The 144179-nt window shown below is 44.5% G+C and overlaps 4 protein-coding genes across 8 annotated transcripts; 3 read left to right on the plus strand and 1 right to left on the minus strand.

Annotated features, from left to right (window-relative positions):
• The first annotated feature begins 31491 nt into the window (after positions 1–31491).
• Positions 31492–49758, plus strand: col8a1a (collagen, type VIII, alpha 1a). Its single transcript, XM_010866439.5, has 3 exons — positions 31492–31582; positions 45583–45880; positions 46188–49758. The coding sequence occupies exons 2-3, from the start codon at positions 45586–45588 to the stop codon at positions 48152–48154; spliced, it is 2262 nt and encodes a 753-aa protein (XP_010864741.2). The 5' UTR covers positions 31492–31582; positions 45583–45585; the 3' UTR covers positions 48155–49758.
• Positions 49759–50372: 614 nt separating this feature from the next.
• jagn1a (jagunal homolog 1a) lies at positions 50373–53068 on the plus strand. The gene is made up of 3 exons (XM_010866438.3): positions 50373–50516; positions 51282–51379; positions 51622–53068. Exons 2-3 carry the CDS (start codon positions 51291–51293, stop codon positions 52082–52084), a joined length of 552 nt encoding a protein of 183 aa, XP_010864740.1. The 5' UTR covers positions 50373–50516; positions 51282–51290; the 3' UTR covers positions 52085–53068.
• A 363-nt stretch (positions 53069–53431) lies between these two features.
• Positions 53432–74870, plus strand: tfg (trafficking from ER to golgi regulator). 3 transcript variants are annotated; one of them, XM_010866436.5, is made up of 8 exons: positions 53432–53589; positions 55523–55736; positions 56194–56277; positions 63894–64040; positions 64413–64583; positions 64667–64813; positions 73367–73465; positions 73663–74870. In XM_010866436.5, the coding sequence occupies exons 2-8, from the start codon at positions 55553–55555 to the stop codon at positions 74058–74060; spliced, it is 1230 nt and encodes a 409-aa protein (XP_010864738.1). In that variant the 5' UTR covers positions 53432–53589; positions 55523–55552; the 3' UTR covers positions 74061–74870. The 3 variants fall into 3 exon arrangements, with proteins under 3 accessions (XP_010864738.1, XP_019910596.1, XP_012993407.1); XM_020055037.3 differs by having other exon boundaries at positions 73666–74870; XM_013137953.4 differs by lacking the exon at positions 64667–64813.
• Positions 74871–75234: 364 nt separating this feature from the next.
• Positions 75235–118269, minus strand: LOC105007481 (target of Nesh-SH3). Of its 3 annotated transcripts, XM_029113639.2 has the most exons (22): positions 117789–118269; positions 109516–109695; positions 109269–109337; positions 109023–109155; positions 106054–106235; positions 105826–105875; positions 104362–104398; positions 103223–103288; positions 102981–103058; positions 96942–97130; positions 95738–95791; positions 88165–88239; positions 87617–87727; positions 87166–87243; positions 85788–85997; positions 85229–85334; positions 83321–83400; positions 80186–80215; positions 79942–80100; positions 79366–79488; positions 77804–77915; positions 75235–75883 (listed from the first exon to the last, which is right to left on the minus strand). In XM_029113639.2, coding segments are annotated over exons 1-22 (2217 nt in total). In that variant the 5' UTR covers positions 117883–118269; the 3' UTR covers positions 75235–75882. The 3 variants fall into 3 exon arrangements, with proteins under 3 accessions (XP_028969472.2, XP_028969473.2, XP_019910052.2); XM_029113640.2 differs by lacking the exon at positions 75235–75883 and having other exon boundaries at positions 76958–77915; positions 95747–95791; XM_020054493.2 differs by lacking the exon at positions 75235–75883 and having other exon boundaries at positions 76958–77915.
• Positions 118270–144179: the final 25910 nt, after the last annotated feature.

Raw genomic sequence — 144179 nt, forward strand, 5'->3', positions numbered from 1 at the left:
CACCTAAATCCGTTCTACGTGCTTGGTCAGGATTCTGGTGGTTGGGGGGGGGGGGGGTGGAGTCCTTCTGCACATGCTTTGAGCTTGGGTTTGATTAGCAGTGTCCCCATTGGATGACATCACCGTGAAGATGGATTAGTGTTCGATCGGATGGGAAGTCCCATCTGGACAACAGGCCCGGCTCATTACCTAGAGATGGAGACAGATAGTAGCCCTGGAGACCTTAGAGTAATGGGGTTCCTTGTAGCTCTGTTGGTGTAGCAGGCCATTGGAAATCCTAGGACCACCCACAGCTAAAACAGTTTATGCAGGCATCACTATGTGTTTTTGGTTTTTAAATAATATATAAAAAAGAGCAATGTTACTATACACACACACACACATATATACACCTCATCCTGTATAAACATTTTAAATAATATAAATGTTTTCATATGTTTTTTTATTATTATTTTAATAACTTGTGTAATTGTAGCACTTTGTGTAATCGTACTGGAAAAGTGCCATATTATTATTATTATTATTAAACAAAAACAGTGTTAAACAAATTAAAAATACATTTATACTATATATTCTTCAAAGTGGCCACCCTTTGCCTTGAGGACAGCCTTCTACGTTCTTGGCATTCTGTCAACCAGCTTCATGAGGTAGTCACCTGGAATGCTTTTCCAACAGTCTTGAAGGGGTCACCACATATGCTAAGCACTTGTTGGCTTCTTTTCCTTCACTCTGCATTCCAACTTATTCCAAACCATCTGAATTGAGTTGAGGTCCGGTGATTGTGGAGACCAGGTCACCTCTACCTCCTCCATGTTTCACGGTGGGAACCAAATATGCAGATATGATCCTTTCACCAACTATTCACTAGTGTTTCTTGGCCTAAATAAGTTTCTTCTCATTGATGTTTTTCAGTAGTGGTGTGAATGCAGCAGTTCAATCATGAAGGCCTGATTCACACACTCTCCTCTGAACAGTTCATGTTGAGACGTGTCTGTTACTTGAACTCTGTGATGCTTTCTTTAGGAACAGACCTAAAACTAACAGACCTTCATGTGTTAAAGTAATGATGTACTGTCGTTTCTCTTTGCTTATTTGAGTGGTTCTTGCTAAAATATGGGCTACTACAGTACAGGCAGAATGATGGTCTTTTGCATAACAACCCTACCTTGTTACAACACAACTGAAATTCCACATTTTCATTCCAGATGACTACCTAATGAAGTTGTCTGAGAGAATTCAAAGAGTGTTCAAAGCTGTCATCAAGGGAAAGGGTGGCTACAAAATCTACAATATGAAAGGTGTTTTGATCTGTTTAACAATTTTGTTTGTTTAGTACATGGTTCCATGTGTGTTTTTTCATAGTTTTGATTTCGTCACTATTTTTCTACAATGTGGAAAGAGTAAAAATAAAGGAATATATAATAATTGCACATTTCTAGTACAATTACACAAAGTGCTTTACACACAATAAAAATAAAAATACAATAAAATAATACTAAACATTTATATAAAAATGTATATATACATATATATATATATATATATATATATATTTTTTTTTTTTAAGTAAAGGAAGTAAAAAGTATGAACAAAATATAAAATCACAATGATAAAATATTTGTGAAAGCATCTTAAAGCACTCACGTAGCATCTCTGACATTCTGTGGTATGTTGTTCCAGAGTCTAGGTGCCCGTATAGCAAATGTAGAGCTGCCAACACTGGGGTTATATGAAAGCTTGATTTATATATATTTATGTCTGTGTGTGTGTGTGTGTGTGTGTGTGTATATATATTTATTACATATATGTACTGTATGTAGTGTGTATTTCTGAATACATTAATAAGAATAATATTAGCATGGTACAATGTGCACCCCTGATATTCTGTAATCAGTTCCTGGGAGAAACCCAATAAGAGAGTGGCCTTCAGGAAATATAGACTGTAGAAAAAAAGACAGACTTCTCACATAAATAGAATTCTTTCACTGGCAGAGATGCAAAGGAACTGTACATGAGAGTGCCCAAACATCTGACCAACCAGAGGAATGTATTGGAAACACTGGAATCATTGGAATCCTCTGAGGGGTCAGAACACTACGCATTGTGGAATGCTGGTCTCTTTCAGAGACATTCTAACACGCTGACCTGTAAAGGGAGAGGAGACATTTTGGAAGGTCCCCTAACAAGGGTCAGGGGTCTCGGAAGTGTCACACAGGCTCTAACAACTGGGGGACTTTATGTTCAATCCACCATTTGTTTTCAAAAGAACCAAGGCCTCACCTTTGAATCACAAATCATTTTCCTTTGGATAGAAAAAGAAATCTGTTTGCTAAATATGTGATACGATATAGTTGTAGGTAAACATAATATTGCGTGTACTTCCCAGACTTATGGAAGTTGTGGTTGTAGACAGTCTTATGGAAGTTGTGGTTGTAGACAGTCTTATGGAAGTTGTGGTTGTAGACAGTCTTATGGAAGTTGTGGTTGTAGACAGTCTTATGGAAGTTGTGGTTGTAGACAGTCTTATGGAAGTTGTGGTTGTAGACAGTCTTATGGAAGTTGTGGTTGTAGACAGTCTTATGGAAGTTGTGGTTGTAGACAGTCTTATGGAAGTTGTGGTTGTAGACAGTCTTATGGAAGTTGTGGTTGTAGACAGTCTTATGGAAGTTGTGGTTGAAGACAGTCTTTTGGAAGGTGTGGTTGAAGACAGTCTTTTGGAAGTTGTGGTTGTAGACAGTCTTATGGAAGTTGTGGTTGTAGACAGTCTTATGGAAGTTGTGGTTGTAGACAGTCTTATGGAAGTTGTGGTTGTAGACAGTCTTATGGAAGTTGTGGTTGTAGACAGTCTTATGGAAGTTGTGGTTGTAGACAGTCTTATGGAAGTTGTGGTTGTAGACAGTCTTATGGAAGTTGTGGTTGTAGACAGTCTTATGGAAGTTGTGGTTGTAGACAGTCTTATGGAAGTTGTGGTTGTAGACAGTCTTATGGAAGTTGTGGTTGTAGACAGTCTTATGGAAGTTGTGGTTGTAGACAGTCTTATGGAAGTTGTGGTTGAAGACAGTCTTTTGGAAGGTGTGGTTGAAGACAGTCTTTTGGAAGTTGTGGTTGTAGACAGTCTTATGGAAGTTGTGGTTGTAGACAGTCTTATGGAAGTTGTGATTGTAGACAGTCTTATGGAAGTTGTGGTTGTAGACAGTCTTTTGGAAGTTGTGGTTGTAGACAGTCTTATGGAAGTTGTGGTTGTAGACAGTCTTATGGAAGTTGTGGTTGTAGACAGTCTTTTGGAAGTTGTGGTTGTAGACAGTCTTATGGAAGTTGTGGTTGTAGACAGTCTTTTGAAAGTTGTGGTTGAAGACAGTCTTATGGAAGTTGTGGTTGTAGACAGTCTTATGGAAGTTGTGGTTGAAGACAGTCTTTTGGAAGTTGTGGTTGAAGACAGTCTTTTGGAAGTTGTGGTTGTAGACAGTCTTTTGGAAGTTGTGGTTGTAGACAGTCTTTTGGAAGTTGTGGTTGAAGACAGTCTTTTGGAAGGTGTGGTTGAAGACAGTCTTTTGGAAGTTGTGGTTGTAGACAGTCTTATGGAAGTTGTGGTTGTAGACAGTCTTTTGAAAGTTGTGGTTGAAGACAGTCTTTTGGAAGTTGTGGTTGTAGACAGTCTTTTGGAAGTTGTGGTTGTAGACAGTCTTTTGGAAGTTGTGGTTGTAGACAGTCTTTTGAAAGTTGTGGTTGAAGACAGTCTTTTGGAAGTTGTGGTTGTAGACAGTCTTTTGGAAGTTGTGGTTGAAGTCAGTCGTTTGGAAGTTGTGGTTGAAGTCAGTCTTTTGGAAATTGTGGTTGTAGACAGTCTTTTGGAAGGTGTGGTTGAAGACAGTCTTTTGGAAGTTGTGGTTGTAGACAGTCTTATGAAAGTTGTGGTTGTAGACAGTCTTTTGGAAGTTGTGGTTGTAGACAGTCTTATGGAAGTTGTGGTTGTAGACAGTCTTTTGGAAGTTGTGGTTGTAGACAGTCTTTTGGAAGTTGTGGTTGTAGACAGTCTTATGGAAGTTGTGGTTGTAGACAGTCTTTTGAAAGTTGTGGTTGAAGTCAGTCTTTTGGAAGTTGTGGTTGAAGACAGTCTTTTGGAAGGTGTGGTTGAAGACAGTCTTTTGGAAGTTGTGGTTGTAGACAGTCTTATGGAAGTTGTGGTTGTAGACAGTCTTTTGAAAGTTGTGGTTGAAGACAGTCTTTTGGAAGTTGTGGTTGTAGACAGTCTTTTGGAAGTTGTGGTTGTAGACAGTCTTTTGGAAGTTGTGGTTGTAGACAGTCTTATGGAAGTTGTGGTTGTAGACAGTCTTTTGAAAGTTGTGGTTGAAGACAGTCTTTTGGAAGTTGTGGTTGTAGACAGTCTTTTGGAAGTCTGTTATACCAGATACACCCACCTAGTGTCAGTATAGAGCCTCTACAGGGAAACCCTAATGTGTTGAGAGACATTGTATAATTGTAAATTATTTTATTTTATTTTTCACTCTTATTATTTATTTGAGCTTTTAATTATTTATTTTCTACTTGCTTTTTCCATGTAAACAAATTTTTCCCATCCAAAAAGTCCATTGCATAGACTATTGAATTAACTTGCAATGAGTAATGGGTTAAGAGAAAGAAAAGAGGGAGAGAGAGTGACAATGGCAGACAGACACAAGGCGAGAAGAGAGACAAGAGGGAGTGAGAGACAAGAAAGAGAAAGACAGGGGAGTGAGAGACAGGGGAGAGACAGGGGAAAGAAAGACAGGAGAGAAAGACAGGGAAAAAAGAGACAGGGAAGACAGAGACCAGGGAGAGAGAAAGAAAGGGGGAGACAGTCATTACCACAAACATTACTTCAGCCATTTAACAGCAGAAGCTGCAGGATGTTTCCGGTGATGTCAATATGTTTGGTTTGGAGGGAGACTGGCAGAGACAATGGTGTTCTTTTGGCTCCTACTTCAGCTGGAGATAGAGCCAGGTAAAAAGGTTTGGTAAAGGTGGATTATTGAGATAAAAGGGAAATACACAGACAGTATTGTATGAGAGAACTTGAAGACAAGAAACCCTATAACAGGTACAGTTTGGACAAAGAATCTGGAAAAACAAATCTGTGTTCTCTAATTAAATCATATAGGGTTATTAGCCTGTGTGCATTCAAATATATACGAACATCTGTGTGTATTTGTGTGTGGGTGTAATATTCTGGTAGCAGCACAGTGTAGATGTATTTCCAAACCCTCTCCTTAACCCATCTGTGGGCTGGGACATCTTGGTGTGGATGGACATCTAGCTCATAACAAGACATACTGTTAGAGAAGATTTATAAAACTACAGATGTCTTGTCTAGAAGATTGACTGCACATTACATCTGAGCCAGTGGCGTCTGTGGATGAAATCACAGGGGAGGGGAAGTCGGAGAGAAAATGCCCTTTAAAACCAGTGTTGTGATAACTGTCGCTTATAAATCCGTCATGTTTTATGAGCTGTTATTTAAAGCCTTAGCCACTGTAAGGTCAAGACGAGAAGAAGTCTGGAAGCACACGCTGGTTGGAAAAAAATCATTTGGAGAGGCAATATGTCTGGTGAAATCTGTAAAGATGACATTATTAATAATAAATGCACAGGGCTCATGCCATCACCAGGGACCCTTCACATTCAGGCCACAAACTGTTTGCCCTTCCTTCCATCAGGCAGGCGGTGCAGGTCTCTTCGTTCCCACACCAGCAGGCTCAGGAACAGTTTCTTCACATCTACTGTAACCCTGCTGAACTCTGTGACCCATCACTAACCATACCCCCCTGCCTCTCAGGTCCTTGTTGCACTACTCCCTTTGTACTACTCTGACACTGCCTTGCAAAGTCTGATAATGTAGTTTTCAGTTGTTAAGTGTACGTGTCTACCTTGGGAACCTCACTGCTGCTATGCTTGCAATTCAGTTGCACTTTGCACCTTTAACCTGCTTTCATTACACACTTAGAATTGCCATCCTACTTGCATTTCTCAGTTGTTACAGTGGATACAAAAAGTCTACACACCCCTGTTAAAATGACATGTTCTTGTAATGTAAAAGAATGAGACAAAGATAAATCATGTCAGAACTTTTTCCACCTTTAATTTGACCTATAACATGAAAAAAACAAATCTTTGAGGGGGAAAAAACTCACAATAACCTGGTTGCATAAGTGTGTACACCCTTAATACTTTGTTGAAGCACCTATTGATTTTATTACAGCATTCAGTCTTTTTGGGTAGGAGTTTATTAGCATGCCACATCTTGACGTGGCAATATTTGCAGAGTCTTCTTTGCAAAAGCGCTCCAACTCTGACAGATTGCAAGGACATCTCCTGTGCACAGCCCTCTTCAGATCACCCGACAGATGTTCAATTGGATTCAGGTCTGGGCTCTGGCTGGGCCATTCCAAAACGTTAATCTTCTTCTGGTGAAGCCATGCTTTTCTGGATTAGGATGTGTGCTCTGGGTCGCTGTCGTGCTGAAAGGCAAACTTCCTCTTCATCTTCAGCTTTCTAACGGACGCCTGAAGGTTTTGTGCCAAAATTGCCTTATATTTGGAACTGTTCATAATTCCCATAGAAAAACAGCCCCATAGTATGATGCTGCCACCACCCTGCTTCACTGTGGGTATGGTGTTCTTTAGGTGATGTGCAGTGTTGTTTTTGCACAAAACGTACTTTTTGGAATTATGGCTAAAAAGTTCAACCTTGGTTTCATCAGACCATAACACATTTTCCCACGTGCTTTTGAGAGACTTGATGTTTGTTTTTGCAAATATCAGCCGGGCTTGGATGTTTTTCTTTGTAAGAAATGGCTTCCCTCTTGCTGGCACCCTACCCCGTAGCTCATTCATATGAAGAATATGGGAGATTGTTGTCACATGTAGCACACAGCCAGTACTTGCCAGAAATTCCTGCAGTTCCTTTAATGTTTCTGTAGGCCTCTTGGAAGCCTCCCTGACCAGTTTTCCTCTCGTCTTTTCATACATTTTGGTCTCTGTTGTGCTATATTTTCTCCACTTGATGACTGTCTTCACTGTGTTCCATGGTAAATCTAATTCTTTGGAAATTATTTTGTACCCTTCTCCTGACTGATATCTTTCAACGAGATCCCTCTGATGCTTTGGAAGCTCTCTGCGGACCATGGCTTTTGCTCTGGGATGCAACTAAGAAAATGTCAGGAAAATCCTATTAGAACAGCTGAACTTTATCTGTGATCTATCAGAGTCACTTTAAATTAAGGCAGGTGTGTAATGACTTCTATTTAATATGAGTTTGAATGTGATTGGTTAATTCTGAATACATTCTGAACACAGCCACATCCCCAGTTATAAGACACTTATGCAACCAGGATGTCCTTGCAATCTATCAGATTTGGAGTGCTTTTGCAAAGAAGAGTGGGCAAATATTGTCATGTTAAGATGTGCCATGCTAATAGACTCCTACCCAAAAAGACTGAGTGCGGTAAAAAAAATCAGAAGGTTCTTCAACAAAGTATTAGTTTAAGGGTGTGCACATTTATGCAACCAGGTTATTGTGAGTTTTTAATTTTTTAATTTTTCCCCCTCAAAGATTTCAGTTTGTTTTTTAATTGAATTGTTCACATTATAGGTCACATTAGAAGTGGAAAAAGCTCTGACATGATTTATCTTTGTCTCATTCTTTTACATCACTAAAACCTGGGGTATGTAGACATTTTATATCTACTGTACATATTCATGTCAACCTTAGGACCTCATTGCTGCTATCTCTGCACATGCTACCTTACTCCTTCAATTTGCCTCGATTGCACATTTGGAATGCCATTAAAAGTGTAAAGAAACTGTAATTTTCTGTCAGCGGGGTGCCAGAAAATGTCAGTTGAAAAACTGAAAATGTCTGTCAGATGAAAAACACAAAAAACATTTATCCCTTAGTTTTACCTGACATTTTCCGGCACCTCTGCTGACAGAATTAATTAATTCATCAGTTATTACTATTTTGACAATGTAGCAAAGTCTACTAGGCACAAGGTTGGCAAAGATATGCACTAGTCAGTACACTGCTTTGTTAGACCTCACTAAAAAGGTAAGAACAGCAAAGAACACCAAACAGAATCATCTTCATTTCTATGGTTGCCACACAAACACAACCATAATCCTCTAAAAAAAGGTTAACACTGTACATTAATAACAAGATGGAACCAAAAACAAAGCTCTGTCACCTTGTTATCAATTACAACAAACATAAGCATTAACAAAATGAACAGCCACAAAGCATGCTGGGATATCAATAATAAAAAAGAAAAACTCCTAATTTATTTATTTTTGTAAACAGCAAGTCTGTAGAAAAACAGATATTTCTTGTGTTTGCTCATAACATACTTTTTCATTAATTTCACAGGACAAATAATAAAAAGTTTTATGTCTACTTTTCAAATTTTGTGGAAAATAATACAGAAAATGAAATGTTAAATTTTAAGTAAATTAACGTAAAATAATATTTTTTTACTGTGCACACACACACACATATGTGCACACATGCTTTGTGTGTTAAAATGCCACAAACCCGCCAAAAGAAAACCTCTCATGAAGATACTTGCACCTCAACACCTGTAATCTACTGTCCTCCCCACATGTATCTGCATAGCTCTCGTTGTTATCTCAGTAGTCTCAGTCAGTAGTCTCAGTCAGTAGTTTTAGTCAGTAGTCTCAGTCAGTAGTTTTAGTCAGTAGTCTCAGTCAGTAGTCTCAGTCAGTAGTTTTAGTCAGTAGTCTCAGTCAGTAGTCTCAGTCAGTAGTTTTAGTCAGTAGTCTCAGTCAGTAGTCTCAGTCAGTAGTTTTAGTCAGTAGTCTCAGTCAGTAGTCTCAGTCAGTAGTTTTAGTCAGTAGTCTCAGTCAGTAGTCTCAGTCAGTAGTTTTAATCATTAGTCTTAGTCAATAGTCTCAGTCAGTAGTCTCAGTCAGTAGTCTCAGTCAGTAGTCTCAGTCAGTAGTTTAATCAATAGTCTTAGTCAATAGTCTCAGTTGATAGCATCAGTCACAGGGATGAGTGGTTAAGTAGTGTTTTTCTTTATTTTCATTACAGTTTTATTTTTAATTTTTTTATTGTAGAGTCTGATGGAATCTATATGTTTGCTGTGTGTGTGTGTGTGTGTGAGAGAGAGTGTGAGTGTGTGTGTGTGTGTGTGAGTGAGATTTTCAGACCACCATGGCAGTAAGTCATTGGAGCTTTAGGGGTGCTGTGAGGTGTTATGGGGGCTTCGGGTGGAGGTACATCTGCCCCCAGCTACATGTATGTTTTTATTCCATAAATAAACGTTGGTGAAGCCACCCAGATTCTGATGCTGGACATGGCCGGTGGTCTGATGCCCTGCAGCCATTTTTAACCACTTGGTCCATAACAGACAGATACACCCTGCAGGGGACCATGTTGGGGTCACATTAAACACACGCTGCAGATGATTTATGTAAAACAATACACTTAAACACACACAGTGCACAGATGCTTGTCTTTAGAGCCCTGAACTTTGGGAGATGCAGCCTTTTTTCCCCAGGGTTGAATAACAAGACAAGTAGATCCTTCAAATCAGGGGTGACAGTAAATGAGGGGTGCCATTCTGCCTCCCTCAGGGGAACACACAACCAAACATCCATCAGGACAAAAGACTCATTCACACACACACACACACACACACACACATACACATGTGTGTGTATATATATATATATATATATATATATATACATTAGTGTGCAGTACACAGTACATACATAGATACATGCAGATGCACAGATAACAGCTGTAAACACACAATGTGGGAAAACCGTACTTACAAAAGTATTCACTCCCTTGGAATTTTACACAAAATTAGTCAAATGGAGTGATCAGTCATATTTGCAAAATTCCATTGCAAAATTGCTCAAGCCCTGTCAGGTTGGATAGGCACCTTTGGTGAAGAGAAATGCTCAGCTCTTTCCAGATATTCTCAATTGGAGTGAGGTAATGGTTTTGACCGGGCCACTCCAGGACACGCTTTACAGGCCCTGACGCAGGAGAGCATCCCCATTGCATTGATGCTGCCACCAACATGCTTAACGTTAGGGATGGTGGTTGCAGGATGATGTACGGTGTTAGGTTGTGCTAAACATAGCCCTTAGCGTTGAGGTCAAAAGGCCCTATTTTAGTCTCATCAGACCTCACTAAGTTCTTTCACTTGGTCTCAGAGTCTCCCACATGCCTTTTAAGCTCTAGGCAAGATTTGCGGGAACATTTTATTTCCTCATTTAGGTGTGTCATAGCAAAGGGTGTGAATACTTATGCAATGATTTTTTTCTGTTTTATATTTGTATTTTATTTAAAAGAATTTGCAGATTTTATTTTTCATGTTGACATGACAAGATTATTTGTGGCTCAGTAGCAAAAACCGGTAATTTAATCCATTTTTATTTTGTGCTGGAACACATTGAAATGTGGAAAGTTCCAAGCGTGTAAATAGTTTTGGAAGCCACTGTACACACACACACACATTGAGTCACATGCACACTCAGTCACACACACACACACACACACATTGACTCACATGCACACTCAGTCACACATACACAAATACGGGTTCCTGTAATAGATTTGACATATGGCTTTTATATAGACGTTTGTATATGTTGAGGCAGAAACACCAACATTAGGAAGACCTGGATGTTCGTTACAGATATGCCATGGCATGTGAACCATATCCAGAGCTGTGGGTCCCATGTTCTGCCCTAGCATCTGCCTGTGTTGGTCTGAGGGGTGGGGCAGGTGTTGGACAGGACAGGGAGGATGCCGACAGAGGTGTTGGACAGGACAGGGAGGATGCCAACAGATGTGTTGGACAGGACAGGGAGGATGCAGACAGATGTGTTGGACAGGACAGGGAGGATGCCAACAGAGGTGTTGGACAGGACAGGGAGGATGCAGACAGATGTGTTGGACAGGACAGGGAGGATGCAGACAGAGGTGTGGACAGGACAGGGAGGATGCAGACAGATGTGTTGGACAGGACAGGGAGGATGCAGACAGATGTGTTGGACAGGACAGGGAGGATGCAGACAGAGGTGTGGACAGGACAGGGAGGATGCAGACAGATGTGTTGGACAGGACAGGGAGGATGCAGACAGATGTGTTGGACAGGACAGGGAGGATGCCAACAGATGTGTTGGACAGGACAGGGAGGATGCAGACAGAGGTGTTGGACAGGACAGGGAGGATGCAGACAGATGTGTTGGACAGGACAGGGAGGATGCAGACAGCTGTGTTGGACAGGACAGGGAGGATGCAGACAGAGGTGTGGACAGGACAGGGAGGATGCAGACAGATGTGTTGGACAGGACAGGGAGGATGCCGACAGATGTGTTGGACAGGACAGGGAGGATGCAGACAGATGTGTTGGACAGGACAGGGAGGATGCAGACAGATGTGTTGGACAGGACAGGGAGGATGCCAACAGAGGTGTTGGACAGGACAGGGAGGATGCAGACAGATGTGTTGAACAGGACAGGGAGGATGCCAACAGATGTGTTGGACAGGACAGGGAGGATGCCAACAGAGGTGTTGGACAGGACAGGGAGGATGCAGACAGAGGTGTTGGACAGGACAGGGAGGATGCAGACAGATGTGTTGGACAGGACAGGGAGGATGCAGACAGATGTGTTGGACAGGACAGGGAGGATGCAGACAGAGGTGTTGGACAGGACAGGGAGGATGCAGACAGATGTGTTGGACAGGACAGGGAGGATGCAGACAGATGTGTTGGACAGGACAGGGAGGATGCAGACAGAGGTGTGGACAGGACAGGGAGGATGCCGACAGATGTGTTGGACAGGACAGGGAGGATGCCAACAGAGGTGTTGGACAGGACAGGGAGGATGCAGACAGATGTGTTGGACAGGACAGGGAGGATGCAGACAGAGGTGTTGGACAGGACAGGGAGGATGCAGACAGAGGTGTTGGACAGGACAGGGAGGATGCAGACAGAGGTGTTGGACAGGACAGGGAGGATGCAAACAGAGGTGTTGGACAGGACAGGGAGGATGCAGACAGATGTGTTGGACAGGACAGGGAGGATGCAGACAGATGTGTTGGACAGGACAGGGAGGATGCAGACAGAGGTGTGGACAGGACAGGGAGGATGCAGACAGATGTGTTGGACAGGACAGGGAGGATGCCGACAGATGTGTTGGACAGGACAGGGAGGATGCAGACAGATGTGTTGGACAGGACAGGGAGGATGCAGACAGAGGTGTTGGACAGGACAGGGAGGATGCAGACAGATGTGTTGGACAGGACAGGGAGGATGCAGACAGATGTGTTGGACAGGACTGGGAGGATGCAGACAGATGTGTTGGACAGGACAGGGAGGATGCAGACAGATGTGTTGGACAGGACAGGGAGGATGCAGACAGATGTGTTGGACAGGACAAGGAGGATGAAGACAGAGGTGTTGGACAGCAGTGTCGTTCATATCTGCAACATGAGAGTAGAAACGACACATCATTAGATGCTACTGATGGAGTAGTGAGGAGGTTAACATTGGAGTAGTGAGGAGGTTACTTAGGAGTAGTGAGGAGGTTAACATTGAAGTAGTGAGGAGGTTACTTAGGAGTAGTGAGGAGGTTAACATTGGAGTAGTGAGGAGTTTACTTAGGAGTAGGGAAGAGGTTAACATTGGAGTAGTGAGGAGATAACTTAGGAGGCCCATCAATAACTAGTTTGCTTGTTTCAAATGGAAATTGTCTACATGGACCATGACCACAAAAAACACTCTGCCCTAGTTATTATTTAACTAGTTATTATTTTAACTCCAGTCCGGTCAAATGATCACAAACATTTGAAATGTGCCCAATATATTTGTTTTTTGTGTGTCTATAATGTTCTAGATCAGAGCTGTTCAGGAAGATTTATTTTCTCATAATTTCTGTATAAATTAGCATGTTGTGAAATTTGAAAAACACTTATGTGCATATTCATGCACACACACACACTCACTCACAGACTTAGTTGTACAATGGTATGTCATTTGTAATCAGTTCTATGTCTGTTTACATATGCATTAGCTAATATCTATGAATATTTACAGTGGTTTATATTGGCTGGAAAAGTGTATGCTTGTAATCTGGATCAGGACAGGTTTTACAAATTGCTTATTTATGTACCAACAAATAGAGAAGATTTGTAGAAATTAGATGAAAGATAGAGACCATCTTCCAAAACATTCCCCGGCCCCACACACACACACACACACACACACACACTCCTACACACACACTAACACACGCGCGCGCACACACACACACACAGACAGACACACACACACAGACAGACACACACACAGACACACACACAGACACACACACACACACAGACAGACACACACACAGACACACACGCAGACACACCGACAGACATAGTGAAGTCTGCTGTTGATGTCCCTTCCCTCCCTGTAAAAGATCAGAGATGTAATGACATCATAGAGCCATAGTGACATCATAGAGCCATAATGACATCATAGAGTCATAACGACATCATGAATTGACAAAGGCTGCAGTGTTTACTGACAACCTATTTCTCTTTTTTTATTTCTCTCTTTCTCCCGTTTCTTTCTTGTTCTCTGATTGTCACTTGTTGCAGTAAGAAGCGTTTGTCTTATAAACGTCAGCAGACTGTGAGACTCTGCTCAGGTACTTTCTGTTTGACCTCTGAACCCTTCACTATGTTCTATTTGCCCGGCTGGGGGAGGGCTGTAACTCTGTTCTAATCGGCCACACGGCCCTGCTACATACAGTATGAGTGTGTAACTGACGATAAACTTGGTGACCACTTGGTCAGCCCTCTTCTAGTCATTTTAATAAATGTTAAATGTCTACCTATAACTCTGGAGAACATACCTATGGGAGTGGGGCAAGGCTTCCATCATGCAGAATCAAAAATAATTGTGGAAGTCTACTCTTGCTGTTTTCCAGGTTTCGGTATACTGATGAAATCTAAAACTAAGACTAAAACAGTTGAAGAAATATTTCTTAGCAATAGTAATTGGGTTTTGTAGTTATTTTAATTGTTATTGAGTTGTGTAGTTATATTTTTGTTGTAACTGGGTTGTGTAGTTATGTAGTTGGTACTGGTATGCTGTGAACCGAGTGTCACTGTCTCTCCAGGATCCTGTCTCACATTCCTGCTCCAGGTGGTGTGTATTTTCCTTTTCCCCCTGAATGAGTCCCCATGTAAACCCCACAGGAGTGAATGCATATATCTTCTAAATAGGTTTCATTTCTACCATAAATAGCAGAAGCATTTAAAGTGAAATATGAAGATTTGGCCATTTGTCTCAATAGGCCACACATGACTTACTCGGTCTGCTATGTTGAAATATAGGTTGTCCAAATTGTATCACAAACAAAATGTTTAAAAGAACGCCTGAGTCACTGAAAACCGACACAAACTTCTCTGAAATATCTTGGAGGGTGGCCTACCACTGACTGAATCTGATGAGTAAATGTAGTTGTCTGTTCCTTTTCCAGTGTTCTGATTAAGGCCATTAAAAGTCGAAACGTCGAGATTTTAACAGTCAGTTAGGTTAACCTACTAAACCAACCAACCTACTAAACCAACCAACCAACCCACAGAAATGCTTCCCTCTCAAAATCTCGCCATTGCCTTAGTGACCGGCATTTAATGGGGGAAAGAGAAGACCATTCTTGGGGGCTTACTGAACTTCAAGAAATAAGCACTAAATGTGGAGTGGTTAAAGGTCATTCTAGTGGGGTTTTACAAGCATAAGATGACCCTAACCTACACACGCACATAGACAGTTGTGTCTCATGTCACCAAGTCATGGATATAGACTGTCAGAAAAACATCTTGCTGTGCACGTGGGAGCAACGTCTGAGGAACCTTTATGGATTTCAGGTCTTTTGAAATGGTTTCCACCTGGAACTAAAAAAAGTTATTCAGGATAACTGAAAAACCTAAATTACAATGATGAATCTTCAAAATGCATAAAGTTTAAATCAGTCCATCAACTGATTTGTCTCTCCAACGTCTGACAGTTTTTATGAATAATATTTTAAAGTTGTATACATGCTCATGTACTTAAGAAGTAAGAGGTGGAAATCTGTGGATAGTAGCTAGAAGCAAACGTTTCCCTCAGTCATGACGATCACCTATCAACATTACCACACCTGTTGGCCAGAGGTGCAGTCCAGATTCTGCAGGTGCATTTCTTTTATGAAAATGGAACTGTTGCATAGAAAAGTCATTGTTGTGCTCTGTGTAGAATGTAGATACATTAAGTATTGATCGTGTTTTTTTAAAGGAATTCAGGCTTTGAAAAATATCTCTCTTAAAAGCTTTTTAAATGACAGCAGTAAGATACACATCACATCACTTTGAGTTGCTCTTGACTGGACCCCTGGATGAAGATCCTTGAACTAAAACATTAACCAGTTGGAATGAATACCTATATTGAACCCTACCCCTGAACATTATTTCAACCAGTAGGAAAGATTGCATCAGAGTTTAGTTCTGGTTGTGAAACAAATGATTCTGATGTGAATTTGTGTGAATTTGCTGTGACTGACCTTATAGTTGACTCTTTCTAACCTTATGGTTGGGCTTTTGAGTCTGTCTGCCATGCAGGGGCTGGTTCTCAACAGTGCTGTACAACTCCTACCAGTCTACTGCCTTCCACTTTCCCCCAGAGGAAACAGTACAATCATCAAATTCAGGCAAAAAGCAAAAACAAGAAACAAACAGTTCCTTTAGCTTGGACCCCACCCCTCATACATACAAACAAGTGCAGGTGTTACACTTTTAACCGGAAAGCAACTGCCACTTGAGCATGAGTCCCACCAGGGTCCAGAGGAGTCATGGATGTGACAAACCACAGACCCTTCTGTGAGACCCAGGTCCAAGTGCAGGCGTTGGGCCGGGCTTTGAGTCCTGATTATGTTGGTGTTGCAGTGCTACTGTGCGGAGCAGGAAAGGCTTCTGCCGTGGTAGGGTGGGTGTTATGGCTGCGTCACCCCACAGATGTCACAGATCGGCGTAGCAGAGGGCACTCAAAGGGTTCCCAGTGTCACAGACCAGACTGTTTGCCTGCGATGACTCCTCACCTGTGATGCAGGACGCTTTGGGAGGGTTTCTAAATTGGATAAAATGCTGCTACTGACCCTGGGCTCCCAAGGCCAAACAAACAAGCAGTCAGCCCAGAATTAATGTTATAGTGCTACTGGAGAACACAGCGTTGAACCAAAGACGGATCACGACACAGACAGATGACCACACAGACAGATGACCACACAGACAGATGACCACACAGACAGATGGCCAGACAGACAGATGACCACACAGACAGAAGGCCAGACAGACAGATGACCACACAGACAGATGACCACACAGACAGATGACCAGACAGACAGATGACCACACAGACAGATGACCACACAGACAGATGACCAGACAGACAGATGACCACACAGACAGATGACCAGACAGACATGACCACACAGACAGATGAACACACAGACAGATGATCAGACAGACAGATGACCACACAGACAGATGATCAGACAGACAGATGACCACACAGACAGATGACCACACAGACAGATGACCAGACAGACAGATGACCACACAGACAGATGACCACACAGACAGATGACCAGACAGACAGATGACCACACAGGCAGATGACCAGACAGACACATGATCAGACAGACAGATGACCACACAGACAGACAGAGAGACTGATGGATGTGGGGCAGGATGCATATTTTCGGTTCTCCCGATAGCATGGCCATGTTCACTTAGTCTCTCAGATCCCAGGCAGGTGCTGTTAATATGAAGCAACAGTCGAGAACAAAACTCCTGTGTTGATGGAGTCATGGTAAACTGACCAAAGCCATCGCCAAATCTGCTCTCTGGCTTTGGTCTACAGTAAACAGTGTGTGAAGTGGATGCCTGGTTGTCTGGATGCAACGCAAGGCTAGCACTGCTCCAGCCTCAGCCGCTAACGTGTTCATATCCTGTGTTTGACAGCTCCAAGACTCCAGAAGGCTGTAACTCAGTATGTAGTCGCCTGTAGCAATCATATAACACATGGTTTGACTGTGACTTATGTTGTATTGGTTTAGTCCACAGATTTACATGAATTGTCGGAAGATGACATTGGATTGAATCCAGCCAGCACACATCATGCGTCAAACTAAGTCTGGCTCCCACATGTTGGTGAGGAAGGTGTCTTGTGGCGTAGTCGGCAGTCACGACGCCTGGAATAATGGGGAACCTGCAAAATCGGCAGTGTATCAAATCGGCGCTGTATCTAGAGATGGTGACAGTTTGAGGAATAATATCGGGTTACAGCTGTTAAGCAATTAGACATACACGTCTCCCCTCTGAGTTGTCACTTTATTTCCACCAGTCCTACTCTTTCTGTTTGGTCCATTCACTTATTGCAGACTGGTCGCTGTACATTGTTGTTGTTTGTCTGGTGTTGGAAGTTTGTTGGGGGCACCGTCAAAATGTACAGTACATCCATGAAACAGGTTATGTCAATGTGTTTTCAACCACTTCCCCGGCGTGTGTTTCTGTCTGTGTTTGGGTTGTGTGTAGTTGTACACAGTATGTGATTAGGTGAATGTGGGGTGTGTGCCTCTGTCTGTGTTTTTCCGTGGTTGTGTGAGTGTGTGGGTGTGTGTGTACAGGTCTGTTCCTCAGTGTGTTCTCGTGTAATGGAAATGTGTTTTTGCCCCTCGGACTGTGTTTCAGACCTTGAGACTAGGTTCCTGGGGGGTCAGAGGTCAACTGAGACGCCTGGCTAAAGTAGGAATCCTCTATGTTCCACATCCCTCATCGAATAGTGCTGGATTACATTGTCTGGATGTGGACAAGCCTCAGTCTGTCTGTGTCTGTCTGTCTGTCTGTCTGTGTATGTCTGTCTGTCTGTTTATGTCTGTCTGTCTGTGTATGTCTGTCTGTCTGTCTGTGTATGTCTGTCTGTCTGTTTATGTCTGTCTGTCTGTGTATGTCTGTCTGTCTGTGTCTGTCTGTCTGTCTGTCTGTCTGTTTATGTCTGTCTGTCTGTGTATGTCTGTCTGTCTGTCTGTGTATGTCTGTCTGTCTGTTTATGTCTGTCTGTCTGTGTATGTCTGTCTGTGTATATCTGTATGTCTGTCTGTGTCTGTCTGTCTGTCTGTGTATGTCTGTCTGTCTGTGTCTGTCTGTCTGTCTGTGTATGTCTGTCTGTCTGTTTATGTCTGTCTGTCTGTGTATGTCTGTCTGTGTATATCTGTATGTCTGTCTGTGTCTGTCTGTCTGTCTGTGTATGTCTGTCTGTCTGTGTATGTCTGTCTGTCTGTGTATATCTGTATGTCTATCTGTGTATGTCTGTCTGTCTGTGTCTGTCTGTCTGTGTATGTCTGTATGTCTGTGTATGTCTGTCTGTCTGTGTGTCTTTGTCTGTCTGTGTGTCTGTCTGTCTGTCTGTGTGTCTTTGTCTGTCTGTGTGTCTGTCTGTCTGTGTATGTCTGTCTGTCTGTGTATGTCTGTCTGTCTGTGTGTCTTTGTCTGTCTGTGTGTCTGTCTGTCTGTCTGTCTGTCTGTGTATGTCTGTCTGTCTGTGTATGTCTGTTTGTCTGTCTGTCTGTGTATGTCTGTCTGTCTGTGTGTCTTTGTCTGTCTGTGTGTCTGTCTGTCTGTCTGTGTGTCTGTCTTTCTGTCTATTTGTCTGTGTGTCTGTCTTTCTGTCTGTCTGTGTGTGTGTCTGTCCTTCTGTCTGTGTGTCTGTCTGTCTATCTGTCGGTCTGTTTGCAAGCTCACTTCTGTTTCTGTTTTTCTCTCCATGTGTGCTAGTATGTACATTAAAGGACAACTCCAGACCTTAACCCCCCAACATCATATTTCTAACATGTTAACCTGTAAATAAATAGCTTGTTTACCTGTTCTGTAGTTTCAAAACTAGGTGGGGCAAGTGTCCAAATGTTACCCTCAGTGACATATTTGTGGGAAATCATGGGTCTTAGAACAGGTTGAGGTTGACTTCCTGCTCTGGTACCATTTGATAACATGCCACATGAAAGACACACATAGTATGAACTTAGCTAGTTAATATTGTTAGCATTACATAAGCTAGCCAAGTGAAAATAACCTGGCTATAATGATGTGTCTCTTGTGCTTGCAGGCAGAAGATGCTGTTCATCTAGTTGTCTTTGGAGTTCCAATTGGAATATTGATCAAGGCACGTTGTTTTGTTGATAAATCGCTACCCGTCAGCTTGGTCTGTAGTGTTGGAATTGTCCTTCAACCTTCACAGAATTCTAGCGAATTTCTCCCTGTAATTTTGACCTGACATCCAGACCAAGGTTAACAAGTGGCAGGAACATAAGAAGACCAAGAAAAGCCTTCTCACTTTCACATGGGAAGACAAATAAGCTCATTGAAATAGTCCATTACAATGAATTATGTCAGGTCAGATCCCAGACAAATAAAAGACAGTCAGTTGAGAGAAATCTCACATGGTATCAAAACGCAATGATTGGCACAAGGCTGACAACTGTGAATCAACTGACAGGGCAAACCTTTTCGAGGAAGTAGCCAACCCAAATGTTTTCTCTGTCCTGGGATCTCAAAGGTGGAACCATCTTCCCTTGGAGACTAGGATAAAGGTGATCTTAAAAAAGCATCTGAAAACCTTCCTTTTTGTAGAACCCCTAAAATAGTTCTACTTCCACCAACTCTGTCTGTTGTCCTTTGTTAACTTTTTATGTTTAATGTTTATTATTTCTGTGGTCTTTTTTCCAGCACTTACTGTTGCCAATTACTAATTCATTGATTAGAATGCATTCACTACTGAACTATGTGGCAGTTTCCACTCCCCATCAGAGCGACTGCTAAATTACTAAAATGTATAATGTAAAAAGGATGACACTTAGAACAGATTAGTGCAAGAGATGCCAACAGGGCCAAAAAAAGACCAATATGATAAAAGGAGCTCAGTCCAGGAACATGTGCACATGAATCACATAGACTGTATGTACTGACAGAGGTCTGGATCCAGACAGGTGTGTGTGATACAGAATATGAGAGTAGCAGAAGAAAAAATGGGGTGATAAGATCTAACAAGGGAGGGGTGAATACAGCAGGGCGAAAGGACGGGGTCTGTTTTTACCAAATGGAGCTCGTCCATCACTTATGATGGTGACCAAACATTCCCCTCAACTCTCTCCCCACCCAGCCCCTCTCCCAACTAACACTAACTCCTGCTTCCTGTCCTCATCACAGATCAACACTAACTCCTGCTTCCTGTCCACATCACAGATCAACCCTAACTCCTGCTTCCTGTCCACATCACAGATCAACCCTAACTCCTGCTTCCTGTCCACATCACAGATCAACCCTAACTCCTGCTTCCTGTCCACATCACAGATAAACACTAACTCCTGCTTCCTGTCCACATCACAGATCAACCCTAACTCCAGCTTCCTGTCCACATCACAGATCAACCCTAACTCCTGCTTCCTGTCCACATCACAGATCAACCCTAACTCCAGCTTCCTGTCCACATAACAGATCAACACTAACTCCAGCTTCCTGTCCACATAACAGATCAACACTAACTCCTGCTTCCTGTCCACATCACAGATCAACCCTAACTCCAGCTTCCTGTCCACATCACAGATCAACCCTAACTCCTGCTTCCTGTCCACATCACAGATCAACCCTAACTCCTGCTTCCTGTCCACATCACAGATCAACCCTAACTCCTGCTTCCTGTCCACATCACAGATCAACCCTAACTCCTGCTTCCTGTCCACATCACAGATCAACCCTAACTCCTGCTTCCTGTCCACATCACAGATAAACACTAACTCCTGCTTCCTGTCCACATCACAGATCAACCCTAACTCCAGCTTCCTGTCCACATCACAGATCAACCCTAACTCCAGCTTCCTGTCCACATCACAGATCAACACTAACTCCAGCTTCCTGTCCACATCACAGATCAACACTAACTCCTGCTTCCTGTCCACATCACAGATCAACACTAACTCCTGCTTCCTGTCCACATCACAGATCAACCCTAACTCCTGCTTCCTGTCCACATCACAGATCAACCCTAACTCCTGCTTCCTGTCCACATCACAGATCAACCCTAACTCCTGCTTCCTGTCCACATCACAGATCAACCCTAACTCCTGCTTCCTGTCCACATCACAGATCAACCCTAACTCCTGCTTCCTGTCCACATCACAGATCAACCCTAACTCCTGCTTCCTGTCCACATCACAGATCAACCCTAACTCCTGCTTCCTGTCCACATCACAGATCAACCCTAACTCCTGCTTCCTGTCCACATCACAGATCAACCCTAACTCCAGCTTCCTGTCCACATAACAGATCAACCCTAACTCCTGCTTCCTGTCCACATAACAGATCAACCCTAACTCCTGCTTCCTGTCCTTATAACAGATCAACCCTAACTCCTGCTTCCTGTCCACATAACAGATCAACACTAACTCCTGCTTCCTGTCCACATCACAGATAAACACTTCAAGTCCAAATGACCAATCCACCGGTTGATCTATACAAATGGTAGAAATTGTTTAGCCCCATCAACAACTTTTCCAGTTAGCCTTAGCTGAGCTTAGGGTATGTTCTTAACTCTGTTACATCATCATTGCTTAATATGTTAACTTGAATCTTTTGCAGTCTGCTTAGTTCTAAGAAATTTCATGGCTTCAATATGTAAAGTACTATATCCAGGCTTTTTATTTAATGCTTTGAAGAAACACCTGTATTTTTTACATTTTCTATGAGAATCATTATCAGTCTGAGGTCCTGTGCGCTATTTTGCTCTGTTCATCCTTCCCTCAATCTTGACCAGTTCCAAAGAAGCATACCCATTGCATGATGCTTCCATCACAATGCATCACCATAGGAATGCTATTAGCATGCTATCAGGTGGTGAGTGGTACCTTTTTTCATTTGGGACTAATAGCTTGATTTTGGTCTCATCAGCCAATATATTTCCTTATGCTCTCCTTTTGGTGGCTTGTCATGTGTTTTTTAATCAGGAGGAGCTTCCGTCTGGCCACTCCACCACAAATGTACTGATTGATGGAGGCCTGTGGAGATGGTTGTTATTCTGGAAGGTCTTCTCTGTCAAATGACATAGGATGCATCTCAGCTCAATTTAAAATGTAATTTATCTTGGGAAAGGGTCTTATGAACACAAGTTAATTTCATGTTTTCATTTTAATTAAAGACAAGATGTGGAGTCAAGTGGTCTAAATGTTTTCCAAAGACACTGTATTTTAATTCACACTCATTTAGGAGCAGTATATGCACTGATATAATATTATTATGGCAAGCCAAATATGGTCAACATGCAATATGCAGTGGCAGTTTTCGAGGGATGAGAGAGGGTGGTCGAATCTGGACGACCTCTGGGGCAGTGCGGTCCTGCTGGCTGTCTCTGGAAGGTTCCAGAACCTGTCCTCTGGGGCAGTGCGGTCCTGCTGGCTGTCTCTGGAAGGTTCCAGAACCTGTCCTCTGGGGCAGTGCGGTCCTGCTGGCTGTCTCTGGAAGGTTCCAGAACCTGTCCTCTGGGGCAGTGCGGTCCTGCTGGCTGTCTCTGGAAGGTTCCAGAACCTGTCCTCTGGGGCAGTGCGGTCCTGCTGGCTGCCTCTGGAAGGTTCCAGAACCTGTCGGTCTTGGTCGGAGAAGTTGGTGCAATGCTGAGGCAGCAGACGTGCATTTTGGCACCACAGCTGATATATTGTGTATCCTTGACAAACCTAAAACCTTGTTGTTTAATAAAGCCACCGTGATTAATACTCATGTCCAAGAGGTCTTTTGAGCCATACCCTTCGTCAACTGTTCTGTCTTGACTACTTAGTGATTGCATGGGGTAGAACAAAATTCTTTAAAAGAGAGACAGTCATGGTTGTTTTTTAAATGCATGTTATGTCGTAAATGCAGTATCTGCACTTACACTCCACTAACACTGCCTGAAATTAGCATTCTGGATCAGAATGCCCCCCCCCATCAGAACTCTGAAGCTGATACAACACATTACTAATCTGTGCACAACCGTTGAAAAAAGATTTGCAGGGTCTTCAGTTACAGATGGAGTGTGGGGGTGGGGGGAGTTTGTTTTGCTTTTCCATTAGTGTTCAGGTGGTTTTCTGACTGGAACTGACCAAAGTGCTCACCAGTCTGAACACACACACACACCTTCACAAGCCACCACTCATGGTGTTCACTAGGTTGATTCTGTTCAGGTTGAATGTCCTGTAAAACCTGTCATTTGGATAAACTGCTGTTTTTATGTGGGCCCATGGGAGAGGCACCTTTTTGAACTGGGGGTCACCCTTCCAAGCCACCTCCCCTCCCGGTACCCAACTAAACCTTGTAAACTCCCCCATTGATGATGATGTCATCGGTGAGACTGTTACAGTCTGTTGATCGAGCCAAAAGGGATTATGGAATGGGTCCCATCAACTGGCATGAGTAGTGTGTGTGTGTGTCTATGTGTTTGTTGTGTGTGTGTCTGTGTGTGTTTGTCGTGGGCGTGTGTATCTGTTTGTGTGTGTTTGTATCTGTGTGTCTGTGTGTGTGTGTCGTGGGCGTGTGCGACCATGCGTGAGTATCTGTTTGTGTGTGTGTGTGTGTGTGTGTGTGAGGGGACGTGACTTCACTGCGCCACTGTGGTGTGAAGCCTGGTGTTTGTCCCACAGCCAGCTGGGTGGGTGGACAGCCTGTACATTCACAGCAAACACCCAAAACTAAATAAACCCATCACCTGCAACTCAAGAGCCTGGCACATGCAGAGTGACACATAATCAGGCTACTGAGTCAAATAATGAAAATATTCATATCAGTGTTGAAGTTCATACTACAAATATTTTAACCAATTTTTTAAACAGTGCGTAATTTATTTATTTTTCTTCTGCTTTGCCTTGATGGTAACCTTATGAAACAGCATCACTAGAACACACTTATACTAACTGTTCACAGCGTGGATATAAGGTACAGCCACTATGGGATAGCGTCAGTTAACTGTACTGAGGAGGTTATGGCGTCTTTAAGACAGCCGAAATAATGAGAGTCTGTACAAATGGATCCATTATGCATTTAGGTTTAGACCCGTCACAGCGTAGTTGTTTGAACTAAGAGACTGTGAAATTACTACACACACATTTTCTAGATAAGCTGAGGTTATGGGATTTTGACCTTAAGATAATGTCTTAGACCCGCCTCACGCCAAAACATTTTTTAATGAGGTGTAAGTTGTATGTGTGTGTTCTGGGAGGAGGGAATATTTAAGTAATGGGAGACCCCAGTTAGCGAAAGACAGGGTTGTTTTCATAAAAACTATACAAGAAATGTAAGGCCTTGCTGATGGCGAGAGTGCACAATTAACACAGCACTGAGGTCTCTTAAATTTCAACACTGATTGATTTACTGGCTGTCTCAGAGTAGGGCACATGGTGGCTGTTCTGCCTGCCCGGGGTGTTGCAGGTGTGGGCTTGGAAGTGTGACAACGTGCCCCTAAGAACCAGGGGAGGACCACAGTGGAAAGTTCTCGTCAAGCCCAGGATGGGAGACCTTTGTGAATCCCACATTGAGCAGACCAACTCGTACGAGCGACCAAGTCTGCAAGAATGGAATAGTATGTTGTGGAAACGTTCGCTTCAGCCGAAAAGCAAACTCAACTTTCATTCAAATACTAACACATTCTTTTTTCCTAAGACCTTATCCTGAAGACACTGATGCTGAAACAACAAGATATCTCAAATTCACTTCAGACGTTTCAATTAACTTCAATTGACAATACCTTAATCTTTCATCTAAATAAAGCAATTGAAATGTAAGAAACAATCTTTGATAGGGATGTACACTTCATTCCCTCCAGAAGCACTGTTTAATCATACTTTCTAGGGAAATAAGGAGTGGGATGTTGTCCATGGCTCTACGTTCACGGTTGGGACAGAATCGGGACAGGCGCCAGATCAATTTGGGAGTAGATCCAGAAAAGGAGGAATGTGGAGCCTGTCAGGTACCTCGGTGACCCCCTGGGGTGGTGTGACAGGGGTGTGTTGACTCATCTGTTGGGAATTCCAGCGTTGTCACACAGTGAACGGAAAAGTAAGGAAGAATGTGGCACTGTGTGAATTTGGCGAAGTTTGTCAACCAATTTTAAGAGGGTGCATGACAGCTTTGGTGACAGGACCTGTCGTTACCACGTAAAAGCTGTAATAAAATGGCAGCCTGGAAGTTGTCTTAGAATCCAGGGTCCCAGAGTTTTAATGTTTTACTTACTGAGCTGACACACATTTTTATCCACAGCAGCTTTAATTATGCGAATAAAACCCAGAATCCTAGTTTGGTAATCACCATAATCTGCTAACAGACTTACACAATATACCTCTGTGACCCTCTCCTCCTCTCTCCTCCTCTCTCCTCCTCTCTCCTCCTCTCTCCTCCTCTCTCCTCCTCTCTACTTGTCAAACAGTAGGCCAGATGTCATTGATGAATGCAGGGAGGTGGAGGATGTTTAAAAGGACAAATATACAGAGAGCTAATTGAATGCTGTGGCTCAGTTAAATTGCCAGGATTCTCCTTGCCTGTGTATCAGTCACAAACACACACACACAAACACACACACAAACATGCACTCCAACAAATACACATTCTGGGAGGGAATGCAGTAAAGCATAGTAGGTTAAACAGTAGTGAGAGACACTTACGGACTGACTGGACCCTATTACAAATAGGCCATTTAAAAGCACTTTGGCTAGCAAAATACATTTACACACAATACTGTTAGATTACCATTCTGTTTGGGATGCTTTCACATCCATGGTTGTTACTGAGCGACAGGATGTTTCCATTGGATATATATACAGCTCCTGAAAGAATGAAGAGACCACTGCAGCTTTTAATTTTCTTTCCAAAAAAGTTAAAAGAAGGAAAAGTTAATATCCTTAATGGAAGGAATGAATGGAAGTGGATCTAGAAATCCTTAGGAAATGAATGGAAGTGGATCCAGCAATCCTTAATGGAAAAAATGAATGGAAGTGGATCTAGAACTCCTTAGGAAATGAATGGAAGTGGATCTAGCAATCCTTAATGGAAAAAATGAATGGAAGTGGATCTAGCAATCCTTGATGGAAGAAATAAATGGAAGTGGATCCAGCAATCCTTAATGGAAAAAATGAATGGAAGTGGATCCAGCAATCCTTAATGGAAGAAATGAATGGTGTAAATGCAAAGGCTCATTATGACTCATACTACACAGTTAAAAAACATAAGGGAACACTTAAATAGCATATCAAGTCTCAATTAAAGAAATATATTGAAGATCAAAATCTTTACTGTACATTGTGTAATTCCTTGAGAACAAAATGACATGGAAACCAAAATCACCAACTCATTGAGGGCTGGATTCAAACTCACACCGAAAATCTAAGTAAAATCTAAGTTGAAATCACAGGCTTTTCCAACTTGTGTGAATTTCATCACGGCAACTCATAACGTGACTCAGTAGTGTGTGTGGCCCCCACGGGCCTGTATGTACTCCCGACCACATCTGGGCATGCTGCTGATGAGATGAAGAATGGTGTCCTGGGGGATCTCCTCCCAGACCTAAATCAGGGTATCAGTGAGCTCCTGAACAGTCTGTGGAGCTGCTTGGCGGCATCGGATGCACTGATACGTAACGTCCCAGAGGTTCTCAATTGGATTCAGGTCTTGGGAACATGAGGGCCAGTCAATAGCATCAATGCCTAGCACAGGTCCCGCTAGAAGACGTCACTCATGGAGTCTGTTTCAGACAGTGTGGTCAGCAACATGCACACCAGTAGCCCGCTGAAGGTCATTTTGTAGGGCTGTGGCAGCGCTCCTCCTGTTCCTCCTCACACAAAGGTGCAGTCCAGCTCTCCTCATGTAAAGGCCTGTGTCCTAGTATCTCCTCCATGCTCTTGAGACTGTATTGGGAGACACAGCAAACCTTCTTGTGACGGCACGTATGGATGTGCCATCCTGGAGGAGCTGGACAACCTGTGCAACCTGAATGGGCTGCAGGTACCGCCTCATGCTACCAGTATTGAGAGAGACACTAGCATAATGCAAAACTAGAGAAGAATCAAGAAGGAAGGATGAGGAGAGGGCAATTGTTTGTGGCCACCACTTGCAAAACCATTCCCTTTTTGGGGGTTGTCTTGCTGTTGCCTCTCCAGTGTACCTGTTGTCACTTTCATTTGCACCAAACCAGGTCACATTGATTCACTATCAAAAACTGATGCAGAAAAATTAATCCATGCTTTCGTTACTTCTAGACTAGATTACTGCAATGCTCTTCTCTCTGGTTATCCAGATAAATTAATAAATATACGTCAATTAGTGCTGCACATGGCTGCTAGAATCCTAACTAGAACAAAGAAATTTGAACACATTACACCTGTCCTGGCGTCCTTACATTGCCTGCCTGTTAGGGTTAGGGCTGATTTTAAGGTTTTACTCTTAACCTATAAATCAATACATGGACTTGCTCCTACTTACCTTGCTGAAATGATCCAGCCATACATACCTACACGTAACCTACGATCGCAAGATGCAGGCCTTTTAATTGTACCTAGAATTTCTAAACAAACAGCTGGAGGCAGGGCCTTTTCTCATCGAGCTCTACTACTGTGGAATGATCTGCCAATTAAGGTTAGAAATGCAAACTCAGTGCAAACTTTCAAGTGTCTACTAAAAACTAATCTCTACAGCACGGTTTATAATTAGTAGGCTTGATACTGTCCACCCTTGCTGTCTTGCCAGGTGGGCTCTGGTCGCCACTGGGATGCCCTCCCTCCAATGCCTTTCGGGGGAAGAGTCACTGGCTTGTTGTTGACTCTCTGTTGCGCACTTGTGCAATTGGGCTGTACGCTGGTGTCAATACTCAGCCCTCATTCAGGGGGGTTGCGGTTGGTGGGTGTCCCTTTGGTTGATGCCTGGCAATGTGGGTGGATTGATTTCCTGCTGTTGGGCCCTGTCTGGGGCCTCCCCCGGGTAGCGCCACAGTGTTGCCGGACCCCCCCGTCTCAGTTCCAAGGTGTTACGCTGCTATATTATTGTGCTGGGGGACATGAGGGATGTACTACTAACTTTTCTCAGTCTTCTCTAGTTTTAAATTTTAGGAGGAGATGAGGTCCTGGTCCACACCTGCTGATTACCTGGTTTGGGGGGCCCGTTGCTGTCCCTGTCCTTGTCCACCTGGTCATACTTCTGACCTAGTCTAGAATCAAATAGACTCTGGATTTAGCCCAGAGAAATGTATTTATTATTCTAAATGGACTCTTAATATCTCACCCGGCACAGCCAGAAGAGGACTGGTCACCCCTCTGAGCCTGGGTCCTCTCTAGGTTTGTTCCTAAAATTCGACCTTCTTAGGGAGTTTTTCCTAGCCACTGAAATTCAACACTACTGTTGTTTGCTCCTTGGGGTTTAAGGCCGGGTGTCTCTGTAAAGCACTTTGTGACAACTGCTGTTGTAAAAAGGGCTTTATAAATACATTTGATTTATTGAGTGATTGAATCGCTTATTCTTCCTAAATGGACAGATTGATGACCCTGAAGGTTAATTGACTTGGCGTAATACTGTGATGATTACATGTTCCCTTAATTTCTTTGAGGAGTGTATTACAATCAATACTCCACTGTATGGTCCACAATACAGTCAATTCAGAGCCCTGGGTGGAAACATGTCACCAAGGCCAATGGGCAAATGCTGTCCGTTTGAAATCAGATCAACATCTCCATGCCTGCCCTACCCCCACCCCCACCTTGTTACTCCCCATACCTACCCACCCACCCCAACCCTGACACACCCCCAACACCCAGAAAACCCCCCCACTCTGTCACCCCCTCAAACCCACCCACCCACCCACCCCCACCCCGACACACCCCCAACACCCAGACAAACCCCACCCCACCCGTCTGTCTAAACCCTCCCAGCCACCCCCACCCTGACACATCCCCCACACCCTGAAACCCCCCTACACAACCCAACAACTCCCCCACACCCTGACACACCCCCCCACACTCTGACACACCCCCCACACCCCAACAACCCCCCCACACCCTGACAACCCCCCCCACCCCATCATCCCCCCAAAACACACACACACAGTGGGAGCTGATTGAGGCTTATTGAGGCTTCATTAAAGGAACAGGAGGAGAATTGAAGACTAAGGACAAACACACTGTCTCATTACTGCCTGGCTCAGGTTTACTTTTCACACCACTGCTCAAAGCATGAGTGTGTGTGTGTGTGTGTGTGTGGGTGTAGTAAAGCTATATCGGGCTGAATGCCCACAATCCTATTTCAGAGAATGAAAGGAAATCCTTGGGGAAAGGAAAACAGTTCATCTCTACTTATTACCATCAAAGTAGAGTAGACCGTCTTTTTAGTGCTTGACTCTTGTCTTACGAGCCCAGAGGAAAGCTCCTTTGTTAGTACTTGGCTAGGAGATCATGCCCTTTGCTTTGTAAAGGAGTTGAGATATAATAAATCAGGAATACATGTGTTTTAATTTATAGTGCTTGATCTGTATAAGTAAATATATTTTAATTGTTAGAATTTTTTGTAACGGTTAATATGGATATCATAAAGTGATATGATAATAACAGGAGGCACAAAGGAGGAGGCACAAAGGAGGCACACAGCAGGAATAAAGGAGGCACACAGGAGGAGGCACAAAGGAGGCACACAGCAGGAATAAAGGAGGCACACAGGAGGCAAACATTAATTAAATATTTTAAAGATGTATCTACACTTTTCATCCTAATTTTATTTCATCTGGTTGTTCAACTTTATTCAGTGAACACTGAGGTCTAAAATATCACTTTTGAACTACTTCTAAGTTTTTTGTTTTATCAAAGGGCTGCTGTCAAAAAGTGATTAAAGTGGATTTACCCACACGTCATTAGTCATCGGTAGCGACTGGCTGACGCTTGCCCGTGGAGGAGAGGAAAGGACAACCCCCTATTCACACCCCTCTGTCACGTTTGCTCCCCCACGCAGGCACTTTCTGCACTCAGCCTGACACACACTGCTGTTCTCTGTCCTTTCTTTAAGACCCTGAGGGCAAAGGGTACTGGGGGGGTACATGGTTGTGTGCACGTACTGTACAGATGTATACATCTACAAGGTATCACCAAAGCACTACAGCTTTCAGTGTTTTCTCTTACTTACTATAGATCTTTCTGTACACTGGATTTTGTGGTATTCAATTGTAGTTACATTCCCTGCCCTTCCAAATACTCTAACTACATCCCAGGCCTGTCCAATACCCCCTACTACATCCCAGCCCTGTCCAGTACCCCCTACTACATCCCAGGCCTGTCCAGTACCCCCCTACTACATCCCAGCCCTGTCCAGTACCCCCTACTACATCCCAGGCCTGTCCAGTACCCCCTACTACATCCCCAGGCCTGTCCAGTACCCCCTACTACATCCCCAGCCCTGTCCAGTACCCCCTACTACATCCCAGCCCTGTCCAGTACCCCCTACTACATCCCAGCCCTGTCCAGTACCCCCTACTACATCCCAGGCCTGTCCAGTACCCCCTACTACATCCCCAGCCCTGTCCAGTACCCCCTACTACATCCCCAGCCCTGTCCAGTACCCCCTACTACATCCCAGCCCTGTCCAGTACCCCCTTCTACATCCCCAGCCCTGTCCAGTACCCCCTACTACATCCCAGGCCTGTCCAGTACCCCATACTACATCCCAGGCCTGTCCAATACCCCCTACTACATCCCAGCCATGTCCAGTACCCCATACTACATCCCAGGCCTGTGTGTGTTTGTGTGTCATGAGTGAGTCATTAACACCGTGCCTCAGACAGCAGCTTCAGCTTGCTCTCTCTGTGTCTGCATGGCTGTTCCTCTGTCTGCATGGCTGTTCCTCTGTCTCAGCATGGCTGTTCCTCTGTCTGCATGGCTGTTCCTCTGTCTGCATGGCTGTTCCTCTGTCTCAGCATGGCTGTTCCTCTGTCTGCATGGCTGTTCCTCTGTCTCAGCATGACTGTTCCTCTGTCTCAGCATGGCTGTCCCTCTTTCTCAGCATGGCTGTTCCTTGTGTTTTTAACAATTGTATTTTAAACTTTTCCTGTCAAGTTTCCTTAATAAAATATGCACTCTTCCACTTGTTCTTCAACCTTTTCTTACTTTCTTTTTATCCTGTTTTGCTTTATCTCTTTCTCCATCTCTGTTCCTCCTTTTTTTTTCTACTATTCTTTTCCTTTACTATTTTTCTTGCCCCCGCCCCTCCCAGAGTCTGTCTCTCACTCCCTTTTTTTTCTTTCTCTATTCTCTCTTTGCCCCCCCCTCCCCTTTCCTCCCTCATCTCCTCCTTCTGACTCCTCCTAGTAGTAGATATAGCCCAGGTCCATTACGTTTGGTTCTGTTCGAAGCGCATAACCCAAGGTTCTCTATTGTCGACTGTCTATCTGTCTGCACTGACTTCAGTGACTATTTCCCCTTTAAACGGCCTCATAGGGAAGGTAAGAAACCCTCAGTCCTTTAAGCTTTTCAGATTACAGGTTATAGAGGAATATCTGGATCGTTATGCTGGATGAAATCTGTTATGAACAACATGAACAGCTGTCTGATAGTGGCATTATGTGTGTGTGTGTGTGTGTGTAGGTTTGTAACTGCTTGATTAGAACTGCTGTTGGGTTGATTATTGTTCACTGTGTCCTGGAGTTATCCGAACCAGAAACTGAAGTCTTCACATAGAAGTTTTCAGATTTGTTTGGGTCTGTGGTGATGTCCTGAAATGTATTATCCCAGGATAATCATCATATAATGGGTTCTTTTTTTTATTTGTGATGTGATGGGTGAGTTTTACATGCTTGTCATTAGTCCAGTAATTAGCTGTTTTTATTTAGTCTATGATCCACTTACCTTTGAAACTGGTTGTTTTTGGGTGTTACCAGAAATCAGTTATCCTGGTGTACCAGACTGTTCCATGAAGCATTGTCTTTCTGTGTGAAGCTGAAGGGTATTGCTCCCCCCTGGGTACTGCTCCCCCCTGGGTACTGCACTAATAGAGATAACGGAGATCTCTGCCATGGATTCTACTGGAAGTTTTTCTTGTCACACAGTACGTGTCAGAGACAAAAAAATAATAATTTCTATGTATTTTCAGTCAGATAAATGTTTTAGCGCCAGATTCCTGATGAGGTGTGTGATTGTGATGAGGGGCTGTCAGGTTGGGTTGTTCTGTGTCTGAGGGAAGCCGGGGAGGGCAGGCCCCCTCCAGAACGTGGTCACACTGCCCCCTTGTGGAGTAGGTCTTTCCAGTCCTCCTCTCCTGAGAAAAGTTGCCGTCGATAGGCAAATGGAATGTGTTTGTGTGAGAGAGAATGCATTGCAACAGCGTTTGTGTTTGAACATTTTTTTACACTTTAGTTTGTGTCTGGGTCTGCAATCAGGAGCATGTGTAAGTGTGTGTCTGTGTGTGTGTGCGTGTGTGTCTGTGAGATGTGTGTATTTCAGAGGGATAAAGCCAAACTGCCATGTCAATGTGATGGGGCATGGAACAGCAGGTGGGTGAGGCCGGAGCCCACAGCAAACACTGTAACTGGATAACGAGAGACATTTCTCGCTGGAGCTGACCAATGGCAGCTCATTGATTAAGTGAGGTTCTCTCCCTCCAATAACGGCAGCTCATTGACAGAATCTGGATTGCCACCCAATAAAGATTGCTGTCACTGTGAGTATGGAATGGTTATGTTGGCTGAGGTGATTCGAAGGCAGTGTAGTTGCAGAAAAGTAGCACTGAAGGGGTAAAATTCACGGCCTGCTACTGGTATTGTCAAATGATAGAGTGTTTGTTTCTTGAGAAACAATGAGAGGTACACCATCCCACCAGCCCTGTCTCATCCCACCAGCCCTGTCTCATCCCACCGGCCCTGTCTCATCCCACCAGCCCTGTCTCATCCCACCAGCCCTGTCTCATCCCACCAGCCCTGTCTCATCCCATCGGCCATGTCTCATTCCGTCAGCCCTGTCTCATCCCACCGGCCCTGTCTCATCCCACCAGCTCTGTCTCATCCCATCGGCCCTGTCTCATCCCACCGACCCTGTCTCATCCCATCGGCCATGTCTCATCCCACCGGCCCTGTTTCATCCCACCAGCCCTGTCTCATCCCATCGGCCATGTCTCATCCCACCGGCCCTGTTTCATCCCACCGGCCCTGTTTCATCCCATCGGCCATGTCTCATTCCGTCAGCCCTGTCTCATCCCACCGGCCCTGTCTCATCCCACCAGCTCTGTCTCATCCCATCGGCCCTGTCTCATCCCACCGACCCTGTCTCATCCCATCGGCCATGTCTCATCCCACCGGCCCTGTTTCATCCCACCAGCCCTGTCTCATCCCATCGGCCATGTCTCATCCCACCGGCCCTGTTTCATCCCACCGGCCCTGTTTCATCCCACTGGCCCTGTCTCATCCCACCGGCCCTGTTTCATTCCACCGGTCCTGTCTCATCCCACCGGCCCTGTTTCATCCCACCAGTCCTGTCTCATCCCACCGGCCCTGTCTCATCCCACCAGCTCTGTCTCATCCCATCGACCCTGTCTCATCCCACCGACCCTGTCTCATCCCACCAGCCCTGTCTCATCCCACCGGCCTGTCTCATCCCGTCTGCCCTGTTTCATCCCACCGGCCCTGTCTCATCCCACCGGCCTGTCTCATCCCATCGGCCCTGTTTCTTCCCACCGGCCCTGTCTCATCCCACTAGCCCTGTTTCATCCCACCGGCCCTGTCTCATCCCACCAGCCCTGTCTCATCCCACCAGCCCTGTCTCATCCCACCAGCCCTGTCACATCCCACCAGCCCTGCCTCATCCCACCAGCCCTGTCTCATGCCACAGACCATGTCTAATCCCAGTGGCCCTGTTGGACTTAAGATTACTGTTTCGCTTAGAAGCAAAGAAAAAGAAGAGAAAATAAATAGTCTGGCAGAATATAGAGGGATGGGAAAAGGTGGGTGTTTTGTCTTAATTTAGATGGAGAGGAAGAACAGTAGACAGGAAAGAGAAAAACGTCTGTATAATAGAAGACCAGAGGGAGTAAAAGGAGGGTCACCAATGTGGCCCTGTGTGTGCGTATGTGTGTGTGTGTGCGTGTATGTGTGTGTGTGTGTGTGTGTGCGTATGTGTGTGTGTATGTGCGTGTGTGTATGTGTGTGTGCGTGTGTGTGCACATGTGTGTGTCTACATGAGTGTGGGTAGGTGGCTGGGTGGGGTGGGCTTGATGGCAGACATACACACACCAACACTCACACACACACCAACACAAAAACACCAACACTCACACACACACCAATCCTCACACACACCAACACTCACACATACACCAACACTCACACACACACCAACACTCACACACACCCCAACACTCACACACACAACACTCACACACACCAACACTCACACACACACCAACACAAAAACACACACCAACACACACACCAACACTCACACACACCAACCCTCACACAAACACACCAACACTCACACACACACCAACACTCACACACACCAACACTCACACACACCAACACTCACACACACACCAACACTCACACACACCAACACTCACACACACACCAACACTCACACACACCAACACTCACACACACCAACCCTCACACACACACCAACACTCACACACACCAACCCTCACACACACACACCAACACTCACACACACACCAACACTCACACACACACCAACACTCACACACACACCGACACTCACACACACCAACACTCACACACACACCAACACACACACACACACACCAACACTCACACACACACCAACACTCACACACACACCAACCCTCACACACACCAACACTCACACACACCAACACACACACACACCAAACCCAGGCCAGTGTATTTCCATCACTTCACCTTCATCTCTTCTGCCTCCCTACATCATTTCCTCTTTTCTATCTCCACTTCGCCCTTCTCATCCTTCTTCTCATCCTCCTCCCACTACTTCTTCTGCCCCCTTATCCTCCTCCTGCTCCTTCTCCTCTACCTCCTTCTCCTCTTCCTCTTTCTCCTCCTTCTCTCCTGCTTTTCCTCCCTTTCCTTCTTCTCTTCCTGCTCCTCCTACTTCTCTGTCAGGACTGTCATTGTAACTGGATGTGGAAAACTATTAGATCACTATACATATTAACTATTAGATCACTGTACATATTATTAGATCACTGTACATATTAACTATTAGATCACTGTACATATTAACTATTAGATCACTGTACATGCTATTAGATCACTGTACATGCTATTAGATCACTGTACATATTAACTATTAGATCACTGTACATATTACCTATTAGATCACAGTACATATTAACTATTAGATCACTGTACATATTACCTATTAGATCACTGTACATATTAACTATTAGATCACTGTACATATTAACTATTAGATCACTGTACATGCTATTAGATCACTGTACATATTAACTATTAGATCACTGTACATATTAACTATTAGATCACTGTACATGCTATTAGATCACTGTACATATTAACTATTAGATCACTGTACATATTACCTATTAGATCACTGTACATATTAACTATTAGATCACTGTACATATTAACTATTAGATCACTGTACATGCTATTAGATCACTGTACATATTAACTATTAGATCACAGTACATATTAACTATTAGATCACAGTACATATTAACTATTAGATCACTATACATATTAACTATTAGATCACTGTACATATTATTAGATCACTGTACATATTAACTATTAGATCACTGTACATATTAACTATTAGATCACTGTACATGCTATTAGATCACTGTACATGCTATTAGATCACTGTACATATTAACTATTAGATCACTGTACATATTACCTATTAGATCACAGTACATATTAACTATTAGATCACTGTACATATTACCTATTAGATCACTGTACATATAACTATTAGATCACTGTACATATTAACTATAGCTCACTGTACATGCTATTAGATCAACTGTACATATTAACTATTAGATCACTGTACACTATTAACTATTAGGATCACCTGTACATGCTATTAGATCGACTGCTACATATCAACTATTAGATCACTGTACATATTACCTATTAGATCACTGTACATATTAACTATTAGATTCACTGTTACCTATTAACTATTAGATCACGTGTACATGCTATTAGAATCACTGTACATCATTAACTATTAGATCACAGTTACATATAACCTATTAGATCACTGTACATATGATTACTATTTATGATCACTGTACATATAACTACTAGCTCACAGTAATGCTATTAGATTCACTGTACATATTTAACTATTAGTAATCCCTGTACATATTACCTAGTTAGATCACAGTACATGCTATTAGATCACTACCCTTACATATTAACTATAATGTTCACTGTACATGTTAAGTATTAGATCACTGTTACATATTACACAATTAGATCACTCGCTACATGTTATTAGATCACTGTACATATTAACTATTAGATCACTGTACATATTAACAATTAGATCACTGTACATGCTATTAGATCACTGTACATATTAACTATTAGATCACAGTACATATTAACAATTAGATCACTGTACATGTTATTAGATCACTGTACATATTAACTATTAGATCACTGTACATATTAACAATTAGATCACTGTACATGCTATTAGATCACTGTACATATTAACTATTAGATCACAGTACATATTAACTATTAGATCACTGTACATATTAACTATTAGATCACTGTACATATTAACTATTAGATCACAGTACATATTAACTATTAGATCACTGTACATATTAACTACTAGATCACAGTACATGCTATTAGATCACTGTACATATTAACTATTAGATCACTGTACATATTAACTATTAGATCACAGTACATGCTATTAGATCACTGTACATATTAACTATAATGTTCACTGTACATGTTAAGTATTAGATCACTGTACATATTAACAATTAGATCACTGTACATGTTATTAGATCACTGTACATATTAACTATTAGATCACTGTACATATTAACAATTAGATCACTGTACATGCTATTAGATCACTGTACATATTAACTATTAGATCACTGTACATATTAACTATTAGATCACTGTACATATTAACTATTAGATCACAGTACATATTAACTATTAGATCACAGTACATGCTATTAGATCACTGTACATATTAACTATTAGATCACTGTACATATTAACTATTAGATCACAGTACATGCTATTAGATCACTGTACATATTAACTATAATGTTCACTGTACATGTTAAGTATTAGATCACTGTACATATTAACAATTAGATCACTGTACATGTTATTAGATCACTGTACATATTAACTATTAGATCACTGTACATATTAACAATTAGATCACTGTACATATTAACTATTAGATCACTGTACATGCTATTAGATCATTGTACATATTAACTATTAGATCACTGTACATATTAACTATTAGATCACTGTACATGCTACTAGATCACTGTACATATTAACTATTAGATCACTGTACATATTAACTGTTAGATCACTGTACATATTAACTGTTAGATCATTGTACATGCTATTAGATTAATGTACATATTAACTATTAGATCACTGTACATATTAACTATTAGATCACTGTACATGCTATTAGATCACTGTATATATTAACTATTAGATCACTGTACATATTAACTATTAGATCACAGTACATATTAACTATTAGATCACTGTACATATTAACTATTAGATCACAGCACATGCTATTAGATCACTGTACATATTAACTATTACATCACTGTACATATTAAGTATTAGATCACTGTACATATTACCTATTAGATCACTGTACATATTAACTATTAGATCACTGTAAATGCTAGTGTTCTACAGTCCTGTGTCTTGGTTACAGACCTTTATCCATTATTTCATTAAGTACATATTTCCTGGTACTGCCTCAAACCAAACCACATCTGGAAGCATTTGGGGGGTTGCAGGGAACACACACACACACACACACATACACACACACATAGCTTTGATTGATTTTGGAATGTGTCTGAAGCTGGCGGGACATGTGACTGACCTGCTGGTCTGTATTGTTCAGGACAACAGAGATCCAGGGTCACAGACTCTGCATGTGATTTAGTAGAGGTCAAATGTTGAATAACTGATGTGTCTTTGCGTACAGGTTTTCCAGTCAGGTGGGGATGTATTTCGTAGATAGGGAACACTGTTGCAGTCCTTTTCCACTTGAGTCTTTGTTTGTGTAAGGTGATGCAGGATGAGTCAGACACAGTACACAGTGTTGGACAGTCAGGGAAAATGTCCTACAAATACCCCAAACACCGTGACTGAATCTATTTAAGTTCCCCTTTCATGCTTGATGTGTGTGTGACAGTTAAACTGACCCTGTGAAATGTCTCAACACCCGGGAATGTCTCCCAACCCCAGTCCTGGAAAGCAGTTTCAGCCTATCTACTTAAAGACACGGATAAATGGACAAATGGGAATTTAACATTTAGTTTGTGTGTTTTATACAGTGAGACCCTGGAAAGGCATGAACAGGCAAAAGTGAATGTGTAAAATAAATGATTATCCATAGTCCGTCAGCAGATCCTCTATCCATACAACAAATAGTTTGTTTGGAGATATTATTTGGTGTCACTTGTATTCAGGTTTTTATGCACTTGTCTTTATTCTTCGGTTTAATATATGGATATCTCCTTTATAATATCTGCAGCTATGAACAGAAGCCATGTCCTTAATACACCTCTCCATTTTACTGTTTCACTGTTTAGATATTGTTCTGTTTAAACAATATTGGATTCATTTATTCTAACTCACTCACTGATGCACATACTGACACACAAACAGACACACACACTGATGCACATACTGACACACACACAGACACACACACTGATGGACACACGCAGACACATACTGACACACATACAGACACACACACAGACACAGAAATACTGACACACACACAGAGACACACACACACACACACTGACACCCACACACTGACACCCACACACAGACACACAAATACTGACATACACTGACACACACACACACAGACACACACACACAGACACACAGGCACACACACACAGACACACAGGCACACACACACACAGACACACACACAGACACACAGGCACACACACTGACACACCCACACACCCACACACACACACACACTGATGCACACACACTGACACACACACACAGACACACAAATACTGACAAACACTGACACACACACTGACACGTACTTATTGAACCAGCAGGGCCAAATGAGACCATGGCCAAAACACCCACCACATCCTCTTCATGTGTCTGGTCTGTTATGTCTCCTTTTCTGCTCTGCCTCATTCTCTCTCTCTTCCCATCTCATTTGCTGTCCTTTCTTCTGGCATTTTCATCCACGTGTTACTACTGCCCCCTCAAAGCACACACTCGTTTAACTCTGCTAGGTTCTCTCTCTCGTAACAAAATATGACTCTTCAACCGTTGCCTTTTACAGGTCTGTTTCCTACTGTCATGAACTGAAACTGTGTGGCTGACGCAATGACAGTAATTACACTGGATATTTACATCATTTAGCAGATGCTCTTATCCAAAACAACTTACAGTAGTGAAGGCATTCATTTTCATATTTCTTTGTACTGGTCCCTCATGGGAATCAAACCTGGAATCCCTGGTGTTGCAAGAACCCTGCTCTTCATTTCTGCATGAATGTGTGGTAGATGTGAACAGGGAGAGGAGTGTGAAGTCATATTTGCCAAGACAGACAGCCCCCACACATACGCACAAACACTTCCCTGACGCCTTGTTTTGGATCACACATTCAGACACATCTATTTTCATATCACTAGTGGTGTCAGTGAGGTCAAGCATTGGGAAATGTTGGAAAAATTGTTGGAAAGCATTTCCGTGGGCTTTTTTCCAAGTCTGGCTCCCCGAGCCACAGAAACTAGACCAGCCCCCTTCAAAGGTGAGGAGGAGGATGGCACCATGGTGTTAGATCTGCTAGCAACCTGAGAAGAGGTCAGGGGTGACGACTGCTGTTCCATGTCATAGCTGGTGTACAGGGCTGGGACACGAGTATGTAACTGGGACTAGTGACTACAGATGCAAAGGGTTAATATACAGTACATTCTGAACGTTCTCAGACCCCTTCCCTTCTGGAATCAACAGATTCCCCTCATACATTTACATACATTTCCCTCCACCAATCAGGCTTGGATGCCAGACGGAGGCTCCTCAGTTAAAGGCTCATGGCAGCCAGCTGAGAGTCCTTTAGGTGCCTTTTGACAAACTGTAAACATAATTGAGAGTTGTGAGGGTGAAGCCTTCCGTAATGTTTAGAAACTTGGTTTGGTCGTAACCATATGGGTGTGTGATAAAGACCCATCCAAAGCCCTCATAATAAAGATTATTGATGCCCATGAGTCTCTGCGGGCTTACAATGTCATTTCCAAGCACATTGTTCCACTGTTCAACAGATTATTATAGATGGGGAATATTCCAAACCATCTACACGGAATAGGTCAAGGCACCAAACTCAGGCCAAGAACTGACCAAATCATTCTTATAATCCTCTTAGAACCCCAGGGTAACATCTAGGGATCTACAGGTCTCTCCTGCTGCAATCAATGTTGAATTGAACTGCTCACTGCCTTCAAAAATGAATATCAAGACATGACTGACTTTTGTCAGACAACACCTGGGTAAAGCCCAACAATAATGGAGCAATGTGCTCTGGACAATTGAGTCAAAGGTGGAGTTGTTCATCTGCAATTAAAGATCCTCATAACAACCGTAAGGCATGGAGGAAGGTACAGCTGGTGTCTGGACTTGTGTGCTGACTAGAGCAGATGGTAATGAGGTATAGAGGTTTGATGGTTGGGCTGCAGATGAGACAAACACAGCAGCTCCAGACAGACACCTGTAGGACAGGAAAATACTTCATATCGGTAATGGATCAGGGCAAGACAGTAATGGATCAGGGCAGGATGGTTGTGTATCAGGGCGGGACGGTAGTGGATCAGGGCGGGACGGGAGTGGATTAGGGCGGGACGGTAATGGATCAGGGCGGGACGGTAATGGATTAGGGCGGGACAGTAGTGGATTAGGGCGGGACGGTAGTGGATTAGGGCAGGACGGTAATGGATCAGGGCGGGACGGTAATGGATTAGGGCGGGACGCGGCCAGTGAAATTATTCTGTTTCCATTTGGCTTTTGGCATTTGGTCTGTGGGTTGAAATACCTCTCAATGCTGTAAAATGTACCCATGACTGAATCACACGGAACCTGCTACACGCTAACATGTTCATCCATCATAGATGCACAACATCACAAACTCACCCTGATCGGAAAGAAGGACAGTCATTGTTGTGCACTTCTTTGGTCAACACTGACACTGAATGTAAAAATTCAGGAAATTTGAACTTCCCTGACAAAGAATGGCGTCACATTCCCCATGTAGGTTGACTCTCTCTGTTGACTCCTGTTTATAATGTCACAGTTGCAATCTAACCTGGGAAGAACTGCCCAAGAAGAGATATGCCCTCTGAAATTGTATTTGATTGACACAAGCTGTTACAAATTAATTTCAATGTCTGTCTGATTGTTTGTGTATTGTGAAGAGATTACTTTTCCAGGACAATGTGTCCTGGTTTAGGTGAGCCACTATCGAAAACCCACACACAGACACTGGTTAGCTGGAGACTGTATGAATTCTAAAAAAAAAACATTTCAAGCAAATATAGCCTGTAGCAATCCTAGTGGATAATGATGGAAATTCCTTTAGAAACCAACTTACTGAAACGAGTCACCCCAGTTATAGATCAGATCACAGTGATTTGAAGGTTTGGCAGGAATCATGAAGAAAATTTACTCAACAGCAAGTGTGAATTCACAGAAACAACTACAAACATGGGGTACTGCTTGAATATGGGGTACTGCTTGAATATGGGGCACTATTTGAATATGGGGTAATGCTTGAATAAGAGGCACTACTTGAATATGCGGTAATGCTTGAATTAGGGGCACTACTTGAATATGGGGTAATGCTTGAATAAGGGGCACTACTTGGATATGGAGTAATGCTTGAATAAGGGATACTGCTGAAGGAAGTGAGAGTGATGCTGGTGGTCTGTATAGTATTTCACATTATCCCAGATACTCACATGGTCTGGAATACCTATAAAATAACATACACAAGTAAAATATCTCCGAAGGACTGAGACAGAAGGACAAATAGGAAGGGAGAAGGAAGATTGGGAAAGAGACAGAAAGAGAGAGAGAGACAAGCAGAAAGAGAGAGACAGGCAGAAAGAAAGAGACAGAAAGAAGAGAGAGAGAGACACTCGTCATTGTTGAGATAACTAAATAATCATTTTCCAACAAATGTGTTCCATCTTCTTTATTCAGTAAATATTTTTTATTCACCATGATCAGTCTTGACAACTTATTGGATTGAACTGGTTCTCTAACTGGCCAAGCCAACTCCGATAAATTATTCCTACTTCACATTTTGCCAGACCAGCTCTCTGTATAATATTTTGGTTTAAATTGCTGGACCCAGATGTATAAAATCTTCTTAAAAAGGAATGCCTTTTTAACTAAGTTCTTCTCTTCAACTGTAAGAAAGTCATGAAAAGCAGGAATTTCCTTTAAAACAGTATTGGAAATGAAACATGCTGTTAACATGTTTTGTGCTAAAATAAAGGTTTTGTCAGTACAAATCACAAATACTGTTTTTTTCAGTACAAATCACAAATACTGGTTTTGTCAGTACAAATCACAAATACTGGTTTTGTCAGTAAAAATCATAAATACTGGTTTTGAGCTCTGCATTCTGGATGAAAGAGGGAAAAAGTTAGCATCAGACTGTAACAGACAGGTTCAATCAGAGAGCAATCAAAGAGTGAGGTAAAACTGAGATTCTAAATTTCAATAGTGATAAAGACTTGTTTTGGTCTAAACCTGAGGGACTTTAGGTAGTCTCAAATTTTCAAACAGAGCTATGAAAACCTGGCCTGACCATGCAACAGGAAAATCATATTTGTATTTAGCTTTGTGGCTATACAGTGTTACACATACATCCCAAATGTACCTAGAAACTATGGATCTCAGTTTTAAAGGGGTTTGTAAGTACATCACTCTAATAATATTTCTTGAGACTGCGTTCTAGTGTCACAAATCATACAGTACTTGCTACGTACAATCAAATAGAAACATTAGCAACGATTGAACTGTGTTTTAATTAGTTATAATACAATTAGCTAACATGGAATAACACTGAAGCCCACAACTTTTATGTTCCAGTTTGAGGTTTGATACTCTTGTTAAATTACATTGTCACTGGAGGACATCATTTCCTTGGAACATCTGGAAGTCAGAGTTCAGTGCAGGAGGTCAGAAACATGTAGGGGCTAGCTAAAAGCTGGCTCAGCCAATGTCAACTACAGTAAATAATTACTTCATAAAAGAAAGATCTGCATATTAATTAAGAAAAAATGAGAGAATACTTTCCCACCACCCTGTCCAGAGGCAAATGTTTGACTGCTATTTTAGCTATTTTAAAATTAAAAACATACAACAACCTGGTTGCATATGTGTGCACACCCTTAAACTAATACTTTGTTGAAGCACCTTTTGATTTTATAACAGCACTTTTTGGGTAGGAGTCTATTAGCATGGCACATCTTGATGTGGCAATATTTGCCCAGTCCTCTTTGCAAAAGTGCTCAAAATCTGCCAGATTGCGAGGACATCCCCTGTGCACAGCCCTCTTCAGATCACTCCACAGATGTTCAATTGTTCATTTTCTTCTGGTGAAGCCATGCTTTTTTGGATTTGGATGAGTGCTTTGGGTCGTTGTCATGCCGAAAGGTGAACTTCCTCTTCATCTTCAGCTTTCTAATGGACGCCTGAGGTTTTGTGCCAAAACTGCCTGGTATTTGGAACTGTTCATAATTCCCTCTACCCTGACTAAGGCCCCAGTTCCAGCTGAAGAAAAACAGCCCCAAAGCATGATGTTGCCACCACCATGATTCACTGTGGGTATGTTGTTCTTTGGGTGATGTGCAGTGTTGTTTTTGCGCCAAACATACCTTTTGGAATTATGGCCAAAAAGTTAAACCTTGGTTTCATCAGACCATAACACTTTCTCCCACGTGCTTTTGGGGGACTTGATGTTTGTTTCTGCAAATTTCAGCCAGGCTTGGATGTTTTTCTTTGTAAGAAAAGGCTTCCGTCTTGCCACCCTACCCCATAGCCCATTCATATGAAGAATACGGGAGATTGTTGTCACATGTAGCACACAGACAGTACTTGCCAGAAATTCCTGCAGTTCCTTTAATGTAGCTGTAGGCCCCTTGGAAGCCTCCCTGACCAGTTTTCTTCTCGTCTTTTCATCAATTTTGGAGGGACATCCAGTTCTTGGTAATGTCTCTGTTGTGCCATATTTTCTCCACTTGATGATGACTGTCTTCACTGTGTTCCATGGTATATCTAATGCTTTGCAAATTATTTTGTACCCTTCTCCTGACTGATATCTTTCAACAATGAGATTCTTCTGATGCTTTGGAAGCTCTCTGCAGACAATGGCTTTTGCTCTGAGATGCAACTAAGAAAATGTCAGGAAAATCCTACTAGAACAGCTGAACATTATTTGTAATTAATCACTTTAACTGATGGCAGGTGTGTAATGACTTCTATTTAACATGAGTTTGAATGTGATTGGTTAATTATAAACATAGCCACATCCCCAGTTACAAGAGGGTGTGCACACTTACGCAACCAGGTTATTGTAAGGTTTTTATCTTTCATTTTCAGTTTATTTTTCAATTGATTTGTTCACATTATAGGTCACATTAAAAGTGGAAAAAGTTCTGACATGATTTATCTTTGACTCATTCTTTTACATCATAAAAACCTGGCATTTTAACAGGGGTGAGTAAACTTTTTATATCCATTGTAAGTGTATATTTTCTTATCAGATCACTGATAATAGGGTTATTATTTATTTTCTCTGTGTACTGTCTTAAAGCCAAAAGCCAAAGCTCCGTTACCATGTTGAAAATGGAGAATGTAAAAACAAGGTGTTTTCACTTTTTGTGCATACTGCAATATATGGATATTTCTTTATTTTAAAAATACTGTTGCATGGTTGGCTGGCTGGTGATTAGGGGTCATGCAGGCAGCAGTTTGGGTGATGGGATCTTTCAGTGTCCAGTAGAGGGAGCAAGATCAATGCAAATGTTTAGGTGAGGCATGTGCTAATTTATGGACATCTACCGAAAAATGAATAGCATTTGTTTAAGAAGTGTAAACTGACTGTGAAGTACATTCACGCTGATTAATTCCCTTCTGTATAAAGTGATTGAACCACTAACTGTCTAACGGCCTTCTGTCCATCCTAGGCCATGGCCACGCCCACACTCTCCATTCCCCTTCCTCTCCTGGCGGCTCTGCTGCAACTTGCAGTACTGCCTCTTGTCCACTCGGGGGCATTCTACGGACACAAACAGCCCCCCCAGCCCATGCCACACCTCCCCCATATGGGGGGTAAGGAGCAACACATGCAGCAGCAGTGGCCAGTCAAGGAGATGCCCCACATACAATACCCCCCGTACAGGAAAGAGATTCCGCAGATCCCTATGCACATGGGCAAGAATTACCCTCGCAAAGGAGGACTGGTCAGTGGTGGACATGACAAAGGTGAGAGCGAAGGGCAATCCAATGTGGCCAGGCTTCAAACTGCTGTGGTGTTACTGATCATGCTGGTAGTATGTTGGTTATGTTAGGCTGATGTCTTTATTCAGTGTTCATTAGCTAAACCGTGCTTCATTTTCCTCTTACACTGCTCACAAATCTTGTTGTTGCTTGCACTTTGGGGTTTCAGGCAGGATATCTGTAAAAGCACTTTGTGACCACTGCTATGTAAAGACTTAAGTTAAATTTGAAATTTAGTATAATGTCTGCCACTTTGCAATGTTTTGTCTAACTGGATATATATAATCCACAGGCCAGATTGTTTCTGGAGCTGCTGCGGGAGAGGTCCCTGGAGGACTTCCTGGTGGTCTACCCGGACAGCAGGGCCCTGCTGGGCCTCCCGGACCCCAGGGACCACCTGGGCCACCAGGACCACCGGGGAAAGGACAGCCAGGAGTTGAAGGGAAACCAGGGCCAGCTGGTCCACCGGGACTCCCTGGAGTAGGCAAACCAGGACTCCCAGGAATTCCTGGCAAGCCAGGCGGCATGGGAGAGCCAGGAGCTCCTGGAGAGCTGGGTCCTAGCGGCGGAGAGGGTCCAATGGGGCAGCCAGGGACTCAGGGCCCTCCGGGACCTCCAGGCCTGCCAGGGATAGGAAAACAAGGTGCTGGGGGTTTGCCAGGACAACCAGGATCCAGAGGAGACCCAGGACACAAGGGCTTGCCAGGATTACCAGGATTACCAGGACCAAAGGGTGACAAAGGAATTGGACCACCAGGACAGCCTGGCCACAAAGGGCTACCAGGACACCCTGGACCTCCAGGCCAGGGGGGGTTGCCTGGCATAGGCAAACCAGGAATTAATGGCATGCCTGGGCCACAAGGAGCACCAGGGAAACCAGGGCCACCAGGAGAGCAGGGACTGACAGGACCAGCAGGAGATGGTGGACAGCCCGGTCCTCCGGGCCTACCTGGGCAAGGAAAACCAGGCCAGAATGGTCTACCGGGACAACCAGGCATTCCTGGTGGGAAAGGGCACCCGGGCCCTCCAGGTTTGCCAGGGAAGCCTGGATTACCTGGATTAGGAAAACCAGGAATGCCAGGTCCCAAGGGAGATAAGGGAATGGGTGGAATGCCTGGAGCCCTGGGACCAAAGGGAGACAAAGGCCATGGAGGACTGCCGGGAGTGCTAGGGCCACCTGGACCAATCGGACCCGCTGGTCCCCCTGGCCTTATGGGCCCCCCGGGAGGTCTGGGCCAACTAGGGCCTAAAGGAGACTCTGGAGAGGTCGGACATAAGGGGCAACCAGGTGGCCAAGGTGTGGCTGGTGCACCTGGACTGCCTGGTCCGAATGGCTTACCAGGGGAGGCCGGACAGCCAGGGTTACGGGGTCTCCCTGGGCCTGTGGGACCCCAAGGAGAAGGAGGACACAAAGGGTTACCTGGGTCCCCTGGCATTCCAGGCCTGCCTGGGCCAAAAGGGGAGGTCGGACTTCCTGGCGAGAAGGGTCCCCAAGGTCCAAAAGGAATTCCGGGTCTGGGAGGTGCTGGTGGACCAATTGGACCTCCTGGGGCACCTGGTCCTAAAGGTGACAATGGATCCCCTGGTCTTCCAGGCATTGAAGGTGTGGGAATCCCAGGTGTTCCTGGCCCTCTTGGACCTCCAGGTAAAGAAGGTCCGGGTGGACAACCGGGAAACCCAGGCCAACCAGGCCCACCTGGTCCCCCGGGCCCTCCCGGAGCCCCTGCCTTGACACCTGACTTGGGAGCAGTCCTCCCTGAGATGGGCCTTCCTCCTGGCCTAGACGGAGTCAAAGCCGCCGGATACGGCAAGAAAGGCAAATACGGAGGGAATGGTGGTGAGGGGATGGGTGCTAGTGGGCTGGAAATGCCAGCGTTCACAGCTCTGGTGACCACGCCCTTCCCGCCTGTAGGCACGCCCATGGTGTTCGACAAGGTCCTGTACAACGGCCGTCAGAACTACAACCCCCAGACGGGCGTGTTCATCTGCGACATGCCCGGGATCTACTACTTTGCTTACCACATCCACTGCAAGGGTGCCAACGTGTGGGTGGCACTGATGAGGAACGATGAGCCTGTGATGTACACTTATGATGAGTATAAGAAGGGCTTCCTGGACCAGGCGTCGGGTAGCGCGGTGTTACCGCTGCAGCCCGGGGACTCGGTGTACCTCCAGCTGCCTTCTGACCAGGCGGCCGGGCTGTACGCGGGCCAGTACGTCCACTCCTCCTTTTCTGGGTACTTGTTGTACCCCATGTAAGAAAATACAATTGTAGTGGTGGAAAACACAAAAAAAAGATTGACGATTTTGGGATTGACAGTGATGGGATGAAAACCGCGATGGGATGATGACAGTGATGGGATGATAACCGTGATGGGATGATGTCAGTGATGGGATGATGCATTGGACCATCCCTGGGAGAATTGGAGAGAGGAGTGTTTGTGTTTGTTTAATCCAGGTCTCTGTGTACATGTGGGCACCTGATGTCCCCAGAAAGATTTAAATATCGGTCCCTACAAGGTATTTTGAAAGGCCCTCACTAGGCAACATTTGATTTGGGGCTTAGGGGTCAGGTTTAAGGAGCAAACTCATAATTGGGCATCATGTTAGAATTGGGGTTACCTTTAGGCATTAGGTGTAGGTTATGTTTAGGCAAAAAAAGTAGGTAAACAGGGTTATGGATAGGTTTTGGGTTAGGGTTTGGAAGTAGAGAATCTGGATTGATGGTTTAAGCTCTAGCCTCAGGTCCCCACAAGAATAGAAAGACAAACGTGTGTGTGTGTGTTTGTGTGTGTGTTGTTTGTATATGTGTGTGTGTTTGTGAGTGACAGGATACACACACAGAATGCTTCTTATAGCCATTTACTGTATGTTAGAATCTCCATTTCTATCTACCACTCTGAAGACTTGTTATAACACTAATTATAATATCACTTATTATGATGACTATAATAATTATTACATTGCTGCATATAAATAGGGCATTTATTCAGCAGGACTCACATATTGTAAAATGCAGCCAGACATATTTATCAGTATTATGTAGAGTGCAAAGACTTAATGGAAAAGAAAGTGTGAGATATTATTGTCAAATAGTACTGCGCATTCTTCCCAGTTCCAAAATATTCCTCCACAAACTGGCAGCTGCCATGAATGAAACTGTGGCAAGAATGTACAAACAAAAAACTAGGATAAATTGAAAACCTAATGAAATGGCACCTGAACTTTTGTATTGTGATACTTATAAAAGAGAGTTCAAGATTCAAATAAAGTAGTGGTGCTTTCATTCACGTAAGTTGAGAAGTTTGATAACTAACTTTGTTAAAAACAATTCTATTCGCTTTTTACTTTTTCTTTATTTTTTTTTGCAGACAAGCATCATCTGTAATGTTTATGTGGAGTACTTTGACACACAAAATGGATGGCAATATAATGTATTATGGGTGTAAAATTCTCCCAGAGATGCTATTTTACCCCGAAATATGAAAGACCACTGCTGCCATTTTACAAAGCCATTTGTTGATGTATGTGTCTATTGTCGATTTAATAAAGCAGAAATGTTTCACCGATAGCGTTAGACATGTAAAATTGTTTGACCAAGACCCAGATTAGACTATAAGAAATATAATACAAAAATTATTAGAATAACTTTCCGATGCCGGATGGCCAGTCCCTCCCAACCAGAGAGGTGGTTGTGGTTACAAGTTAGTGAGAGGACTTATAACATATGGTTTCCTGGTGGAGCCTAATGAATGAAGACAAAGACCCGAACGCCAAAACAGAGAAAAGGGTGAAAAAATTATTCTCAATACATCTTACTTTACCCCTCCCATATGTCCTTATTTAACCTCGCCCCACTACCCCCCCCCCCCCCCCCCCCCCCCCCCATCGTCTACCTTCTACCCATTTGTTTTGTTTTCTTTGTTGTTTGGTTAATTTCCAGTATAATCTTAATAAATTCAGATTTTAAATGTTTTCACTGTTCTACTGTTCATGTCTTTTTTTAAATAAAGATGATTTAAATAAGTCATTTGTTTCTCTTCTTTCATTACATGGCAAAAGGTTTTGTAATCCCGAAGCACATTAAAAGTTCACCAGACCAAATTTGATTCATATTGCAGTAGTTTTAATATGACATTGATATACACTATGCTGACAAAGACAGTTACTGTAACTCGACTACAAATAAAACGTATGCTGTCTCCTATACTCGAGACAAAGGTGAATAACTTGAATAATGTAAATAGCAGTCATAGTCTGTTGTATCACATCAACAGTGGCGTTAAAAATGTATGTTGATATAGTTTCAATCCATTTTTTATTGTATTTGTTGGTGAGGAGACGTTTTCTTGTTTTTCAGAATAACTCAAAATATTTTTCCTTGATAGCAAAATGATACAGACAAAATAATTAATGGACCAGTCGAATGGTCTCCGAGAGGCTGCAATGAAAAGGATGCTGCTTTGTGATGTTCCGCGCTTGCGCACAAAGGATGTTTCGCTTTTCATTTCATCACCCGGCTTGAATTGTGCAGAGCTAGCCTCGATTGATTTCGGTATAAAAGATACTTTAGTTTAGTAATTAGCTAGTTGGTTCATTCTGCGTCACTAAGTAATACACGGTAAGAATCTTTCATTCATTATTGTGAATGAAAGACCATTTTCAGTAGGCTAGCCTGTTAGCTGCTAACTACCTCATGCCTATGTTTTAGCATTTAAATATTAGCAGATGAACAACAATGGATAAATGGAATTACAGCTATAACGTGCTCTGGGTGGCCTACTTCGCAATTGGATTATCCAGTTTAAATGCCCTGCTGTTGTTTGTGCTAAATTGAAAGCATTCCCTTTTGTCAGTGACTTCGACCACAGCTAGCAGCTATTCCTATCTAATTTTAAGTTGCGAAATGTCCCATATAGCCTTACAAAGTCGTTAATTGTAGTAGTTTCTGAACTTGTTAGGGCTCGGCAAAAATATTTTTCTCGTCAACAAAGACTACAATTTCTATGGACTTCACTTTGAATATTTTCCTCGATATCTGCAAAAAAAATGGTTAATGGTTTTCCCAGGAAAAATACTACGATAAACAGATTCTCAACCAGAAATTCCAAGATGCCTTGTGCGGCATGCGAGTTCATGTTTATATTGTAATATCTACAAAGGCACATCAGTGTTGTTAATCTGCATTAATCAATTCTCGTTGTCATGGGTGAAATTAGGGATATGCTTATTACAGAGCTGACTTTGGCGAAGTTAAAATAAAAAACACATACCTTAGATGGATTGGACAAACTTGAACTACATAGAATCTTTTCAGATTTTACCCAACCAATGAACTCCCAGTCCGGTATTACTAATAACTGCTTGTGGTGTTTGGGGGTCCCAGGTTGTTACTATGACGTGTCGTGTGGGTCCTCGAGCTGCAGGAACTGATGGAAGTGACTTCAAACACAGGGAAAAGGTGGCCCCACAATACCAGATGAGGTAATCCTGCTTTCTGTCTGCCAATAAATAGGTTGTTCTGGCTGCATTTACTGTTTTGTGCTGACCTGTTTGGTTCAGGCAGTGTATAATTAAAACACCAGTTGGCGTTAACTGGGATTCCCTTTCACCGTTCATACATTTGTGATAATAAAGCTAAGAGCTCTGGAAGCCAATATGGTTTATAATGACCTGATCCTCTCAGCTGATTCAACCTGCTCCTCCTTCTTCTTCCCTGTCACCAGTGCGTCGCTAAAGTCTAAGATCCGGAAGCTGAACTTGGTCCACCTGCTGCTTTGGCTTCTGGTAGTGGCCCAGGTGACCGTCAACAAACTCAACCTGGTGCCTAGCAACACAGTGGCCGAGCCCTACAGGTGGGAGTACCCCTACCTCATCAGCCTATTCCCGCTGGTCACCGGCAGCCTGTCGCTTCCCAAGAACAACATCAGCTACCTGGTGATCTCCATGATCAGTTCGGGCCTGTTCTCCATCGCACCACTTTTCTACGGCATCATGGAGATGCTAGGCGAAGCTCAGCAGCTGTACCGCCACGGCAAGGCCTACCGCATCCTGTTTGGGTGGGCCGCAGTCACCGTCATGTATCTGGTGGTGCTGGCAGCACTGCACGTGCACGCCTGGCAGATCTACTACAGCAAGAAGTTGCTGGACGCCTGGTTCAACTCAACGCAGGAGAAGAAGAAGAAGTGATCGGGATGAATTGTGGGACTGATGTGGAAAAACCGCTTAGGTTTTCTGTCTTTAGGGTGCAAATATAATTACTCAGTTATTTATTCAATATAATCACTGTCTTGTCTTTCCGTGTAGTCTGGGGGAAGTAAATTTCATTCTGAAGACATTCAGGCATGTTCATTGTCTTTGACACGTTATTCATGTCATTATAACATGTAACTACACACATGAATGGGGCTCATGGTTTTGTCATGAGAATCAACCTATACCAAATAAGGAATGTGGTCTTAGTCTAAGAGTCAACATTTGTATGTTGTTTTCATTGGAGACCTGGGTTCAAAACCCTCCCGAAACACAACACACACACACATTCCAATACCCTAGGTCCATGCTGTTAATTATTTCCTTTCCACGTCATCTGTCTTCTGTCAGGGCTAAGCATGAATGTTGTCTTGGGTTTGTCACTTCCTTTTTTTGTTCTCATACAAACTTACCTCATAATCTCAGATCCTAGATCCAGAAGGATCTAGTCTGAGCTGAGCCAGTTAACTAGCTGTTAGCATTAGCAACTCTATACTTTGTTAACCTGGCTCTAGAGAATGAATGAGAGCCTGCAGCTCCCCCTGAAACCACAATGTTTACTGGCACAGCTGAAGGATTTAAGTAGCTCTGTATGAACCAAGCCTTTGTGTGTGAGACTGCAGCGTGACCAGAGGATATTAACAGACTTTTTGTTTCTCAACCGAGAAGGAATGAGGGCCAAATAAGTTTTCCATGATTTCAGTAAATGGACATTTAGTAATTAATATGTATTCTAGAAAGCACTGGAAGGCATGCACACCAGTACTGTCCAAGACTCAGAGACATTGGGTGATGTTTTCTAATCTGAACATTTTGAAGCATCTCTTCACCAAGTTGGCTTGAGGGGTTACACTATCTAGTTTGCTTAACCTTTCATGTAACGTTTTCATGTTTTTGCCTGTAATAAAAAATCTATTGTAAGCTTTGGGTGTTATGTCAATGTAGCAGTGCCTTAAGTGAAATTGTCTTCACTGTTCAAGGATTCAAGGTTTATTTGTCAAATGCACCGAGCCATACAGCGTCATCCTGCACAAAGACGTTCTTGTGACATGGCACCTGACAACTACGTAGTGAGAGTTAAGGAGAATATATAAGCAAAAATATAGCCTGATAAATAAAATAATAAAATAAAGCAACAATATACATTGTTGCAGACCTTGATATATGCTTGCTTTATTGCAGTTAAATACTTCGCATAATAACCTGTGTCAATTCAACCTTAAAAAAGGCTTGAAGACATCCAAAACTCGAAAGAACCTGATTCAATGCGACTGCGCGCTCTGCTCTATGCCACGTACAGAGCTGTGCGGGATACGTCAAGCGGTCAACTTCCTGATGTTCAGCTGGGATTCTGGTTTTGCCAGTCCGGGTAACACTTTTTGTCTGACACGGTCCTGCTTAAACCACCGACATCACAGCGGGATCAAGTCGTCTAGTTACAGGTGGGATACATGTTCCTGTCAATGTTTATATTCTTAAATATTAACATTGACATCATGAACTGCATGATCAGTGCTAGCTAGTTAGCATGCTATTAGTTATAGCTAACATTGCTTGCGAATGTTAGACACATTTCGGTTTTGTTGTATTTTAAAGCGACGTTTCTTCGATAGTAGAACCACATTTAAATTGACGACATTATAATATGAGTGGTATTACATCTTTATTATGAATTAAGTTAGTGGCCATGCAACCCTTAACGCCGGCAAGAAGAATGATAAGGTAAAGCTGGGGACAATATTTAGCAGGAAGTCAACGTTGTAACCATGAAAGGGGTTTTGAATTAATCTGTATTTGGCATGGTTGTACATCCTGTCAGTGACACAGGAAAATGGCCTAGTTACTAGCTAGCTATGTTTATGACACCTTTTTTTGATTGCCAGTCGCATTTTACACAGTACGTAACAAGCTTAGCTAAATAGCCAGCACATCTGATTTCGAGTCCGCTAACAAACTATTGAAATCATAACAAGCTAAAATGAGTTGTCAGATTATCAAACAAGTTGGTTAGCTAGCTCGGTATACTATCTGTCAGGAATCACTGCCAAGAAGACAACAGATTGCAAATCTGAACCTCGCCCTATGATTATTTTACATACACGCCTTATATCGAGTATAACCAGGTGTCCTAACAAGTTATTATACTATAGCTAGTTAGTTAAGTAGAGTTTTTGATTACCTTAGCTAACCTTGTTTGTCATTGCTGTAATTAATGTAGGTACTGTAGCTAGCTCGTTTGCGAGCAGCCAACAAGTTGTTGCAGTTAATATAATCGACCCTATTGTAACATTTAATAATATGCCTGGCTAGTTGCGGACTGGACAGAAAATAGCTTTTTCATTATCTCAGTTTTTATGAGTTTCATTTTTTTCTGATGACATCAGCCAGTAATGTGTTATGATCACATCATCTCAACACATTACCTTCAATTAATACAGGACTAAACATGTAGGCCAAAGTCTCTCTGGGGAGATGACCTAAAACCGGATTGCCAGCTCAGCCTGTGATATGTGTATGAACCTTAGACTTTGGAAGCAGCGTGGAACTGTATACTATATTATAGTGACGCTGTGTCATAGAGGGCACTGATTGTTGCCCAGCTGGTGCACTCTGTGTCATAGAGGGCACTGATTGATGCCCAGCTGGTGCACTCTGTGTCATAGAGGGCACTGATCGTTGCCCAGCTGGTGCACATTCTATATCACACAAGGTTAAAGGGAATGATTACTTGTTTCCTCCAGGGTCCATTTTGTCTTTGCCTCTGTATGGCCTGGCTGTTTTTTCATACTCTGTGACAGTGCATTTGTTCCCATAGATATCCAGTCATTAACCCAACACTAAATAGCAACATCCTTCACTCTGGACACAGAGACAACAATTGTATCCATGATTTGATCTTCCTTTGGGGAAGTAGATAAAAGCTTTATTTCTAAAATCTCTAACCATTATTTTAAAAACCTCTGATTTGTAGTCTGGGGGTGTCAAACTTATTTTGCCATGGGAGCTGCTTTTAGCTGTCAGTCTGAAGGGTTTGCCCTTAAAATGGGTGGATGTTCTCTTCTGTTTATAGTTTTGGGGATTGTTGATTCTCCCTGACTGGCTTTTTAGGTGTTTGGACACCAATGAAAAACTGTTTATTTATTACAAACTTTCAAATCATTTTTAATTATGTTAAAGTGTATTGACTGGACATGGACTGTACACATTTAAAAAAAAAAAGCATCTTGACCCTTTGGCTCGTTCCTTAATGGTAATATGGCAAACAGACAAGTTTCTCATTATCAAATCTTCTTGAAGCTTCTCCCATAGTCCACACTATTGGGTGGTGATAATTCCTCCATACTGAATGTGTTCCATCTCCGTCATGGTCTCTAGTGGTGGGAGCACTATTGGACAGACGACACCATGAATGGACAGCTGGACCTGAGCGGCAAGCTGATCATCAAGGCCCAGCTGGGTGATGACATCAGACGCATCCCCATCCACAACGAGGACATCACCTATGACGAGTTGGTGCTGATGATGCAACGTGTCTTTCGGGGCAAGCTGCAGAGCAACGACGAGGTCACCATCAAATACAAAGATGAGGGTGAGCTGATGTTATCTGCCTCGGCCTGGGTACCAGCCTGTAAACTATTGGAACATTAGCCTGGGTACCAGCCTGTAAACTATTGGAACATTAGCCTTGGTACCAGCCTGTAAACTATTGGAACATTAGCCTGGGTACCAGCCTGTAAACTATTGGAACATTAGCCTTGGTACCAGCCTGTAAACTATTGTATCATTAGCTTGGGTATCAGCCTGTAAAGTGAGTGAACATTAGCCTGGATACCAGTCTATAAAGTAATGGAACATTAGCCTGGATACCAGTCTGTAAAGTAGAAGAACATAAGCCTGGATACCAGTCTGTGGAACATTAGTCTTGTTTAGTATGACAGGCGTGGCAAGAAGTGGAATGCATTTGAACATACCAATACCCTGACTAATCGAATGTGACATGATCTTGTTTTCGGTTCTGAATGATGTTCTCTGTTCTTTTTCTGCAGATGATGACCTCATTACTATTTTTGACAGCTCTGACCTCTCCTTTGCGATCCAGTGCAGCAGGATACTGAAGCTCACTCTGTTCGGTAAGATAAAACATGTAGGAAGTGGAGTTGAGTGTGTTCAGGGACCCTGCGAGACAATACTTATGGCCCTTTTCCAATGCATGGTACTAGCTCGACTCTACTCACCTTGACTCTACTCACTTTGTGAGCTTTTTCACCGCTAAGTACCAGCTCACCTTGACTCTGCCCACCTTGGCTCTGCTCGCCTCGCCTTTTCTGCTTTTTCACTTGCCAAAATACTTCTGATTGGACAAGAGTGACTCAAAGCATTCAGCAAAGCAAAACAAGCTGTTCTGCTGTTAGCCGTCCAGTGTCAGAGAATGGTTTTATGAGACGAGAACAGCGCGTCTTTGCGGGTCCCAGGAGTCCTTGCATTGAAATGGGTTCTTAAAAATGGGTAATTTTAAGCAATTGTATTTTCCCCAAACTCCTCTCAGTTTGGACCTACGCACTGGTGTTGAAATCAACTCGTTATCCCCGTGAGACCCACAAGACACACTGTTTTTGTAACCTACAAAAAGACCTTGTCTTTTTCCTCTGGGTTTTTCTATAGGCTAACTGGCATACATTGCACTGGTCAACGTACTCATGTCAAGCCAAACAGAAGCAGCCTACCAAGCTTTCCAACAATTTTAAAAAGTTACTGCTCACGTGTGCTTTTCTTGCTACTACCAGTATAAATGCTGCCTTGTGTACAGTAGGCTACTACCAGTATAAACGCTGCCTTGTGTACAGTAGGCTACTACCAGTATAAATGCTGCCTTGTGTACAGTAGGCTACTACCAGTATAAACGCTGACTTGTGTACAGTAGGCTACTACCAGTATAAACACTGCCTTGTGTACAGTAGGCTACTACCAGTATAAACGCTGCCTTGTGTACAGTAGGCTACTACCAGTATAAACGCTGCCTTGTGTACAGTAGGCTACTACCAGTATAAACGCTGACTTGTGTACAGTAGGCTACTACCAGTATAAACACTGCCTTGTGTACAGTAGGCTACTACCAGTATAAACGCTGCCTTGTGTACAGTAGGCTACTACCAGTATAAACGCTGCCTTGTGTACAGTAGGCTACTACCAGTATAAACGCTGCCTTGTGTACAGTAGGCTACTACCAGTATAAAAGCTGCTTTGTGTACAGTAGGCTACTACCAGTATAAACGCTGCTTTGTGTACAGTAGGCTACTACCAGTATAAAGCTGCCTTGTGTACAGTAGGCTACTACCAGTATAAACGCTGCCTTGTGTACAGTAGGCTACTACCAGTATAAAAGCTGCCTTGTGTACAGTAGGCTACTACCAGTATAAACGCTGCCTTGTGTACAGTAGGCTACTACCAGTATAAACGCTGACTTGTGTACAGTAGGCTACTACCAGTATAAACACTGCCTTGTGTACAGTAGGCTACTACCAGTATAAACGCTGCCTTGTGTACAGTAGGCTACTACCAGTATAAACGCTGCCTTGTGTACAGTAGGCTACTACCAGTATAAACGCTGCCTTGTGTACAGTAGGCTACTACCAGTATAAACGCTGCCTTGTGTACAGTAGGCTACTACCAGTATAAACGCTGCCTTGTGTACAGTAGGCTACTACCAGTATAAACGCTGCCTTGTGTACAGTAGGCTACTACCAGTATAAAGCTGCCTTGTGTACAGTAGGTTACTACCAGTATAAACACTGCCTTGTGTACAGTAGGCTACTACCAGTATAAAAGCTGCCTTGTGTACAGTAGGCTACTACCAGTATAAACACTGCTTTGTGTACAGTAGGCTACTACCAGTATAAACACTGCCTTGTGTACAGTAGGCTACTACCAGTATAAACGCTGCCTTGTGTACAGTAGGCTACTACCAGTATAAACGCTGCCTTGTGTACAGTAGGCTACTACCAGTATAAACGCTGCCTTGTGTACAGTAGGCTACTACCAGTATAAACGCTGCCTTGTGTACAGTAGGCTACTACCAGTATAAACGCTGCCTTGTGTACAGTAGGCTACTACCAGTATAAACACTGCCTTGTGTACAGTAGGCTACTACCAGTATAAAAGCTGCTTTGTGTACAGTAGGCTACTACCAGTATAAACACTGCCTTGTGTACAGTAGGCTACTACCAGTATAAAGCTGCCTTGTGTACAGTAGGCTACTACCAGTATAAACACTGCCTTGTGTACAGTAGGCTACTACCAGTATAAACACTGCTTTGTGTACAGTAGGCTACTACCAGTATAAACGCTGCCTTGTGTACAGTAGGCTACTACCAGTATAAACGCTGCCTTGTGTACAGTAGGCTACTACCAGTATAAACGCTGCCTTGTGTACAGTAGGCTACTACCAGTATAAACACTGCCTTGTGTACAGTAGGCTACTCTTGAGTCAGTCGGCGTGGTATTATAGCCAGAAATAAATGAGGCTATTATATATACCTTTTAATGGAGATTGAGGGGTTATGTAGGTTGTTTAACATGTGTTTAAATGTTGGGTGTATACACTTAAATGAAACAACATTGCAGTTATGGCGTCTTTTATGCTGCAGGGCGATCATTCTATTCTACTTCTTCACAGTTTTTCAACCAGGGTCTCTGACCATGTTATCCAGGTGTAATTTACTTTTGATTTGCTACTTTGCGTTCGAAGCTTGTCAGTTTAAAGTTGTCTTTTGGTTGGTATCGGGTGTAGTTGTAGGATATCCTCCACTGTTGGTCACGTTGACGGTGATGTCACAGCAGGTTTCCTGTGATGTCACTGTGGGCGGGTACAGGGTCCTATCTGCCGTGGAAACGAGGCGAGGCGTAGAGCCGAGTCAAGTCGGTACATAGTGGTGAGTAGTGTTGAGTAGTGGTGAGTAGTGTTGAGCCGGTCCCATGCAGTGGAAAAGCACCATTAGATGAACGCTGTCATATTATAATGTATTAGGTCTGGGCGATTCATCAAAGTATCGTTCCTCGTGCCGTTTAGTGTAGATGGACATCATGGTTCCACTGGTGCTTTACCCCGGCACCCAGGCTACATCGGTGGTTGATGCTAATGTTGGTTCTAGACCTTCCTGTTTCCACTATACATTTGGTACCAAGGACTTGAGGAGGGGCTCGGGCGGGGGGGGAGGGGTAAACTATCAACATGATTTGGTTTTCCGATTACAAAAAATAAAACGTGCTATTTTTCTGGTAGTGAAATAAACAATAACGCCATGCTCCGTTTGTTTAAAAAACAACGTTTGAACTTGAGTAATAAAACTAATTTCTTCCTCAAACTCCTGCGACCGGCTCCTTCTACTTCTCCACCTACACTCATGACACTACAACTGTAAACCAGTGTGTTCATTATTTAGCGATCTACCTTTTAATAGAAGGATTTGGGAGAATTCTGAGGTAATGTGTTGTTCTGCAGGCTACGTTTCAGTACCCGTTCCTCTATTCAGTCAATGGCGTCAGACCGTTTTCGATCATTTCAACTCTTTTCGTTGTGAGTCGTTGCTTCCCTGTTGATTTATTTTCCTTATTTTGTCAGGGATCTGTTTGTTATTTTGGATGAAAACCATTACGAGAAGCCTAAAGACTCAGCAAATGATAGTTTGCACATTGTTATTCGAATAGCACAACATGCAGCGTTTTCGCAGCACATAACGAGGCAGGCTAGTTTATTTCTATAACACAATTCATACATAGAAGCAATTCAATGTGCTTTACACTGGAAATGAAAATAGAGCAACCCGCAAAGCCCACTCTAAGTCCTAAAGTCTGGGGCTTGGCACCAAGTGAGAGCCGGGCCACACAGCCCTGGCCTAGTGCCCGACTGGTGCCACACAGCCCTGGCCTAGTGCCCGACTGGTGCCACACAGCCCTGGCCTAGTGCCCGACTGGTGCCACACAGCCCTGGCCTAGTGCCCGACTGGTGCCACACAGCCCTGGCCTAGTGCCCGACTGGTGCCACACAGCCCTGGCCTAGTGCCCGACTGGTGCTACACAGCCCTGGCCTAGTGCCCGACTGGTGCCACACAGCCCTGGCCTAGTGCCCGACTGGTGCCAGCCCGTGTCAATGAAAACAACAGAAAAAAAATATTTAGGGTCAAACATCGGTGTTTGGCACCAGTGGAAAGGAGGCATCGGTGTGGGTGTGGCAGCTGGTCCCCCAGACAACGCTGTCTGATCCGCTCATTGGCAGAATGACGTCTGCAGGTCCATATGTAACAACCTTAACCTGTTGTATCTGCTGAAATGCTCTTGCTGGTTGGTCTATTCCAGTGACCTCTCCAGTAGTTTTATAAATACACCACCGTACCACTGGAGGGCACTGTGGTCTCATATTTACACCCTGAACCATTACAACTTTTGTCTCGTGTGGATCGACCCAGAGTCACAGTCCAAAATTGTGGCCCTTCACGTGTCCTTCAGGGGCCTGCCCAGGGGGTTGGCTGTTTAACAAATTGTCTTCTGCAAAGGATGCCGACTGGGTTCTGTCAAGCGGAGACACACCGAATACGGACATACTGGTTTAGTCCTCATCAGGAGGCCTTCTACTGCCAGTCACAGTCCTGCCCTGTCTGTGCGCCTTTCTGTCTGTCTGTGCGCCTTTCTGTCTGTCTGTCTGTCTGTGCGCCTTTCTGTCTGTCTGTACGCATGTCTGTCTGTCTGCCTGCGTGTGCGCCTGTCTGCCTGCGTGTGCGCCTGTCTGCCTGCGTGTGCGTGCGTATTGTTGTACCATGGCCATGTGTTATGGATATGCATTTGTTTATATGCAGAAAAAAGACACACACACACACACACACACACACACACACACACACAAACCTCTGCAATGCTGCCCCTTGATGTCATTTCCTGTGCTCTGCTTCCAATTACACTGCAATAAAGTGCCCTTGAACTGGCCCTGCTAGTATTGGTGATGGAGCAGAAGAGAATAAAGACAACATGAAGGTTATTAAAGTCAAATGCAACTCAAACTCTGTATTTTAATAGAGCGGGCCGTAGCTTCGGCATGTCCAGTGACTGTGACCTCACATGGAACCAGTATTCCCAGACACGTGTCGCGATTAGCAGCACGCGAGGGGAGGACTCTGCTCTCTGTGTTTTGTCCCGGCTCCTCTCTTCTGAAAAAGAGCTGTTTAACTAATAACAGAGAACCTACACACTCCCATGACCTGGATAAATGTTTCTCCTCTAACCTGTTGCCAAGGTCATTGTAGGGTTTAACCTGTGAACACACAGGGCTGAAGTATGTTGGGTTCCCATGTAGGTTGTTCTCCGTAGCTGAACATCACAGCCTGTAAATCATAATTCCCCTGAATAAACCTGCTGTTCTCCTCCTAGCTTGTTTGGTTTAGTATGATCTGAGCCGAAAGGCCCTACAGCCTGTTAACCCACAGGATCAGAATAATCACGTGAGTCTCCGTACAGAGGTTAGGATTCAGCTGTTCTAGTGACCAGTCACTGTCTTCTATGACTCTGGGTCTGGGAGAGATCCCCTGTCAAAATAACCCAAGAGCTGTGTCTACTGATTTACCTTTTCTGTGAGAACCAGGACCAGAGAGCCAAGTCCAAATGATCCAATTACGCCATCTCCCCTTATTGTTTTTATTTTTACGAATAAACCAGGTGAATATGTTGCTAGTGGAGTCTTCCTACAGAATATGGGTGGCCATTGTCAGTTGTGGGAAATCTAAACAACTAAGCTTGGTGCCATCATTAAGACCCCTTTATTCTTAATACAAAATAAAATGTTGTTTTCAGATTCTTATAAGAAATATTTCACTTTCACATGGTCATTCATTAAATGTCTGTCATATTAAATGTGTTGTTAAAGAGACCTAGAACACATCATTACTGCCTTTTTTGTTTACAAAGGCGAACTTTCATGTTTAAGTATAGGAACTCTGCTCACGATCGATTCATTCATGAAGGATCTCTACAGGTAAATCCACATTTAGTTTTAAAACCCCACATTACTGGAATCCATTGAAGACCGCATTGCATTGTGGTTTCTGGTACCACTCCAGCAATTTGAGATGAGCCTTGTGAAGGAATGAAAAACATTTCTGGGGGACTGTGGTGTTTAAACCTCCTGTGTTTTACTTTTGCTTGCTGTATCCGCTACTGGGTTTTTTTCACCAGACCCATTTGTAAAATAGACCAGCGTCTCAGTTAGGGATGGATGATAGACCATGTCAGTGCTAATCCACCAGTGTCTCAATTAGGGATGGATGATAGACCATGTCAGTGCTAATCCACCAGCGTCTCAATTAGGGATGGATGATAGACCATGTCAGTGCTAATCCAAGCCATGGAAAAAAACTCGAGATTATGAAACGGTGGAGAAATTCCATAATGGGGATAATGGTAAATCCATAATGGGGATAATGGTAAATCCATAATGGGGATAATGGTAAATCTATAATGGGCATAATGGTAAATCCATAAAGGTTCTGCCAGCCACTGAAGTTTCCCTGACTGCTTGTTTTATTTTACAAGTGAGGCACATCTCATCTCATGTTGTACTACGCCACTAAACATCCTCTGCAATGTAACGTCAATTATGCCAAGAAGAATATTTTCAAAATACAATAAAAATCTAAATGAAATTCCTAAATATCATCATCAGTTAGGTTTGTAGTGTAATGATACTTATTATTCTTTACTACAGTACCTGTCTAACCTGCACACTTAGGAGCCTATAAAAAAAAGCTTCTGATCACGTTTTCACTTCCCGCTGCATGCAAATACCTGTCCATTCCATGGAAAATAAGCAAACAAACCAATGTTATTTATCCTTGAAGACATGCAGCTACAAGAGATGCATGCAGAAAAATTCTAGAAAATATGAATAGAATATACATTATACATCTCTTTCAATTTTCAAATTATAATTCTGTTTATATTATAGGCTAATTGTTAACGCTTTCTTACTGAAAGTGACAAGAGAAGATAAATGGAATATAATTTGCGTGGGCCTAAATAACACTGTCTGTATGATCTGCACAATACACAATGCACACGACATAACGGGGAGCTGTTATAAAGCCTTAATGCACACGACATAACGGGGAGCTGTTATAAAGCCTTAATGCACACGACATAACGGGGAGCTGTTATAAAGCGTTAATGCACACGACATAACGGGGAGCTGTTATAAAGCGTTAATGCACACGACATAACGGGGAGCTGTTATAAAGCGTTAATGCACACGAGGGGAATCCACCCACAGGTCAGTCTATTTTCAGCCCTGATCCTCAGATGAGTGACTTGAAAAAGCTCTTTCCAATCACCAAATTGTTCCTGACTACTTGTTTTATTTAACTGGTGGAGCGCATATCTTACTAAATGCCACTAAACGTCCTCTGCAATGTTTTCCCGAAACCCCTTTGCAGTTCCAGTTATTGAGATTAGGCTGGAGCCAATTAGAGTTTTGTGGAGTCCTTCCCTGGTGTCTAAGCTGCATTAGACGGTTCTGCTGTAGTAATGTTGGAGACACAGATGTCCCAGTAAACCAGCTGGCCTGCGGCAGGTTGTTATTCTGCTTGGCTTTCACCTAATGAGTCCGGTTTTATGCAGGTGGTCTGGTGGAGGTGCCCCCACCTTCTCTGTTTGACCATGTAATATTTACGAGTGTTGGTGTAACTCTGTCTCCCTCTGTCTTCCACAGTCAATGGTCAGCCGAGACCTCTGGAGTCCACCCAGGTCAAGTACCTTCGTAGGGAGCTCATTGAGCTCCGAAACAAAGTCAACAGTCTCCTGGACAGTCTGGAACCCCGATCAGAACCAGGCCTGGCTGCCTCAGCACCCGACAGTGGTACACACACACACACACACACACACACACACACACATTAGCGTTGCATTAGCGTTGTTAGCTATCTGGTGTGTGGTGGAGTGAAACGGTGTGTTAAAGTGTTTTTACAAGGTGTTTCCTTTGGTGGATTTATGCCCTCTAACCTGCGATTAATGATACCATTACACCAATCAAATGTAAGACCTCATTTTGCTGTTGTTTTATGGTTGAATGATAGTCGTTAATATAAATATTCTTTATTAACTTTCTCTGCCTCAAACTGATTTCTCAATTATGGCTGTTTGGTTGATTGTTTAGCATCTGTGCGTTTGTTTTGGTTAGATGTTTATTGGGTTGTTGACACTTTTCTCTGTCCTCTCGCCACTCCTCCAGACTCTGTTGATGCGCGTGAGGGGAGACACTTGACCTCTGACACTGGGATGAAGCCGGCCCCGGTTCCGGTCAGCGCGGCCAGCATGTCTGCCTTTGACCCCCTGAAGAACCAGGACGAGGTCAGCAAGAACGTCATCTCTGCCTTCGGCCTGAGTGAGGACCAGGTCCCAGGTGAGGTCCTCATTGTTTGGCTATGTGTGCGTGTGTCTCTGGTCAGGCCCCCCACCCTCACTCTGCCCTGTGCTTCTCTTCAGCCCCCCCCGGTGCTTCAGCTGAGGAGCGGTCAGGCACTCCAGACAGCATTGCTTCATCCTCGTCTGCACCCCCCCAACCTGGAGTGCCCCCCCAGCCACAGGCTCCCTACGCAGGTGTCCAGCAGGGACCACCCGCGACCATGGACGGTTAGGAACACACACACACACACACACACACACACAAGCAGTGTGAAAATCAGCCACACACAACACACTGTAGGTCTGAGTGGATTGAGGAAAGTGTGTGTGGTTGTATTTGTTCAGAAAGGCAGTCCAGCACCTATTGTGTTAGTAAATACAGCGGCTGTAATAGCTGTTTATGGCCCTAGAAACACACCATAACCATAAAGTGTTTAACTTCGGTGTAATAGCTGTTAATGACCAGAGAGGTGGAGTTATCAGTGTGGGTGGTTTAGCGGGGCCCCCTCCTAAAAATACATTCCTTTTGAGTGCACGTGGGCACATTGCCTCTGTTGTTTTTCCTGTCAGGAACCTTGTCGTTCCCAGGGGCCGAACGTTGTCTTGTCGCTCCCAGGGTGCCGAACGTTGTCTTGTCGCTCCCAGGGTGCCGAACGTTGTCTTGTCGTTCCCAGGGTGCCGAACGTTGTCTTGTCGCTCCCAGGGTGCCGAACGTTGTCTTGTCGCTCCCAGGGTGCCGAACGTTGTCTTGTCGCTCCCAGGGTGCCGAACGTTGTCTTGTCGTTCCCAGGGTGCCGAACGTTGTCTTGTCGCTCCCAGGGTACCGAACGTTGTCTTGTCGTTCCCAGGGTGCCGAACGTTGTCTTGTCGTTCCCAGGGTGCCGAACGTTGTCTTGTCGTTCCCAGGGTGCCGAACGTTGTCTTGTCGTTCCCAGGGTGCCGAACGTTGTCTTGTCGTTCCCAGGGTGCCGAACGTTGTCTTGTCGCTCCCAGGGTGCCGAACGTTGTCTTGTCGTTCCCAGGGTGCCGAACGTTGTCTTGTCGTTTCCAGGGTGCCGAACGTTGTCTTGTCGTTCCCAGGGTGCCGAACGTTGTCTTGTCGTTCCCAGGGGCCGAACGTTGTCTTGTCGTTTCCAGGGGCCGAACGTTGTCTTGTCGTTCCCAGGGGCCGAACGTTGTCTTGTCGTTTCCAGGGGCCGAACGTTGTCTTGTCGTTCCCAGGGGCCGAGCCTTGCCATTCCCTAAATTAGCTGGTCATTAACAGCCAAACTGCATCAGACTGTTTAGCTCCAGTTGATTTATCCCACCAAACCACTGTTCCGGTACCTTGCCAATGCAGTGTTTTTCTGTTTTCACCACAATCAGATTGATGAGTGAGTCAGTGTCACAGAGGTTTAGTGATGGTTTTCACTGCCTGGGCCGGGCGACAACCACAAAACAGGATGAGTAAACGGCTTCTTGTGTTAGTAGTTTGTTTTGTGCTGTTTGAAAGGAAATGGGCTTTCCCTTGCAAAAAATCCCGACTAACATTCCTCCAACTCGTAGGATGTTTTACACCACAGCCTTGCCTGGCTCGTTCTCCAGTTGCAGTACATTATAAGCCTTATCGCCATGTGGATGTCCCAGCTCTAACGGGTTTTCTTTATCTTACCAATGAATGTTCTCCTGACCGGAGGACCTGGTCCGTAGAGTTAATTAACAGTGTTTTCATTATTTTGGCCTCAGGTTAAGTCAGCCAGACAACTCTCCCCCTGCTATCTCCTCCATAAACATCCTGTGGTTCTTTGGAAAGGAGATAACAGCGGTCTGTGGTCCGGCGAAAGGACCGATGAATGAACCAGGGGTCTGTCCAGACCTTTGGTGGAGGAATAAGAAACAAAATTCATAACTGTGGGTCTGAGCCGCTCTGGGGTTGTTTTTGGGGAAATGTTTTTTCTGTCTTAATCTTCTGTTCTGGATCGGTACTTCCCTAAGCTTCTCTGGGACAGAACATACTGGGTACTCCCATAATAGTGATGTTCTAGACTGGAACATACTGGGTACTCTCATAATAATGATGTTCTAGACTGGAACATACTGGGTATTCCCATAATAAAGATGTTCTAGACTGGAACATACTGGGTACTCCCATGAGTGATGTTCTAGGCCAGAACGTACTGGGTATTCCCATATTAGTGATGTTCTAGACTGGAACGTCTTGGGTATTCCCATAATAAGGTTGTTCTGAAAGTTTAACTGACTAACCAGATCACGAGATGTGTAGTCCTCGTGAATGTTTAGAATCTCATTATACGATATAGAATAGGTATGGGACAGATGGCGTACTTGCATTTAACTTGTTCTGTATTGGAGGTGGTAGTTGTGTTTTTTTAACTTTTCTGCCTTTCATTGCCTCATCCAATTCTGGAGGCATGTGCGTTCACACCCTGAAACCCCTATAACCTGCCAGTGGACAACCACACATTAGTGTCTAAACCGTACCGGTACCTCCAAACCACACCTGGAACATAGAGTGTGGTTCCACTCAGTCACGGTTGGACAGTGTTCCCCAGACCAGCTCTGTGGTTTGGCTGGTTCATAGTCCTGGCTCCTCGAAGGGGTTATGCTTGAGATGCGCAGAGCCAAGACGAGTTACACAATCGTTATTGCTCAGGGCTTTCACTGTTCATCGATTGCCTGTATATTCCAGATGCTTCCATTTTGCGGCGGTCACTGGTGTGTCTATAAATGACTGCATTTGTCCAACAGTCACAGACGATGTCTGGGTTGGTTTGTGAGCCAGCTGACTTCAGATGTTACATCCTGACACGGCCAGACGTCTTCTGGACTTTCTCATTAGTTCATCCTTTCCTCCCGCTTCCCTTCCCTCATACCGGACCTCCTCTTCCAGGGAAGAAGGTCTGTGTGCTTCAGCCGGTAGCTCAAGGACAGGGCTTTTACCGGAACAATTAAGAGAGAGGTCATGCAGCCATACTGTTATAACTGTTCATTATGTGGTCTGTATAAAAGGAAGGGAAACAACATTTGAATATGAACTGGAATCAGGCCTATATGTAGAACTTTTGGTAGAGCATGCATTTTAGTGGGGGAAATTATTGTCACTGGCAAACAGAATGATTCGGAGGTCTTGGAACATCAACATTTATATAGTATTCACTTCAAGCACATGAGCTTGGTATGCACAAAACCATGGAATACATTGCCTAAAATGATAATATACTACCTACGCACACACAACTGATATTGCAGTGAAAGTCAGCTACGAACCATAAAAGTGCAGATGAGGGGCATGATTTATTCTTGTTAGAGCATGTGCTTAAACCGCTTCACATTCATTCAACACTTGTGAAACAGAGAGAGAAGGCAGGACATGGTCTTTTCCTAGTGTTGATGTCTCTCTGTACCCAAGCATACATTTAAAACTCTTACAACATTCTATAATTACATTTCTCTAAATCTGGAACCCCCACCAGTGAACAGTGGGCTAACATTTTTCATGGGGAGGGACCACATTTTAGGTTTGTGGGTAAGTTGAGTTCCCACGAGTGACAGAATTCTAAGCCAATCTTCTGGCGTTTTGGTTTTCTCTGTCGGCTTTTCAACCACATAAAATACAGGGAGGCATTTTGAAGCTGCCTTTCTCAAAGAAAACTTACCAAAAACTTATAATACAAAGGAGAAGACGCCCATCATGTTGCTTTTATTCACTCAAGCAAAATAATAAAATTAGTTTACCATTTTTGACTAACCAATAATTAGAATAGTAATTGCCCAGAGTCATGCAATACTGCTGGCTGCTTGCTCTAAATAGAACACAAATACACCGTTAACCATCGCCCTGCCCTTCAGTCTGATCTCCGAGACATACAAATGCTATCCACTACATCATGTCACTCTAGAGAAACAAATTAAGTGCCTCATTACCAGCATTCTGATCCCTGGGGTGTGGTGCATCAACAACCATGAACACTTCCCCAGAAAGTCAACTGGGACCCATTTGGTGTGCTCCGGGACCCATTTGGTGTGCTCCGGGACCCATTTGGTGTGCTCCGGGACCCATTTGGTGTGCTCTGGGGTTAGATGACCAGATAGCTCCCTCATCTCTGCCAACATGTTTTCTTTGAGTTTGCAGGTAAACGGCACTAATGAGATTCATAAGATTTACTGTCTGTCTCTGTCATATATCACACACTGTAGCCTAGTGGTCAGAGGACTGTTTAGTGTGTGCGAGAGACCAACAGAGTTCAAACACACCTGTTCACTCAGCTTCGACTGTGTCCTGCAAAGATTTTTTGGAAACGTCCCTTAAAGTACTGTGGAACTAAAGCCAAACAATATCATTCCAGAGAATTATTTTTCCAACTCTGTTCAGTGTTTTGCTTGTGGGAATGTGCAGCCGTTCTCTATAGAGCCCCAGTGATTTCTCTGTCTGTGGGGACTTGTATCAACTGAGCAGAGATCAGAGATGAAGTCCTCTAGCCAATTAGGCTTGACGGCCCCCCAGCCCCTCCCACCTCCATCACAGGTCCTGACACACATGATTGATAACAGACTACAACACAGCCAACCAACACACACACACTCAGTCATTCTCTCTGTAGCACGATGGACCCACATCACCAGGGCATTATTTCCTTCTGGGTGTACAGGGGAAGTCCCCAGTAACTGATATTATTTCTTATTTCTTGCTGCATAATTTGGATAAAATATTGAATCTCAGTTTCTTTTGGCCAAATATTCCAATAAATATTATGAATGGTGGTTCTTAACCACATGGGTATAAACACCTGTCTGAAATGTTGTATTACTCATTGGCGTGAAGCCATTTGCTACGTTTCAGCTGTTGCCAGTGGTTTGGCAAAATTGTCAACCCTCCAGTCATGTTTATCCCATTTCAAGTCTGTCTGCAGACATGGACCCTGAAGCTGAAACTTTTCATAGTCAGGTTTTTGTGTTTGTGGGACAATATACCTGTGCAACTCGCTAGCTGGAAACCGACGTCTTCGTTAGCAGGTTTCGTGTGAGCTGTATGACAACGGATCACGCATGTCCTTCGGCTAGCATGATGTCTTTTTCTAATCACAGATGTTGGGATGTTGCACATGGCAATATTGCAGTACTGATCATAATTGGATTGTTTGTGTGTTATCAGTAGTGTCATTAATATTATATTTCATTTATCTGTTTTATTTGTACTTTTTTTATAATAATAGTTGTTTTTTTCCTTACATGAGCTATTTGCTACAGATTGACATTGCTTGATTGTCATAATATTACTGCCTTAAATCTGTGCTACATAGTGAATTTCATAGACAAAAAAAATCATGGAGACTCCTAGAGGATGAATGTGGTAATTTTTCTGTGAGAACGGCTCTTCCATCACTGTGATGACGGTGGTGATTCGCCGGTATGTGAGAATGGCTCTTCCATCTCTGTGGAATCCCACAGGGCTCTGTTGTGTTCCTCTATTCAAGAGTGGAAAATCAACACTCTCCTTTTACTGGCATATTAAAAAGCAGCGAAGCGTCAACCAGCCTTCCCTCATTATCCCTTCATTCTTTGTGTTTTTAATATGTCCTTGCCCTACTTTGCAGGCCAGGGGCTATGGGAGTGCCATGCTGGCCTTGTAAACATTTTTACACATGCTGGCTAACTCCATGTTTGTATAACATACTGAGACTCACTGGAAAACTTAGTTGACCGATGACTTTGTGTTTTGCTGAACATGCAAGGATGAATGGATATCACCAAGCATATGTTAATCAAATTCAACCTAAACAGAGGCAACCATCTAGTAGCATAATGCCTGGGTGCAGCTATCCTAAACTTTATTTTACGAGGCCATTGAAGCTTGGCAATCGAGTGTGTTTGTGTGTGTGTGTGTATGTGGGTGTGTGTATGTGGGTGTGTGTGTGTGTGTGTGTGTGTGTGTGTGTGTGTGTGTGTGTGTGCATGTGCGCGCGTGTGTGTGTGTGTGTGTGTGTGTGTGTGTGTGTGTGTGTGTGTGTGTGTGTGTGTGTGTGTGTGTGTGTTTGTTCGTTCTTGTGCGTGTGCATGTCGCTACGATTTCAGAACCAAATTTCACCTAAAGGTCATGACATTAAAGAACAAATGTCAATACTTCCTTCTAGTCCTGACTTTATAGTATATGTTTGTTTTGGGATAAGGTTAGGTATTTCTGTTAGGTGGGGTATTTCTGTTCAAGCTGAAGTATGTAAGTTTTTTTTATTTTTTATTAACACATCGCTGTTCTTTTAATCTGGATTGTGGATGAAATCCTACCATATCAGATGGTCCCAGGCCCACATCTGGAAAACCTCTGTGTACCATGTACTGCTGCTAAGGTGAAAACTGGTTGGCTCGCACAGTGGCGAGAACGATTTTCCTAGAACAGGAAGTGATGCGTTTAACGTTTCAAACAAAGTGCTGAGGCTGAAAAAGATATGCATCTACACTTATTCAATCAAATTTCAATCAAATGTATTTATAAAGCCCTTTTTACAACAGCAGTTGTCACAAAGTGCTTTACAGAGACACCCGGCCTTAAACCCCAAGGAGCAAACAACAGTATTGTTGAATTTCAGTGGCTAGGAAAAACTCCCTAAGAAGGTCGAATTTTAGGAAGAAACCTAGAGAGGACCCAGGCTCAGAGGGTTGACCAGTCCTCTTCTGGCTGTGCAGGGTGAGATATTAAGAGTCCATTTGGAATAATAAATACATTTCTCTGGGCTAAATCCAGAGTAAAACTGGAGGAGACTGAAAAAAAAAGTTAGTAGTGCATTCCTCATATCCCCCAGCACAATAATATAGCAGCGTAACACCTTGGAACTGAGACGGGGGGGTCCAGTGACACTGTGGCCCTACCCGGGGGAGGCCCCAGACAGGGCCCAACAGGCAGGAAATCAATCCACCCACATTGCCAGGCATCAACCAAAGGGACACCCACCAACCGCAACCCCCCTTATTTTGTGGATCATGCAACAAGAGACACTAGCCAATTTTATAAAAAAATGGACGTTGGAAATGTAACGGTACCTAAAAAAAATACAGTTTAGGTCAACAGAAAGCAAGCCAGATTTTGTCTGTTTGTTCATTCATTTTATATAATTTATTCCTATTTAAGGTTCCATCCAAGGATATTTTTTATTCACTGGAACTCATCGATAGATTTGTTGGATTTAATGCAGTCTGTAACATAACTCTGTTACGATAAGTCTATATTTGGTGTAGTTTCATTTGGAAAGTATAGTTTTAAGGGACTGCGTATAAAAAAATACCTGGTTTGTTCTTATGGCCAGAAAACATAGACATAAAAACTTTAGCTAATGTAAAGCAATTCATACATATCTCTGCGCTAATTCATGGGAGACAATGACAATGTTTATAGTTTACATTTGCAACTGTAATTAAGGCAAAACCTTGTTACAATTATTTGAAATGAATCACTTGTTATAACATACTAAAGACTTAACAGGCCTGTGTGTTATTTGCTGCTGTTATGGCATTTCTGAATCTGAACGTCTCCAGAGTGAAAGTATATCTAGCCTAATTGTTTATGCTAAAACTATAGAGGTTGTTAACTAGATTTACATTTTAGATTAACATTACAATTTACATGAATTTTTTTCATTTAGTACCAGTCTTTTTGGCACAAGTGGGTGGGGTCTACAATTCGACGACAAAAGCTCAGGATTTATCTAAAATTAATTATACTAAATGTATGCTGTTAGGTTCTGTATATTTATGATCCATGAGCAAAATTAATGCAACCGGTAGTCAGGGGAGAGTCCAAGATGCTGATCTTCTTTAGGTCTTACATGTTTTCCAATAATTACAAAGTAAACACAGTCTTTTATGCCAATACATATATTAGGCGGTCAATGATTGTAGCCAACTATTATCCTCCAATCAGAAAGATTTATCCTACATGGTACGCTTGTATGGTATGTTCCAACCTCCCCTATGGTCCATGGGTCTATCGATAGAATCTATGACAGTCATATGGACAGTTCCTAGCAGGAGGTGTGGACAGGGTGTGTGGGCCTATCAGTAATGGCCACCACATCTTATCTATTGTCCGTTGTTCAGCATTAGTCTGCACATTGTAAGTTTCTCTTGCCCATTTCTTCTCAATGTCAACTCACCTGGTCAGCTTAAGGCATATTTTTTTATATGAGCTGATTAAAGTGAATAGATAATGTGTGTGGCTTTAAGCTTGAACTGACATCACAGCAGCAACAGGCAAGATTTCTTGGAAAATAATGCGGAAACACTTCCTGTTCTTGAAAGTTACGTGCTCTACCTTTGTTAGGTATCTCTATTAGGGTTAGGTATCTCTGTTAGGTTAGGTTATGCATTTCCATTTAGGCCTGCCTGTTAGGTTTAGGCATGCCTGTTATTGAGGTTAAAGTTTCGGGACATTGGTTTGTGTTGCATCTGTTATGTACATATCTGTGGGTTGTATGTGGGGTTGGTTTTATGTGGACACTTATGTTTTGGTTTTATTTTCAGACGTGTGTGCGTGCGCATGCGCGTGCGTTTGTGCGTGTGTCGGAGAGAGCAAGGCAGCAGAATTGTTTATACTGGAGCTGTTTTGCTGACTGTAATGTTCCCCCGAGAGTCGTGTCTGGGCAGCGTTTTTTTTGTTATGCTAGTTGTGAGGGCAGTTTGCACTAAAAACCCATCCTGTCTTATTCCAGACGTGTGTGTGTGCGTGCGTGCGTGCGTGTGCGTGCATGCGTCTTCTCTTGTGGTCATCCTGATGTTTCCATGTCTCTCCAGGTCAGATGTATATGCAGTACCAGGCTCCAGGTGGCTACCCATCCCAGCCGGCCCCCCAGCAACAACCACCCCCACAGCAGTACAGTGTTCAGTACCCTGGTGAGGTTAACTAACGCCTACGGTCCTTGCTCAGCCTCCCCATGCTGAAGCTCCAGAACCTCAGAGAAGCTGGGGTGTCTGTCAGCACTGCTAGGATTTCTTACCCCCACTTTGATATGCTGCTTGTATTGTGGTTTGGTCTGACACCTTCCTTGTCTGTCTCTCTCTGTCTCTCCCTCTGTCTGTCTGTCTCTCAGCAGGATACACCCCCCAACCTGGGGCCCCTCAGCCACAACAGCAGCAGCAGTTCCAGAACTACCCTGCCCCTACCTCCCAGGCCCCAGCTCCAGGTCAGGCCCAGGGCCCCAGCTTCCAGGGAAGCCAGCAGCAGGCACCCCAACCCCAGGGTACCCAGCCGTACCCCCCAGGGGCCTTCCCTCCCCAAAACTATACCTCCCAGGCCAGCCAGCCAGCCAACTACAGCCTGCCCCCTGCCTCCCAGCCTCAACCTGGCCAGGCCTACCAGCCCCGCCCTGGGTACACCCCTCCCCCTGGCAGCAATGTCACCCCGCCTCCAGGGGCATCCAACCCATACGCCCGCAACCGCCCCCCCTTCAGCTCGGGTTATGCCCAGCCTGGTCCGGGGTACCGGTAAAGGATGGGTAGCTGAATGTCACCCTGCCTGTCCTGGGTCTGTTTGACCTGGCTTCAGGAAACCATCCTCTGAGCCAGTCAGATATTGAAGAGCCCAAATCAAGCAACACCCCCCAGTGTAATCCTCTGTGTTGTTGTCTCCACCCCTCACCACACAAACCCCTCCCACTGTTATGACCCTGTAATAGAAAGTCCAACGTACCCTGTTGTTCTTCTCTACCTTCATGTCTGTCATGTGAACGGGTCTTTTGGCACGCATCCCCAGGGGACCCAAACAGGCTGCAGGATGCTGTTGTTCTTCTTATTGCTTTCCTCATACTTTGTCTGGCTAGTCTGAAGTGTAAATGCACAAGACTGTCTGTAAACCCTGGTTGACAGAGACCACACTGATTTGTGTTGCATTTTTAACTCATAATTTTAGGATATTGTTTACAGAAGTGGGTCTACAGATGCATCTAGAGGAGACTCGTAAAATAAAGTGTCAGCCCTTGTCTTTTTTTTCCTTCATCCTTTCGTTTTCTTCGTCGCCATGTTGGTATTAGAACATGTCATGGAATCTGCCCCTCAGTGAAAAACACTAACAGCACATTGAATTATGTGAGGTGTAGTTTTGACCTCCCAGAGGAATCCTTTAATGTTGAGCCTCTGATCACCTGTCATTTGTTGCTATTGCGCTCCCCTTTCATCTCTTTTCGCCTCACTTGTTTGTACTAATATACCAATCAGAAATTCCACCTTGAAATGACTTCTTAGTTGTTTCTGAATAAACTATAACATTTTCTCTGCAACCTAATAAAGATTTTGAAACCCATCTTGGTGTGTTTGTTTGGATTCTGTCTCACACTGTGGTTTCTGAGTTCACAGCCTCATGTTTAGCTTGGCGTAGAGGCTCTTCCCTGTCCCACCCGGGTGGATCTGGAAAAGAGAGGTAATGCTGGTGTTGCTATTTGTTTTTCTAACCGGGCGTTGTGGTTGGCTGGGATGTGTGGCAAGGGAGTGAGTGGTTGGTCCCTCAGCTCATTCTGTCTTCAGTCAGAACTAATGGCTGAAAGACTTAAACAGGGCATGTGTTGGAGAAGATTTAGTGTGTCCGCTTGCTAATGCTATGACCATATGAACAGCACACATACACATCTTGTATTGCATTTACTACAAACCAATCCAAGCCACAAAAAAGAAACATACTTGAGAATTTATTGTTGAAAATAGATACAGAAATAGTTGTACATACCCGAAACAAAAACACAGTTCACTGTTATGAACTCTTACATAAACATGTGGTTTAAAAATACATCTGCAGCAATTTGTGAGCATCTGTACACAGTGTACATAACCTTCATTTGGTTGTTGGTTTCCGTGTAAAAGCCTTTATGTACATACTAATATTACAAATGTAGGAAAAGGTTACACGTCTGAAGACCAAGGAGAGTCTTAATGAAGAGGTGCAAAATGTAGTCAATAGATGAAATCTATCAAATAAACGCAGTTCCGTCCCCATTCTACATAATACACATTCTAAACAACACATTGCTATGTTAACATCCTGTAATGTCTCTCTGCTGACCCTGGTATGACTTTCATCAGACCACATCCACACATCACATTCCTGGCATTCATACTCTAAACTGAAATGCCTCCTTACATGAGGGACATCCTAGGATTCTGTCTTTGAATCCTAGAATGTGTCACTTTCTGATGACTTTGATGCTGTTATATGATGGTTCACTGGCTACAGAATCTGCAGTCAGAACTGCAGTAGAAACACGTGTTGAAGGGACTTTCCAACATCCCTGTGAATGCAGCATCTGGTGTAAGGATGACCTTCTGTGAGACAGATTGAATAAAGCCCTTAATGGAGTTCAGAAATATTGTTCTTTCACACTGTGCTTGAACAGAAAAGGTCTACGTATAAATAATACTCTAGTATTGTGCAAACAGCAAGTGTGTGTGTGTGTGTGTGTGTGTGTGTGTGTGTGTGTGTGTGTGTGTGTGTGTGTGTGTGTGTGTGTGTGTGTGTGTGTGTCTGTGTGTGTGTGTGTGTGTGTGTCTGTGTGTGTGTGTGTGTCTGTGTGTGTGTCTGTGTGTGTCTCTGTGTCTCTGTGTCTGTGTCTCTGTGTCTGTGTCTCTGTGTGTGTGTCTGTGTCTCTGTGTCTGTGTGTGTGTGTGTCTGTGTGTCTGTGTCTGTGTGTGTCTGTGTCTCTGTGTGTGTGTCTGTGTCTGTGTGTGTGTGTGTCTGTGTGTCTGTGTCTGTGTGTGTCTGTGTGTCTGTGTGTGTGTCTGTGTCTGTGTGTGTGTCTGTCTGTGTGTGTGTGTCTGTCTCTCTCTGTGTCTGTCTGTCTGTCTGTGTCTGTCTGTCTGTCTGTCTGTGTGTGTCTGTCTGTGTTTGTCTGTTTATTTGTCTGTGTGTGTGTGTGTCTGTCTGTGTCTGTGTCTGTGTGTGTCTGTCTCTGTCTGTCTGTCTGTCTGTCTCTGTGTGTCTGTCTGTGTCTGTATGTGTGTGTGTGTGTGTGTGTGTGTGTGTGTGTGTGTGTGTGTGTGTGTGTGTGTGTGTGTCTCTGTGTCTGTGTCTGTCTGTGTGTGTGTGTGTGTGTCTGTCTGTGTGTCTGTGTGTGTCTGTCTGTGTTTGTCTGTCTGTCTCTGTCTCTCTCTGTGTCTGTCTGGAGTGTGTGTCTGTCTGTCTGTGTCTGTCTGTCTGTCTCTGTCTCTCTCTGTGTCTGTCTGGAGTGTGTGTCTGTCTGTGTCTGTTTGTCTGTCTGTCTCTGTCTCTCTCTGTGTCTGTCTGGAGTGTGTGTCTGTCTGTCTGTGTCTGTTTGTCTGTCTGTCTCTGTCTCTCTCTGTGTCTGTCTGGAGTGTGTGTCTGTCTGTCTGTCTGTCTCTGTCTCTCTCTGTGTCTGTCTGGAGTGTGTGTCTGTCTGTCTGTGTCTGTCTGTCTGTCTCTGTCTCTCTCTGTGTCTGTCTGTGGAATACTTTTTTTACCCCCTGTGGAAGCTTCTGTGTGGCAGCAAAACGTTCAGCAAACTGGCCAATAAAAACAATAAGGAACACTGAATAACAACTGCTTGATAAATAACACACGTATTACAAGTTATTACAGGGAGCCAGCTTCCCATCCTATGTTCATAATGAAGATCTTGAAGCACTCTAAAATACTTTAACTGCTCTTACATTTTTACAGATTTGCAATATTTCCTCATGTTGTTGTGTTTGATAGTCAAATGAGACTAAGTAGAATGTAACTTTTTTTCCCTCACCCTGAAAGATTTTGTTCTTAGCTAGTATCAGCTACTGCTTGGTAAAACTAAATCAAAGTAATGGCATGAGTACCATTAAAGGAACATTAAACCAAATGGATTTCCGGTGATTTGAAGACATTTCTTTACATGCTTATATTACTTCCATGGTCTTTTAGTTAGGGGTAGTTTAAACAACTGGTCAAAGAAAACCTATGTATTGATTACAGTTCATTTTGCCACAGAGACTCTTTCAGGGTGAGGAACCATGAAACAAAGTTGTCAATAGAGCTCCATGACACTGTATGGTCCTGCACACTTTTAAACAATAGATTGTGGGCTGTCGCCACCAGACAGGCAGGTCTCCATGGGAACAAACATACACATCTCCAGGATAAGAGGAGGGAGGAGCCCACATTCAGGCCCCACAGGCCTTCTCAGTCCTCACCTGGTAACATCATCATTCATCCAGTCAGGCAACTTCGTGGCCACCCCTTAGGTGGTGGGGTCTTACCATTTCCCAGGTATGGGGGTTCCACACTCATACCAGGCAACGTAGGTGGCATGAGAGTTTGCTCCAATCTCCCCAAAGTGGACAGGCTCCTGGCGTACAGCACGGTAGAACCCTAAGACAGTAGAGCAGAGAACCTTTACGTTTTACAAATGGCCAGGAATGTTAATAGTTCTCAAACCTCTCTGTTTACTTGAGCTTACACAGAGCTAGCATACCTGATTCCACTTGATTATCACATTAATTAGGTGAAGCGGATGAGCTAGTTCAGGACAACAACATACTTGTGAAATGTTGAGGAGAGCTTTGAGAAGCCCGTAGTACATCACCCCTCCCCTGGTCAATCATCAGCCCTCCCCTGGTCAAACATCACCCCTCCCCTGGTCAAACATCACCCCTCCCCTGGTCAATCATCAGCCCTCCCCTGGTCAAACATCACCCCTCCCCTGGTCAAACATCACCCCTCCCCTGGTCAATCATCAGCCCTCCCCTGGTCAAACATCACCCCATCACCCCTCCCCTGGTCAAACATCACCCCTCCCCTGGTCAATCATCAGCCCTCCCCTGGTCAAACATCACCCCTCCCCTGGTCAATCATCAGCCCTCCCCTGGTCAAACATCACCCCTCCCCTGGTCAATCATCAGCCCTCCCCTGGTCAATCATCAGTCCTCCCCTGGTCAATCATCAATCCTCCCCTTGTCAATCGTCAGTCCTCCCCTTGTCAATCGATTGACCAGGGGAGGGCTGATGATTGACCAGGGGAGGACTAAAGCTTAAACGGGGTGATGTTTGACAAGGCGAGAGCGGATACTTGACCAAGGGAGGGGTGACGTTTGACCGGGGGAGGGGTGATGACTGAGTAGGAGGAATGGGGAGTTTCTGGGGAGGAATGATAATGGTCCTAATATGGATGCTGTACCTTAGTTCACCCTAGACCAGGCAACGTCAGCAGTCTCTGGGGTCATGGACACATCTCAACCATTCTGTCCCACTGATCTTTCCAATTCATGTGTTATGTGCCGGTCGGCCCGGTACTGTAGCCTACCTAATCACCGGCCCAATACTGTAGCCTAACTAATCACCGGCCCAATACTGTAGCCTAACTAATCACCGGCCCAATACTGTAGCCTAACTAATCGCCGGGCAGTACTGTAGCCTAACTAATCACCGGCCCAATACTGTAGCCTAACTAATCGCCGGGCAGTACTGTAGCCTAACTAATCACCGGCCCAATACTGTAGCCTAACTAATCACCAGCCCAATACTGTAGCCTAACTAATCACCAGCCCAATACAGAAGCCTAACTAATCACCGGCCCAATACTGTAGCCTACCTAATCACCGGCCCAATACTGTAGCCTAACTAATCACCGGCCCAATACTGTAGCCTACCTAATCACCGGCCCAATACTGTAGCCTACCTAATCACCGGCCCAGTACTGTAGCCTACCTAATCACCGGCCCAATACTGTAGCCTAACTAATCACCGGCCCAATACTGTAGCCTAACTAATCACCGGCCCAATACTGTAGCCTAACTAATCGCCGGGCAGTACTGTAGCCTACCTAATCGTCCGGGTAGCTGATCGGCAAGCAGCTGACTGCCAGTTCGTCCATCCAAGAAAGAATCTACGAACTGGCAGTGGTCTTCCCCATGTCCAGTCTGGTCACCGATGTTGTAGAACTTGCCTGCACAGAGTCAGACGTCAAAGGTTATGACTCTGCGTAGGTTTACAGGTGTGTATTGTGTTAATGAGATTATAAACCTTCGTTGGTAGAAGGTTCTGCTCACAGGATTTTTCCACCATGTGGATGATTGGTGAATTGAAGTAACATTATCACTATTCCACTTCATTTTACTGTTTATTTTTTTTGGAATGTTTTCTTGTTGTTGAAAACATGCTGTATTTCATAGCTATTAGATGTTAAAATGTATTCCAGTTTTAGTATGTTTTTTCACTGACTTTTTTGTAGGAGGGAACTGCGTATATTTATAGCAACCAGGAAATGACAAAAATAATAAAAATCTATAATAAATATTTACGTTGTCGCATCTTGAAGCCAGTCTAACCTACTGACAGTTTATTGCCATTCGTACACAGATACAGGACACATTAAATACCACAGACTAACGACACCGACCGGTGAGAGAATCGCTCATGTAGATCTTGTAGCGGAGGGAGTTGCAAAGCTGAATGCCCACAAACTTGCGATACCAGGTCCTCTTGACATATTGCTTCCCATTGCACTCCGAGTAGGAATCGGCATTGAAAGGGAACTGGGTCCAAATTGCAGCTTTACCTGGGGGAGGTAGAAAGATGAACCCAGGCCAGGACACATGCTATAGAGTTGAGCGGAAACAGGACATATATAGCAGTCCACTCACCTGACACCGTCTCACTAACCCGGGGGTCCGCTACAGACAAGACAGAGGGATAACATTGTCACACATCCGTCCATCATCCCCACATTTATACAGCAATAAAACACTTGCCCGTGGACCATATCAGTAAATCTTAAAAACCTGGTTCAGATTACCACAGAAACATGTTGTTTTGGTTAGAATATGATGTGGATAGCTACACGGTCCCTTCCAGTGTGAAAACAGTCTGACCTCACGACGGGGCAAAGAGCCATTGGAACAATTATTCCTTTTTATCAGAGCTATTTTTGAGTGTGCATAGCAGATATGACATGACTCCCAAAATCCAGTCCATCTGTATAATGTGAATTTGACTAGGCCCTAGAGCTTTCCCTCACAACAAGGGTTTTAACTCTGGTTGTCAAGGTTACTAAAACAGAGTGACACATCAGAGTTGTTAAGAGTATGTCTCACAGCACAACTCTGAAATGCTAAGCTACACTTTGGGAAAAGCTAAATACTTCCACACAGCCTTTATCCAAAGGCTAAACAACCACATTAACACGTAACTAATTAGTGCCACATGTCTGGAAAGATAATATGAGCTTTCATAGATCGAATCAGATGGGAGACACCAAGACAAAATCCTCAGCTATGTCTCATATCTAACAAAGGCAATCGCTGTCCACTAACAGAAACACATTAAATTAGATGGAAATCTCAGGGATCATTGGGGTATGAGTACAAAATGAGACAATTCTGAAATTATATATTGTAATAAACAAGTCAAATATGTCACATCTCTATACTTATGTTGTGCTTCTGGTTCATTTAATTTGCTCAACGCTAAAGTTCTTTATCATTTTCTGAATCGTGTATTGTCCAGTCCAAGTTAACACCTCCAAGGATAATCACTTCAGATGATGTGAATTGAGGAAATAGGTAACTTTCTTAGCAGTGGGTTGAGGATTTACATGACAGCTGTTTCCTAATTTAAGTCTTAAAGGGATATTTCATTTTTAGGTTGTTAGACCTAATTTATCTCTTTTATTGTTGCATAATCCAGACAGTAGTTTTGGCCGGCGTTTGATTTATTTTGATTTATTTGGCTTTGATTTGCAAGTCATAGTAAAGCAGTGGTCAGACTCACCCCAAGACATGTTCTAAACATCTTGTAACGGGGAGACACACAGGAACAAATACAGAGGGTGTGTTCAGGGCCCTGGAGGGTGTTTTATTAACTAAAAGAGGAGGGTGAGGGGAGGAGGTGAAAAAGGAATCAACACCAAATATCAAACCCCGTTCCTGGGGAGCCAGCATCAACTCTGGGATGGCCTCCCGGGCCCTAGAGGTTTGGGAGGATGGGTGCTGTGGGTCATAACTTTGACAGCCCCTGTACCTTCTATCTCCTGTCATTTTTCCACCTCTGGCTTTCAGCTTCCTTTTCTTGGCTTCTACTTGCTCCCCCCGAGGTGCTCCATGGGAGCCCTTCAGTACCTCCTCTGAAGTGATCCCAAGAGGAGGCAGGTTTGTAAGGGTGTGGCTGGCCCAGCTGGAAGCCCCCAGAAGATTCCATAAGCTACTAGATGTTTCTGTTGGGGGCGTTGGTGCGACAATGATTTGTGGCTGTGGGCGCGTTTGTGCCACAGTCTCCACATAAAATTGTAAAGATTAAAATGTTTTCGGAGGTAATCCGAAAAATGGCACATAGTTTAATTCTGCAAACTTCACTAGTGTACATGTTAATGATCCCACTTTCTGAACACCCTAGATGTGTACATGTCAATGATCCCACTTTCTGAACACCCTAGATGTGTATATGTTAATGATCCCACTTTCTGAACACCCTAGATGTGTCCTTTTAAATATGTCAGTCACAGAGCACGTAACATGAAGCCGCTGATGTTCAGGAGAAGAACAGGAGACAGTGCGCATTATCCACCACTGGGATGCCAAAATGCACGAGAGTAAATCGGCCCTGAAATTCAGTACCTCAGATATATTTATTTTAAAACCAAGAGCAGTCGGCAGTCCTGTTTTGATCAACCGCATTCCAGTCAGTCATCTGTACACGTCATGAGACAAAATGCCCTTTTGTCTGAGACTAGGAACAGTTGCCTTGGCGCATTTCGTAATAACCCGAGGTGACAAGCCGAACGTGACGACCAGGAATTCGTATATTTCCCTGTGAAAGGCGAGTTCACTAGGGGAGTTGATGAGAAAGCCTTATTGACAGTTACATGCAAATGATTACTATTTCCATTACACATTATCATGACAACCATATACAGAACCATGGAATAGCAAATGTGTCTAAGTAATTACCTTTGGAGTCCTTGGTTGGATCAGTCAGTCTCTTAAGGCTGCTTTGAAGTGCAGGAACAAGATCCAGACTCCCAAGTGATTTGGGGAATGCCATCACATTTTTTATAAAGTCCTTTGCTTCCAGAACGTGTCAAAATTGTCAACAAAAGCTACCCCCATGGATTTGCTATAGTTCTGTTTCCAAGATGAAAAGCTAAATGCCTGCTGAAACGTTCAATTCCCTGATCGACCGAAGGCAGAGGACCAGATACAACAGGTTGTATCTTTGATGCTAGCAGAGAGTCAATCATTTCCATAAAATCCAGTCTCAACATCAGTCATATGATCCTATCTCGACCAATACGAACATTTGTGATGTTGATTTGGGCTCAACTTGGACTTTGCCCTAGGGACTTATGACTTGAATTGGACTTTGCCCTAGGGACTTGTGACTTGAATTGGACTTTGCCCTAGGGACTTGTGACTTGAATTGGACTTTGCCCTAGGGACTTATGACTTGAATTGGACTTTGCCCTAGGGACTTATGACTTGAATTGGACTTTGCCCTAGGGACTTATGACTTGAATTGGACTTTGCCGTAAGGACTGATGACTTGAATTGGATTCATGCATAGGGGACTTTACTTGGACTCAAGGTTTTGTAGCTCCACTAAATCAATGGTGGGAATTGTGGTCTGAGGTCTACGTACTGATAATGTATGTATGTTGTGTAATGGTCAGGAAAAGTAAGCTGATTATAGATTTATTAACTGGAGGTGGCATCTGTTCCAGCTTCATTGTGTGTGTGGTGCAACCAGATATTGATTGTGTGGCGTCCATTTTGGCTCTACAGTACCTGATTCAGTGCTGAATGACACAGGATCGCTGGCAGGGCTCTCCCCAAGCTCATTCTTGGATTTCACTTCAAACTCATAACTGAAAAAGAAAAGAGAAAACGTCCACATGGTGTTTCAATCTCAGTCATTCCCAAATATTTCTTTATTCAATTCTAATTGGTTTTGAGGGGTGGGGCCACCAGACTGAAAGTTAGATTGGAGGTCAAAAGAAAACAATAATCATTTGGACACAATTCAGTTTAACAAGAATGTAAGTATGTGATTCACTTTATCTTGATAGCTGAATAACAAACCCAGAATACTCAAATTGTTATATATAAGTATACTGTTACCCTATGTCATTTTATAATCATTGAACCTAACTGTATGTTAACATGTATACTGAGACCAAGGCCCAGATGTAAAAGGGACCTTGGTCTCAGTCTGTTTTCCTTGTTGAAATAAAGGATTCATCTTTCTCCATGTCATTGAGTGGAGGTCTGTACCCCATCGTTCTCCATGTCATTGAGTGGGGGTCTGTACCCCCTCATTCTCCATGTCATTGAGTGGGTGTCTGTACCCCTTCTTTCTTCATGTCATTGAGTGGAGGTCTGTACCCCCTCATTCTCCATGTCATTCAGTGGAGGTCTGTACCCCCTCATTCTCCATGTCATTGAGTGGAGGTCTGTACCCCCTCATTCTCCATGTCATTCAGTGGAGGTCTGTCATTGAGTGGGGGTCTGTACCCCCTCTTTCTCCATGTCATTGAGTGGGGGCCTGTACCCCCTTCTTTCTTCATGTCATTGAGTGGAGGTCTGTACCCCCTCATTCTCCATGTCATTCAGTGGAGGTCTGTACCCCCTCATTCTCCATGTCATTGAGTGGAGGTCTGTACCCCCTCATTCTCCATGTCATTCAGTGGAGGTCTGTCATTGAGTGGGGGTCTGTACCCCCTCTTTCTCCATGTCATTGAGTGGGGGCCTGTACCCCCTCATTCTTCATGTCATTGAGTGGAGGTCTGTACCCCCTCATTCTCCATGTCATTGAGTGGGTGTCTGTACCCCTTCTTTCTTCATGTCATTGAGTGGAGGTCTGTACCCCCTCATTCTCCATGTCATTCAGTGGAGGTCTGTACCCCCTCATTCTCCATGTCATTGAGTGGAGGTCTGTACCCCCTCGTTCTCCATGTCATTAAGTGGGGGTCTGTACCCCCTCATTCTCCATGTCATTGAGTGGGGGTCTGTACCCCCTCTTTCTCCATGTCATTGAGTGGGGGTCTGTACCCCCTCTTTCTCCATGTCATTGAGTGGGGGTCTGTACCCCCTCATTCTCCATGTCATTGAGTGGAGGTCTGTACCCCATCGTTCTCCATGTCATTGAGTGGAGGTCTGTACCCCCTCATTCTCCATGTCATTGAGTGGAGGTCTGTACCCCCTCATTCTCCATGTCATTCAGTGGAGGTCTGTACCCCCTCATTCTCCATGTTATTGAGTGGAGGTCTGTACCCCATCGTTCTCCATGTCATTGAGTGGGCATGATGTAAACCAAATCAATGAATCACATTTCTTTTCTAAAGCCCTTTTTATATCAGCAGTCATCTTGCTTTTACAAACACCTTGCCTGAAATCCTGAGGATTCACTTACTCTTTTGATCCAGCTTGAAATGTTCATGAGCACTGCCTCCTCTCCATTTCCATTGAGTGTTCGTCTGAACCAATCAATTTCTTTCTGCCCTCAGGACATGTTTGAGTAAAACAGGTCGGTGTGTTTTGCACATAAATCTGAAGACCCCACCTGGGACCTGAACCAATGTCCAGCATCATTATAAACGTAGTGACCCTTCCCCTCCCAGCAAGCCTCCACAAACAACATAAAAACGAACCTCGGTTAACCCCGAGATGAAACCAGATGAGAACAAGGAAACACACCTGCTCTCCGGATTTAGGTTCTCCACCGCCGTGTGAGTCTGGTTGGTGGTCAGGATGGACACTTCTTCTCCAAGGGGTCCTTTGGTCCTTGAAATGACCTCATACTCTGTGAAAGGAGAAGCAAGAAATCCAAACAACATGTTGAATCACATCTCTCATTTTATGCTTCTATTGATATTTTACATGTGAAATATATGATGTCATAATAAATGTACATGGTAGTGTTTTAAAATATGATGCAGAATTCTGAGGATTTGGGTCAGGATGGCAGGGATTGGACCAAAATGGAGTTTCACACTCAAACACACTCAAACACACACTCACACACCCCAAGACACATTCACTCACACACACTCAAACACACTCAAGCACACACCCACACACCCCAAGACACATTCACTCAAACACACTCAAACACACACCCACACACCCTAAGACACATTCACTCACACACACTCAAGCACACACCCACACACCCCAAGACACATTCACACACACTCAAACACACACCCACACACCCCAAGACACATTCACTCACACACTTCCCATCACTCCTCACCTGTGGTTTCGTTGTCTGCTTTCTCCCAGTCCAGGATGACAAAGGAGGAACACCCCTCCACGGTAACCACGGTGACATTGGAAGGGGGCAAGCGGGGGGGGGCTGTGACGTTCTGTTCCACCCATTCCTCCTCAGGGAAATAGCTCAGGGAGTTCGTTATGGAGCATGGTTCGTCAGGCGCCTTGTTGACCCTGTAAACCACATGAGGGGCTGCAAGAGAAATCAAAGGGTTGCTGTTCAGAGAAACTAAAAATTAATAATAATAAAATGCAAATGCTAATTATCTTAAGCAACTTCCAGTAATGCGAAACTGCATGCACACTGTCTAAAACTACATATTTATTGTATTCCTCCCATTAGAAACAGCAGTCAGGCAGAGCAGTCAGGCAGAGCAGTCAGGCAGAGCAGTCAGGCAGTCCTTGAAACAAGACTCGTACAGCTCATGAACAGCAGCATAGTTGAATTAATGTTTACATCTCTAGATAAGAGCACAGTGTCAGATGAAGCTTCTCCAAGCCAAGCATCTGGATCTGCAGGCAGGACAACCCAAAACTACTGGCAGTCCAAGGAAGAACAGAAAGCTAATTTCTGTCCAGGCCAGTGTCCTAAGAGACACATTACAACACAACGTTCATTGTCCTTAGTTACAGTGAACCATGGAAATTAGTGTTCCGCTCTCATTCCTCAATCCCCAGACGCTACACACCATAATAACACACACCACACCAACACACACACACACCATAATAACACACACCATGATAACACACCATAATAACACACCATAATAACACATACACCATAATAACACACACCATACTAACACACACACTGTACTAACACACACCATACCAACACACACACCATAATAACACACACCATACTAACACACACACTGTACTAACACACACCATACTAACACACACCATACTAACACACACCATACCAACACACACACCATAATAACACACACACCATAATAACACACACCATACCAACACACACACTGTACTAACACACACCACACCAACACACACACCATAATAACACACACCATACCAACATACACACTCTACTAACACACACCATACCAACACACACACCATAATAACACACACCATACCCAACACACACTGTACTAACACACACCATACTAACACACACTGTACTGACATGCAGATGAGTGAAAAGCCTTTTGTCAGATTGACGGTCGTGCTTGAGGACATTGTTGTCATGGTGGGAGATTGTTGTAAGGATGTGAACACATCTGGCAAATAAATACATTTCCTTTTCCCCCTGGATTTCCCTGGCTCTGACCACTGTTAATTGAATCATGGGAGTTTGTTCAATCCCGTCAGGATGCTGCATGGGTCCTTACCTACAAAGCGCTTTTTGCCCAGGGCATCCACTTCTGAGGCAGGCAGGGCGCTGAACACAGAGGAGTTGTCTGCCGAGGCTACAGAGATGGAGAGACTGATGAGGAGTCTGAAAGGTAAGTGTTAGGGGTAGACCACCATGGTGTTGTGACTTGAGACATGAGGATGTACCGGGGTTAGAGGCCAGTTCAGTAAATATCTTTAAATCCCATCAAATGTACCAGAGAAAAGATATGCTCACTGAACTCAGGAAACCACACACTAACTATTAAACTCAGATATAGCATAGTTCACACACACATGCACACCTGGTAACACACCAGGTAACAATCAGACTGTACATTGTCACAGACAGGCTGTAACACAAGAAACATCTAGAGATGAGATTCAATTCTTATCATATTTGAACATGATCTAATGTAATGGACCTGAAAACCCGTTCATGGACAGTACCATTCATAGCCGGAAGGAGGGTCATGGTCTTTTGTTTGGCGGGCTTTGCCGTCACCGGCGGGAAAGGCTTCAGGATGGACGCCGTGTCGCCCTTCAGGTTCATGGGCTCTTCTGAGGACAGATTGGAGATCACACAGCTCAGTCATACGACAAACATACAGGTGTTTTCTAATTGGCTGTGGTCAACCCCAGTCAGGTGAGGGGTTATCTAGAGGAGGGACAGGATGAGAAGTGTCATTGTGTGCGTGTTTTTGTAGGACATTCAGAACAGAACAAACATACTGTCAACATACACAACACACTCATGCAAACACATAATAATGTACAATCACACGCATAATGTACAATCACACGCACAGATATTGCTTCTAAAGCTTGGTGTGTTCTTTGGATGAGTTCATAGGGCTTTAGAACCCAGAACCAATAATGACGGGAGGAAGGTCGGAGTACAATCGTCATGATGAAAGGGAAAGGAAGAAGTTGGTGGAAAACTGGTGTTTTCTTTTCCAGAACAATGAATTCAGCTGAATGGTCAGTGAGGCTCTCACCCTTCTCCACTTGTTTCCCCACCAAGTTGGGCATCTTGTTGAAAGGGGTAGAGGGACGAGGAACGGCACTGGAGCCTGGGAAACAGAGGCCATGGCAAGGTTAAGAACCATATTGACATTGTTTCTTTGAATATTTGAAGATGGTGTCAGTGTTGGATGAGGGATACTGTTGACAACTGTCTGTGTTTATTGGAGAGTTATCTGCTTAGCTGGCCTCTTGAGTAAAGTCTGTTTTGTAGTGTTTCTGTCAAAGTTGTTGCAGTGTCACATGACTCATCAGTACAGTCTTAACAAACTGATAAACGTGATAAGACTTCTGTTTCATTAAACACTTTCATATTCATCACATTCAAATCTGTAAACCTCTGCCTTGTTGGGTGAATAATGAACGGCCACCGGCTGGAGAGGATTTTCGGCTCAATTGGGCCGACAACTTCACTTCCTTCTCTCTAAGCTCAAAATGCATGATACACTTTGGGAAAAGATAGTAGAATACTTTTCATTTTTCTCAGAGAAGAAAAAGAGGGATTAGGGAACAGAGGTGGAGAACTGCAGTGCTAACCGACCACATCCAACAAACTCTGCCATTCAAACAGGCCTTACAGACTGGGTTACTTATTTTATAGATCACCGCCTGGATCATCCTATAAGAACAAAGTTAAAACATTTACACAGTGGATAAGAGCATTGGCTAAATAAATGCAATGCTCTTATGAAACAAAAACAATAGTCAGAAGGAGAAAACAACATTGTAGATAGAAAAAAAGAAATGCAAGACTTTTCTTCTATCTTGCAGACCAAAAACAAGAAACCTGTTCTCAATTAATCCTCTGGTCCAGCCAGGCCAAAATTCTTCACAATCACTTTATTGTTCCTATTCCAGACAGGATAAGATCAAACTAAACACAACCGGGGCTGTGAGACGGATGCCAGCACAGATCTCACTCTCAATGCATTTCTGTTCAAGTCTGTTGGAGCTTTAGCAGGCTGCAGACTAATAGCTAAGACACAGAGAAAAGCTTTGTGATGGAACCTGACAGTGGTTGCCAACTCAGAACAGACCACTCACATTCAGATCAGATCTGTTTGATGCATCTCATACAGGAAAAAACACTGCCATAAATAGTTTCATAGCTACAGTGTTCATGTTGGCACCCTTAATTTAGTTTACATTTATTCATGTTGACTAAAACATCATTTGTGTGATTTCGATAATGATTTTAGTCTAGTTATTGTCAAAATGAGAATAACACTGATTCACTTTAGGAAAATAAATGCCTTTACATTTTATTCCCATTTTAGTTAAGTCAAATGAATTGCCTCATTAAACTAGCCTACAATAGACCAAGTACCACAGACCTGAGGGAATAAAATGAATGGCTTCCAAGTATGGGTGGAGCTACGGGTGAAGCTATGGGTGGAGCTATGGGTGGAGCTGCGGTTGGGGCTATGGGTGGAGCTGCAGGTGGAGCTATGGGTGGAGCTGCAGATGAAGCTATGGGTGAAGCTGTAGGTGAAGCTATGGGTGGAGCTACAGGTGAAGCAATAGGTGGTGCTGCAAGTGAAGCTATGGGTGGAGCTGGGGTGGACTATGGGTGGAGCCGCTGGTGGAGCTACGAGTGGAGCTACAGGTGGGTAAATCTGCCTTTGGTGGGAAGCTAGCAAGCAAACAGGAACACCAATTGTTTAAGGCAAACAAACTGATCCTGACAATTCTACTTAGATAAAAAAACAATACAACTTCAATCAATGACTGGTATTTTGACAGTTGCTCTCTACAGTAATCCCCAAAACAGGCTTTGATTTGTTCACACATGATTAAAAAGAAGGGAGTAAATATATTTTCAATGCTTCATTGTTGAGCTGCTTTTAGTTGCCACAGCACCTGCAAAATCAGCAGTGTATCAAATACTTGTTCTCCCCACTGTATACACAGCTATGGAAACATTTTCACATATACAGGTCTGGAAAAAATGTAGAGACCACTGCACATTTTTTCATATTAATAGGTATGTGTTTGAGTAAAATGAACAGTTTAATTCTATAAACTACAGACAACATTACTCCCAAAATCCAAATTAAAATATTGTCCTTTACAAAATAACAACTGGTCAAAATAACCCAAAAAGTATGCATTGTTTTCAGACCTCAAATAATGCAAAAATTCATATTCATATTAATTTATCAAAAACAAAATACAAATGTTTTAACTTAGGAAGAGTTCAGAAATCAATATTTGGTGGAATAACCCAGATTTGTAATCATAGCTTTCATGTGTCTTGGCATGCTCTCCACCAGTCTGTCACATAGCTGTTGAGTGACATTATGCCACTCCTGGCACGAAAATTCAAGTAGCTTGGCTTTGTTTGATGGCTTGTGACCATCCATCTTTCTCTTGATCAAATTCCAGAGGTTTTCAATGGGGTCCAGGTCTGGAGATTGGGCTGGCCATGACAGGGTCTTGGTCTGGTTGTCCTCCATCCACACCTTGATTGACCTGGCTGTGGAGCATTGTCCTGTTGGAAAGAACTATTCTCAGAGTTGGGGAACATTGTCAGAGCAGAAGGAAGCAGGTGTTCTTCAGGATAACCTTGTACTTGGCTTGATTCATGTGTCCTTCACAAAGACAAATCTGCCGAATTCCAGCCTTGCTGAAGCATCCCCAAATCATCACGATCTTCCACCAAATTTCATAGTGGTTGTGAGACACTGTGGCTTGTAGCCCTATCCAGGTCTCCGTCTAACCATTAGATGACCAGGTGTTGGACAAAGCTGAAAATTTGACTTGGCAGAGAAGATGACCTTACTCCATTCCTCTGTGGTCCAATCCTTATGGTCTTTTGCAAACTTCAGCCGGGCTCTTCTTTGCTTCTCATCAATGAAGGGCTTTTTTCTAGCTTTGCACGACTTCAGCCCTGCCCATAGGTGCCTATTTCAAACCGTCCTCGCCGTGCACTTCACCCCAGCTGCTGTTTGTCATTCTTTTTGTAGGTTGTTGAGTGACATTCGAATGAGTTGACGGTCATCTTGGTCAGTGGACAGTTGTCTGTAGCTTTGTTGTCCCCAATGTCTGTTGCTTGAAATTTTCCGGATAGAAGCAACCTGACGCTCACTGTATCCCTATGCTTTTCTTATTCAACTTTTTGGTCATGCTGAATAGTTATTTGTTTATTCATATTACCTTTGAGGTACTACTTGCACTGTTTTTGCCATCCAGCTGGTCCTATTCCAAGAGGATAGTGATCCTCTTGCAATAGGACAGCACTGTTTTTTTTTATACTTTTCCTCGTTAAATTAGATCTGGTTCAGGTAACCTAATCACTACCTCATTAAGTAAAATGAGGTGTGCCTGTGTTGAAATTTAACAGACACTGGAATGGAATGGCTGCCATACATGTAGAGATGCTGATTTAAGAAAAATTAGGAGTGGTCTTTTTTCCAGTGCTGTGTATATATATATATATATATATATATATATATATATATTATAACTGATCTAAATATTAATAGATCTATATAAGGTTGAATAAGTCGGTTGATTCAGTGAGTTGAATTACTGGGTTGAATCAGTGGGTTGGTTACATAAAGCAGGTCACATTCAGTCAATTGAATGAATGGACAAGCATTTTCTTATCATAGCATAGACTTTGATGTGGTAGACACTATCTAAGAATGATATGGGTAGAGGTAGAATGTTTGGGAGCCTGGTTCATTTTATTCACTGTTTATCTACATCTCTCACAACCCAGGCAGCATACTTCGTCTCTGTCTTTTAAGTTTGTTCAAAAATAAAGGAAGTTACGTCACAACATTTCTTCAGCTTGTGGCGCTTACCTATCTCAGACAAACATTAGTGGTGGTGTTCAGCTTAAGGAGTTCTAGTTTTTGACAGATTGCAAATGTCTCTTACTGAGTGACTGACGGACTGACCTAAAATAAAACTGTTCACAGTCAAATTGCAACTATTGCTGGTGGATTTTTGAAGTACGCATTTGTGCATGCTTTTTGGGGTAATATAGAGCACAACCACTTGCGCAGTAAAAGAGGAGGGGTTTCTACAATTCTCTCATCTTTTCATTTGACAAAAAAGTTAGTTCTCGTCACCTATATTGATAGTAACTGTATCAATGTCACTCACGAATGAAAGAAAAACAAACTTTGTTGTGCCATGAAATGAAACAGCTTTGGCAGTGTAAAATTAATCTTCAGTCTTGTTAGCAACTGCTCAGTTCTTATGACTATAACAAGTAGTAAGTAGATACTAGTAAGCCTATTGGTAAGCCCCTGGCTAATAAGCTGTTAAAACGGCCAGTGGCAAAAGCCGTACAGTTCATAGACGCTACTTGTGGTGGAAGTAAACTTCCACCATATTCAAACTTGGCGTGATGCAATTTTTTGAGATGCAATTTTATGACAAGGTAGTATGTCCCAATCGCTCCCTACAGTGATCTCTTTCTAATTTGACATGTTGAATCTAGTGTACAACCCTGTTATACCTGTTGTTGGTTTGGATGTTAGCTAATGTAGGGAATGAGTTTAGAAAACCGTGGAGTTTCAACTAATTGGTTTAACAATGCAGAACACTCTGCACACATATAGCTTAGTGGTGTAGAGGTTAAAGACACAGTCTTTCACACGGAAGACCCCAGTTTGAATCCAGCGAGGGAAACGACATTTGTTCCTTCTAATTGTGGGTTGGCTGAACTAAGCTTGCCTGGAACCCTCTCTTGTTTTCAGACAGGAGGGGGAGGGCTTGCGGTTGCTCAAGCAACCCCAGGAATTGGCATAGCAACCCCAAAAAAGTATATATTTTTAAATTATTTTTATTGCCATTTTCCTTCTTTGCCATTTTGTGCAGATAAATAGCAATACAATATCACAACGCAACTGCTCAGAATAAGCCAGTAACTGGTCTTGGCCATTGTGGAGAGGTTGGAGTCTGTTTGATTGAGTGTGTGGACAGGTGTCTTTTATACAGGTAACGAGTTCAAACAGGTGCAGTTAATACAGGTAATGAGTGGAGAACAGGAGGGCTTCTTAAAGAAAAACTAACAGTTCTGTGAAAGCCAGAATTCTTACTGGTTGGTAGGTGATCAAATACTTATGTCATGCAATAAAATGCAAATTAATTATTTAAAAATCATAAAATCTGATTTTCTGGATTTTTGTTTTAGATTCCGTCTCTCACAGTTGAAGTGTACCTATGATAAAAATTACAAAACTCTACATGTTTTGTAAGTAGGAAAACCTGCAAAATCGGCAGTGTGTCAAATACTTCTCCCCAGTTCTCCCCACTGTATGATTTCTCCTAATATGTCATTTCTAATATGTCCTGTCTTTGGCAGCATTCAGTCAGTCTGGAATTACTGCAATTAATGGAATGTTTGAATGGAATGTTGGAATATTGGCTGTTATTGAAAAAACATTTAATGATGTTAAATGTTTTAATGGTGTTATGGGGAGTGATGTTATCTGAAAGCTTTGTATATATTTCGGAAACCTACAGCTGGTTATGGGAGAACCAAATGACTCACAAAAAATACACACTAGGCTGTTTGGGTGTCAAATGCCCTGCTGCTGCTTTGTTTTACAACAATAGTGATGTATACACACACACACACACACACACATACGTTTCCACTCATGTAAAAATACACACATTCAGTGTGAAGTGTGTTTGAAGTGTGTCAACATCAGTGCTGCTTTCTCTCAGACTCTGGTGAAACAATTTTAAATAAAAAGCACTATAAAAAACAGCTTTCGATTTGGCCAGAAAATATTTGCCCAGAAAAAATATCCCGAAAGAAAATATTCCACTGTTTTACATCATCGCAGTGATGGTTGTTGCAAAACTTAATGGAGGAAGTCAAGGACACTATCCACTTTCAAAGCAGAGGGCTCCAAGCACAGCAGACTATTAAATTTATTTTGAGCACATTCACAGTTGAACAGCATCAGATCAAACATGAGATGTGCAATGTGCAAGCTATTTGAAACACAGCGAGTACCAATTATCAAATATGAACTTGACCCTCAGCTATATATGCTTCAGAATGTGGAAAGGAACATATAAATAAGACACAAATAAGCCCAAGACAGACAGACATGCAGACAGACAGAAAGAGAGACAGACAGAAAGAGAGACAGACAGACAGAAAGACAGACAGACAGACAGACAGAAAGAGAGATATACAGACAGAAAGACAGACAGACAGGCAGACAGACATAAAGACAGGCAGAAAGACAGACAGGCAGACAGACAGAAAGACAGGCAGACAGAAAGACAGACAGGAAGACAGACAGAAAGACAGAATGACAGTCAGACAGAAAGACAGACAGACAGACACCACTGATTAACCATTGAGACACTTCATCATGACTTCATCAGCAATTTACTTTTGTGGCTCAATGGAAACAAAATAAAGCAAATATGGAAATGTGATGTTGGTGACTTTTGGAGTCCCAGGGACACTTTTTCCATTGGTAGGTTAAATTGGTCTGAGTGATGACAGCTGACAAAGTGTGTTTTCATTCAGTAGAGCCGCTTCCAGCGAGCTCTGTGGCACCTTAAAGACCTCAGAAAACATCTTAGTTTCACAGAAACAGTCAGAGACTGAACCAGAAACTGAAGCCAAAAAGTCATTAGCTGGACATTTAGTGTGGACATTGGTGACTGTGACCATTTTGGGCTTTAAATCTAGTAAATCGTACAGGAAATGACATCAGTGGGAGAATTTTGAGAAGAGTCAGGACATTCTCCCTGATTTCAATTTAGTTATTGTAAGATTTCATTACATATGACTGGAAAAACAAGGCCAGGATTTTAGTTTTGATTAATCAAAATGATAAAATATTAAATTATAAAAGGTATGTTCTATCTAGTGTACTGGATCAGAGAGTCTGCTAATTGACTTAAAGTGTTTAGGTCTGTTGTAACGAGGACGCGCGTGGAAGACACAGGCCCTCCCCCCCGGTGTGGTATTCGGCGTGCGTCATCGCCGGCCTTCTAGTCACGCCGCTCCTCCTCCCACGGCACTGTCATGTCTTGTTATTGCACACACCTGTCCATTCCCTCATTAGGTTGCCTATATTAGTCCCCTTGTTTCTGGGTGTCTTTGTGTGGTATTGTTCTATGTTTGGTGTTACTGATTGTAAGGTGTTTGCACGTTTATTTTGCGCCTGTGCGCTCTTATTTTACGCGTGCCATTGTTTCAAATAAGAAAAGAAACAGCATTGAATCTACCTCCCTGCGTTTGGCTCCTTATTCTGACACCTCGACAACACCTGATACATCTGTGGTGACCTCATCAAAAGGAGAGATTGTTATAATGTCCAGATTAACAGGGAAAACAAGCAAGCATACACTAAGAAAAGCAGGGGAAAACTGTGATGCTAACGAACAGAAAGACACATAAGGATGGACAGTCATGGCCAGACAGATAAGATGACCAATCAAAGGACAGGGAAAAGATGACCAATCACAAGACGGACGAAGAAAGGTTTTCTGCGTGGGACATGAAGTAGAGGGCATCCCTCAGGGTTACGAGAGACACTGAAAAGTATTGTTTTTTACCATGCTTACTGGACAAGACATCTGGCTTCTGGTGCTCCTTTTCGGCTTTTGGCGCTGGGGAGAATAGGACGTAAAATGAAACCTGTCGGCACATCTCAGTGACATGCTTAAAACATGTTAAGAACACAAGACAGGACAGTAGTTCAGATTCAGAGCAGTCAATGGAACACTGTAAAACAAGAGGTGGAAAGGAAAGTTCGAGATAGTGTTCGTCTGAATCATCATCATCCAATAATAACAAAGAGATGTAAAGTCCATTTAACAATCTCATGTGAAAACAAACAGCCCCTCATAACTGAGTGATCTGATCACATGTATTTATGATGCTTTAAAGCAATATGGCTTGTGTTCAGTTGGCTTGACTACTGAGAATTCTCCTACATCTCCACTATGTCTTTTCTTTCTGTTTCTCCACCCTCTCTGTCTCTATTACTTCTCTCTATCTGTCTGTTTTCGTCCATAAAGCTCTGTCTCTTTCTCTTCTGGAAGTCCTGTGTACCAAGCTGTGGGGGTGTGGGTTACCCAGAGCTGACTGTGTTCAGCTTGGGTTGGCGTGGCATTCCTGACATACGTGGTTTATGTCTTGGCTAAAGAGGCGGACAACCCTCCCAGCAAAATGGGTCAACTGGACAAAAGCAAGACCATAAATCACTTTAACGACAAAGACCCCTGAGACACTGGTGGAGAGAGCTGGTGTCAATGTACAGGCATGAAACATGTGTGGACAGCCTAATGTGGACATGACAGGCTGTTGGAGAAAGACAGATGAAAAGAAGGAGAATGGGAGGTGGGGAGCGAGGAGAGTGGGAGGTGGGGAGGAGGAGTGTGGGAGGTGGGGAAGGAGGAGTGTGGGAGGTGGGGAGGGAGGAGAGTGGGAGGTGGGGAGGAGGAGTGTGGGAGGTGGGGAAGGAGGAGAATGGGAGGTGTGGAGGGAGGAGTGTGGGAGGTGGGGAGGGAGGAGTGTGGGAGGTGGGGGGGAGTGTGGGAGGTGGGGGGGAGGAGTGTGGGAGGTGGGGGGGGTGAGTGTGGGAGGTGGGGAAGGAGGAGTGTGTCTGTGTATATTTGCTAGTGTGGACCCTCATCATCTGACACCATGGCAACAGTTCGTCCTACTGGCAGAGAGGAACTAGAGAAGGTTAGATAGTCCTGAGAAGAAAAGGAGGAAGGAAAAGGAGGGAAGGAGAAGGAATTTTTGCTTCATTACCCCCTTTTTTGCCGGGGTTAAGGAAGGAGTTGGTTATGGGTTTCCTAGGTGGAGAGACAGGCTTGATGCCATTAGGTGTGGTGTGGGAGGAGACTCGACCACGAGGTGACTTCGTATTCCTGGCAGGCATGGTAGAGCCTATAGGTGCATGAGGGTTGGTCGAGGTCAAAGGTCTCTGGAAACTGGTATCTAGATAAACAAAGAGAGGGGCAGCAGAAGGGTTAGAGAGACTTAGGGATATATTCCCTGAGTCATGATTCATCATTCAGGTCAGATAATAATGCCCCTGGAGGGATGAAGACATGAATGAGTTACTGAGTGGATGAATGAATGAACACAGGACAGATGAGGAAGGGGAGACTGAAATTAACGAACTTGGCAAAAACAAAAATCCCTAATATTTCATGAAAGGTGGATGGTTTAACGCCATTGAGACCAAACTCTCCAGTGTCTGGAATGATCAAGAAGGAAGTGTGGCGGAGCGATGTGGGTAGGCAGCAAGGATGTAGGAGGGATGTAGGAGGGATGTAGAAGGGATGTAGGAGGGATGTAGGAGGGATGTAGGAGGGATGTAGGAGGGATGTAGGAGGGATGTGGGAGGGATGTAGAAGGGATGTAGGAGGGATGTAGAAGGGATGTAGGAGGGATGTAGAAGGGATGTAGAAGGGATGTAGAAGGGATGTAGGAGGGATGTAGGAGGGATGTAGAAGGGATGTAGAAGGGATGTAGGAGGGATGTAGGAGTGATGTAGAAGGGATGTAGGAGGGATGTAGAAGGGATGTAGAAGGGATGTAGGAGGGATGTAGGAGTGATGTAGAAGGGATGTAGGAGGGATGTGGGAGGGATGTAGAAGGGATATAGAAGGGATGTAGGAGTGATGTAGAAGGGATGTAGGAGGGATGTGGGAGGGATGTAGAAGGGATATAGAAGGGATGTAGGAGGGATGTAGAAGGGATGTAGGAGGGATGTAGGAGGGATGTGGGAGGGATGTAGAAGGGATGTAGGAGGGATGTAGAAGGGATGTAGGAGGGATGTAGAAGGGATGTAGAAGGGATGTAGAAGGGATGTAGGAGGGATGTAGGAGTGATGTAGAAGGGATGTAGGAGGGATGTAGAAGGGATGTAGAAGGGATGTAGGAGGGATGTAGGAGTGATGTAGAAGGGATGTAGGAGGGATGTAGAAGGGATGTAGAAGGGATGTAGGAGGGATGTAGGAGTGATGTAGAAGGGATGTAGGAGGGATGTGGGAGGGATGTAGAAGGGATATAGAAGGGATGTAGGAGTGATGTAGAAGGGATGTAGGAGGGATGTGGGAGGGATGTAGAAGGGATATAGAAGGGATGTAGGAGGGATGTAGAAGGGATGTAGGAGGGATGTGGGAGGGATGTAGAAGGGATATAGAAGGGATGTAGGAGGGATGTAGGAGGGATGTAGAAGGGATGTAGGAGAGATATAGGAGGGATGTAGGAGGGATGTAGGAGGGATGTGGGAGGGATGTAGAAGGGATATAGAAGGGATGTAGGAGTGATGTAGAAGGGATGTAGGAGGGATGTGGGAGGGATGTAGAAGGGATATAGAAGGGATGTAGGAGGGATGTAGAAGGGATGTAGGAGGGATGTGGGAGGGATGTAGAAGGGATATAGAAGGGATGTAGGAGGGATGTAGGAGGGATGTAGAAGGGATGTAGGAGAGATATAGGAGGGATGTAGGAGGGATGTAGGAGGAATGTAGGATGGATGTAGGACTAGAAGTGTACAGCTGGGTGTGATGGGATGGTGGGATGGAGAATGAACAACACAGTCAACTTGAAGTCACACCACCAGTATGCACTGATGAAAACAGCATTATGGGTAAGATATGAGATTGTCCAATGAATGAATGATTGATTGATGGAGAACAGACATGACCAGTGAGAGCTTGATGTTTCATGAGGCTGGATGACAACAGAGATGGTGATAGAACAAAATGTTGTCATTGTTACCCTGGCTGTTATTATTGGCCCTCTGAGTGGCGAGGGCGGGTCTTGAGGTCAGAGGTTGTCCCACCTGATATTTGCTGGGAGCTGTGTGAGAGAGAGCGTTCTTTTTTCAGAGGATGAGTAGCTGAGGCTCGGACTCAGAGAGCCAATATAAATTGTTCTGTTGCTTTGTTACAGCCTAGCTTAGCTGGGTCTTTACCCGTGGGGATCTGCTGGTTCTGGATGACCATGTCAGGCTGTGGGTGCGTGGCCTGATGGTCAGGCTTTTGGGGGTTGCCCTGGTTGTGTCTGGCTTGGGTCTCTCCCCTGTGTTTTTGTCCATTCATCACTGGGGTAGCAGTGTAGACCAGGGCCAGGTCGTGAGACGGAGGATGCTGAGAGGAGGCATGGAGGAGTGTGGGGGAGGAAGGACGCTGGGAGGAGGCATGGGGGAGTGTGGGGGAAGGAGGACGCTGGGAGGAGGCATGGGGGAGTGTGGGGGAGGAAGGACGCTGGGAGGAGGCATGGGGGAGTGTGGGGGAGGAAGGACGCTGGGAGGAGGCATGGGGGAGTGTGGGGGAGGAAGGACGCTGGGAGGAGGCATGGGGGAGTGTGGGGGAGGAAGGACGCTGGGAGGAGGCATGGGGGAGTGTGGGGGAGGAAGGACGCTGGGAGGAGGCATGGGAGAGTGTGGGGGAGGGAGGACGCTGGGAGGAGGCATGGGGGAGTGTGGGGGAGGAAGGACGCTGGGAGGAGGCATGGGGGAGTGTGGGGGAGGAAGGACGCTGGGAGGAGGCATGGGAGAGTGTGGGGGAGGGAGGACGCTGGGAGGAGGCATGGGGGAGTGTGGGGGAGGAAGGATGCTGGGAGGAGGCATGGGGGAGTGTGGGGGAGGGAGGACGTTGGCTGGAGGCATGGGGGAGTGTGGGGGAGGGAGGACGCTGGGAGGAGGCATGGGGGAGAGTGGGGGAGGGAGGATGCTGGGAGGAGGCATGGGGGAGCGTGGGGGAGGGAGGACGCTGGGAGGAAGCATGCGGTAGAGTGGGGGAGGGTAGTCGTTGGGAGGAGGCATGGGGGGAGGTGGATGAGGCATGAGTGATTGTGGATGAGGCATGGGGGACAGTGGATAAGGCACTAGGAATAGTTAATATTGCATAGAGAGTGGTGGATAAGTCATGGGGGGCGGTGGATGAAATTTGGGTTTTAGTGGATGAGGCATAATGGAAAGTGGATGAGGCACTGGGGACAGGGAATGAGGCATGGAGGGTGGTGGATGAGGCAGGGAGGGCAGTGGATGAGGGAAGGTAAACATTGGATGAGGCATGGGGGACGGGGGATGATGCATGAAGGATGATGGATGAGGCACCGGAGGCAGTGGATGAGGCGTGGGGGACAGTGGATGAGGCCCGGGGGATGGTGGTTGAGGCATGAGGGGGCGTTGATGAGGAGCGGAGGATGGTGAATGAGGCATGGGGGATGGTGTCTGATACACGGGGGACAGTGGATAAGGCATGAGGGGCAGTGGTTGAGGGATGGGGGACAGCGAATGAGGCATGGAGGCCAGTGGATGAGGCATGGGGGACAGTGGATGAGGGCTGGGGGACAGTGGATGAGGGATGGGGAATGGTGGATGAGGGATGGGGGAGAGTGGTTGAGGCATGGGGGACAGTGGTTGAGGGATGGGGGACGGTGGTTGAGGGATGGGCCTCAGTGGATGAGGCATGGGGGACGGTGGTTGAGGGATGGGGGACGGTGGTTGAGGCACGGGGGACAGTGGAAGAGGCATGGAGGACAGTGGTTGAGGCATAGGGGATAATGGTTGAGGCATGGGGGACAATGGATGAGGCACGGGGGGCAGTGGATGAGGCATGGGTGACTGTGGATGAGGCATGGGGGACAATGGTTGAGGCATGGGTGACAGTGGATGAGGCACGGGGGACAGTGGATGAGGCATGGGGGACAGTGGATGAGGCAAGAGGGACATCCACAGAAGTAGAGGATTCAGATCTGATCTGATCTGGTCTTCCTGGGGCGGTGAGACAGAAGAGTGGAACAATGAGGCCATACAGTAAATATCTAATTGAACAGACAACACACCAAGGACATGTTTGACAATAGAAAAAGAAGGCTTAGAAAACTTTGAATCAAGTGAAAGGTAAAATAAAAAGAAGCAAAGCAGAGCTACGTAGGTAACCTGATCAGCACACTGATACTGGTTAACCACTGGGGCTGACGGAACTCATCCTGGGCCTCAACCACACAAAACGCAAATCTTTGGTACAAGGTTGATGCAGAGGCCAGGATTTGAAATGAGCTGGGCCCATATGCAGCAGTCTGTGGTGTAACAACCAATGAGCTGGGCCCATATGCAGCAGTCTGTGGTGTAACAACCAATGAGCTGGGCCCATATGCAGCAGTCTGTGGTGTAACAACCAATGAGCTGGGCCCATGTGCAGCAGTCTGTGGTGTAACAACCAATGAGCTGGGCCCATATGCAGCAGTCTGTGGTGTAACAACCAATGAGCTGGGCCCTTATGCAGCAGTCTGTGGTGTAACAACCAATGAGCTGGGCCCATATGCAGCAGTCTGTGGTGTAACAACCAATGAGCTGGGCCCATATGCAGCAGTCTGTGATGTAACAACCACATCACTAGATTTAGACCACAAGGACACCTGTTAGTGATCTGTTCATTTCAAAGAAATGGCTCATTTGGGGCCAAGTGCTTCTAAATTGACCAGGAACTTAAAAACATTGCAAGCTCCATTGTGGAGCTCCAGTAGCAGGCTGCCACATGTTCGAACTGGCAATGCCTGTCCAGCTACATAATTATCAGATTTAAAAAATTGCATTGACCAGAATGAAGCAATCTTTCTTTTAATTATAGTTTCTGCAATGGGAGAACACTATTATTTTAAATTAGTTTGTAACTATAAATGAAAAAGTTTTGCATATCATAAAGCGAAATAAACAGGGATTTCACCATTGGATTTCCCAACTCACCAAAATGATCCTGTTTTGTCTCACGTTTGTGAGGGACGCCTGTCACAGATGTTTCTGAAGCACTGTGAATCATGAAGGTCTAACAGGATTGGACCCCTGGGGTGGGATTTTACCAAGCATCTCTGTTCAACCAATCAGGTACTTAACCGTAACTCACTCAGAGGAGGCATGTAGAGGAGAGGCAGAGAGACACACAGAGGGACAGAGAGAGAGAGAGGGAATGGACAGAAACAGAGAGTGAAAGAGAGGACAGAGAGAGAGAGAGAGAGAATGGACAGAAACAGAGAGTGAAAGAGAGGACAGAGAGAGAAAGACAGAAGAGAAAGGGAGAACATGTTATGTTTCCATCCATGTGATAGTGGTGCTACTGAACAAAACGTTACTGCGAAAAGAAACCGCAGAAGAATGAAAGAAAGTAAAAGAAAGAAATATGGAAAAAAAGAAAGGGATGAGGATAGAAAGGGTACTAGATTATGACAAAAAAGGGCATGTTAGGACCGATCTCATCTTTTGCTCCTGTTGGGCAGAACGTGAGGTCATTTTGAAGCATGCTATTGTGTCATGCAGACTTTGTTACTGAAACTGTCTGAAAGCAAAGTCATCACGTTAAAACAATGAGTCTACATACAACAGCTATTGGTTGAATATTTTTTTTTAAACTGAAATGAACAAGTTAACAGGATACCTCCATATTGTATAAGATATTGTATAAGATTGATTTACACGTATCGAGAAATGGATGGACAGACAGAAACACAGAAGAAGACGCTCTCTGGTTTAGTTGGTAGAACGGGACCAATGAGAAATGCTTTGCATGAACAAGCAGCTCTTATGCATTGAACTCAAAGAGTCGCTGCCACTAGGGCTGTACAAAGCGTCAGTCAGGCCATGCTGTCGTGGCAACTTACCTCCATCTCTGTGGAGACCAGCTGTCTAAAGCAGTATTAACTGACAGCTGTCTTCTCCTGAGGTCCAGGGTTACTGAATATACTCAGCTCATACCAATCTTACACATGCAGACAAATCCAGCCCTTCCCTGGCTTCACTTCAGCCAACGTGACAATCTGGTTAGAGTGTTTTACCGTTTGTCTCCTGCTGCACCAGAGGCATTGTGGGTCTCGGAGTGGACAGGAAGCGTTGTCTAGTGGCTGAGGTTGGTGCTACGGAACATTACAAACTCTATGAACAACACAGTCCGTGAATAGAGATCTGAATGTGAAATAGTGTCACAGAGTTCCTGAGGAAATTAAAGAGAGATGAAAATGTAAGATTGAAAAAGTCTGGATGGTCAGGGAGGAAAGCAGGACAAGACAGGATGTATTACCAAAGATGGTCCTTGGAGCACCAGGGGTTCTGTGGAGGGGTTTGCTCTCGTTCCTATTATGGACAGCTAAACAGAAGGAGAGAGCTCATCATCACTTTGTCAGCCTGGGCCCAGTTTCTCTCTAGTAGTCTGCCTTGATTAAACAAGTGAAATTCATTTATAGGAATTAATTTAATCCTGGACCAGGTTTGCGCAGCCCTGGCTCATGAAATTTATAGAATAGACAAAATCATTGGGTGGACTCCCATTCTATTTGTTCTATGCATTTAATCAGATGGGTGAAATCCTGATACATCACTTTTGAAAAACCATTGTGGTGCTCTGAAAGGACAATGTGTTTGCTTGGTTTTCTTTGTTATATGATGTTGATGTGTTACATTTCAGGGCTGGTCATTGGGTCTGGGATTAGAACAGAAGAGCTGTATCGCAAAAATGCATCGCAAGAATGTAGTTCACTGGTCATCATCACTGGCAACACGCACATATACATCAGATTAGAGGACAGGTACCACCTCGTCTCATCCACTGGAATAAACTGTTTCATGAGATTAGAGGACAGGTACCACCTCGACTCATCCACTGGAATAAACTCTGTTTCATCAGATTAGAGGACAGGTACCACCTCGTCTCATCCACTGGAATAAACTGTTTCATGAGATTAGAGGACAGGTACCACCTCGACTCATCCACTGGAATAAACTCTGTTTCATCAGATTAGAGGACAGGTACCACCTCGTCTCATCCACTGGAATAAACTGTTTCATGAGATTAGAGGACAGGTACCACCTCGACTCATCCACTGGAATAAACTGTTTCATGAGATTAGAGGACAGGTACCACCTCGACTCATCCACTGGAATAAATTCTGTTTCATGAGATTAGAGGACAGGTACCACCTCGACTCATCCACTGGAATAAACTCTGTTTCATCAGATTAGGAGATTATAACTTGAAAATGAATCATGATGAGGTCCTGTCTACTGGGTCATAAATCACAACTCCTGTTAAAATTCTTCCAGGACAGAGTTCAGCGAGGGTGAAACAGGAGTTTCAGAGGTGAGAGTGAAAAATCATTGTGTCCAGTGTACCAGGAATTTGTGTGTGTGTGTGTATGTGTGTGTGTGTGTCTATAGGCTTACCATGATGAAGAGGAAAGAGAGGTTGATGCACCGTTTTCTATTCAGAGAAAGACAGAAACCAAGACAGAGACAAAGAGAGAGGTAAGGCACATGACCACGTGAAGATCTGCCCACTCCACTTTTGTGAGTGAACGATTCCATTCAGAAACTTCCTCTTTATTTTCTCTCTCCTCATAAATCTTCTCCATCCCATCATATAACCCTCTGCCCTCTTCTCAGTGTCTGCTCTTTCATTCCCATTTTCCCTCAGGTGGGGCCAGCTGATGTGAACCAGCTGTTCAGATTTATGAGAGTGAGGGCATGGGGTGCTGGGGAGGTGGGATGCTGGGGAGGTGGGATACAGGGGAGGTGGGGTGCTGGGGAGGTGGGGTGGTGGGGAGGTGGGGCGCTGGGGAAGTGGGGTGCTGGGGAGGTGGGGTGCTGGGGAGGTGGGGCGCTGGGGATGTGGGATACAGGGGAGGTGGGGAGCTGGGGTGCTGGGGAGGTGGGGCGCTGGGTGGATGGGGCACTGGGGAGGTGGGGAAGTAAAGAGATGGGGGGCACGTGAGACAACAGACACACACACTTTTGTCACTAACCAAGGCCAGAACTCAAGGCCAGAAATGCAAAGCCAGAAACTCAAGGCCAGAAACTCAAGGCCAAAAACTCAAGGCCAGAAACTCAAGGCCAGAAACTCAAGTCCAAAAATCTCCATCTTTCCCTCCACTCATATCTTCTCTCGTGTCATTTCTCCACCACTTCTTTCCAAACTCCAATATATACTTGGCTCTTTTTTTATCCTGCTCTGCTCTTCTCAGTAATACAGATGTTAGTTGGCTGTGGTCCTTTTTACTGGTCTTGGCCAGATATGGCTAGTTGGTTGTTTAACTACTTTCCACTAAGGAGCTGGATCGAAATTAGTTCTTATATTACACTGTAGAATTTATAACAACTTACTACAGAAATCTAGTTATATACTGTACACTCTACATACACTCTACATACACACTAGAGCACTCTACATATACTCTACATAGACACTATAGCACTCTACGTACACACTACATACACACTAGAGCACTCTACATACACACTATATACACTCCAGAGCACCCTACATACAAACAACATACACACTAGATAACTCTACATACACACTAGAGCATTCTACATACATACTACAGCACTCTAGATACACACTACATACACACTAGAGCACTCTACGTACACACTACATACACACTAGAACACTCAATGTCCACACTGCATACACACTAGAGCACTCTACATACACACTACATAAACACTAAAGCACTCTACGTACACACTACATACAAACTACATCGACACTACATCTACAGTGAATGGATATTTAAGTAAAGTACATTTTACACAGTTACTGTATAAATTAGACTAACAACATTCCCTGGCACCACGTCTACAGACATCCTCTGAATCTAGACAAGACATGTGTGAAGCACATACTTTAGGTGGCAGGGGGGGTTGTGGATTTTGGGTTTTCCTTGGGGACTTTTCTGGAAAACACAACAAGACAAAAAACAATCATCAACTGGAACAAATAGCACAGAAATGGAAATGGGCCTTAAGTAAATAAATCATGTAATTTGTGCTACTGACAGACCGGATTGGGGAACCACGGGAGCGATGCACCATGGGACAAATGAAAGGAGAGGAAGGTTTAAGGTCACACACCGTCCGTGATGGTACTGTGGATGACGGGTGGACTCCACATTCCATTGCGTTCCTTGTTGTTGGAACGGACCCCAAACTCGTAGGGCGTGTTGGGCTTAAGGTGGTCAATGACAGTGTCACTGGTAGGGCAGGTCTGATAGTTCCACTTCCTGTTCCTCTCACGGTATCGTATGGTGTAGTGTCTGTGCCAACAAAGACGGAACACATTGTTCATAATCATACAATAGGTCAAATGACTGATTAGAGAGCGTGTTATAGAACTGTGACAGTCAGTCCACCATCTTGTTCCAGTGATTGCTGTGAAAGTCGTTGTGAGTTCCAGGTTCCTGGTTCAGGGGTTCAGGGGTTCAGGGATTCAGGCCAGCGGCAGGACAATGACAGCTGTGACTAACATCAGAACCGCGGACTGGAACAGAGAGGTGTACAGTCAAGCCTTCCTATGGCTTCTCCACTGGAGGGAACAGGGGAGTTACAGAGTCAGTGTCAATGACTTGGTTGATGTGTGGGAGGAGAGTCACTGAACCGCTGCGCCCTTCATCGTCCACTTAGCAACAACAATCATGTCCAGCAGGTAATCCAGAAGCAGTCCTAATCCAGAAGTAGTCCCAATCCAGAAGTAGTCCTAATCCAGAAGTAGTCCCAATCCAGAATTAGTCCTAATCCAGAAGTAGGCCGTTTTGATTGGGCTACACCGTTTCTTCAACTGCTAACCAGCATTGTTCAATACTGCAGATAAATTTGCAAAACTCTAAATACAGTTATCAAAACAAAAGTCTATGTGGCAACCTGTGGATCATTTGTCATTGCATTGACACAAAATGCATTTAATGACATCTTTCAAATGTCATAAAAACTTGTCACACAAAAACACATTTGCCAAAAAAACTATGTATCTACAGTCCCTTTTGCAAATGTTACAATATCTGCATCAAAACTGTGAATCTTAAATTCAAAACCTTTTCAAAATTTGATTAGACTGCAGTTATTTACATTCATATAGTAAAAGCAAAATATAAATTCTATAATAAAACTAATAATCGTAACTCACAGCTGATTTTCATTCTACATTACGTAACTGAAGACCTACTTAGGCTATACGGTGTGATGGCGGTGTGATGATGGTGTGATGGCGGTGTGATGACAGTGTGATGACAGTGTGATGATGGTGTGATGATGGTGTGAGGACGGTGTGATGGCGGTGTGATGATGGTGTGATGGTGGTGTGATGACAGTGTGATGACAGTGTGATGGCGGTGTGATGATGGTGTGATGATGGTGTTAGGACGGTGCGATGGCGGTGTGATGATGGTGTTAGGACGGTGCGATGGCGGTGTGATGATGGTGTGAGGACGGTGTGATGGCGGTGTGATGATGGTGTGATGGTGGTGTGATGACAGTGTGATGGCGGTGTGATGATGGTGTGATGATGGTGTTAGGACGGTGCGATGGCGGTGTGATGATGGTGTTAGGACGGTGCGATGGCGGTGTGATGATGGTGTGATGATGGTGTGAGGACGGTGTGATGGCGGTGTGATGGTGGTTGATGACGGTGTGATGGCGGTGTGATGACGGTGTGATGACGGTGTAATGGTGGTTGATGACGGTGTGATGGCGGTGTGATGGCGGTGTGATGGCGGTGTGATGACGGTGTGATGGCGGTGTGATGACGGAGTGATGACGGTGTGATGGCGGTGGGATGACGGTGTGATGGCGGTGTGATGGCAGTGTGATGGTGGTTGATGACGGTGTGATGGTGGTGTGATGACGGTGTGATGGCGGTGTGATGGCAGTGTGATGACGGTGTGATGGCGGTGTGATGGCGGTGTGATGATGGTGTGATGGCGGTGTGATGGCGGTGTGATGGCGGTGTGATGGCGGTGTGATGGCGGTGTGATGACGGTGTGATGGCGATGTGATGGCGGTGTGATGACGGAGTGATGACGGTGTGATGGCGGTGGGATGACGGTGTGATGGCGGTGTGATGGCAGTGTGATGGTGGTTGATGACGGTGTGATGGCGGTGTGATGATGGTGTGATGACGGTGTGATGGCGGTGTGATGACGGTGTGATGGCGGTGTGATGGCAGTGTGATGACGGTGTGATGGCGGTGTGATGGCGGTGTGATGATGGTGTGATGGCGGTGTGATGGCGGTGTGATGGTGGTGTGATGACGGTGTGATGGCGATGTGATGGCGGTGTGATGGCGGTGTGATGACGGTGTGATGGCGGTGTGGTGTGGATGAAAATGTGGCAGACAGGGTTGACTAGCATTGTTATATATTTGTTTAATTTTTACAATATGCTATGTGTATTCATAGTGTGTATACACTTTTTTAACAGTACTGGAATTATTCATGTTTATTTATGTTTGTGTATTTTGGAATTACTCTACAAAAAGCATTAATACTGTAGATAGCAAAATATAATAAATTGTACGGAAGCATATTGCAGCCTCTCTGCTTTATTTCTTTACATTCTATACAGTACAGGTTTGCCACTCTACTTTTGTAAAAAAAAAAAAAAAAAAGATCTGTTGGTTACATTTAAAAAAAATCTGATATTAAAGACAAATTGACACATTTTCAAGTTGTAGCTGTTTTTTAAGTTTTGTAAGTCATGATACTGGGAAGGAAATGCACACGTTGTGAGAGACGGTCAGCTTTCATTTGGCTTTTGAGACGTGTAAGATGTGCATTATCAAGTTGCATGTTTTGATAACTGTGTTTAGAGTTTTGTATGTATCCTCGGTATTGAACAATGCTTGTTAGAAACTGTAACCTTTGGATAGAATGTCCTTAATGTGTCTCATTGAACAATATCATTATGAACTGGATGAGAATCTCTGCAGGGGCTTTGGATGTGGTCCAGTCAGCTGAGCGAGCCTGTATGTGTGTGTGTCTGTGTGCGTGTATGTCTGTGTGTGTGTATGCGTGTGTGTGTGTGTGTGTCGGTGGGTATGTTAAACTCACCCGTCCTCCAGGCAGTTGTCCATGATGTTTTCCTCGTAGGGTGTCTTTAGAATGGTCCCCCAGGACAGCAACACTGTGGTGGGAGTCACAGAACCGATCACCAGGTGGAGGGGCTTCTCCAGATTTACTTTGCCTGTGTAGTTACAGGGGTCAGAGTTCATAGTTCAACACCATCAGATTCAACGAAACAGGCATAACAGAGATGCAGTGTGGTGTCTTGGTCATGGTTTTCTGCGGGAGCTGCACCTGTGCACCGTTTCCTCACATGGTTGACCGGGACAGGGTGCACTGCGATCAGATACTTGGGCTCAGCGTCTGAAAGAAACAGTCAGGTTTCAGCCTAGGGGAGAATGCTGTTAACGAATAACTTTTGACCACTCTATGGATAGGAGAAATCAGTCTGTGTGTTACAAGTCACAATGAATATGATCTGTCTGTGTTTTGGCTTGCATGCAATAAGACACAAAACGCACACAAAGCACAAAGGCCTTACCGATCTCAGTCTGCAAAGGTAGTCCGTCCTCTGGGAGGGGGAGGAACTGTTTGGAAAACATACTGCTACCGTATCCCAGGATGAATCCCTCCAGCTTGGTGTCAGAGTTGGGAAGTACAAACTTCATGACAATGGTGTCGCCTGTGGCATTGATTTTGACCTTCATGTTCTGCCGTCTCACTGGCAGAGGGGAGAGGAAACAGTAGTCATCCTGGTGGAAAGGCACTCCTCACACACTTTGTTTACCAATACAACAGGAACAATAAGCTAAATGAACAAACTGAGAGCCTGTGTTGTTGTTACTGCCAAAGAAAATGTGAAACTATTTGCTTGCAAACGTACACACACACAAATACACACACAGACTCCATCCAAAATCACCAGAGCCCCCGAGACAACAAGACCATTTCAAGAACCACAAGACAAGGGGCTCATGAGAACCCATGGAGACAAATTGGACTGCAGAGTGAGAAGCCAGAACTTGGCAGCAGGCTGGTAGACTGAAGCTAAGACAGTGAACTGAGGGAGAGACCACGGGCAGGACTCAGACTGTGAACTGAGGGAGAGACCACGGGCAGGACTCAGACTGTGAACTGAGGGAGAGACCACGGGCAGGACTCAGACTGTGAACTGAGGGAGAGACCACGGGCAGGACTCAGACTGTGAACTGAGGGAGAGACCACGGGCAGGACTCAGACTGTGAACTGAGGGAGAGACCACGGGCAGGACTCAGACTGTGAACTGAGGGAGAGACCACGGGCAGGACTCAGACTGTGAACTGAGGGAGAGACCACGGGCAGGACTCAGACTGTGAACTGAGGGAGAGACCACGGGCAGGACTCAGACTGTGAACTGAGGGAGAGACCACGGGCAGGACTCAGACAGGGGTGGGTCTGGGAGGGAAGATACCACGTGTTTGGTTTGTTTATAGTTGAAGTAAAAACACAAAAACAAAGAACACTAAACCAGATCCACTCTAAGCGGTGTGAAACCAGAGTGAATACATACAGTACTTAACAGATTTGTATTTAGCCAGCTGCAGTGAGGTACCAAAGAGAAAGGTACCGAGTTAAAGTAATAATGTGTAACTTTTACACTCTGCCAATGGCCACCAGAGATTCAGAGTGTGGGGAGAAATTAGGAAAAACCATGTTTGATAAATAGCCCAGGGCTTTGCCAGTTGCGTGTTTCCTATCAAAACTGCATTCATTTTGTTTCTCCCTCTAACTTTTCTGATCAAACAACAGGGAATTTGCTTTTGCTTTGGCTCAAATGAGGGGGTTTTCCAAGTGCATTACATTAGGAAACTTCTGGCTTCTCCAACTCCAAAACAATCAAACATTGGCCCAGTCAACTCTTATCCTGGTCCAAACCACCACAGTTTCTGCATATCTGTATTTCTAAAATAAGTGCAGTTTTATAACAGTCACAACACATATCATCAATCTACATCAAAGGAAGGCAGTTCACAGCCAAGACGCCATAACAGATGATATCAGAATACAAGCCAACAATAATATATATAATGAAGAATACCACTTTGTTATCATCTTGGATACAACGCCAGACAGTGAGGAAATACAGCGTTCAGACCAAATCTCCAGTAACAAAATGTTCAAACAGATAAAAGCTTGTTCATGGTGACCAGAGCCCCAGACTAGAGGACAACATCAGCGGAGCTCAAAGGTCAGCTATGCAGATTGTGGGACTCGCTGTTAAGAAGAATAAAATCCTGTACACATGTTGTGTTTTTGGATCACAAAAATAGTTGATGGCTTTGACAATCAAGAGACAGAATCACCAAGACGTAACACCAAGTCAGTATCCTGCACCTATGATATCAAAAGATTACAAAGATGTTTTACCATACAGTGGTTACACCTACAGTGTTACTAAATACCAATCAGGGCAAATCAATGTAAAATGTTTACAAAATCATTCAGATGCCTCGTGTGCCCATAGAGGAGGTCAGCCACATGTTAAGGACACTGAGTCCCATGCTACTTGTTGTAACAGATAAATAAACCATAACGCCTTTAATTAGTGTGATCTGCATGTTATTGGAATAACCAATGCATATTTCCCAGAGATCTGCAGGGTTTATTGGTGTGGTTTCGAAACAGGGGGAAATATTTTGTTTCAGTGGAAGAGCAATCTACCACCTTGACATGAAGCTGGGCACGGCAGACTTCAGAAACACCGGAGAGCAGAGGTGTCAAACTCATGCTGAGACAGGGATACACTGGTTTTTCCATGCTTTGGTAAATGTCAAGGTTCCCTACTGTCCACATGTATATGTCTTGTGTAAGTTTCACGCGTGACTTAAAAAATTCTGAGTTAAAAAATTGCATTGTACTTTCAGAAAATATTGATGTAGTAGGACAGCTGTACGAATGGTTGTTTCATAATGGAATTACCACAGATGGATGCTTGGTGTGGTGATTGGCCGGAAAATGTCATTATTGATTTCTGCCCTCCGGCCCGGCACCGTTCTGCCCTTGGCCCAGCACCGTTCTGCCCTTGGCCTAGCATCGTTCTGCCCTTGGCCCAGCATCGTTCTGCCCTTGGCCCAGCATCGTTCTGCCCTTGGCCCAGCATCGTTCTTCCCTTGGCCCAGCATCTTTCTGCCCTTGGCCCAGCATCGTTCTTCCCTTGGCCCAGCATCGTTCTGCCGATGTAGAAATTGCTACTATTTCCTTGCAATGAGTTTGCACAGTTTGCTCAATTTATGTTTATCTCAGAAAAAAATTGAAAGCTAAGGAAATAATGTAATGTAATTGTTCTGCATACTATGCTAATTGCCTATGGGTTTGTTATTAATGATATTATGGTGTTGATATTGTTATTATTAGTATTGTATACATGATCATGTGATGACAGTGAGTTACCCCAGAGGACCAGAACCTATTAATAATATTATGATGTTGATATTGTTATTAGTACTATTGTATACATTATCATGTGAGTTATAACAGAGGAGCAGAACCCAACGCCAATACATATAAAGTATTGTTGTCAGTGTCTCCAATAAATGGATAAACTAATGCATGGTGTAGTGACTATCCTAGCCTAAATGTGGTACTGATGGTCATACTGATGGTCATACTGATGGGGTACTGATGGTCATACTGATGGCGTACTGATGGCGGTACTGATGGTCATACTGATGGCGGTACTGATGACGGTACTGATGGCGGTACTGATGGTCATACTGATGGTGGTACAGATGGTGGTACTTGTAGTGACTATCCTAGCCTAAATGTCCATTAGCCACTTTGTTAATTGGTTATGGTGATGCTTGTCTTATTACGCGCATTAAATCATATCAAGCCATGATTTAGTTTGATGTTTAATTTAATGTAATTTCATAAAGTTTTAACAAATGACTTTGATATTGTTACTGTAGTGCTGAGTGATGGTTCAGAGAGAAAATAATCCTGTAGTGTTAGCTGTAAAGTATCATGGTGATAGCGGTAAGAAACCATAAACTAACCAAGAACAAATCAAACTTCCCACACCTGGCTATTTATCACAAAACACCCACCTCGTGACATAAACGTGACTGACACCTAGCGCCCTGGAAGAGTGACATCCCAAAACAACTAGGCAATACAACACATGAAATGGCTCCTACACACTGGCCCCATAATTGTATATGGAGTGCACCTAACAATTACCCTTTCACAGAAATATCAAAGGAGCCTTAAAATATATCATAACATACATCCTCCTTTCTTCTGTAGGTTAGGTTACGTTATATAATCCATGTTGTGACCAGGTCTACATCATCAGTCCTTTCATGTAGCCTCCAATAGTAGACAGATCTTTGACACAGCTCCTACACATGGTCTTCTTTCTAAACTAAATCCCAGTGAAATTTCCAATGACAACAAAGATCGTCTTTAAAGCTTTTTTAAACTGGTGGGCCAAACCAAAAGTAAAAATTCAAGTCATTAGTGTCCACTTTGTTACGGATCACAGAAAGGGGGAGATTTGGTTTGAGTGAAGAACAATGTTACTGTAATCCCTCTTCTACACGTATCACCTTAACATCCTAAAACAACACAAATCAACTGAAGTCCTGCCTTCACAAGGTGCACCTCAAACCCAAACAAGTGAATCACTACAAAGGTGTTTTGAGGGATCCATCATGGTATGAAAACCCAGCCAACACACTTGACAAGATACATAAAACACCCCCCCTTTTACTCCACTAGAAACCGAGTGTATTGCATCAGTATTGGACAACCTCCCTTGAACAGGAGACGTTGTACGGAAACATTGACTGGGGCCAACTTGGCTTCAAACCGGCCATCTTGGCTCATCACGGATGATGGATTGGTCCTCGGAGAAGAAAATAAGCCATTAGGTCTGTCATTGGGTGAGCTCATTTCTCTTGAAACTATGCAAATTTGTGTGTGTGTGCGCGAGGGGGGGGTTCTGCTCTCTTGTACAGCCAAATGTGACTCATTTAAAAACACCATAACAACGTTTTTGCAGTTTCTACAGTATTCATCCAGTGTGTACACATAAACAAGTGACAGCATACATATGAAAACCTTTTCACTGGTAGTAGGTTTTATACAGTACCAAGACCAGTCTGGTAGTAGTTGTAGGTTTTATACAGTACCAAGACCAGTCTGGTAGTAGTTGTAGGTTTTATACAGTACCAAGACCAGTCTGGTAGTAGTTGTAGGTTTTATACAGTACCAAGACCAGTCTGGTAGTAGTTGTAGGGTTGATACAGTACCAAGACCAGTCTGGTAGTAGTTGTAGGTTTTATACAGTACCAAGACCAGTCTGGTAGTAGTTGTAGGGTTGATTCAGTACCAAGACCAGTTTGGTAATAGTTGTTGTTTTAATACAGAACCAAGACCAGCATTTAAAATACTTAAGTAAACAAGCTGATAAGATGGTTCTTTTGATGAGGTATTTTTAGTTCTAGTTGAAGTTTGGGGAGTTCTGGGAAATCTAAGCGGTTTTATGGTTCTAGAAGTCAGTTGTGGCTTTGTAGTTCTCTGACAAGTCATCAGTGCTCTACAGCTCTAGTTGATTTCACGTAGCACTGTAAGTGCTTGGCTTCAGGTTTCCATCCAGGGATAAGGGGGTGGTGGTGTGTTTGGTCTGGGGTGGCGGGTGTGCAGTGGACTTAGCTTTCCATCAAAAGCAAATTAATGTTTTATGACTATTGGTAACAAAATCAGCTTCATCAATGAAGTGTCTTTTTGGCCGAACAAGAAAAGTACGACAAATGGGTTTTGGAAAGGTTTTGAACAAAAAACGCAAGCTCTGACAAAAACAGAAACAGCATGAAAGAAATGACTAGCAAATCCACCTATCAACTGACTCCAATAGGAGTGGGGGAGGTGGTCCAAGCCATTCTGCACCACACCCTTGGCCCGGTATCAGCCAAGTTCTGGGTTCTCAGCTCCACCTCACAGCCCAGCTGGAGGGAGACCTGCCTGGGCCAAGACTCCCACGCCATCCCAAAGTCAGGTCCCTCCACTCTCAAATGCATTTCCTCACATCTGGCTCAACTACAGCTGTTTTCTTTTCTTTGGCGGCAAAAAATGTCATTTATACTTCTTACCAAACCTCCCCCTTTTCATCTGTCCTGCCTTCCATTTCCCTCCCTCCCCCCATCCATCTAACCCTCTCAACCCTCCCCCATCCATCTAACCCTCTCAACCCTCCCCCATCCATCTAACCCTCTCAACCCTCCCCCATCCATCTAACCCTCTCAACCCTCCCCCATCCATCTAACCCTCTCAACCCTCCCCCATCCATCTAACACTCCCTCCATCTAACCCTCTCAACCCTCCCCCATCCCTCCAGCCCTTTCAACCATCTCTCCATCCATCCATCCCTCTCTTAACCATCCCTCCATCCATCTAGCCCTCCATCCATCTCTCCATCCATCCAGGCCTCTCAACCATCTCTCCATCCATCCAGCCCTCTCTTAACCATCCCTCCATCCACCTAGCCCTCCATCCATCCATCCATCCATCTAGCCCTCCATCCATCTCTCCATCCATCCAGCCCTCTCAACCATCTCTCCATCCATCCATCCCTCTCTTAACCATCCCTCCGTCCATCTAGCCCTCCATCCATCCATCCATCCATCTAGCCCTTCGTCTATCCATCCATCTAGTCCTCTCAACCATCTCTCCATCTGTCTAGTCCTCTTAACCATCCCTCCATCCATCTAGCCCTCCATCCATCCATCCAGCCCTCTTAACCATCCCTCCATCCATTAGGTTGTTATAACAGATACAGTCAACAGGCACAGAGATATTAAGTGTACCAACAAACCTGAGCAGACTCTGCAGAAGTGCAAATATAAGGTTGCCTCAGCTGTAGATAACTTGACCTAACATCTTCCACCTCGGGTGGTGGGGTGAGGGGTCACTGCTCCTCTCTGACAGTAGGTATGTTACACTCCAGCCTCCCCCAGTCTCAGTGTTATTGTCCGTGGGCTAAAGACATTGTGTCGAAGCCAGCATCATATTTTTTCCACAGAGCTTGCCCTTCTAATCGACTCCACTCCAAAGTCCTACTCACTTCAAATCAGTTTTATTAGCATCAGTGTTTTCAAACAGTGCCCAACTTGAATTCCCAGTAAACAGTGTGGCGGCACAGTGGAGACAGACCCTGGAGACAGGAGCCAAAATTATAGTAAAACACTGTCTGTCTGTGTGGCACAGGGTGTGTGTGTGCGTGTCTGTGTGTGTTTGTGGGTGTGTGTGTCTGTCTGTGTGATACAGTGGGTGTGAGTGTCAGTGTGTGTGTGTCTGTGTGTGTTTGTGAGTGTGTTTGTCTGTGTGTGTGGCACAGTGGGTGTGAGTGTCTGTGTGTGTGTCTGTGTGTGTGTGTGTGTGTGTCTGTGTGTGTTTGTGAGTGTGTGTGTCTGTGTGTGTGGCACTGTGGGTGTGAGCTAATGACACAACATGACAGATGCTAATCATCTGAGACTGTTGCTACAATCCAATTCAGAGGGAACCCTCAGAAAAGGGCTGATTCAAATTAAAACAAATTCCATATCATGACTTAATTTATAACATGGAAAAAGACACTAACTGCATGAGGAGAGAGGAACAAAAGACACACAGAGACATTCAGACAGACTGACAGAAAAACAGAACAAAGTTGGAGAAGTATTAATGAATAAAATAGGTGATATATACACAAACACTTGATGGTGACACCAGCACAATCAAAGCCCTGACCTGTTACCTAGAAACCTTTTAGCTAGAGCCAAGAAGACCAAGAAGAATCATGCAGCCTTTAACCTCTCCCACACTCACCTGTACACCTTGTCACAGATATGGAACACATTCTCAAAAACTCTCATTCTCAATGAGAAAAACAGAAAAGCTTAGTTTTGGCAATGTTCAGTTAGTGAATAATTACAGAATTGCAACATCTGGCTGTGGGTCAACTAAACACTTCAGTTCATGTTTCTACTTACACATCCAGGCAGTCAACTAAACTACTACATTCACATTCACAAACCCACTCGCTTTTTCCAGGTAATGTGCAGCAATAAGGATACCTAAGGATACCTCCATTTAACATGAGACCCATGAGATTTCTATCAAACTTCTCATACAGCAACAACTACATCAATTAGTGATGTAGAACTCTGTACCACAACATCATATTTTGTTTCAATCTACTTATAAGTTCCACACAGCAATAATGTCTGGTTATATATCATCTGGGTTATATATCATCTGGGTTATATATCATCTGACCCTGACAGGAATTATGACTTTCAATGATAGTTATCAACAATATCACCGAACAGAGTTCTAGTAAGATTTTTAGTGCAAGAATAGTTTTTTGTTATTTTGTGGAGAGACTAATACAATTAATGAAGATATCAGCCAAAAATACTGTGCATTTAGGTCGAAAACAATGCAACATGAAAAGTAACTGTCATTGTTACAAATTATCACACAGATGTTCAACTGCTTGTCCATATGTTCTGAACATAACTATCTTTGCACAACTCAATAAAATCTGAAATCCCATCCATGACAACATTCCCATTGAAAAGAAATGTTCATGCTATTGTGATCCTGCTGTACAGCCAACTCCTGATCAGTGCATATTGAATACAGGTAAATATTTTCTAATTGATTATTTCTTATTTTTCAGTATCTGTGTCATATGCTATACTGCAAGCCAAGCAATCTCATCAACAGTGCATTTATCATGGATTGACCATAAGAAAACTATGTGAAGAGGATGGTGATGTTGATAACCCCTACCTCTACTTCTCCGAGCCGTGGACGAGCCGACCATCGCCATCCGAACGAGGAAGATGAGGAAGAAGAAGATTAGGAAAGTCAGTGTGCGCTGCATGGTGATGTGCTGCAGGAGGTCTCAGTTACAAAGGCTGGTGGGTCTCAATTGGAACAGCTGCTTGACTTCTGCTCAGGTGCTACTCTAAATGATTTCTGATGGACTAAGGTGAGCCACTGAACTACAGTACAGGAGAAATTCATACAGTGAATAACAACAAGCTCCGAATTGGTTCCAGAAGAATTAGAATGCTAGAACTAAAACCGTAGGGCAGGAACAAAACTACTAGATCTGTAGAACTAGAATGACAGAACAGTAGAACTGTGATAACCCTAAGTGTGTCTGAGAGTCTCTCTGTGGTGACTGGACTACTTCACTGAGATGGCGACTCTCAGGACTAGCGCAGATCACTGTTCAGGCTCCCACTGAGGGACTGGGTACACTGGATTCTGTTCTGTGCTCTGGGATGCAAGGAGGCCAGCCTGCAGCATCTATACCTCCAGTGGGAGGGGAAATACAAAGGCAGACACACCCCCATTCGCTTTTTTGCTCCCTCTCCTTCCCACTGAAAACTGTGCTCCTTTACTGGCTGTCACACCCTCTCTTTCTTTCTCTTCCCCTCTTTTTTGTTGCATTTTAATTTTCACTCTTCCTTTTTCAGTTATTCCCCCTTTCGTTCTTATCTTTTTTCCATTGGTGTTTTTTAAACAATGACATTCTTTTCCACATTACTCCTGTTTTCTGTTCCTACAGTCAGGTGCTTGCTGAATGTCCCCAACCATAAAAACACTAAGGGGACTACGGATATCCATCTACACATACTTACAAAACTTGGCACACATGCTCAGGGAATTGAGTCTCCCCAGCCCACACATGGTGAGTGTCTGTGTGCGTGTGAGAGAGTGAGTAAGTGAGCAGTTGAGTGTGTGTATGGTTGTGTGTTTTGGGGGAGGGGTTATTTTGTTGCCAAAACAAGCTAGTATAACAGTGTTCCATCATAAAAGACTCATCCATCAATTTTTACAACCATTGGACCCAGGGCATGTGCGTACCCACATCTGCCTATCCATGACCGATTGGAGAAACATGCCTGAGTACAAATGTGTGCATGTAAATTAGAGTCAGTGTTTGCATGTGTGTGTGTGTGTGTGTCGGTGCCCAGCATTCATGCATCCAGCCTCTGAAATGGGGCTTGGATATGTATGTGTGCGTTTCCAAAAGCTGCAACCTTTTACCAAAGAGGTTTCACACCACATAACATCTACCGAGACAGCAACCTGGTTCCATCCAGATTGGGAGGAGCTTCAAACAGGACGTTTACATATTTATATTTGAGTCCCTTTTATATTTTATTCACATGCTCATTGGCCAACATCCATATGAATACAGATGTGTTATGGGGCCACTGGTGGCTTTCCTCAACTAAATGTATATATACACTCACCTAAAGGATTATTAGGAACACCATACTAATACTGTGTTTGACCCCCTTTCGCCTTCAGAACTGCCTTTAATTCTGCATGGCATTGATTCAACAAGGTGCTGAAAGCATTCTTTAGAAATGTTGGCCCATATTGATAGGATAGCATCTTGCAATTGATGGAGATTTGTGGGATGCACATCCAGGGCACGAAGCTCCCGTTCCACCACATCCCAAAGATGCTCTATTGGGTTGAGATCTGGTGACTGTGGGGGCCATTTCAGTACAGTGAACTCATTGTCATGTTCAAGAAACCAATTTGAAATGATTCGAGCTTTGTGACATGGTGCATTATCCTGCTGGAAGTAGCCATCAGAGGATGGGTACATAGTGGTCATAAAGGGATGGACATGGTCAGAAACAATGCTCAGGTAGGCCGTGGCATTTAAACGATGCCCAATTGGCACTAAGGGGCCTAAAGTGTGCCAAGAAAACATCCCCCACACCATTACACCACCACCACCAGCTTGCACAGTGGTAACAAGGCATGATGGATCCACGTTCTCATTCTGTTTACGCCAAATTCTGACTCTACCATCTGAATGTCTCAACAGAAATTGAGACTCATCAGACCAGGCAACATTCTTCCAGTCTTCAACTGTCCAATTTTGGTGAGCTCGTGCAAATTGTAGCCTCTTTTTCCTATTTGTAGTGGAGACGAGTGGTACCTGGTGGGGTCTCCTGCTGTTGTAGCCCATCCGCCTCAAGGTTGTGCGTGTTGTGGCTTCACAAATGGTTTGCTGCATACCTCGGTTGTAACGAGTGGTTATTTCAGTCAAAGTTGCTCTTCTATCAGCTTGAATCAGTCGGCCCATTCTCCTCTGACCTCTAGCATCAACAAGGCATTTTCGCCCACAGGACTGCCCCATACTGGATGTTTTTCCCTTTTCACACCATTCTTTGTAAACCCTAGAAATGGTTGTGCGTGAAAATCCCAGTAACTGAGCAGATTGTGAAATACTCAGACCGGCCCGTCTGGCACCAACAACCATGCCACGCTCAAAATTGCTTAAATCACCTTTCTTTCCCATTCTGACATTCAGTTTGGAGTTCAGGAGATTGTCTTGACCAGGACCACACCCTTAAATGCATTGAAGCAACTGCCATGTGATTGGTTGATTAGTTAATTGCATTAATGAGAAATTGAACAGGTGTTCCTAATAATCCTTTAGGTGAGTGTATATACGTATATTAAAATGTAATTTCTTTGTCTCTTTGTCCTGTAGGGCAATATTGGATTATTTGAGACAAAGGGGCTACCATTGTTTATAGAACCCAATGCACATACTGGATCATTATTTTATTCAAATAAGGAGGAAAGCACATGGACAAAGTAGCAATCAACCTACAGTGGGGAGAACAAGTATTTGATACACTGCCGATTTTGCAGGTTTTCCTAATTACAAAGCATGTAGAGGTCTGTAATTTTTATCATAGGTACACTTCAACTGTGAGAGACGGAATCTACAACAAAAATCCAGAAAATCTGCTACTGCAGCAGTGTGAAAGACAGAGTGTGTTGAATGTAATCAATCACTTAGCTAATTGATTAGTTCAATAATTTTTTTATGGATGAATCCTGCTGTACCAATGGCACTCCAGGAAAAGGGATGCCTATCCCTGTCCTAAACCTGTCCTATCCGTGTCCTAAACCTGTCCTATTCCTGTCCTAAACCTGCCCTATCCCTGTCCTAAACCTGCCCTATCCCTGTCCTAAACCTGCCCTATCCCTGTCCAAAACCTGCCCTATCCCTGTCCTAAACCTGCCATATCCCTTTTCTAAACATCTCCTATCCCTGTCCTATCCTTGTTCTAAACCTGTCCTTTATCTGTCTCATCCTGTCCAATCTCTTTTCTAAACATGTCCTATCCCTGTCCTACCTCTGTGCTATCCCTGTCCTATTCATGTCCTCTCTCTGTACTATCTCTGTCCTATTCCTGTCTTATCTTTGTCCTATTCCTGTTCTATCTCTGTCCTATATCATCCAATCTCTGTCCTATCACTGTCCTATCTTTGTCCTATTCCTGTTCTATCTCTGTCCTATATCATCCAATCTCAGTCCTAACACTGTCCTATCTTTGTCCTATTCATGTTCTACCTCTGTCCTATCTTTGTCCTATTCCTGTTCTATCTCTGTCCTATATCATCCAATCTCAGTCCTAACACTGTCCTATCTTTGTCCTATTCATGTTCTATCTCTGTCCTATATCGTCCTATCACTGTCCTAAACATCCATTAAGGTGCATAACAGCTATGTGGACTGATGTAGCGATGCAGGATGTTTGCCTTCGGGCAGGTTTAGCCAACGGTTGAGTTGACAGTTTGTTCCCATGAGTAATGCAAGGCTTTTAGGCCGGGATATGAGGTAACAGCAGCACCTGGTCCATGTTACATGTGTTTTTAAAGGTCAACAACCATCTCATGGTCATCCAATTAAAATGGCAAAGATCCTCCGAAAACAGACTGATTTGTTTGCAAGATGTAAGGAGAATTTCAGATGGAAGGAGATTTCAGATGAATGGAGATTTCAGATGGATGACCATGAGACTGGTGTTCCCTAGCATATTGTAATTAAATTGTTAGATGTTAGAAGATGACATAATAAATGACATAATAAAAAAAACGAAAGGATTATGATAGACATTGACTTGGTGTAAAGAGCTTAATGTTTTATTCAGTACAGACATGATGTAAGAAACCGCCTGACCAACTCATTCCATACCCAAAATCCTAATAGAAGACAATAATGTATTTTTTATGTAATCTGTAATGTTTAAATTAATTCTGATTAATGAATTAAACTGTGCTATGGATCTACTGTAAAAGTCATATTAAACCTCAGGAGGATGTCACAGAAACCTCTCTGCAGCCCAACACCACTTCTAGCCCTCAGAACTGGACCCGGGCTGGGTGACCCACGAGAGATCAGGGAGGAAGAAAGGATGAAAAGATGGCGGCAGAGAAAGAAAGATGTGGGAGGGACGGGTGGAAATAGAGGATGAGAGAATGAACATGGTCAGGATGCTAAAAAAGGATGGACTAAACATGTGCCAACAAAAATGTAAAAAAGAATATGCTGTGAGACTTTTGAAGTGAGAGTTGCATCTGATTTGAATCAGAGACAGTGTGTTTTCATCCATTTTAGTCAATGTCTCATATACTCAGGGAAGATTAAAAAGGAGGAAGATGTTTGACGACATAACTGTCCCTATAACATCACTGTTCCAGTACAGCTCCTTTGTTGACCTTCACCAGCCCGTCTCCATGGAATCCAGCTAACATTGTTTCCTTCAAGATAGTCATATACCTGTCAGACATGACATGATATTCATATACCAGTCAGACATGACATGATAGTCATATACCAGTCAGACATGACATGATAGTCATATACCAGTCAGACATGACATGATAGTCATATACCAGTCAGACATGACATGATAGTCATATACCAGTCAGACATGACATGATAGTCATATACCAGTCAGACATGACATGATAGTCATATACCAGTCAGACATGACATGACATGATAGTCATATACCTGTCAGACATGACATGATAGTCATATATCTGTCAGACATGACATGATAGTCATATACCAGTCAGACATGACATGACATGATAGTCATATACCAGTCAGACATGACATGACATGATAGTCATATATCTGTCAGACATGACATGATAGTCATATACCAGTCAGATATGACATGACATGATAGTCATAAACCAGTCAGACATGACATGACATGGCATGATAGTCATATACCAGTCAGACATGACATGACATGATAGTCATAAACCAGTCAGACATGACATGACATGGCATAATAGTCATATATCTGTCAGACATGACATGATAGTCATATACATGTCAGACATAAAATGTCATGATAGTCATATACCAGTCAGACATGACATGATAGTCATATACCAGTCAGACATAACATGACATGATAGTCATAAACCAGTCAGACATGACATGACATGACATGATAGTCATATACCAGTCAGACATGACATGACATGATAGTCATAAACCAGTCAGACATGACATGACATGGCATAATAGTCATATATCTGTCAGACATGACATGATAGTCATATACTTGTCAGACATAAAATGTCATGATAGTCATATACCAGTCAGACATGACATGATAGTCATATACCAGTCAGACATTACATGACATGATAGTCATATACCAGTCAGACATGATATGATAGTCATATACCTGTCAAACATAACATGACATGATAGTCATATACCAGTCAAACATAACATGACATGATAGTCATATACCCTGGAATTGACTTCAAGGAAACACCCAAAATGTGTTTTCGTTTGTGTCAGAGGGACACTGGTAAATGTAGTCAATCCCAGGGTGATTGCAGAGGATGTCATGTTGGCCTCTCTCCCTCTCCATGAAGGGAAAATGTTGTATATCAAAGGCTGAGAGCAGAATGCTCGTCAGACACTTTGAATTTGTTCTGCTTTAGTAATCACTGATTGGTCGTTCCTTTCTTCCATTTAAAGCCTTTCAACACATCATCTGACCCACCTGCAAACCAGAGCTACGCAGTCGGAAGATTTCATGCTCAGACATGAGCTGCTAGCACACACATACATACTTGTGAGGACATAAGGACATAAGGACATTAGGACATAAGGACATAAGGACATTAGGACATAAGGACATTAGGACATAAGGACATTAGGACATTAGGACATTAGGACATAAGGACATTAGGACATAAGGACATAAGGACATTAGGACATAAGGACATTAGGACTTCAAAAGTACAGTAGTACGCATGCACACACGCACGCACACATGCACATATTTGTGAGGACTTTTTCTGGGGGAAAACATAAGGACATTTGGATTTCACAAGTATTGTAGTACACACACACATGCACGCACACACACACGCGCGCACACACACACACACAAAGTTAATTCGTCACATGCTTTGTGAAAAACTGTTGTTGCCAGAAAGTAAAATTATTACTCAAGGGCACTTCCCTCATTGGGGCCATTTGATTAATTATTTGTCATTTAACAAACTGTTGTCTTGGGGGTAGAAGCTGAGTTAGATTCGGTTGGTTCCTGACTGGAGATTTTGGTAATGCATAGAACACTCTGTGAAGTTGTTCAGGCCCTTCTTCAGACCACCTGGAGTACAGGTTCTGTGTGGGAATGTTTCTTAGAAAATGTTTTAAGCACATGTTTACGTGCAGCTTTTTTTTCCTTCCATAGGTTTCTAGAAATCCAAAACAGCAATGGGATTATATCAATTTGAAACATACACTAGCCTAATTATAGATTAATCCACTGAAACTATAGACTTGCAGTACAAATTAACTATATTTAATTTGCACTGCAAGTCCTTAGAAAATATGTATACACCTAAAATGAAACTACAGTTGCAGAATTCACTTCCTCACTTTAAAAGAAAATGTTACAACTTAATTTGAATCAAAGCTAAATAACATATTATTCAAAATGTCAGCATCACTCTCTCACTTCCTCTTTGGACAAAGACTGGTTAAAACACATGATCTCTGTACATACAACATTCTAGCGCAGTTTATTTAATTAATTTTTTTTCCTGGCATCTATGCTTTATTGATGAGGACAGTGGCACGTGAGGTTTTGGGGCCATATTGAATCCATGCTGCAGCAGTATATGTGACAGCAGTTTAGAACACTGGACGACTCTAGGCCATACCTTAGCACTATCCTATTGGCTGATCTCCATCATGTGACAGACGGGTAGAGCCAGAGAGGAGATGTGAAGTTTCTCCAGAATGGACATGAAAAACACTGATGGCCCCAGACGGCAGAGTGGAAAATATGATGTTTGGAATGTTCCTTGAAATATTTACACAGTTCCACAGTTTCACCACACACAGATACAGACACTGCAGCCAGACACACGCACACACACGCATGCACAGGCTCCCACACACACTCACACACACGTGTGCACGCACGCATGCACAGGCTCTCTCTCTCTCAAACACACACGCTCTCACACACACGCACAGGCTCTCACACACACACTCACACACACACACAGACACACACACACGTATGCATACACACACTCCAGTCCAGATCAAAATGGTAATATTTTAAGGTACTACAGATTATTTTCTGCATTATATGTTTATTAACGTAAATTATAATAATATGAAACTATAACTCTCATTAACTCTCAGGCAATGTCATGATATATCAGCAATCAAAGTGGAATGGTGAATCAAAGTGCGACTAACACTGTAGGGCTCTGATTGGCTGTGGTATTCACAATAGGGTAGTGATTGGCTTTGTTATTGACAATAGGGCAGTGATTGGCTGTGGTATTCACACAAGGGCTGTGATTGGCTGTGGTATTCACACTAGAGCTGTGATTGGCTGTGGTATTCACACTAGGGCTGTGATTGGCAGTGGTATTCACACTAGAGCTGTGATTGTCTGTGGTATTCACACAAGGGCTGTGATTCCCATTGGCCTGTCGTAGTTGTAGGTGACATGTTGTTGTAGCTGACATGTTGTTGTAGCTGACATGTTGTTGTAACTCACATGTTGTTGTAGCTGACATGTTGTTGTAACTCACATGTTGTTGTAGCTGACATGTTGTTATAGCTGACATGTTGTTGTAACTGACATGTTGTTGTAGCTGACATGTTGTTGTAGCTGACATGTTGTTGTAGCTGACATGTTGTTGTAACTGACATGTTGTTGTAGTTGACATGTTGTTGTAACTGACATGTTGTTGTAACTGACATGTTGTTGTAGCTGACATGTTGTTGTAGCTGACATGTTGTTATAATGACATGTTATTGCAGCTGACATGTTGTTGTAGCTGACATGTTGTTGTTGTAGCTGACATGTTGTTATAGCTGACATGTTGTTGTAGCTGACATGTTGTTGTAGCTGACATGTTGTTATAGCTGACATGTTGTTGTAGCTGACATGTTGTAGCTGACATGTTGTTATAGCTGACATGTTGTTGTAACTGACATGTTGTTGTAGCTGACATGTTGTTGTAACTGACATGTTGTTGTAGCTGACATGTTGTTGTAACTGACATGTTGTTGTAACTGACATGTTGTAGCTGACATGTTGTTGTAACTGACATGTTGTTGTAGCTGACATGTTGTTGTAACTGACATGTTGTTGTAACTGACATGTTGTTATAGCTGACATGTTGTTGTAGCTGACATGTTGTAACTGACATGTTGTTGTAGCTGACATGTTGTTGTAGCTGACATGTTGTAACTGACATGTTGTGGTTTTGAGCTGTTTTGAATGGAACTGATGGATTAAACTGAAAATAAAAATGTAAGACCACTCACCACTGTGTCATGGTGACGCCCGATGATGTCATTCATCTCTCATCAACCTCCTGATACCTTTAAGAAGGTTATATAGAAGCCTATATTACAAGCCTATATTCTTCAACAGTCGTAGTGGATTGCATTTCATTTTTCAGTGTAATGCTTCATTAATTCACATAAACCTTTACATAGAAACACACTCACGCACTCAACACACAAAATATGTGATCCACATCTGGTTCGTTTTTTTACGTAAATCGTGACTTTGCATCGATATCTTTAGTCTTTGTTACAGTAAATCTGTCTGCAATACTGGCTTCCTTCAACACTACAACACTGATCTTTTTGTGAATATCTCTTGAGGTATTTGTGGAGGAATGAAGTACCACCGAAAGCATTTCAAATACATTACTGACTGGTATGATTCTGTATTACAACCTAACCTTTTAAAAAATACATACGAGTGACAAACAACAAAAACAAGTTAGAGGTCCAGATGGCAGGTAAGGCAGTAGATCTTGGAAGTAAAGTTTGAGAAGACAGGACAGATTTACTTATCTGTAAGGACAGAGAAGACAGGACAGACTGTACCTAATCTGTAAGGTCAGAGAAGACAGGACAGACTTTAACTAATCTTTAAGGTCAGAGAAGACAGGACAGACTGTAACTAATCTGTAAGGTTAGAGAAGACAGGACAGACTGTAACTAATCTGTAAAGTTAGAGAAGACAGTCTGACCTTAACTAATCTATAAGGTTAGAGAAGACAGGACAGACTGTAACTAATCTGTAAAGTTAGAGAAGACAGGACAGACTGTAACTAATCTGTAAAGTTAGAGAAGACAGGACAGACTGTAACTAATCTGTAAGGTTATAGAAGACAGGACAAAATGTAACTTATCTGCAAGGTTATAGAAGACAGTCTGACCTTAACTAATCTGCTCCACAATTGTGAAGAAAAGCACTGGATCTATGAGAGGGAGAGATTCCACAGACTATCAATATGTTTCTGATTGTACATGTGTTTGTGTGTGTGTGCAAGTATATGTTATGTGTGTGCATGTATGTGTGTGTATGTGTGTGTGCGTCCACCCTGCTGGAAGCCTCCTACCTCTCAGTGATAAATAACCTCATTACAAGAGAACTCATGTCTGCCGCTAAGGGATGACAGAAGGGAAGATTCTGACAAAAGCTGACCTTATAAATATTGATCACACACACTCTAACCACTAAAGCGCAAATACACATGCACAAACACACACACACAAAAACACTTCACACAATAAAGCATGCCCTCACTTGCATACAAACACTCCACAAAATAGAAAAGCTAAACCAGGCTCACACACAAGTATGAATGCCAGAGACGAGAGTCCAGATTATGGCAGAAAAACAAAGTTCATCAAGGCCCAACAGAAATCACACAACCATCACAAAACACAATAAAACGATGTCATGCATGATTAGATCAGAGCAAAATATTTATGTCTACTGTTAACAGGACACAGGTTAACCAGAGAAGGAAGTCCTTGCAAATAGCTAAAGCAGCTAAAGCAATTTGGTTAAACATTCATAGGCAAAATAAAACAACAGACAAACATCATTTGTAAAAGATCTCCCGGATCCACAGTTTGTATGGGGAATCACTCACCTTGAGTTATCAAAGACAGTTAAAACCATTTTGCACCAATCTCTGTTAAAGCAGAACATGTTGTGTTGGCACTAACAGAATGATGGTACAGTACCGTGATGCATCAAACAGAACTCAACGGGTCAATATGGAAGAAAGCCCCAACAGGACACAACCTCTCCAAAGAAACATTGCTGTGGTATGGCACTTCCCCAGTGAGGCTGGAATTCATTTAAAACCTGCTGTAGCAATGTTTACCCAGGGACTTTATAGTTGTTAAGATGAGGAGGAGTATGTCTGTTATTGAGAAAATAGTCATACACAACGATCAACTGCGATGGTTCTGGTCTCGCCCATCTTGACTATGGTCAGGCATTTTTAAGGGCAGGTGCAACAAAGAAAGACTAAGCAAACCTGCAGCTGGCTCAGAACATAGCTGCATGTAGGCTCAGAACATAGCTGCACGAAGGCTTAGAACATAGCTGCATGTAGGCTCAGAACATAGCTGCATGTAGGCTCAGAACATAGCTACAAGTAGGCTCAGAACATAGCAGCACGTAGGCTCAGAACATAGCAGCATGTAGGCTCAGAACATAGCTGCATGTAGGCTCAGAACATAGCAGCACGTAGGCTCAGAACATAGCAGCACGTAGGCTCAGAACAAAGCAGCACGTAGGCTCAGAACATAGCAGCACGTAGGCTCAGAACATAGCTGCATGTAGGCTCAGAACATAGCAGCACGTAGGCTCAGAACATAGCAGCATGTAGGCTCAGAACATAGCTGCATGTAGGCTCAGAACATAGCAGCACGTAGGCTCAGAACATAGCTGCATGTAGGCTCAGAACATAGCAGCACGTAGGCTCAGAACATAGCAGCATGTAGGCTCAGAACATAGCTGCATGTAGGCTCAGAACATAGCAGCACGTAGGCTCAGAACATAGCTGCATGTAGGCTCAGAACATAGCAGCACGTAGGCTCAGAACATAGCAGAACGTAGGCTCAGAACATAGCAGCACGTAGGCTCAGAACATAGCTGCATGTAGGCTCAGAACATAGCAGCACGTAGGCTCAGAACATAGCAGCATGTAGGCTCAGAACATAGCTGCATGTAGGCTCAGAACATAGCAGCACGTAGGCTCAGAACATAGCTGCATGTAGGCTCAGAACATAGCAGCACGTAGGCTCAGAACATAGCAGAACGTAGGCTCAGAACATAGCAGTACGTAGGCTCAGAACATAGCTGCATGTAGGCTCAGAACATAGCTGCATGAAGGCTCAGAACATAGTTGCATGTAGGCTCAGAACATAGCTGCATGTAGGCTCAGAACATAGCTGCATGTAGGCTCAGAACATAGCTGCATGTAGGCTCAGAACATAGCTGCATGTAGGCTCAGAACATAGCTGCATGTAGGCTCAGAACATAGCTGCATGTAGGCTCAGAACATAGCTGCATGTAGGCTCAGAACATACTTCAGGAAGACTTCAGGAAGACTACCTGTAAACCTGTAAACCTGTAAACCTGTAAACCTGTAAACCTGTAAACCTAGTGTCAGCTAAGGGGATCCAAAAAAACTCAAAGTCTGGGTTAAATCTGACTCTCAGATGCATGTCTTTGTCCTGGTGGTTTCTATAAGTTATGAGATCTGGTAGAACCCTAACATGTCTAACAGGAAAAATATTCCTCTGTATTTTCTCAACTGAAATGTAAATATTGAAGTGGGGTATTTTGAAATACTCAAAGTGCCATTATCACACAAAAGGGACAAAGAGAAAGGAAAAAAGGAATGATTTACTGTTCATGACAGTCATACAGAGATTAAAAGTAAAAAGTACAATATATTACAAACCCATTGTGTACATGTCTTACACATGTACAAGATCCCAGACTGCACTTCTAAGACAAAAGCAAAAAGACGAAGGGGGAGAGAGAAAGGAGAAAGAAAGCAAGACAAAAGATCAACTTTAATAGAGATTATAATTGATGGCTGCTTGTTTTGCTAGCTGGCTGATCTGCTACAGTGCTAAACTGCCTGTAGTCTGCCCTCCCTGTGATTGACCGTGTGCTTCACCCATAACGTCTTGGAGAGACTCAGTGCTCCTCTGCTCTGGGGAATGCCAGATTACAGAGGAGTTGGTTTGAGTAGAGGAGGTCTGCTGCAGCATGAGAAGTCCCGGAGGCTACATTCAGACTGCCTGCAGGAGAGTCTCTCCTTACACCTGTAGAAGCACAAGGTGCTTGCAGGGGGCAATGAAGCTCACAGAACACGCAGAGACTTCTCAGATAAATATGTTTGTCTTAACAAAGACAGAGGCGAGGGTTCTGGATATCAGATGCTGTTGTACGTTTTCTGAAATGAGGCATTCCAGCTACTCATGCACACTAATTCCACCAGAACAAAGGACTCCAGGCTGCGTCTGTAGAATCTGAGGTGAATCTCAGTGACAGATGAAGACGAACCTTTAAATCGAACCATTCCACTGAGCAGCATTCCAGCTCCAGCAGGATCCCCAAAACAGCCTTGGGTGGCTGTCAATAGGGATGATATTCACCATGTACTCTCTTCAGTTTTGTTGGATAAAAACCCTCCTCCAGATTTGATCCAGGCCTCCATGTCTTTGCCAGTGCGCCTGCTCTTTTTTCTCCTCAGCATTATTTGATTGACTGATTTGTATCATGATAAGAGGAGAAGAATGAAAACCAGCAGTGTTGCAGATCTGAAAACCTCCAGGAGATATAAAAGTTCAAGTGTTCAATAGTTGAAGCTATTCATTGTTGTCACGGTTGTGGGATGAAGAGGACACAGGCGCAGAGTAGAGGTAGGTAAGGTAATCCATTTAATACAAAATAAAGAATGCAGGACTCCAACAAAACAAAAAGCAGCAACCAGTGACGTGGGTATTCCTTACACAGGATAAACAAAACCAAAATGAACCACGCCTTGGGGCCTACAAACTAAACTTAAATAGGGTCCCCAATTGGAGGCAATGACTAACACCTGCCTCCAATTGGGGAAACCAAAAAAAGGAGTAGAGGTGGCTAAAGGCCACCTCCTGTCCTGTCCTGGCTATGCCCCGAGCCCAGCGCAGAGATGGCTAGGGGCACAGCCAGGACGTGACAGTACCCCCCCCCAAAGGCGCGGGCTCCCGACCGCAAGACCGGGACGACCACACCCGGACCGGCGGAGGCTCAGCGCCCGGAGCCGCCGGCACAGGCCGGGGAGGCGGAGCCGCAGGGACAGGCCAGGGAGGCAGAGGGTCAGGAGACGGGAGAGCCGGCGGAGGGACAGGAACCGGCAGGAGAGCCGGCGGCGGGTCGACAGCCGGCGGAGAAGCAGGAGCCGGGGGAACCGGCGGAGGGTCGACAGCCGGCGGAGGAGCAGGAGCCGGGAGAGCCGGCGGAGGAGCAGGAGATGGGGAAACCGGCGGAGGGTCAGGAGCCGGCGGAAGAGCCGGCGGAGGAGTAGGAGCCGGCGGAGGCGGCGGAGGGTCCGGAGCCGGCGGGAGAGCCGGCGGAGGAGTAGGAGACGGGGGAGCCGGCGGGGGAATAGGAGCCGGCGGAGGAGCAGGAGCCGGGGGAGGCGGCGGAGGGTCCGGAGCCGGCGGGAGAGCCGGCGGAGGAGTAGGAGACGGGGGAGCCGGCGGGGGAATAGGAGCCGGCGGAGGAGCAGGAGCCGGGGGAGGCGGCGGAGGGTCCAGAGCCGGCGGAAGAGCCGGCGGAGGAGCAGGAGATGGGGAAACCGGCGGAGGGTCAGGAGCCGGCGGAAGAGCCGGCGGAGGAGTAGGAGCCGGCGGAGGAGCAGGAGATGGGGGAGCCGGCGGAGGAGCAGGAGCCGGTGGAGGAGCAGGAGCCTGGGGAGCCGGCGGAGGGTCCGGAGCCGGCGGAAGGGCCGGCGGTGGGTCCGGAGCCGGCGGAAGAGTCGGCGGAAGAGCCGGCGGAGGGTCCGGAGCCGGCGGAAGAGCCGGCGGAGGAGTAGGAGCCGGGGGAGCTGGCGGAGGAATAGGAGCAGGCAGAGGAATAGGAGACGGGGGAGCCGGCGGGGGAATAGGAGCCGGTGGAGGAGCAGGAGCCGGGGAAGCCGGCGGAGGGTCCGGAGCCGGCGGGAGAGCTGGGGGAGGAGTAGGAGCCGGGGGAGCCGGCGGAGGAATAGGAGCCGGCAGAGGAATAGGAGACGGGGGAGCCGGCGGAGGAATAGGAGCCGGCGGCAGGTCGGCAGCCGGCGGAGGAGCAGGAGCCGGGGGAGCCGGCGGAGGGTCCGGAGCCGGCGGAGGTTCAGGGAGAGCCGGGACAGGCGAGGGCGCCGCTGAGGCCGGGACAGGCGAGGGCGCCGCTGAGGCCGGGACAGGCGAGGGCGCCGCTGAGGCCGGGACAGGCGAGGGCGCCGTAGGACGATGCGGGGGCTCCTGGGCAGGTGAAGGCGCTGCGGGACAAGGCGGCCAGTCCACCGCGGGCTCGGGCGGCGGCCAGTCATCCGCGGCCTCGTGCGGCGGCGGCCAGTCATCCGTGGCCTCGGGCGGCCAGTCAACCGCTGGCTCGGGCGGCGGCGGCCAGTCATCCACGGCCCCGGGCGGCGGCGACCAGTCATCCGCTGGCTCGGGCGGCGGCGGCCAGTCATCCGCGGGCCCGGGCGGCGGCGGCGGCCAGTCATCCGCGGGCCCGGGCGGCGGCGGCCAGTCATCCGCGGACCCGGGCGGCGGCGGCCAGTCATCCGCGGGCCCGGGCGGCGGCGGCCAGTCATCCGCGGGCCCGGGCGGCGGCGGCCAGTCATCCGCGGGCCCGGGCGGCGGCGGCCAGTCATCCGCGGGCCCGGGCGGCGGCCAGTCCACGGCGGGTCCTGGCGGCGGCGAAAACAGGGCAGCGGGAGGAGCTGGCGGCTGAGGCCACTGGGCAGCGGGTGGAGCTGGCGGCTGAGGCCACTGGGCAGCGGGTGGAGCTGGCGGCTGAGGCCACTGGGCAGCGGGAGGAGCTGGCGGCTGAGGCCACTGGGCAGCGGGAGGAGCTGGCGGCTGAGGCCACTGGGCAGCGGGTGGAGCTGGCGGCTGAGGCCACTGGGCAGCGGGTGGAGCTGGCGGCGGAGGCCACTGGGCAGCGGGAGGAGCTGGCGGCGGAGGCCACTGGGCAGCGGGAGGAGCTGGCGGCTGCGGCCACTGGGCAGCGGGAGGAGCTGGCGGCGGAGGCCACTGGGCAGCGGGAGGAGCTGGCGGCTGCGGCCACTGGGCAGCGGGAGGAGCTGGCGGCTGAGGCCACTGGGCAGCGGGAGGAGCTGGCGGCTGAGGCCACTGGGCAGCGGGAGGAGCTGGCGGCTGCGGCCACTGGGCAGCGGGAGGAGCTGGCGGCTGCGGCCACTGGGCAGCGGGGGGCGCTGGCAGCGCTGACTGCGTCTCCCAGGCAGCGGGGAACGCTGGCTGCGGCTCCCAAGCAGCGGGGGGCGCTGGCTGCGGCTCCCAAGCAGCGGGGGACGCTGGCTGCGGCTCCCAAGCAGCGGGGAGCGCTGGCTGCGGCTCCCAGGCAGCGGGGGACGCTGGCTGCGGCTCCCGGGCAGCAGGGGGCACTGGCGGCGCTGGCTGCGGCTCCCAGGCAGCGGGGGGCGCTTGCTGCGGCTCCCGGGCAGCAGGGGGCGCTGGCGGCGCTGGCTGCGGCTCCCAGGCAGCGGGGGACGCTGGCTGCAGCTCCCAAGCAGCGGGGGGCGCTGGCTGCGGCTCCCAAGCAGCAGGGGTTGCTGGCGGCGCTGGCTGCGGCTCCCAGGGAGCGGGGAGCGCTGGCTGCGGCTCCCGGGCAGCAGGGGGCGCTGGCTGCGGCTCCCAGGGAGCGGGGAGCGCTGGCTGCGGCTCCCGGGCAGCAGGGGGCGCTGGCTGCGGCTCCCAGGGAGCGGGGGGGCGCTGGCTGCGGCTCCCAGGCAGCGGGGGGCGCTGGCGGCGCTGGCTGCGGCTCCCAGGGAGCGGGGAGCGCTGGCTGCGGCTCCCGGGCAGCGGGGGGCGCAGGCTGCGGCTTCCGGGCAGCGGGGGGCGCAGGCTGCGGCTTCCGGGCAGCAGGGGGCACTGGCGGCGCTGGCTGCGGCTCCCAGGCAGCGGGGGGCGCTGGCTGCGGCTCCCGGGCAGCAGGGGGCGCTGGCGGCGCTGGCTGCGGCTCCCAGGCAGCGGGGGAAGCTGGCTGCAGCTCCCAAGCAGCGGGGGGCGCTGGCTGCGGCTCCCAAGCAGCAGGGGTTGCTGGCGGCGCTGGCTGCGGCTCCCAGGGAGCGGGGAGCGCTGGCTGCGGCTCCCGGGCAGCAGGGGGCGCTGGCTGCGGCTCCCAGGCAGCGGGGGGCGCTGGCTGCGGCTCCCAGGCAGCGGGGGGCGCTGGCGGCGCTGGCTGCGGCTCCCAGGGAGTGGGGAGCGCTGGCTGCGGCTCCCGGGCAGCGGGGGGCGCAGGCTGCGGCTTCCGGGCAGCGGGGGGCGCAGGCTGCGGCTCCCGGGCAGCGGGGGGCGCTGGCTGCGGCTCCCGGGCAGCGGGGGGCGCTGGCTGCGGCTCCCGGGCAGTGTGGGGCGCTGGCGGCGCCGGCTGCGGCTCCCGGGCAGCAGGGGGCGCTGGCTGCGAGAACCGGTACGGCGGGTCCCGATAGCCCCACCAGTCCTCACATCTCCCAACATCAGGGAAAGCCCTCATAGGCCCCCCCGGCGTTGTTGCCCGACGCCTAGGAGCTGGCACCGGGCAGGGCTGGGGCACCTGGACTACCCCACACGTGAGCACGGGTGGCACGGCCGCGTCCTTCCATTCCGCCTGCCCCCACAGCACCCCGCCAAGAAATTCTTGGGGCGGACACACGGAGGTTTGCTTACATCGCCTCCGTCGACGTCTCCTCCGGGGTGGATGCTGTGGAGGCCCGGTGTGCCGCAGAGGACAGTAGGGGTTCTGCTCCTCCTCGGTGTCGCTGTCCGGCCAACCGAGGAGTTCCCCTACCGTCCATTTCTGCTGTGTCTCTTGGTGGTGGTTCATTCTGTCACGGTTGTGGGATGAAGAGGACACAGGCGCAGAGTAGAGGTAGGTAAGGTAATCCATTTAATACAAAATAAAGAATGCAGGACTCCAACAAAACAAAAAGCAGCAACCAGTGACGTGGGTATTCCTTACACAGGATAAACAAAACCAAAATGAACCACGCCTTGGGGCCTACAAACTAAACTTAAATAGGGTCCCCAATTGGAGGCAATGACTAACACCTGCCTCCAATTGGGGAAACCAAAAAAAGGAGTAGAGGTGGCTAAAGGCCACCTCCTGTCCTGTCCTGGCTATGCCCCGAGCCCAGCGCAGAGATGGCTAGGGGCACAGCCAGGACGTGACAATTGTTTATAGATGGCAGAGTTTATATAGATCCCCAATAGTCTCCAGCGCAGAGCTAAAAACAATGGCCCTCATTCATGAAACGTGCGGTCGAGCAAATTGGATCTTAAAATGATTGTACGATAATTTCACCGAGAGAGCTGGTATTCATCAATATTATCTTTGTCGTATACTTACGATCAAACTCACGTCTGGTCGGAGATCGTGTAAACCAATATCAAAAAATAAGATAATACTTGATTTGCATTATCACGCAAAACAACAATCATAACAGCCTCAGTAACAATAACTATAATTATAATAATAGGTCATAAAATAAGATGACGAGGAACATCACACATTAAACGCACAACAATATCAAATATTGCATCACTCCTGTAGGATATTATTGTATTATTCATTTATTTCACTATATTCTGCATTTTCTCTCTTCTGTTGTTCCATGATTGAAATGCCTTTGTGTATGTAATGTGCTAGACAAATAAATTGACGAGTGAGACGATAAATAAACCAGTGGTTCTGGGGCGAGCATTTACCTTATTGAAGGCAGAGCTTGCTCTTTTAAAGGAATTCAGCTCTGGGCTGAGACGTGAAAGTGTTCTGTAACTGCGCTGATTTCATCACGAGAATGACTAATGTTTAATTAGCCGTTTCAGGCTGTAGTTTATGTTGAAATCTGCCAATTCATAGGTTGCTGATCGTCACACCCGCATAAATTATGGGTGTGTCATATGTAAATAAGGACAGGTGCAGCACGTTCTCGCGTCTACGGATTTATCCGATCTATCAATCTGCGATGACGTCAACGCTCATTTTGATCAGGTGAATCACACGTAGATGTGACCGTAAGTCTCTCCCAACGTTCGAATCTGAGAAGGTTTCGTGAATGAGGGCAAATGCGTGTAAATTGTGGGTTTGTGTGTCTTTAACTCTTCCCAGTCTTCTTTATGTTGTGTCTTTATGAATGTTTTACAAGTAACTTTGCTTATATAATTGAGGAGGGAAGCAGTTTCTGGTCAATCTTCAACCAAGTCAGAGAAGCATGTGTGTGTTTGATGCCATCTGTGTGTATTGAGAAATAAGGGCCCTGAGAGACACCACTGTGAGGTCTGGGGTTCGCCTATGTTTGTTCTTTTGTTTTGGTTTTGTAACATTGTTTCACTGTTTTTGAATGTTAGTCCTGATGAGTTTCACCTGTTTCTGTTCACCTGCTCTCCAGTAGTTCCTATTTAGTTCAGTTCTGGTTTGTAGCTCCCTTGTTAGGTATTGTTTGTCTGTTGCCAACTCACTGAACCTTTGTTTAGGGCACTCTTTATATCATCCACAAGTACTTAGATATCCTGTGTTTAGACCTTTATCTTTGGACATTTTCAACTTTGCTCTTGCCTTGTGATTTTGTATCTTCGCCTTTGGATTTCTGACCTGTTTCCTTGCCTTTTTTTACCAACGCTTCACTTCCTTTGTACCTTTTGCCTCTCTCTTTTTGACGAACCGGTTTTGACCCCTGGCCTACTTTTGGCTCTGCCAACCTTCCAATAAATCATACAAACACTCCGCGTCAGGAATCTGTAACCCTCCTCCCTGACTCGGTCATTACAACCACACATTTGACATTAATGATGCTTCCACATCAGTCCATGTGAATGAAGATTGCAGTAGTTAGTAATTGTTATTAATATTATTATTGCCGGCCAAGAAGAGCAAATGTATCTTACTGAGTGAGTGACAGACTGACTGACCCTTGTTAAATAGCGTAGTGGTTAGAGATTCAGACCTGGAACCTGTATGTCCTGTATTCGAACCTCGTCACAGCAAAATATGCATTAGGATTTGTTCCTAATTGACAAAATCTTTGTTGGCCACAACCTTCACTGGCTGTGTTATAGTAAGGTTAAAATAAAACTGTTTACGGATATATTGGGACTATTTCTGGTGGATTTTCAAAGTACACATCCGTGCATGCTTTTTGGGTCAGGTTAGACAAAAACCTTGCTGGCTATAATCTTCAGTAGCTATTTTATAGTAAGCCTAAAATAAAACTGTTCATATTGTGACTACACTTCCATCAGTGCATGCTTTTTGGGGTAATATAGGCTAGATCAAAACCCCTTGGGCAGTAAAATAGTAGTTTTTTTTTCTCTTGATGAACAGCCAATGGCAGTTTGTGATGGAGGTAAACTCAATAAGAAATGTTAGTCAGTTTAACACAATGGTTAATGGAGTCTAGAGAAATATTCAAACTTGGCGTGATGGGTTAGGGTTAGGGTTAATGCATGACAAAATGATGATGGAAGGGATGGTGGACAGTGGTCAGGTCCTTATGGATGGAAGTCATGTCCCCCTGTCCCTGGCTGTTTTCATGGCATGATAAGGCCTTTCCTCTTCTGACAAAGTGTACATTCTCAATAGGTACTCTTATTAAGTTTATTAAGTTTACTTCTCCAAGACAGACATGTTGTTCTCATACCATAGGAGAAATACTGTCCTGGATCTGGACTATGTAAAGCTTCCCTCAAAAATCTGGACTGTGTAAAGCTTCCCTCATCATCTGGGTTTCACCTCAAAGTTCATCTGATTCATCTGCTTGTTTTCATTGATAATTCCCCTCATTTCTCCTACAGACTATATCCAGTTTTCATGTGGAGCCCATGGTATACCTTCCACCACAACATGAATCCTGGACTGTCCTTCTAGGCTGTCCAGAGTTCCTTCTAATGGTAACATCTATTTACCTTTATTTATACAGAGAAATCAGCTGAGACCAAGGTCTCTTTTACAGCTGAGCACTTTATTACAACAATAAAAACACATAGAAAATGGAATTAAAACACAGAAAAAAAACAATCACAATTACCAATAAAAATTTGTAAGAAATGTAAAATGTCTTATAAGAACTAAAACATTTAACCTGAATGACATTCCATGACTGTGCAGCAAAATATTCAAAATGAGTTTTATCCAGTTCTGAATAGAACTATGGCATCTCCAGCACCATCCAGTCTTGAGAATGTGTTTGGTAACTGCTGTCCTTCCAACCAATGTTCTCTGTTAGATAGTCATGAAGTTTTTGCAGGACTGCCTTTTATTAAAAAAACAGTGTCTGGCCCTTCTAGATGTCAATGAATCCCAGCCAACTGAAGTATATAACAGACAGTGATGAGTGAGAATATTTGCACCAGTGATAAAGTGCAAGGCTGAATGATAGATGATAGACTGCATACAGGGATTTGAGTACAGAAGCTGAGGAATGCATGTATACTATATCACCATAATCTAACAGATACATAAAAGTTGCTTGCACAATATCTTTTGCATGCTGATGTGACTGACATGATTTATTCCTATAAAAGAAATCAATCTTAATCTTCAGCTTTTCACCAACCCACTAATGTGTTTTAAAAGATTTTCATCTAACCAAATCCCAAGGCATTTGTAAGAAGCAAATATGTTCTATAATAGAACCATTTAGGGTAACCATTTTAGGGTCATCCAAAGCAAGGTTCTGTGACCTTGAAAATAGCATGTATTTAGTTTTATTTGCATTTTTTACCAATCTTTCATTGCTTGTCAAAATTCACTGATTCATCTAGTGATTAGCCAAGAGGCGTCTCTCCCTTTCGATTTTAACGAAAAACTAAAAAGTTTAAATTAAATAGATATGTTTTTGTTTGAAAGTTCAAGAACATCCAAGTAAAAGTAAACCCAAGTAAAATGTAAAATCAATAAAATAATATGGTTAATCAAAGGAGAAAAGTTTGTTGTGTTTGCTATGTTTATGTTGATGTCCCCACACTTAAGTAATTGGCTCAAGTCCTTTTTCAATTAAGAACTCTCTGGGAGAAATGCAGACTGTTCTTGTCAGTATAACGATACTATTGTTGAATCCACCAATATCTGGACCAATAAACACTTGGCCTTTAGCTGTTTCCTGAAACAGCCTGCCCAATAAATACTTGGCCTTTATCTGTTTCCTGAAACAGCCTGTACAATAAACAATTGGCATTTTGCTGTTTCCTGAAACAGACAGTCAGTAGACACTTGGCATTTAGCTACTTCCTGAAACCACCTGTCCAATAAACACTTGACATTTCTCTGTTTCCTGAAACAGAAACAGTCAACCATTAAACACTTGGCTTTTGTCTGTTTCTTGAAAGTCTGCCCAGTAGACACTTGATTTGCTGAGTGACATGTCAGATTTAGATCAAGATATTTTGCATAACCACAAGGATGAGGTTAAAGAGATGGTTCTGTATGTTTCAGTCAAGTAGACCTTGTCAGTGCCTCATTTAGCGCGACTTGTCAGTATATTCTGGTAACCGGGGATTCCCATCCTGTCATGCTCTGTTAACACCAGTGACAGAATCAGTTCATTGCAGAAACAGCTGGAGAAGGCTTGGACGCAATATGTGTCTTACCACATGTCAGGAATCATTGTGCATCAAAGTCTGTATAAAGCAAGAAAACAAGAGTTATCAGATATAAATGCTCAAACTTTCTAAAAGGTAATTTGTAACTTTAGAGCACAACTGAAATTGGTACCATGGCTACATAGAAGACCACAGTCAACTAAATGTGGGTGGATTGATTTCCTGCCTGTTGGGCTCTGTCCAGGGCCTCCCCCAGGTAGGGCCACAGTGTTGCCACAGTGCCCCCTCAGTTCCAAGGTCTTTCAGGAAACAGCTAAAGGCCAAGTGTTTGGAACACAGTCCAGAGAGGTTCTCATTACAACACAAACACAGTCCAGAGAGGCTCTCATTACAACCCAAACACCGTCCAGAGAGGTTCTCATTACAACCCAAACACAGTCCAGAGAGGTTCTCATTACATCTCAAACACAGTCCAGAGAGGTTCTCATTACAACCCAAACACAGTCCAGAGAGGTTCTCATTACAACCCAAACACCGTGCAGAGAGGTTCTCATTACAACCCAAACACAGTCCAGAGAGGTTCTCATTACAACCCAAACACAGTCCAGAGAGGTTCTCATTACAACACAAACACCTTCCAGAGAGGTTCTCATTACAACCCAAACACCGTCCAGAGAGGTTCTCATTACAACCCAAACACCGTCCAGAGAGGTTCTTATTACAACCCAAACACAGTCCAGAGAGGTTCTCATTACAACCCAAACACCTTCCAGAGAGGTTCTCATTACAACACAAACACCTTCCAGAGAGGTTCTCATTACAACCCAAACACCGTCCAGAGAGGTTCTTATTACAACCCAAACACCGTCCAGAGAGATTCTCATTACAACCCAAACACAGTCCAGAGAGGTTCTCATTACAACCCAAACACCGTCCAGAGAGGTTCTCATTACAACCCAAACACCGTGCAGAGAGGTTCTCATTACAACCCAAACACAGTCCAGAGAGGTTCTCATTACAACCCAAACACAGTCCAGAGAGATTCTCATTTACAACCCAAACACCGTCCAGAGAGGTTCTCATTACAACCTAAACACCGTCCAGAGAGGTTCTCATTACAACCCAAACACAGTCCAGAGAGGTTCTCATTACAACCCAAACACAGTCCAGAGAGATTCTCATTACAACCCAAACACCGTCCATAGAGGTTCTCATTACAACCAAAACACAGTCCAGAGAGGTTCTCATTACAACCCAAACACCGTCCAGAGAGGTTCTCATTACAACCCAAACACAGTCCAGAGAGGTTCTCATTACAACCCAAACACAGTCCAGAGAGGTTCTCATTACAACACAAACACCGTCCAGAGAGGTTCTTATTACAACCCAAACACCGTCCAGAGAGATTCTCATTACAACCCAAACACAGTCCAGAGAGGTTCTCATTACAACCCAAACACCGTCCAGAGAGGTTCTCATTACAACCCAAACACCGTGCAGAGAGGTTCTCATTACAACCCAAACACAGTCCAGAGAGGTTCTCATTACAACCCAAACACAGTCCAGAGAGATTCTCATTTACAACCCAAACACCGTCCAGAGAGGTTCTCATTACAACCCAAACACCGTCCAGAGAGGTTCTCATTACAACCCAAACACAGTCCAGAGAGGTTCTCATTACAACCCAAACACAGTCCAGAGAGATTCTCATTACAACCCAAACACCGTCCATAGAGGTTCTCATTACAACCAAAACACAGTCCAGAGAGGTTCTCATTACAACCCAAACACCGTCCAGAGAGGTTCTCATTACAACCAAAACACAGTCCAGAGAGGTTCTCATTACAACCCAAACACCGTCCAGAGAGGTTCTCATTACAACACAAATAACCATCAACCCCCCCACAACTGACAAGTAAGATAGCCCAAAATAACAGATGACCCATTTGTGCCTGACGACATCTTTTTAAATCTCTTCTAAACCGAGGAATCCATGTGACTTCATGTTAAAGAAATCTGGAGACAAGGCTGGTCCTGTTAGGTTAATTCTTCCATGTTTCCATGGTGTTACACAATGCAATGTGGTGGGAAAACAGCAGGTTAATAATGTCAATTTTTGGCTCAATACACAAACACAAAAGTTTCAATTTCGGAAAACCCCTCTAATTCTCTTCCATCTGACATAAGTGAATAATCATTGTGATTTTCCCAATTTCTACGTTTTCTATCCTAGTGGGGACCATAAAAAAAAGAAATACATGTTCCCTAATCTTTACCTAGCCTAACCAAACCTTAACCTAACTTGAACCTCAATAATCTAACATGTATGCTTAAATATAGCCCAAACCTAAGCCAAACTCATAATGACTAAACATAAAAGTAACCTAAACTAAAACACGAGTCAGGAGGATGGGCAACAATAAGGGCAGGTATATTAAATTGTATATATTAAACCAAAACAGACAGACAGACACCCAATTGTGTGTCTGTCTGTCTGTCTGGGGTCCGCTCTGTAGCTGCAGCTGAAACTGATAGGGGTTAGTTAATCTATCAACTAACTATGGAACGTCAATACAGAGTTAGTTGATAGATTAATGTATTAATAAATAAGAATGTGAGGTGTAAATAACTATCATAAGAACAGGTTACATTAAAGATCTGCCTGTAATGAGGATCAGGTCTGTATAGGGTCAGATCTGTGATGAGGGCCAGGTCTGTAATGAGGGTCAGATCTGTAATGAGGATCAGGTCTGTATAGGGTCAGATCTGTGATGAGGGCCAGGTCTGTAATGAGGGTCAGATCAGGAATGATGGTCAGATCTGTAATGGGGGTCAGGTCTGTAATGAGGGTCAGGTCTGTATAGGGTCAGATCTGTGATGAGGGCCAGGTCTGTAATGAGGGTCAGATCTGTAATGGGGGTCAGGTCTGTAATGAGGGTCAGATCAGGAATGATGGTCAGATCTGTAATGGGGGTCAGGTCTGTAATGAGGGTCAAATCAGGAATGATGGTCAGATCTGTAATGGGGGTCAGGTCTGTAATGAGGGTCAGATCAGGAATGATGGTCAGATCTATAATGGGGGTCAGGTCTGTAATGAGGGTCAGGTCTGCAGTGAGGGTTAGGCCTGTAATGAGGGTCAGGCCTGTAATGAGGGTCAGGTCTATAATGAGGGTCAGGTCTATAATGGGGGTCAGGTATGTAATGAGGGTCAGGTCTGCCGTGAGGGTCAGGTCTGCAGTGAGGGTCAGGTATGTAATGAGGGTCAGGTGTGTAATGGGGTCAGGTGTGCAGTGAGGTTGATGTCTGTAATGAGTGTCAGGTCTGTAATGAGGGTCAGGTCTATAATGGGGGTCAGGTATGTAATGAGGGTCAGGTCTGCAGTGAGGGTCAGGTCTGCAGTGAGGGTCAGGTATGTAATGAGGGTCAGGTGTGTAATGGGGTCAGGTGTGCAGTGAGGTTGATGTCTGTAATGAGGGTCAGGTCTGTAATGAGGGTCAGGTCTATAATGGGGGTCAGGTATGTAATGAGGGTCAGGTCTGCAGTGAGGGTCAGGTCTGCAGTGAGGGTCAGGTCTGCAGTGAGGGTCAGGTATGTAATGAGGGTCAGGTGTGTAATGGGGTCAGGTGTGCAGTGAGGTTGATGTCTGTAATGAGGGTCAGGTCTGTAATGAGGGTCAGGTCTATAATGGGGGTCAGGTATGTAATGAGGGTCAGGTCTGCAGTGAGGGTCAGGTTTGCAGTGAGGGTCAGGTATGTAATGAGGGTCAGGTGTGTAATGGGGTCAGGTGTGCAGTGAGGTTGATGTCTGTAATGAGGGTCAGGTCTGTAATAAGGGTCAGGTCTGCAGTGAGGCTCAGGTCTGCAGTGAGGCTCAGGTCTGCAGTGAGGTTGATGTCTGTAATGAGGGTCAGGTCTGTAATGAGGGTCAGGTCTGCAGTGAGGCTCAGGTCTGCAGTGAGGTTGAGGTGTGTAATGAGGGTCAGATGTGTAATGAGTATATGCATACATTTTTACCAGCAGGAGAAAATAAAAAGTACGACTGGTATTTCATCACCCGCAGACGTCATCTCTTATACTTCCTAATATATCCTAACCCTCAATCCTTATCAGTATCATAGACCTCCCTCTCCTTTCTCAGTATCATAGTCCTCCCTATCCTTTCTCAGTATCATAGTATCATAGACCTCCCTCTCCTTTCTCAGTATCATACAGTGC

The sequence above is a fragment of the Esox lucius genome, chromosome 16 (genome assembly GCF_011004845.1).
Source record: "Esox lucius isolate fEsoLuc1 chromosome 16, fEsoLuc1.pri, whole genome shotgun sequence".
Classification (NCBI taxonomy): Eukaryota; Metazoa; Chordata; class Actinopteri; order Esociformes; family Esocidae; genus Esox; species Esox lucius.

What these genes read in the sequence shown, in the direction of transcription:
- LOC105007481 (XM_020054493.2), bottom strand. Translation starts at nt 117,882, where the DNA reads ATGCAGCGCACACTGACTTTCCTAATCTTCTTCTTCCTCATCTTCCTC. An exon ending in AGCAGACAACGAAACCACAG is followed by an intron (nt 85,335 to 85,787) that starts GTGAGGAGTGAT and finishes CTCCTTTCACAG; the next exon opens with AGTATGAGGTCATTTCAAGG. An exon ending in TCAGCTACCCGGACGATTAG is followed by an intron (nt 77,916 to 79,365) that starts GTAGGCTACAGT and finishes CTACTGTCTTAG; the next exon opens with GGTTCTACCGTGCTGTACGC.
- jagn1a (XM_010866438.3), top strand. Translation starts at nt 51,291, where the DNA reads ATGACGTGTCGTGTGGGTCCTCGAGCTGCAGGAACTGATGGAAGTGAC. An exon ending in GCCCCACAATACCAGATGAG is followed by an intron (nt 51,380 to 51,621) that starts GTAATCCTGCTT and finishes CCCTGTCACCAG; the next exon opens with TGCGTCGCTAAAGTCTAAGA.
- col8a1a (XM_010866439.5), top strand. Translation starts at nt 45,586, where the DNA reads ATGGCCACGCCCACACTCTCCATTCCCCTTCCTCTCCTGGCGGCTCTG. An exon ending in CAGTGGTGGACATGACAAAG is followed by an intron (nt 45,881 to 46,187) that starts GTGAGAGCGAAG and finishes TATAATCCACAG; the next exon opens with GCCAGATTGTTTCTGGAGCT.
- tfg (XM_010866436.5), top strand. Translation starts at nt 55,553, where the DNA reads ATGAATGGACAGCTGGACCTGAGCGGCAAGCTGATCATCAAGGCCCAG. An exon ending in CATCAAATACAAAGATGAGG is followed by an intron (nt 55,737 to 56,193) that starts GTGAGCTGATGT and finishes CTTTTTCTGCAG; the next exon opens with ATGATGACCTCATTACTATT. An exon ending in ACCACCCGCGACCATGGACG is followed by an intron (nt 64,814 to 73,366) that starts GTTAGGAACACA and finishes ATGTCTCTCCAG; the next exon opens with GTCAGATGTATATGCAGTAC.